Source organism: Podarcis raffonei, chromosome 2, assembly GCF_027172205.1.
Source record: "Podarcis raffonei isolate rPodRaf1 chromosome 2, rPodRaf1.pri, whole genome shotgun sequence".
Taxonomy (NCBI): Eukaryota; Metazoa; Chordata; class Lepidosauria; order Squamata; family Lacertidae; genus Podarcis; species Podarcis raffonei.
The window spans coordinates 21,563,679-21,707,857 of record NC_070603.1 but is presented as its reverse complement, the minus strand read 5'-3'; the positions used below and the strand labels follow the sequence as shown (position 1 = coordinate 21,707,857).

At 45.5% G+C, this 144,179-nt stretch overlaps 2 protein-coding genes across 4 annotated transcripts; both read left to right on the top strand.

Moving 5' to 3' along the window:
• The first annotated feature begins 80,961 nt into the window (after positions 1–80,961).
• DNAJC22 (DnaJ heat shock protein family (Hsp40) member C22) lies at positions 80,962–87,675 on the top strand. The gene is made up of 3 exons (XM_053375229.1): positions 80,962–81,236; positions 83,055–83,939; positions 87,241–87,675. The coding sequence occupies exons 2-3, from the start codon at positions 83,115–83,117 to the stop codon at positions 87,418–87,420; spliced, it is 1,005 nt and encodes a 334-aa protein (XP_053231204.1). The 5' UTR covers positions 80,962–81,236; positions 83,055–83,114; the 3' UTR covers positions 87,421–87,675.
• Positions 87,676–91,555: 3,880 nt separating this feature from the next.
• Positions 91,556–140,478, top strand: SPATS2 (spermatogenesis associated serine rich 2). Of its 3 annotated transcripts, XM_053375227.1 has the most exons (14): positions 91,556–91,653; positions 101,784–102,085; positions 115,355–115,451; positions 120,083–120,162; positions 120,803–120,911; positions 124,192–124,241; positions 125,243–125,504; positions 126,253–126,450; positions 129,720–129,855; positions 133,077–133,135; positions 134,606–134,715; positions 137,262–137,364; positions 138,221–138,426; positions 139,713–140,478. In XM_053375227.1, the coding sequence occupies exons 4-14, from the start codon at positions 120,124–120,126 to the stop codon at positions 140,022–140,024; spliced, it is 1,584 nt and encodes a 527-aa protein (XP_053231202.1). In that variant the 5' UTR covers positions 91,556–91,653; positions 101,784–102,085; positions 115,355–115,451; positions 120,083–120,123; the 3' UTR covers positions 140,025–140,478. The 3 variants fall into 3 exon arrangements, with proteins under 3 accessions (XP_053231202.1, XP_053231201.1, XP_053231200.1); XM_053375226.1 differs by lacking the exon at positions 115,355–115,451; XM_053375225.1 differs by lacking the exons at positions 91,556–91,653; positions 101,784–102,085; positions 115,355–115,451 and adding an exon at positions 104,765–104,784.
• The last annotated feature ends 3,701 nt before the right edge of the window (positions 140,479–144,179 follow it).

Here is a 144,179-nt window from a genome sequence, read left to right as displayed (position 1 = left end):
AAGCCCAATGCAGGAGCAAAAAGGAACACATCTTGAAAGAGCTTGCCAAGAAGGAGGAAAGGACTCTGAAGGTTCAGGAAAGGAGTTTTCTCAGTTCCAGCCTCCTTGGGTTTCGTTTGCTGGGCAACAAGACCCTGTGCACAGAGCAAACACCTTTTAACCCATTATAGTCAAGGACATGTTTTAAGACATCCGCTCTGTGTGTCAGAGAATGGCTGGACTCTGGAGAGTTGTGGCTCGATACTGATGTGTGGGCACTCAGAGCGGGGGGGGGGCTAGAGATTGACTTGGAATAAGAGATCAGTGATTGGGGAGGGGGGGCTGTAACAGCCAGGAGGTGAGAGGCTTCTTCTTCTTTGGCGATCATTCGCCAGGGCTAGAGCCAGGGCTTTTTCGGCTGTGGCTCCGACCTGGTGGAACACTCTGTCACAAGAGACTAGGGCCCTGCGGGACTTGACATCTTTCCGCAGGGCCTGCAAAACAGAGCTGTTCCGCCAGGCCTTTTGCCAGGGCACAGCCTGACTCCCTCCCTCGGCAATCTTCGCGGAGCTCTGGCCCAATGGTGGCCAGTGGCTTGAATTTAATTAATTTTATAATGAATGATTTTAGAGTGTTGTTTGTGTTGTACTTTTGTACTGTTTTATTGTTGTTAGCCGCCCTGAGCCCGGCTTCGGCTGGGGAGGGCGGGATAGAAATAAAAATTATTATTATTAGTAGTAGTAGTAGCTGAATAAGATTTTCTTCCATAAACATGCTTTTAACAGTGAGTCCGTAAGTGACTGTGGAGGCCAATTCTGGATCCACACATCCTTCCACAGTGCGGACATAGGTTTCCGGGCAGGAGTTGATCATGGTGAGGGTTTGCCAAGCGTGCCTTTCTCTTAGCACGTTTCTCCCTTTCGTCCTGAGTTTGAGCATCTTCAAAGTCCATGATTCCTTTGGTAAAGGCTGTTCTCCAACTGGAGCTCTCGCAGGCCAGTGTTTCCCAGTTGTCAGTGTTTATACTACATTTTTAAAGATTTGCCTTGAGAGAGTCTTTAAACCTCTTTCATTGACCACCAGCGTTATGCTTTCCATTTTTAAGTTCGGAGTAGAGTAGTTGCTTTGGAAGACGATCATCAGGCATCTGCACAACATGATCAGTCCAACAAAGTTGATGTTGGAGAATCGTTGCTTCAACACTGGTGATCTTTGCTTCTTCCGGTACACAGGCATTAGTTTGCCTGTCTTCCCAGGTGATGTGCAAAATTTTTCGGAGACACCATTGATGGAATCTTTCGAGGAGTTGGAGATGGCGTTTATAAGTGGTCCATGTTTCAGAAGCATACAATAGCTTCTGGTTTCCCTTTGAATCCCTTTGAGTCCTCAAACACTCGGCAGGAGCCAGCAGGATTGGAGGATGAAGGATTGGAGAATCAAGGATAGGTGCAGGAGGAGGAAGAGGTTGGTCTAAGTGGTGGAGAGTCAAAGGCTTCCAATCCTCCTCCATTTGCCCTCATCTCTCCTGCTCCACTGTCTCCCAGGACCAGAAGAGGACTGCAGTGAGAGGAGCAGACGCACACAGGCGTAGTCTCTGCCTGCTTGCACACAGCTCAGGTGAGGAAGATACATAAGCTGAAGTCGGGAGTGGGGCCTCTCTTGCTGCAACTACCTCATTGGGCACACACCTAGGAGTAGCTGAGAGATGTGGGACTGATGGACATGCCTTTTTCTAACTCGTAAGTGTACAGTGGTACCTCAGGTTACATACACTTCAGGTTACATACGCTTCAGGTTACAGACTCCGCTAACCCAGAAATAGTGCTTCAGGTTAAGAACTTTGCTTCAGGATGAGAACAGAAATTGTGCTCCGGTGGCTCCAGGAGGCCCCATTAGCTAAAGTGGTGCTTCAGGTTAAGAATAGTTTCAGGTTAAGTACGGACCTCTGGAACGAATTAAGTACTTAACCTGAGGTACCACTGTATTTTGGACAGTAAAGAGTCAATTCCTTTCTCTGGACATTTCTGTCGGGACTCCATTCGACTGAGCTACTTCTCCGGTCGAGTCTTCGGAATCTCCTCCAACGGTGATTCACGACCTAGGCCTTGATGAGGCTTCAGTCACGTTCCCATTCCGCAGAGTATACAAACAGCAGCAGAAGGACAAGAAATATGAGCTACATCGCTACGTTTTATTTCTAACTACGTAGGACGGAAAAGAAATGCATCTGTTCTCTGTGAGAGTCAATGAACAATTGGAACAAAGAAACAGGAAACCAGTAACATCAACATCCGTCTCCCGTCTCCCGTGAGACTTCCAACAGTCTGGAATGTAAACAGAGTCTTGTGACTCCAAAAACTGCACAGTGGCATAAACAGAAACCTAACAATTTCTAGTCTGACAGCGCCATGGCACATTCCCAGAACAACCTCATAGGGTCAATTCATTGGTCCATCTTAGTTGTCATGGTAGGGACAATGTTCCTAGCTGCCATCAGTGAGCCAGGGATCAAAGATCAAGTGTGGAACTGATTTTAATCTCACTTGTAGTGTAAGAAATACTATGGACAATATGGGTAGATACAAAATATAGACTGAAATAATATGCAGTTGAAAATGTTGACAATAAGACCCATGGAACTGAACTTGCCATCAGTAGGGATGGGGGAGAATTGTGATTCAGTTCACATTTAAAAGTGAACTTACCTAATTCACACTTTCTGCTGCAATATTTGAACCGAAACCCAACCCCAACCAGAGATTCACACTTCTCTGAATTTTGCAAGGGAGTTCTCCAGCCAAGCAATGTGCATATGTTAGGATTAAATAGGCTCACAAGTGCCTAAATTAGTGAAAATAAGATACAAAAACTCATTGAATTATGAAAACTGCTTTGCAAAAATGTGTATATTAGAAGAGATCCACACGAAGATATTGATTAATTTTCACGAGGACTCATAAACTAATAATCCACAAACTGATGTGGAGATATGGATTAGAAAAAATGAGAAACCAAAATGAATCCTGTTAGGCTGCCACGAATAAGGCTGAGCCTCCTGACAAAACCTCTAGGCTGTCTATTTGGGGAATTTCCTTCTGATAAGGACCCTTCCTCTTTAACCCAGCTCTAGAAATATTAGTAAGGAGCTTTGGATTTTCTTGGTCAGAGCCCATAAGGCACAGAACTTTTTAAAAACCCTTACAGTATAAGGGGGCAGCTTCCCAAGTGTGCAGTCTAAAATGTAGGAAAAAAATTGGTGAGAAATTCTTTTCAACCCATAAAGCCAAATATCCATGTATTTAAAGGAAGAATCTTGGGTTTCAGAGCATGTTAAGAGTTCCTTGCAGGAGTTTTTGAAAGAGCACAGGTGTATTTTTGGACTCCCAATTTAGATGCTTCAGTGAAGCACAGAACTGAGGGTAAAGACTCACATTTTTATGGTGAATCTTGAGACCAGTAAAAGCTGCCGTTTTAATGGAGGTGGAATGAGACCAATGGCAAGGGAGACGCGCTCTCTCTGTTGTAAGTGGCCTCGATATCCAGTTAGAAATTTATTTAGAAGTTAACTCCACCTCCTTAGCGGTTGTGGATTTGCATTACAAAAGAACTAGTTCAGGCCAGTTGGCTCTTGTGAAAACAGGATTACACTGAGAATGTATATTCAGGAATAAAATCTAACATACCTGTCCAACAGGGCTCATTGCAGGGGTTGCCAAATCCAAAGCACTTTAGGGGGCGCTGTTGGGTTACATTGGAAACTGCAGTAGGCTAATACAGACTTATGTGCTGGGGCAGTGTCTTTGCACCTGGAGCACATGAATCAGCCTCACTTGGTAGTAACAACTGTAATTGCACAAGCTCTTTCCTGCTTCCTAGGTTGTTTGCAAAGGTGGCAACTGGGGGAGCTGCCGTGTGTCCTGCTGAAAAGCTTGCCACTGCTTGATTCCGTCCTCCCTCTGTTCATGAGCTGTGGTTACGGAGGAATTGTTCAACACACAGTGCTGGGAAACAAGACCTAGTCTTGAGCTTCGCTTCTGGAGCTCAATTTTGAGAGTTCCATTTCCGCAAGCACACTGAAACACGATAGGAAAATTCCATCCAGAAGGAACTCAAGCAAATGATAGAAGGACAGAGACAACGACTGAGAGTTGTTGAAAAATATTGTTCAGAAGGCTTCTATTCTGTGTCCAGGGCAGCTGTCTACCAGCTCCATCTGGTATGCAGGCTGAGACCCTACCTGCCCGCAGACTGTCTAGCCAGAGTGGTGCATGCTCTGATTAGCTCTCGCTTGGACTACTGCAATGCGCTCTATGTGGGGCTACTTTTGAAGGTGACCCAGACACTACAACTAATCCAGAATGCGGCAGCTAGACTGGTGACTGGGAGTGGCTGCTGAGACCACATAACACCAGTCCTGAAAGACCTACACTGGCTCCCAGTACATTTCTGAGCACAAGTCAAAGTGTTGGTGCTGACCTTTAAAGCCCTAAACGGCCTCGGCCCAGTATATCTGAAAGAGCATCTCTACCCCCATCTTTCAGCCCGGACACTGAGGTCCATCTCCAAGGGCCTTCTGGTGGTTCCCTCACTGTGAGAAGTGAGGTTGCAGGGAACCAGGCAGAGGGCCTTCTCGGTAGTGGCACCTGCCCTGTGGAATACCCTTCCAAGGGATGTCAAGGAAATAAACAACTAACTGACTTTTAGAAGACATCTGAAGGCAGCCCTGTTTAGGGAAGTTTTTAATGTTTGATGTTTTCTCGTGTTTTTAATATTGTGTTCGGAGCCGCCCAGAGTGGCTGGGTAAATCCAGTCAGATGGGCAGAGTTTTAAATTTATTATCATCATCATCTATTGAAGCATTGGGCTCCATCAGTTGCACTGCAATACCTGGTTCCTCTGCCTGCTGGCCTTACCAGAGGAGAGCAAGTTGTCAGACGGAATTGAATTGGTGCCTGTTCTGCCCCTGCTTACAGATGAATATTCCCTCCCCAAAACACCTTTTTCTGGACCCCCATTTTCTGCCTTCCATTTTGGGGAGGATCGTGTTGATTGGGCGGCAACTTCAAGCACACCTGCATGTTGTCAGTTTCTTGAACTCTTTCCATCTTGGCTTGTAACCCAAAATATGGCACAGAGACAGTGCAAGTGGCCATGACTGATTTTCCCTTCCCTTGCCCCCGCACAGAGATCAATAGAGGAAATTGTACCTTATTGATCCTATTAGATCTCGCTGTGGCCTTTGATACTGTTGGCCATACGGTGTTGGCATTATAACTGCAAGACCAAGTGTGTGTTTATGGGTGGCCTTGCTGAGTTCTGGCAGGGAAATCCCAGAGGATGCTGATGACAAACGATTCATGCTGGACTCCCGTCTTATTTTCCGTTCTGCTTAAGAGACGCAAGGAGCCTCCGGCATTCCCATCTGTTTTCATTTCTTTCACAAAGGAACAGCTCTACCATTAGGCATGTTGAGGCAGGCAGTTCAGACAGCGGATGCTGTCGGGTTGAGAGGGGAAGCAGGAGTAATGTCAGGAGCTGGAATCAGGAGCAGCTCAGCAGTGTGTCAGTGAAGTTAACTCTGTATTCAAAGAAACCTAAAACAGCTGAGTGATCACAGCAACACTTCCCAGTAGGTCTTGCCTCAATGAAGCAGTTTTGAGGACTTCCCAGCGCTCTCTAAGACTCCTCCCCAGCAACCTGAGGCTGCTTTGTCTTGTCTCTCTTTGCTCCACCATCGTCAGTTCTCTCTGTGTTCTGGGAGATCAGGGGAGAGGGAAACAGGTCACATGACGAGATGGAGACTCCCTGTCTTCTTCAGCAACCTGCCTCCACACTGGCCCCTCTCTTCTCCAGCCTCTGCTTCTGCCTTTGATTCTGGACTGCTCTCTGCCACATCCTCTTCCTGCTCACTAAACCCTGTAACCTCTTCAGCTTCTGACACCTCCTCCTCCCAGTCTTCTCCCTCTGACCACACTTTGTCATCCTACCACCAACCCCCCAGCTCTGAGCCTTCTTCCCCTGACAGTTCCTCAGCTGGTCCCTCCCACTGCTCTTTGGCATTCGGCGAGTCCATGACAAGGGAGGTACTGGAGTTGTGTGTGCCGTGCAGCCCTAAACTAGCCAGCTGTTGCCCTCAGCTGCAGTGGAGGATGCTGAAGTAAAATTACACTGGCAGTCTAGACGACTTCTGTACTTGGAACGAAAGTGGGCACCATCTTGTCCTTTGCCTTGGGCAGCAAAAGGTATTGGTGTCAGGCATCAGAGGATCCAACCCCCCCCCCACGGTAGGTTGCCAGGAATGGATAAAACAAGGGAAGTTCTTACCAATATTGTTTATTCAATATTCAGAGAGAATGGCTTAAAAATGCAGCTTCTTGTAATAAAAATTACAGTGGTACCTTGGGTTACAGACGCTTCAGGTTACAGACGCTTCAGGTTACAGACTCTGCTAACCCAGAAATAGTACCTCAGGTTAAGAACTTTGCTTCAGGATGAGAACAGAAATTGTGCTCCAGTGGCGCAGCAGCAGCAGGAGGCCGCATTAGCTAAAGTGGTGCTTCAGGTTAAGAACAGTTTCAGGTTAAGAACGGACCTCCAGAACAAATTAAGTTCTTAACCCGAAGTACCACTGTATTATATATATAATGCAGCCTTTTGGAGTAATGATGTTGCTCCGAGTAAATCTCCACCCCCCCTTCTCTCCTCCTTCCTCCTTCGTCAACAGCACCACCCACCTTACGGTTGCCGCTTAGGGCCATCTGTCTCTGAGCCCTTTACTCTCCTACTTTCAATGCTCGCTGGGTTCTGGGAGATGGTGGGTCTGGAATGCTTTCTAGTGATAACATGTTAGCCAGCTGCCCCAGCTCTGCCTCCCTCTCCCCCATAACCGTATTTTTCGCCCTATAGGATGCACCGGCCCATAGGACACACCTAGTTTTTTGGGGGGGGAAATAAAGAAAAAAAATTTATTCCCCCCCCAGCCACGGGGGAAGCCCGAGCTTTTAAAAACGCACCTACCGTAGTTTTTAGAGAAAAAAGGATATCTTCCCGAAGCGCAGGGCGCTCTGCTTCAGCGCGCCCCGCGCTCCGGGCAGCAGGCTGCTATCCGCAGCATAGGGAGCCCTGCTGGAACTCCCGCGGGCTCCCCAGGCTTGCTGATAGCTTCCTGAAGCCTGGAGAGAGAGAGGGGTCGGTGCGCACCGACCCCTCTCGCTCTCCAAGCTTCAGCGAAAGCCTGCATTTGCCCCATAGGATGCACACAGATTTCCCCTTCATTTTTGGAAGGGGAAAAGTGCGTCCTATAGGGCGGAAAATACGGTATTTCTCAGCTTTCCCCCTCATCTGCCTCTGACCTGTGACCTCCTGCAAACCACTGTTGTAAATCTATATTGTCTTCCTCTTCTCTGGAAGGGACAGGCTGGGGAGGTGGTCTCCACCATTCCTCCTCTGTCCAGTCCCTGACAATTGGACTGGCCCTGTTTTTGCCTGTCGTTTGCCTGTGTCTTGGCTTGTCGAATAAGCCTCTGCTCTCCATCTGCCCTCGGTCACTAACAGCTAACAACAGTTTTGAAATTATACGTCTTGTCTGCAAGATGCTGAGGCTCCATTTACAACTTGAGGCAGGTGGATTGGCTGTCATTGAGATCTCCTGCTGTGAGTGCTTGCCAGATGGAAACCCAGCCAGATGGACGGTGTATAAATATTATTATTATTGCCAGGCTGGTGGTCCACTTGTATGAGCAGGCACATGTGAAGGTTCTATCCCAAACAGAATTGCATTTGGGGATCCCTCTACTTCTTCCACTGTTTCCTCCTCAAGCCTTAGTTGCAACTGGCCTGAACCATGTGGGCGTCTTTTCCATGCATGTGTTTTCAATGGGATTGCAGCCAGCATAACAGGTGATCTGCACTGAAGTTGGGTCTCCAGAGGGAAGGCTTTGTACAGCATTAGATAACACCTTTTGGTGCACTCTTGGTGCCGTCATGAGTTCCTGCCTAAGGAGATTCCAAGTTGATCTTGGTGCTTGTGATGAGACGGAGACTATCAGGTGTGCAGGGATGGATGCAGGCCAGTTAGGGCTTTGGCATGGCGGTCCTTAATAGTAACAACAATAGCAACAGCAACAGCATCATCATCATCAACAACAACAACTTATTTATACCCCGCCCATCTGGCTGGGTTTCCCCAGCCACTCTGGGCGGCTCCCAACAGAATATTAAAAACACAATAAAGCATCAAACATTAAAAACTTCCCTGAACAGGGCTGCCTTCAGATGTCTTCTAAAAGTCAGGTAGTTGTTTATTTCCTTGGCATCTGATGGGAGGGCGTTCCATAGGCCGGGCGCCACCACCGAGAAGGCCCTCTGCCTGGTTCCCTGCAACCTCACTTCTCACAGTGAAGGAACCGCGAGAAGGTCATCAGAGCTGGACCTCAGTGTCCGGGCTGAACAATGGGGGGGTGGAGACGCTCCTTCAGGTATACTGGACCGAGGCTGTTTAGGGCTTTAAAGGTCAACACTTTGAATTGTGCTTGGAAACGTATTGGGAGCCAATGTAGGTATTTCAGGACCAATGTTATGTGGTCTCAGCGGCCACTCCCAGTCACCAGTCTGGCTACCGCATTCTGGATTAGTTGCAGTTTCCGGGTCACCTTCAAAGGTAGCCCCACGTAGAGCGCATTGCAGTAGTCCAAGCAGGAGATAACCAGAGCATGCACCACTCTGGTGAGACAGTCCGCGGGCAGGTAGGGTCTCAGCCTGTGTACCAGATGGAGCTGGTAGACAGCTGCCCTGGACACAGAATTGACCTGCACCTCCATGGACAGCTGTGAGTCTAAAATGACTCCCAGGCTGCTCACCTGTCCTTCAGGGACACAGTTACCCTGTTCAGGACCTGGGAGTCCTCCACACCTGCCTGCCCCCTGCCCCTTTGATCCATCTAACTCAGCATCATCCACACGGACTGGCAGCAGCTCTCCAAGGTCTGAGATGGGCGTATGTGGTTCTCTTTCTCCCAAATCTACCCGGAGATGCCAGAGACTGACCTTCTGCATACAAGGCCACTGAGCTACGGCCTTTCCCCAAATGGACGCAAAGTGCTCCAACCTCCCCATCTTAAGAAGGCAGAGTGCACCATTTTGCTCAGACTTAAGTCTTCCAAGCAGCCCCCCGCAGTGCATGTTGACATTTTCCAGCCTCAAAGGTATAAAGGTGTAAATTACAGTTGTGCTGGGAGAAACAGCCATAAGAGACTTGCCTGGGGAGTCGTGTTTCTTCATGTTTCTTACATTCTTGCCTTCTGTCTTTGGAATGGCACAGCGAAATCCATGTTTACTATTAGTACTAGATCAATAAATTATTCTCTGATTTCCACCTCTTCTGTCTGAATGAGATCGGGGCTTGCAAAATTAAAAGGACGCGTTATTGCTGCTTTCCTCTAATTGCAGGGCATTTAGTAGTACCTTGCAATAAATCACTTTTCATCTAAGACATATTCTCCTCTATCCAGTAACAAATATAAATAAAAGTTTGTTCAATTAATCAAGCCACCCAGAGTGGTTGGGGGCAACCCAGTCAGATGGGCAGCATAATAAAATTATTATTATTATTATTATTATCATTATTATTATTAATTAGCTAAGAAGTTGGTTGCTTAAAAGAGGTACGATTTCATACATTTATATTTTTTTTGCTGAACTAGAAATTGATTAATGAAATATTCTGAGCGTTAGCAGTTTATTTCAATTTCTCATTTGTGCTTTTGCCCTTCTGGAGTTGGGGGTCTCAGATACCAACAGTAGCTGTACTGTGTGTGTGTGTGTGTGTGCATGCGCATATACACACACACAAAAAAAATAAGACCCTTTCGTTCCTTCCAGGATGCGGGGGGGGGGGGAGGGGGAGGAAGCAGTAATATGTGAGTTTGGTGAATTTTTATTCCACAGAGCTGAGTTTGGGCAGGCAGCAGGCCATGAATAAATTCATAGACTTTCCCCTCTGCCGCACCAGCCCTCCCCTTCCCAGACGTGGACCTTACTGTCACAAGCCCATCTTACGACTGGCAATTCCCACATCTCTGGACGGGGGCGAAGAGGGGGGAGGGCTCTTCTTTTCAGAAGCCGAGACGGGAAGGCCCAGTGGGCTTGGGAATTTAGATGAGCCGGGCATGCAGAAAAGGGAATGGCTTAGTGACGCCACCTTTTGCACCTGTGCTTCTGATCCATCCATCATGGGCACCCCAGAGGCAGCTGGCCGGCAATTAGGCATTCGCCGCCAAGCCTCACCCTGCCCTAAGAAAGACTGGTAGTGGCAAAGACCTTGAATTAAATTTGTATTTATGGTGTGAGGGCCGCCCCCCCATGCTACCGGCCAAGTGCCGTTGTCACTCTTCCTTTGCCAATGTCCTTGTATGGATTGTGGCTGCCTGCCCCTGACACACACACACACACACACACACACACACACACACACACACACATTTTGGGTTTATTATTTGAAATCATTTGCTCACAGTGGTATAAGAGGTCCATCTGTCTTTCTGAGGTTAGGATGAGGTTTGTGATTAAAGAGGGATGCTGTTGGTTTTGAACAGAGAATGAATGAGTGTTTTGTAGCAGCCTGTTCGTCAGCTTGCTTTAAGGACCTACCATTGGCCCCAAATAACTGCTGGAAAATGAATCCAAACACTGGTCACATTGCACCTGATTAAATAGTCATGGGGAAACGACCAATGGAGGCGAGGACAGGATAATATGAAAGCAGTTTCCCCCTTCCTGTCTGAGATTTGCAGACTTGGAAAATGGAAGTTGCAAAGAATTTGAGGAATAAGGTAAAGGTAAAGGACCCCCGGACGGTTAAGTCCAGCCAAAGGCGACTATGGGGTTGTGGCATTCATCTGGTTTTCAGGCCGAGGGAGCTGGCGTTTGCCCACAGACAGCTTTTGGGTCATGTGGCCAGCATGACTAAACCGCTTCTGACACAACGAAACACCATGACGGAAACCAGAGCGCACAGAAACACCGTTTACTTTCCCTCTGCAGCAGTACCTATTTATCTACTTGTGCTGGTGTGCTTTCGAACTGCTAGGTTGGCAGGAGCTGGGAGCTCACCCCATCACAGGGATTCAAACCGCTGACCTTCTAATTGGCAAGCCCAATAGGCTCAGTGGTTTAGACCACAGCGCCACCCACATCCTCATTTGAGGAATAAAGAGCCTCACATCCCATCTAGAGGTGCAAACAGAGACCAAGGGTTATGATTTCCCATTCTGCACAGCCAGTGCAGCAGTGAATTCCAGGGTCAGATAATTTAGAAAACTCTCTGGAGCAATGTTCATAACATGGCATGCTGACAATGGCTTCTAATACCAAATCGGAATTTGGAGCCTCTGAGTTTTTAATAGGAGCTTGTGTCTAGCCTTCAGCCATGATTTCAGAGGGGTATAAGTGGCTTCTGCTTGATCCTTCCAGGAGTTGCCAACATGGAGCCCTCCTGATGTCGCTGTGCTCCAAAATCTCACCATTCCCAGCTGGCATGCCCAATGGTTGGGGGTGATGGGAGTTGTTGCCAAGTCAACTGGAAGGAACCACAGTGGTGCCCCTATTTTAAATGACTGGGGGTTCAAATGGGAGTTCCAGTGCTTAAGCAGAGTGCTGGCATTTGCTCATCAAAGGTTGTCATAATCCTCAACATTTTATATTTGTAAAGGGCTCTAATATGTGCCAGGCATTGTACAAAAACGAAGACAAAAGTAAAGGGCAAGTGTTGTTGTTGTCGTTTAGTCATATCTGACTCTTCATGACCCCATGGACCAGAGCACGCCAGGCACTTCTGTCTTCCACTGCCTCCCGCAGTTTGGTCAAACTCATGCTGGTAGCTTCGAGAACACTATCCAACCATCTTGTCCTCTCTCGTCCCCTTCTCCTTGTGCCCTCCATCTTTCCCAACATCAAACCGATCCATTCTGAAGGAAATCAGCCCTGAGTGCTCACTGGAAGGACAGATCGTGAAGCTGAGGCTCCAGTACTTTGGCCACCTCATGAGAAGAGAAGGCTCCCTGTAAAAGACCCTGATATTGGGAAAGATGGAGGGCACAAAGAGAAGGGAACAACAGAGGATGAGATGGTTGGACAGTGTTGAAGAATTGAAAGCATCAATTCTTCGGCGATCAGCCTTCTTTATTGTCCAGCTTTCACTTCCATACATCACTACTGGGAAAACCATAGCTTTTACTATACGGACCTTTGTTGGCAAGGTGATGTCTCTGCTTTTTAAGATGCTGTCTCGGTTTGTCATTGCTTTTCTCCCAAGAAGCAGGCGTCTTTTAATTTCGTGGCTGCTGTCACCAGGGCAAGTCGAAAGTTCCTATGCAATCTCCTTCCCTTTTCATGCCAGGGGCCTCTCTCCACTCACTTCCTGCACCCCCTTTGTCTTTTATGGTTTCTGAACCACAGTTCTTCTCAGACCGCATCCGGTTTATTAATTAACATTTTGCATAATCATTCTAAAAATAATTGTGCAACTCGGATGAAAATGCAGACTAAAATATGAGCTCTTAAGTACATGCTCAGAGTGCAGGAACTGGAGATGGGCTCGGATCTTTGTGTGGCCAATAGCTCCCAATCATCAATGCTTGCCTTTTCTTCTCAGTCCTTCCCTTCTGTAAAATGGGAAGATTAATTCATTGGCCCAGAGTTGTTACGAGGGTGGCCGAGAAAAGGACTGTAAGACATTTAGCATGCTGAAAGTGCTATAGAAATGATTAATAGGAATAATGAATGTATGCAAATGTAGCCATTTGCATAATGTACTCTTAAAAATGGCAGATTAGCATAATTTTATTTGCTGGTCATGAGATTTTAAAAACTTTTAGTACAGAATCTTAGGCATGCTAGCCAAGGTCATCCCAAGCGCGGTGATTATTCTAGCTATCTATCCTGGCCTGGTGTTACCCAGCATGCATCTGAGTTGAGCAGGGATTTGAATCTGGGGCTCCCCAGTCCTATCAATGACTGCACAAATATACAGCAATGGATAAAACACCGTTCATTGACATCTTGGACCTTTCCAGGCAATCCAATCTTAATTCAATAAATGTCAATTTATTTACCCCTCATTTGTTGCGAGAGAGTCAGATATCTTCCTTCTAATTAGTGCTTCTAAAGCAGAGATCACATTCCTTTGCATTCAGGTGACAATATTTTCTTACTAGAAAACTGTCATTCTCCAGGCCTTCCCATGTGCACCCCGGATCATATTCTCCCTCCCCTCACCGCATGCAACAATACATACTTTCCCCTCTCTCTTAACTCCTTGTCTAAATTTCACCTCGGTTTGACAATCTATATCAAGTACAGTGGTACCTCAGTTTTCTAACGTAATCTGTTCTGGAAGGCTGTTCGAGTTCCAAAGCATTTGAAAACCGAAAACTCAATACGGAAAATTCAATATGAAAAACTCAGAACAGAAGCCATGTGGCATGTTCGACTTCTGAGGCGTGTTCGAAAACCAAAGCATTTACGTCTGTGTTTATGGCATTCAAAAACCAAAATGTTTGTCAACAGAGATGTTCGAAAACTGAGGTACCACTGTATCTATATCAGTACTGTAAACTCCTGAGGTCAGGGACCTGTCTTTCGTATGTGTTACTTTGTGGGGCTATGTACATACTATACCTTTAAAGTACATTTAAAGGACATTTTCCCCCTTCAAAAAATTCTGGGCCACTGTAGTTTGTTAAGGTTTGCCGGGAATTGTAACTCGGCAAGGGGTAAACTACAGCGCCCAGAATTCACTGAGCGAAAGAATGTGGTTTTTAAAAGCACAACCTTGCTATGTACAGTGGTACCTCAGGTTACAGACACTTCAGGTTACAGATGCTTCAGGTTACAGACTCCGCTAACCCAGAAATAGTACCTCAGGTTAAGAACTTTGCTTCAGGATGAGAACAGAAATCACACGGTGGCGGCGGGAGGCCCCATTAGCTAAAGTGGTACCTCAGGTTAAGAACAGTTTCAGGTTAAGAACGGACCTCCAGAACGAATTAAGTTCTTAACCTGAGGTACCACTGTACACTGATGGTGCTTTCCCACTAAAATAAGGTGGTGAGTACCAACAGGACCGGAGCCAAAAAAAGAGCCAATGAGAAGCAAGAGCGAAGCATCTGTATCCTTGAGACAACTGTGAGGTTGCATAAAAGGTAAAGGTAAAGGTACCCCTGCCCGTACGGGCCAGTCTTGACAGACTCTGGGGTTGTGCGCCCATCTCACTTAAGAGGCCGGGGGCCAGCGCTGTCCGGAGACACTTCCGGGTCACGTGGCCAGCGTGACAAGCTGCACCTGGCGAGCCAGCGCAGCACACGGAAACGCCGTTTACCTTCCCGCCAGTAAGCGGTCCCTATTTATCTACTTGCACCCGGGGGTGCTTTTGAACTGCTAGGTTGGCAGGCACTGGGACCGAGCAATGGGAGCGCACCCCGCCGCGGGGATGATTCAAACCGCCGACCTTTCGATCGGCAAGCCCTAGGCGCTGAGGCTTTTACCCACAGCGCCACCCGCGTCCCTGTGAGGTTGCATAAAAGGTAAAGGTACCCCTGCCCGTACGGGCCAGTCTTGACAGACTCTGGGGTTGTGCGCCCATCTCACTTAAGAGGCCAGGGGCCAGCGCTGTCCAGAGACACTTCCGGGTCACGTGGCCAGCGTGACAAAGCTGCATCTGGCGAGCCAGCGCAGCACACGGAAACGCCGTTTACCTTCCCGCCAGTAAGCGGTCCCTATTTATCTACTTGCACCTGGGGGTGCTTTCGAACTGCTAGGTTGGCAGGCGCTGGGACTGAGCAACGGGAGCGCACCCCGCCGCGGGGATTCGAACCGCCGACCTTTCGATCGGCAAGCCCTAGGCGTTGAGGCTTTTACCCACAGCGCCACCCGCGTCCCGTGAGGTTGCATAAATACCCCCAAAAGAGCATCCCTTCCCTGAAGCAGCCTAAAGAGGACTGTGCATGCTCAATAACTGCAGAATCAGTGTCAGTTGGAAAATAAAAACGGGGGGGGGGAATGGGGGGGAGTGGAATGCCCATCTTGAACTTATTACAATCCATAGTCTTCTAGACCTAGAGGGAAAGCCTGGCTGGCTGGAGTCCTGAGCAATGACACAGATAGCGCAATGCGTTCATTTGCCACCTGCTTAATGTAATGTGTGAACTTCCTCCCCTCCCCTGCCTCACCGTGCACAGCCTTGCATTTTTATGTCAGGTGGACGTTGCTGTGGGACAGTGTCTAAATGAAGGGTCAGGCTGATTTCTGGACCCTTCCAGGCTCCTGTGTGTTGCTGCCTGAGGCTCCACGTCTCAGTGACCCCTGCAGCTATTTGCCTCCTCTTTCTTCCCCTTGAAACACTCACTACAAAGTTTGGGGCGGTGACACGCTGCCTGCTTCTGAGAAGGAGGGCTGGAGTGCTGGGGGAACGGTGGCTGGCTTCTCATTATCTTGCCGGGATTATGGCTCAGGATCATAACACCTATACGTTTAGTCTGCTGGGAATCTCCCCGTTGTCTTTCCCTTTCAAAAAGACCTGAGTGATTTTAAATCAGTCCAGCAGGGGATTCGACAGACCCTCGTAGCTCAGTGTATTTTGAGTGGGTGATAAGCAATGAGACGCAGTCATAAGAAAGCAATCATATATATATTAACTGAGCCTCCAGTTAACAATGGCTGCGTAGCTACAATGAGGCTAATGAGAAGTGAGAGTGGGGTGTCAGCATTCTGGGGGGGAAACTAAGGTTCTTAGAAATATATGTTTTAAAAAAACTTTGAGAGAGGGAAATGCCTAATAACAGGGCAAAGAAAACAGCCCAATGGGCATTGAGCATGCTCAATAATAATAATAATAATAATAATAATAATAATAATAATAATTATTTATACTCTGCCCATCTGACTGGGTTTCCCCAGGCACTCTGGGCAGCTCCGAACAGAATACAGTGGTACCTTGGTTCTCAAACAGAATCAGTTCCAGAAGTCCGTTTGACTTCCAAAACCATTCAGAAACCAAGGCACAGCTTCTGATTGGCTGCAGGAGCTTCCTGCACTCAATCGGAAGCTGCGGAAGCCACATCGGACATTTGGCTTCCAAAAAACGTTCGCAGACCGGCTCACTTCCGGGTCTGCAGCGTTTGGAAGCCAAAAGGCATTTGAATTGCAAGGCATTCCAGAACCAAGGTACGACTGCATTAAAAGCACGATAAAACATCAAACATTAATAACTTCCCTAAACAATGGCCCGAGAATGCTGAGCGTCTGGGGGAAGGGGTTGAAACTGGGAGAGGATGTGCGCTAAGGGGAATGGGATGGCATATTCTGAAAGAAGGCATGGCTGTCAGGCTGCAACACTGAGCTGCAGTGCATTTTGCTGCAGGTCCCACCTGTAAATCCTGATTTCTATTCTTGGTTCTCAAAGGGGAGTGTGACCTAATGGGAAGTAAGAGCCAAAGCTACTGGGTTTTGTGCTCATTCATCCATGGGGCTGGGGTAATAATAATAATAATAATAATAATAATAATAATAATAATATTTTATTTATAGCCTGCCCATCTGGCTGGGCTTCCCCAGCCACTCTGGGCAGCTCCCAACAGAATATGAAAAACACAATAAAACTTCAAACATTTTAAAACTTCCCTAAACAGGGGTAAAACCTGTCAGAAGCTTCCTTATATTGAATCAGTATACTGCTCTGACTAGTTGTTGTTGTTTAGTCATAGAATCATAGAATCATAGAGTTGGAAGAGACCACAAGGGCCATCGAGTCCAACCCCCTGCCAAGCAGGAAACACCATCAGAGCACGCCTGACATATGGTTGTCAAGCCTCTGCTTAAAGACCTCCAAAGAAGGAGACTCCACCACACTCCTTGGCAGCAAATTCCACTGTCGAACAGCTCTTACTGTCAGGAAGTTCTTCCTAATGTTTAGGTGGAATCTTCTTTCTTGTAGTTTGGATCCATTGCTCCGTGTCCGCTTCTCTGGAGCAGCAGAAAACAACCTTTCTCCCTCCTCTATGTGACATCCTTTTATATATTTGAACATGGCTATCATATCACCCCTTAACCTCCTCTTCTCCAGGCTAAACATGCCCAGCTCCCTTAGCCGTTCCTCATAAGGCATCGTTTCCAGGCCTTTGACCATTTTGGTTGCCCTCCTCTGGACACGTTCCAGTTTGTCAGTGTCCTTCTTGAACTGTGGTGCCCAGAACTGGACACAGTACTCCAGGTGAGGTCTGACCAGAGCAGAATACAGTGGCACTATTACTTCCCTTGATCTAGATGCTATACTCCTATTGATGCAGCCCAGAATTGCATTGGCTTTTTTAGCTGCCGCGTCACACTGTTGGCTCATGTCAAGTTTGTGGTCAACCAAGACTCCTAGATCCTTTTCACATGTACTGCTCTCAAGCCAGGTGTCACCCATCATAGTCGCGTCTGACTCTTCGTGACCCCATGGACCAGAGCATGCCAGGCACTCCTGTCTTCCGCTGCCTCCCGCAGCTTGGTCAAACTCAAGTTGGTAGCTTCAGTAACACTGTCCAACCATCTCATCCTCTGTTGTCCCCTTCTCCTTGTGCCCTCCATCTTTCCCAGCATCAGGGTCTTTTCCAGAGAGTCTTTGCTTCTCATGAAGTGGCCAAAGTATTGGAGCCTCAGCTTCAGGATCTGTCCTTCCAGTGAGCACTCAGGGCTGATTTCCTTCAGAATGGATAGGTTTGATCTTCTTGCAGTCCATGGGACTCTCAAGAGTCTCCTCCAGCACCTTAATTCAAAAGCATCAATTCTTTAGTGATCAGCCTTCTTTATGGTCCAGCTCTCACTTCCATAGAACACTACTGGGAAAACCATAGCTTTAACTATACGGACCTTTCATTTAGTTTAGCTCCGACTAGTAGCTACTTTCAAAGGTCTCAAGCACAGGTCTTTCAGATCGCCACATGCTTTTAACGGGAAATTGAACCTTCGACCTTCTGCGATGCGGAGTGTGTGTTGTATTCCTCTGGAGCTACGCTCCTTCCCTTAAACAGATTGGGGCATCGGCATTCCTGGACTGCATCTTGTGCTCTCGGTGGTCAGCTGTTTCAGCAAGCGTAAGTGACACGGAGTTGCCATCTAACACTTTCTCTGGCCGCTTGCGTGTGCATGGGGCAAGAAAGGGAATGTTCCCTCTCTCGGAGCTCATGTTCAGGAAGGTCAAATGCTGGACAGTTCCCTTATGAAAAACAACTGCCAGAAGAAATCATTTTAAAGGATATTTTGCTGTCACTGTACCTTAAACTTTAGTTAACTAGCAAACAAACAAATCTCCTGCCCAAAAGGTCACTATACCACGGGTTACCAAATGCTAATGGACAGGCAACGGAGGAGACCTGTTGTCTTCACGCCACCTACTCATCGCCAGGAGCTCATTTCTGCTGCACAAGGTGGGCTCCCCACCCCCTGAGCTAGCAAGGCAACTGGGTTTCTATTTGTTGGGAAATCTGCATTCGAAATGACAAGAGAAACACCCCCTGCCGTCACCTGACCTTGGCTCATGTGGCGAAAACAGCTTGTGATAGAGCCACTGTGAAGCTGTCAAGCGGGGGGAGATGCTCAGGGTGTGGGATTCAAGCCATATAACACTTCCTGGGTTTAACATCATGTCCTCAAAGCCTCATGTGTAGATTCATCCCTAGGCAGGAAAGGGAATGCAAACATCCCAGGTCCCAGCCTTTTCCACAGCTGTGACTGGCTCCATAGGGTGGAATTTGCTGGGCTCCTGCCTGCTTGTGCCTTGGATAAGTCCTGAAGACAGTTCTTTGTTTTCCCTGCCATTGGAGCGCAATGACCATGTACGGGGCCTTCTGTGTGGTGGTGCCAGCTTCAGAACTCACCCCAGGGACACTAGCCTGGCATCTAGCAGTGCGCTCTCTCTCTCTGCACTGAGCGAAACCCTTTTTATTTCCCTATTCTGTTTAAATCTATTGACGTGCTCTACTCCAATAAATTATGCTGTTTGCTGTGTTCTAATACTTCGTGTTACAGTGGTACCTCAGGTTAAGTACGGTACTTAATTCATTCCGGAGGTCCGTACTTCCGGGTTGGCGCCTCCAGGCAATGGAGGAGCTCCTCCGATCGGGAGGAACTTGCTCCGTGAAAAATAGGGTCTGACCGCCACGGCGAAGGCGGAGACCCACAGAAATCACAAGCGGGAGAAGCTTGTGAACCTGGGATTCGGCTGGCACCTTTTGCGCCTCCCCTACTCGCGGGGAAACCCTGTTTTGGGGATCCGGAGCGACGTGGGGTGAGTGGCGCGGTGCTTTGAATCGACTGCTTTTTTCACGGAGTGAAGCCGCATTGCTGTTGCTGCAGAGCGCTGACTTTTTCCTGTGGACAATTGGACTTTAAACAACTACCCATGAGTAGAACGGAAAATTGGATTTCTAAACATATTAATTTGGCGCCGAAGCGGGAAGGTTACAAACAGGAAGTCCGCCTTCCGTTTTTGTAAATAGACTGAAGCAAAGACATTACAAGCTAAAGTCTTTGAAAGTTTTTGACAAAGGATTAAATCCCCATTAGTTAAGAACACAAAACCCCCCTTGGAAGCAGGTTTTGAGTCTAGTAAGCCTGCAGGAGAGAGAGGAAAATCAAATTACCACAGCTCTGAACCTGGGAACGGGCTGCCAGATGACGTTCGGGGAATGCTTGCTGACAGAATGGATTTGACAGTTAGTTAATACAAGAGTAAGATACTGTTTCCATTGTCCTCTTCTGCATTTAAAATGGAGGAAAAAGTAACTGAAAATCGAAACTATGCTTATTGCCTGAGCTGTGCTTGAAAGAACTGATACAAGTGGAGACTGTTTTCCTCTAGAGGGAGCCTTTGAAACTGTTACAGGAGAGTAGCTGAGAGGCCTCCAGCTGCAAGATAAAGGTTCTGAGAACCAGAGATTGACCTTGGACTATTCAAAATGTTGATAGGAGAAGCTGTTGTGACTGCATTATGGAAGACAAACTATTTGCTGGAAGAGCTACATAAAAAGACGGATGACATGAGGGCTGAAGTGAATAATTTGAGACAAAAAGCGAGCACTAACCTGGCACAGGAACCTACTTTGGCAGAACAAATGGTGGAGGAAAAGGAGAAAGTTGTTGTTTCTGAACCTAAAATACCACAAGCGGGATCCTTAGTTCTACAGAAGCAAATGGAGGACTATAAATTGAGGCCTTTTATGATTGAAGTTAGAAAAAACCAGATTTTGAAGATTGGATCCCGGCTTGGATTGAGGAACGAAAGTTGTAAAGATCCCTCTATCCAGGGATTAATTGACTCTTGGGACATGGACTTGGTTTTGGAGGAGATTGAAGCTTTGGGGGCCTTTGGATTTGGAGGAATGTCAAAGTACGTCCTGAAACACTGTATAGACCTTAGCTTCAATTATGGAAATTTGGCTGAAATGTCCAGAAGGAATAAAAGTAATGTTAGGATGGAGTTCCCTCGAGATTTGCTCTTTAGCATTAAAAAATATGAAGAAGATCTGCAGAAGGGACCTGGAAAAGACTTAAGAGCCTCGGACATAAGAACTCCAGATTGATGGACTATATGGAATTGACGGAAAGAACTGGCAGAATCCGAAACCAGGGAGAGGAGTTGATGGAAGAAGATTGGAAAATTTAAAGTTTGTTTATTGCAAAATTAATGAGTGATAGAAAAATGGTGGATTGATATTTTATGGATTTAGCAGAAATGTTATAAGGAGTTAAGCATATATAAATATTTTAGCTTTAATGTTAATATAAGGTTAAAAAAAATATGTCATTTACAATTTGATAGAGAATAGAGAAAGATGGAAAGGATTTGCTGAAATAACTAGTAGAACTGGAATACAAAAAGGGAGGTGAGAGGTCGAAGAAACAAGCGAATGAAAGAAATGTTTCAGCTTGATGGATTGTGTTTTTGTATTGTTTATATATTGTATTGTTTATGTATTGTATTGTCTTTTTTTGTCTTGTTTTTCTTGTTTTTCTTTTTTGTTTCTTTTCTTCTGTCTTTTTTCTTTTTAAAAGTAATAAATATTTTTTTTTAAAAAAAAATCATTCCGGAGGTCCTTACTTAGCCTGAAACTGTTCTTAACCTGAAGCACCACGTTAGCTAATGGGGCCTCCTGCTGCTGCCGCGCCGCCGGAGCACGATTTCTGTTCTCATCCTGAAGCAAAGTTCTTAACCTGAAGCACTATTTCTGGGTTAGCGGAGTCTGTAACCTGAAGCGTATGTAACCTGAAGCGTATGTAACCTGAGGTACCACTGTATTGTTTTCGCTTATTGATTTCAATGTGATAGTTTTGATCTTCATTGTGTGCTGTCAATGCTTTTCTTCTAGGAAAAAAAGTGCTGGTCCTCACCGTGAAGTTGTCACAGTGCTGCATTTTTAACCAGTGGTTTTCTTCTAGAAAAAAAGGTGTCGGTCTGTGTACCCTTGAATATTCCCCAGAAAAAAGCACCGTGTCCAACATAGTGAATTCCTGAATTGAATTTGCAGGGCCTCCCTTGCTTCTGCAGTGCTGTCATTTCTCACTTTGCACTGAGCCCCAAATAAACATGTGAAAGAGTTGGCGTGAGAATAATATTTACATGATGTCCCAGATCTCTGATGTTAAGGGATGCACTGAGGTTGTCCTCGCTGAGAGTCCTGAATTCCCAAAGCTTGGAAAGTCTCTACAGTCTCTTAGCTTTCAGGAAGGCATTGGTAGAATCTACATTGTTTTTTGAGTGTGCTAGATTCCCAAGGTCCACTAGGTAGAGTAGAAAAGGTAAGGTAAAGGACCCCTGGATGGTTAAGTCCAGTCAAAGGCGACTGTCGGGTTGCGGCACTCATCTCGCTTTCAGGCCGAGGGAGCCGGCGTTTGTCCACAAGACAGCTTTCCGGGTCATGTGGCCAGCATGACTAAACCGCTTGTGGTGCAATGGGACACCGTGACGGAAGCCAGAGCGCATGGAAATGCCTTTACCTTCCCACCGTAGTCATACCTATTTATCTACTTGCACTGGTGTGCTTTCGAACTGCTAGGTTGGCAGGAGCTGGGACAGAACAACAGGAGCTCACCCTGTCGCGAGGATTCGAACCGCCGACCTTCCAATCAGCAAACCCAAGAGGCTCAGTAGTTTAGACCACAGCGCCACCCGCACACGTTCTGTGTAGTGTTTGCACAGTGGCTCAGTGGAGCCAACAGACACTTAGAATTATGGAAGGGTAGATAGCATTTCTGAGTATATGTTCAGCCCAGGAATTTGATTTCATTACCTGAACTGAGCTCTCAGATCTTTCACACAAAAATCCACTCCTGGTTTCTAAGTTTTCTTCATTTCAGGAGAAGGTGTATGTGTGGAAAAGTGGAAGATTTGTTGCGATACTTATTAAGCTTGTTAAGTGAAATATACTCGGAGTCAAGAGTGGATTTCATGCTCTTTATTCAGCTCATAGTGGTGAGGAGAAATGGAAGCTCCCCCAGAACGTCTGCTTTATATACATTATTTACACAATGGCCCCCACGTGATTGGCTAATTCTGGGATTCTCCTGTAGGCCAATCAGGTTGTGGATTCACTTCCACCTGGAGCTGGATTGGGTGGCTCCTGTGGACCAGTTAGACTGCTGCATTCTGGATCCTATTGTTCTAGGACCAATCAGGCTGCTGCATTCTGAATCCTATTGTTCCAGGACCAATCAGACTGCTGCATTCTGAATCCTATTGTTCTAGGACCAATCAGACTGCTGCATTTTGGATCCTATTCAACTCAGTACATAACATTAACCACACCTACTTCAAATAATCCAGAGATCTAGGAGTGTATCCTGATCTAGGTTTTGCCCACCCATGTTAGACTGCTAAGGCCCTACTGCTCCCTGCCCCCAGAACTCAGAACAGATGCCCATGATTTCCAATTTTGCTCCCACTGCACTCCATTTCTCTTTTAGGAATGAAAACAGGAGCTAGGAATCTCTCTGGCTCCCCGAGTAAGATGTACTCACTAAGCTTTTCTTCCACCTGCTTCTTTGTGAATGTGAGTTAGTCAGGGCTGAGAGATCAGGTCCTGCCATCCCTTCTCCACCCCACCCTCTCCAAACGTTATGGGGGGGAAAGAGAATACAAATGGGCTAAGAAACCTCTTGGATATTATTAATAATGGGGAGGAAAAACCCACAGCCCTCTTTGCCATTGTTTGCCTTTGATTTCTGATCCCTCACTCTCCTCTCAAGAGACAGATGGTATAAAAATATTGAGGCTGGGAGTCTAATTTGTCACAAAACACAGGAAAACTACAGCTAGCCTTTTATCAAGCCGTTTCAATTCTGTTTTGAGGTCTGTATACTGCAATCACACCCTCTGGTTAGTGCAGAATTGAGTGCTCTGACTGGGATGCAAAGGGGACTGAGTTGCATATTTTGCTTTTCTCTAATTAACCTGCAGATTCAATTACATATTACAGTATTTCAATAAAGATGGTGATCATTGATTAAATTAAATTGAGAGTTTCTCATACACTGTCCATACTGGTCCCTTACACATAGTGTAAGACAATAAAAAGTCAGGTATTTGAGTATATTTCGGCTATGAAATATAAAGAAGCTAGATTTCAAGGTGCCGTCTCTTTATTTTTGCTTTGAAGAGTTCTGTGTAGGCTGAAAGCTTGCTTCAGGCATTTTGAACGCTAGCTGTTCCAATAAAGGCATTGCTTCCATTGCAGACAAATTCCTCGCTGCTGGGGAAAGTATCAACTTAAAGCATTATTGCTTGGATCAAGAGTGGCACACAGTTTGTTTACAACACTAACACCCGAAACTCTCTCATGGGAAAGGGCAATTCCACATTTTGCATGTGTACGTGATCAATGAACAATTGGATTATTTGTATGGTGGCATCCATGTCCACAAAACCCTCTACAGAGTTGCATAAGCAAAAGAAACAGAAAAAAGAAAGATTCTTCCTTGCCTCCCAAGGAACAGTGCAGAAAACAACAGAAGCTGGGAAGGGAGAGAAGAAAAGCAAGGGATGAATATGCAATCAGAGGTAGGTTACACCTAATTTGGGCTTAGCTGCAGTTGGGGATGAGGATTAAGGGGTTCAATCAAAGCTTCTGGAAAAAGGTGAACTTCTGAGAAGGAGTCTGAAGGTAAGCATTGAAGGATGGAGCCCCAGGCATAAGGGACAGAAAGGAAGAAGTCACTTAAAAGAGTATAAGTCCTGTGAGCAGTTGAGGGTTGTAGAACTGCATGGGTAAAGGTCACAGGCAAGGACGTCCATCCAGTCCGTGTTTTTAGCCATAACAGTACAAAGACAGAATCTTGGACCAGGATACAAATCCAGTTCCCTTTTCAGTCACTGTTTGGGTCCCTGCATCTTTCTTCTTGTACGGCTTCTGTTAAATGTGACCCCAGATGGGCTCTTTGCCACACATGCACACCCTCCCTCCAGCCAGCCCATGTCAGTCAAGGTTCTGGTTTCTAAGGGGCATGGTCAGGATCTGTCTGACTTCCTGTGCAACTGCACTGCTGTCTCTGAGAGCAGAGAGAGGCAAAGGAGGATGCTTTGCTTAAGGATCAGAGGAAGGATGGATCAATAACAGGGCCTGGACCCAGCTCCTCTCCAGCAGCAGGCAAAAGGTAAAAAAAAGGTAAAGGGTCCCTGGACGCTTAAGTCCAGTCAAAGGTGACTACAGTGGTACCTCGGGTTAAGAACTTAATTCGTTCCTGAGGTCCGTTCTTAACCTGTAACTGTTCTTAACCTGAGGTATCACTTTAGCTAATGGGGCCTACCGCCGCAGCCGCCGCACGATTTCTGTTCTCATCGTGAAGCAAAGTTCTTAACCCGAGGTACTATTTCTGGGTTAGCGGAGTCTGTAACCTGAAGCGTCTGTAACCCAAGGTACCACTATATGAGGTTGTGGCACTCATCTTGCTTTTCAGGCCGAGGGAGCCGGCATTTGTCCACAGACAGCTTTCTGGGTCATGTGGCCAGCATAACTAAACCACTTCTGGCACAACAGAACACTGTGACGGAAACCAGAGCGCACGGAAATGCTGTTTACCTTTCCATCACAGTGTTCCATCCATGTACAGTATATGTGTATTGGTGTGTTTGTGTCCCAGTGTTCTTGAGGCTCAGGGTCCCACAAGCTGCTAATGGATGCATCCTCAGAGAGATGTATAGCTCCTAGCTGACTGACCTTGCGAGTGGCACTGTGGTCTAAACCACTGAGCCTCTTGGGCTTGCCGATCGTAAGGTTGGCAGTTCGAATCCCCACGACGAAGTGAGCTCCCATTGCTCAGTCCCAGCTTCTGCCAACCAAGCGGTTCAAAAGCACACCAATGCAAGTAGATAAATAAGGACCACTGTGGCAGGAAGGTAAAAGGCATTTCCGTGCGCTCTGTTTTCCGTCATGGTGTCCTGTTGTGCCAGAAGCGGTTTAGTCATGCTGGCTGCATGACCTGGAAAAGCTGTCTGTGGACAAACGCTGGTTCCCTTGGCCTGGAAGCAAGATGAGCACTGCAACCCCATAGTCGCCTTTGACTGGACTTAACCATCCAGGGGTCCTTTACCTTTTTAAACATTTTTTACAGTTTGTGTATTGGTGTGTTTGTGTCCCAGGGTTCTTTAGGCCAAGGGTCCCACAATCTGCTAATCGATGCATGCCTCAGAGAGACCTATAGCTCCTGGCTGGCTGGCCTTACCTTTGGGAAGGAAGTGCAGACCTCTGGGACGAAGCTTCCAAGTGCACTACATAAAAAGAGACTTCTGGCATTTTCGTATTTCATGCTGATCGTACAAAATTGATTTCTTGAATGCGGAACCTGTGAGCTGTGTATGAAATGAATCCTCGGTGCACATTCTTAGCCATGTTCCATGTATTTGCCATGCACTTGTGTACGGAATTTGCACACGTTCTCTTTAGTTGTGTGCATTTGCTGTACGTTGGCCGACAACTGAGAATAGGAGGCACAAAGAAAATGCAAATGTTTTGTGTGCTTACGTTTTCCATTTATAGGCTGTCTTTTGGTTGTAAGCGAACCTTGACTGGGCTTCCGTAATTCGTGTACGTTCACTTGGATTTTTTGTAATTGCATGGGAAAGCACGGCCGGCGTGCCAGAGTTTCCAACTAATGTGAAACTCGGCGAGGGATTGGATTTCTCACATCTTCCCCAGTTGTCAGAAGAGATATTTTCAATGAATCTGTATCTTCGCTGTGTTGTTTATGGCTCTGCCCTTTGCAGCTAATGGAGCAGACATAGGGACATGGGGAAACTGCCGCGCCTGCAACTTGCTTGCTGTGGGATTCGACTGCCTCTCATCAGAGCTGGTGTTGTGTTAAAGAATTTCAACCCGATATCTGTCAGAGAAGGTGTCAGGAGGTCAGCCAGGACCCTTAGGGGATCCCCCTTGATAGCCTGCCCTGTCCTTAGGAATCATACACACTGGGTGCCTATTGTCATTGGGCAGAAACAAAATGCTTGCACCCTGCCCTAGAAGAGAGAGAAGCAGATGGGGGTCAGGAGAGCCAGTTGCTTGCTGGCGGCATTAACACAGAGAAGGGGCAAGGGTTCCCCAGCTGGTACAAAGCTCGGGAGCAGTGGCTGGAGTCAGGCAAAAATATCTGGAAATGTCTGATAAGCCAGCCCTTACCTCGAGATGACCTTTGGAGCCAACACCTGTACGCAGCTGTGAATCTTTGGGTCTTGTCCTCCTTTTTCACAGTTTGGGATTCTGTGCAGCAGGAGGAAAGTAAAGGGAGCTCTGTGTTTTCTGAGGATGTTCCAGTATTGAGAGCGATTCTGAGTGAAAAATATACTGCCTCTGAAGAATGGTAACTAAAAAAATGAAAGAAAACAATGGTGTGGTGTGGTGTGTGTGTGTTTCCCACAAATAATACAGGTGCAAAGGGAGAATTGGGCCATGCATTAAAAAAGGTAAAGGACCCCTGACAGTCCAGCTGTGAATGACTCTGGGGTTGCGGCGCTCATCTTGCTTTACTGGCCGAGGGAGCCGATGTTTGCCTACAGTTTTTCCGAGTCATGTGGCCAGCATGACTAAGCCGCTTCTGGCAAAACCAGAGCAGCGCACGGAAATGCCATTTACCTTCCCGCCGGAGTGGTTCCTATTTATCTACTTGCACCGGCATGCTTTTGAACTGCTAGGTTGGCAGGAGCTGGGACCGAACAACGGGAGCTCACCCCATCGCAGGGATTCGAACCGCTGACCTTCCAATCAGCAAGCCCAAGGCTCAGTGGTTTACACCACAGCGCCACCCGCATCCCGGGACCATGAATTACTGGTAGTTAGTTGCATATGAATATCCAACAGATTATTGTTCTGCGATCATATTTCATGCAGAGATTGCTATATTTTTTCCGCTTTGCATTTGTAGTTTTCTCTGTTGTGAGGGATCCAGGCTCTATCGTGGGCTTAACAGATAACAGGTGGCTTATTTCCTCAGAGATTACCAAGTTTAAAAAGTGCAGGAAGGCAAGTAAGGGCTGGATGAAAGGAAACCATCATATAAACCAGGGATGTGGAACTACAGCTCCCATGATCGCTGGCTGGGGCTGATGGGAGTTGGAATCCAACAACATCTGGAAGCCACAGGTTCTCCATCATTGATATAAATGTACATTGCACAGGTAGGTGCGTCCATTCGATGGATCTAATCCAGATTATTGATGAGCAGAAGGCAAAGAGTCAAAGATTAAGGGAGAGATTGAGGTATTTGCCATCAGGGAGCTGGGTGGGATAATTTGGGGTAACACAAGTTTCTCATGACAAATGGTATGTGAGCCACTGTGGACCTCTGCATAATGGGGAAAGGATCCTTTCTGTAACCAGCTCAGCCTGGTCCCTTCTAGACCAGGGATTAAAAGAAAAGCACACAGATCGGTTTTTGTGCCTAGCACACACACATCTAGTCTCAGGTCAAAGCCAGTACAGTACTCCATAGATCAGAAGAATAAAATTGGGCATGTTCTGAGTTTTTGTCACGTTGTTGAGGGTGGTCACAGTCACTGTATGGACTATCAGATTTCAAGCTTGTCCTTCTCCTTCCAGGCAGGCTTTCCACTATTTATTATGTATATTTTATATTTATTGTTTGATTTTTATGTATGTGTGCTTGTGTGTTCTTTCATCCTTCATCTCCGCCCGCCCAAAGAAAATAACTGAAACTTTCATAAATAGTTGGAGAACTAATCTGGGGTGTAAGTAAGGATGTGGGTGATGTATCAAGTGCTAACCAAGAGACGTCAGGCTTTTCTCAGGCACCCTGGAAAGCTTGCAACATCTTTCTCTTCCACAGAGCTTACTCAAGGACTGTAAAATGTGCATGAACGTATACTACTACTACTAATTTATTTATACCTCACCCATCTGGCTGGGTTTCCCTAGCCACTCTGGGCGGCTCCTAACAGAATATTAAAAACAGGTTCAAACATCAAACATTAAAAGCTTCCTTAAACAGGGCTGCCTTCAGCTGTCTTCTGAAAGTCAGATAGTTGTTTATTTCCTTGACGTCTGATGGGAAGGCGTTCCACAGGGCAGACGCCACTACCAAGAAGGCCCTCTGCGTGGTTCCCTGCAACCTTACTTCTCACAGGGAGGGAACTACCAGAAGGCCCTTGGAGCTGGACCTCGGTGTCCAGGCTAAACGATAGGAATGGAGACGCTCCTTCAGGTACACTGGATCGAGGCCATTAGGGCTTTAAAGGTAAGTACCAACACTTTGAATTGTGCTCGGAAACATACTGGGAACTAATGTAGGTCTTTCAGGACCAGTGTTATGTGGTCTCGGTGGCTACTCCCAGACACCAGTCTAGCTGCAGCATTCTGGATCAGTTGTAGCTTCAAAGGTAGCCCCGTGTAGAGTGCATTGCAGTAGTCCAAGCGGGAGATAACCAGAGCATGCACCACTCTGTCGAGACAGTCTGCGGGCAGGCAGGGTCTCGGCGTGCGTACCCTGTGTTCAAGGGAGCCCTGGTGCTTGGAATCTATCTCTTTCCTTCAAACCTTGTGGCCCTCTGTCCTTTCAGCCCCAAACCCTCCAGTTTGGAAACCCCCCCCCCAACTGGATCTTAATCTTCCGGAGGGAAACGCTGGCTGCCTCCTCCCTCCTCCCCTCCACCTCCCAGGGTCCAGCAAGTCTTCGCTTGAAGCAGGCGCCGTCTAGAGAACGGGGAGAGTCGTCTTCCTTGAGATGCGCCCATTCCCCCAGTAGGCCTGACGGGAAGCAAAGTAGCGGAACTTTCCCATTCGGAGGGCTAAACTGTGCCTCTTCCCTCTCAATTATTCTGTTGTGACGGGACCCAGAGACAAATTGGCATGTCAGAGGCAGCTGGAGTGGGTTTGGAAGGAGAATTGTGCAAATGAATACAGATGGGCTTCAGGCGGCTGGGCCGGCTCGCCATTTAATCCAGGGCATGTTTGCAATAAAACAAGCGCTTCCACGCCGGGGTCTAAATTGGATGAAAATTGTCCTTGAACGGCTACATAAACCAGGAACTGTTGGAGAGAGAGAGAGAAAGAGAGAGAGAAAGAGAGAGAGAGAAACAGGGAGGGGGCAAATAAACACTGGTTGTTTTTTAAATTAGGGCTGCCATTTGTCTGGATTTACCCGGACATTACCTGGATATTAGGCAAGTCAATTAAAAATAAAGATCACAATTATTTTTTTGGCAATTTTGGGGTATTCCTAAAAAAAAAAAGCACAGCTTTTGGGATGTCCTGGTTTTTCCTTTTTGCAACCATGGGTGTAGCGGAAGCGGGGGCAGGAAGGGGCAGATGCCCCCCCCAAAATCAATAAAAACCAATAAAAATACTGAGGTCCCCCCCCCCAACAAAAATCCTGGCTAGCCCATGATGGCAACCCTAGACTAGGTGTACAGATTTGGAGAGCGGAGGTTGGGGGGGGGGCTTTGTTTTTGAAAGTGGGTTTGGACCGGTTTGGGGGGTGCGAAGGAGCTGCACGTCTCCCAGGGCAGCCGGAAATCCATCTGTCTCCTCTGCAAAATGTAAGCAAAGCAAGGCGAAGGCCCGGCAGGGCTTTATTGAAATGAAAATTGACTTGATTGTTGGGGATTACGGAGCGTGGCATGGAACGGCGCGGCGGATAATAGATTTGTTAGCATAATAGAGCCCGTCGCCAGGAGCTGTTAGCGTCATGCCTGGGTGGAGAGCACGTTTTTGCGGACAGCTCGTACATCACAAGATGGAGCCCCTGGAGGGCCCACCATCAACAAGGCAAACAGCGCGCGCCGGATCCGACCCCCCTCCCTCCGACATCCCTGCTGACAAGGGGAGGGGTGTGTGTGTTTTTGTATGTGTGTATGTGTGTTTGTAGGGTGGTGTATTAGGGAGCCAAGCGAGAAGAGGTGCAGACCCGAGGTGTGTGAGAGAGGGGCTGGCTGGAGGGCAGGTGGGAATCGCCGTCAAGCTTTTATTGGCCGATGCTCAGCAAAGTTTTATGGGATCGTAAAATGCCCGGAGGCTGCAAGAAATGAGAAGGCGAGGGGATGCATAGAAACGGCACACTTCTCGCCCCTCTGGTCGCCGGCGTGGATGTGGGGCATCTCGCACGCAAAGGGGGAGAAGATCGTGGGGATTAAATAGGCCAAGGCAGGCAGAATTATGCTAGGGTTGCCATATTGTGAAGAGCAAAAAAGAGGATGCTATGACGACTCTCATTTCAAATCCCCCTACTATATGTAGGCTATATTGCTGAGGGTGGGGGGCAGGAGAAGAAAAGAGGAAAGCAAGTCTTCGGCCACCAGTTTTGTCTAAGTCTCATCCAGAAAGTATAGCAAGAGACATTTTGGCAATTTTTTTAAAAATCCACCCAGATGGAAATTTTAGCCCTGAAAAAGAGGACACATGGCAATCCTAAATTAGGCTAACGTGTCTTCTTTCTTTCTTTCTTTCTTTCTTTCTTTGGCGATCACTCGTAGCTGAGTAAGATTGTCTTCCATAAACACAGTTTTAACAATGAGTCTGTAAGTGACTGTGGAGGCCAATTCTAGATCCACACATCCTTCCACAGCGGAAACATTGGTTTCCGGGCGGGAGTTGATCATGGTGTGGATTTGCCAAGCATGCCTTCCTCTAAGCACGTTTCTCCCTTGCGTCCTGAGTTCAAGTGTCTTCAAAGCCCATGACACCTTTGGTAAAGACTGTTCTCCAACTGGAGCGCTCGCAGGCCAGTGTTTCCCAGTTGCCAGTGTTTATACTACATTTTTTTTAGATTTGCCTTGAGACTGTCTTTAAACCTCTTTTGTTGACCACCAGCATTACGCTTTCCATTTTTAAGTCTGGAATAGAGTAGTTGCTTTGGAAGACGATCATCAGGCATCTGCACAACATGACCAGTCCAACGAAGTTGATGTTGAAGAACCATTGCTTCAACACTGGTGATCTTTGCTTCCTTCGGTACCCTGGCATTAGTTTGCCTGTCTTCCCAAGTGATGTGTAAAATTTTTTAGAGACACCGTTGATGGAATCTTTCGAGGAGTTGGAGATGGCGTTTATAAGTGGTCCATGTTTCACAAGCATATAGTAAGGTTGGTAGTACAATAGCTTTGTAAACTTTTACCCTATTGGTCACCCACCTCTTCACACGTTCCAGCTTGTCAATATCCTATGGTGCTCAGAACTGGAATTGGTACTCCAGGTGCGATCTGACCAAGGCGGAATAGAGTGGAACCTATTACTTTCCTTGATCTGGACACTATACTCCTGTGGATGTTGCCTAGAATTGCATTAGGGTTTTTTTGCTGCTGCATCACACGGTTGGCTCATGTTGGGCTTGCAGTCTACTAAGACCCCTGGATCCTTTTCATACGTAGTGCTGTCAAGTCAGGTCTGGGTTTTATCATTTGGTAAGCTAGGCTGATAGGCTGCTTCCCCAGCTGAGGAGGCAGGGCTGGTGTGCCTGTATGTGCGTGCCTGGGGGGAGGGTGTTCATGGGAGACTATGGTGTGGCCTCACCCACTTTTGCCCACATCCACAGTTGGCATGAAGCCCCACCTCCTCCCCCAGGCTGGTCAAAGGCGAATGTGGACTTTGGGTCACCGTTGATGTAGGGGCTGAAGAGCAGGGTTCTAACTGTATCAAAACAAGCCTGGTACTTTCTGCAGGTGCTCATGTGCCATATAAAAGTATTCCCCCATATATACAAAAGATGAACAGGTTAAATCTGCAATGGTACTCTGGGCAAGGGATTTGGGGCATAATGGAAAACAGATTTGAAATTAACATCTTGTTGTACGCTGAAAGAAAATTATATGAAAATGATGTACCGGTGGTATTTGACTCCTAGTAAACTAGCATGGGACGCGGGTGGCGATGTGGGTGAAACCACAGAGCCTAGGACTTGCTGATCAGAAGGTCAGCGGTTCGAATCCCAGCGACGGGGTGAGCTCCCGTTGCTCAGTCCCTGCTCCTGCCAACCTAGCAGTTTGAAAGCATGTCAAAGTGCAAGTAGATAAATAGGTACCGCTCCGGCGGGAAGGTACCGGTAAATGGCGTTTCCGTGCACTGCTCTGGTTTGCCAGAAGTGGCTTAGTCATGCTGGCCACATGACCCAGAAGCTGTACACCGGCTCCCTCGGCCAATAAAGCGAGATGAGCGCCGCAACCCCAGAGTCGGCCACGACTGGAGCTAAGGGTCAGGGGTCCCTTTACCTTTACCTTTAAACTAGCAAAAATGTATAGAACAAGTACAAATACCTGCTGGAAATGTAAGGAAGAAGAAGAGACCTTTTATCATATGTGGTGGTCATGAAAGGTAATAAAGGCTTTCTGGGAAATTATTTACGGTATACCGTAATGAACTGGAAAAAATTTTTTAAATAACTTTTGTAAAACAAACAAACAAGAAGCCTTTCTATTAGGAATTATAGGTACCAACATTCCAAAGGAGCAGAAAAGACTTTTTATGTATGTAACAGCAGCACGGATGCTACCAGCCCAGAGATGGAAAGAAGGAAAAGTCCCTACCAGAGAGGAATGGCAAACTAAGCTTGTTGGACTATGCCAAAATGGCAAAACTGATAGGAAAGCTCAGGAACCAAGAAGACAAGAAATTCAAGAAAGAATGGGAAAAGTTTATAATTTATCTAGTGAGAGCTGGACCATAAAGAAGGCTGATCGCCGAAGAATTGATGCTTTTGAATTATGGTGCTGGAGGAGACTCTTGAGAGTCCCATGGACTGCAAGAAGATCAAACCTCTCCATTCTGAAGGAAATCAGCCCTGAGTGCTCCCTGGAAGAACAGATCCTGAAGCTGAGGTGCCAATACTCTGGCCACCTCATGAGAAGAGAAGACTCCCTGGAAAAGACCCTGATGTTGGGAAAGATGGAGGGCACAAGGAGAAGGGGACGACAGAGGACGAGATGGTTGGACAGTGTTCTCGAAGCTACCAGCATGAGTTTGACCAAGCTGTGGGAGGCAGTGGAAGACAGGAGTGCCTGGCGTGCTCTGGTCCATGGGGTCACGAAGAGTCGGACATGACTAAATGACTAAACAACAACAACAGGAGACCACTGTAAGCAGATGAAAACATTAGCAAGATTTTAATCTCACTTGTAATGTAACAAACGTCATAAAGTAAAGGGACCCCTGACCCTTAGGTCCAGTCGTGGCCGACTCTGGGGTTGCGGCGCTCATCTCGCTTTATTGGCCGAGGGAGCCGGCGTACAGTTTCTGGGTCATGTGGCCAGCATGACTAAGCTGCTTCTGGCGAACCAGAGCAGCGCACGGAAACACCGTTTACCTTCCCGCCACAGTGGTAACTATTTATCTACTTGCACTGGTGTGCTTTCAAACGGCTAGGTTGGCAGGAGCACGGACCGAGCAACGGCCGCTCACCCTGTCACGGGGATTCGAACCGCCGACCTTCTGATTGGCAAGTCCTAGGCTCTGTGGTTTAACCCACAGCGCCACCCGCGTCCCAAGTAAGCAGTATATTAAGCAGTAGCTTAATGTATATTCCCAGTCTTTGGGTGTCTTGTCTTAACTCAGTGATAGGCCACCCCCAAAACAGAGGAACGGGAGGCTTAGTTGAGGAAGAGCACCCAGAGCCTTGAACCCACCTGCACCCACAGCTCTGCTATTCCTGACTTTGTCACCCCTATCCATGTGCATGAATACACACACACACACACACACAGAGAGAGAGAGAGAGAGAGAGAGAGAGAGAGAGAGAGAGAGAGAGACCACTTTATGTTGTATAATATAGTATCAATTAAAGTGTTTGGCCCTAATTGGTGATAATGAGCCAAGCCTCCCCAGAGATGCTGCAGGCAATTAGCAGGACCCGCCCCACCCCTCCTCCCCCCCAGCCCCACTTACTGGGCTGCCTGGCGGCAGGCCTGGCTCTCTGCCCGTCGGCTGCTCGGGAAAGCTGCTCTTTATTAAGGGCTCCTGAGGTGCCGGCAGGTCCCCAAGCTGTCAGCCCGGCCCGCTTTGCAGTCTTGTCACGCTGTTTAAATTGGGCTCAGCAGAAAGCAATTTAAAGAGTGTCAGGGCAGGCGGCTGACTCTGGTGGCAAAGGGCCCCCATGCCGGCGGCTTGATAAACGAGATCCAGCCTGCCACAGCGAGGTCGATAACCAGCAGGCTGTGCATGCTGTGGCAGAAAAGGGGGATGGAGCTGGGGGGGTGACCCACCCCTCGCCCCTCCGAAACCCACTACCCTGCCTAGCAAGCGTGCGCCATTCCTCACAGTGCCCCCTACTGGAAGTGGAATGTAGAGCAGGGCCTTAAATGTTATCCAGCCTGCCTGGGCTGGAGCAACTCAGCTAAATGAAGTTAACCACGTTTGAGGAAATTTAGGTTCACGGCATACGTTTAAAACAGGCTTCCTCAAACTCGGCCCTGCAGATGTTTTGAGATTACAATTCCCATCATCCCTGACCACTGGTCCTGCTAGCTAGGGGTCATGGGAGTTGTAGGCCAAAAACATCTGGAGGGCTGAGGTTGAGGAAGACTGGTTTAAAGCACAGCCACATTCAAGGCATATGACTTTCCCAAAAGAATTCTGGGCGCCGTGATTTGTTAAGGGTTCCCATGTGTTTCAAGTGGGCATTGAATGGACTTTAAACATGTGGTTTGGCTCTTCCCCCAGTTTATGAGGGGAATGAAGTCAGGGAGGACATGACAGAATTGTATAAATTTATGCACGGTGTAGAGAAAGGTGATAGAGAGAACTGTTCTTCTCTTACTCCTCTCTCTCTCTCTCTCTCTCTCTCTCTCTCTCTCTCTCTCTCTCTCTCCCCTCATTCAATGAGGCCCAAAGGTAGAAGATTCAGGATAAATAAGTTAGGGCTGCCATACATCCGGATTTCCCACCATTACTGGGATTTCAAAGGAGGAATTGATGGGGGGGGGGGATTTCCGAAAGACAGCACTTTGTCCTGGATCTTGGGCAAGTCAATGGACTTTCAGGTTTCCCTAACAGAAGCTCAAGAAAAAAGCCTCAACAACTTTCGAGTTGTCCTGGTGTTGAAACTGAATTACCCCTTCACAGAACACATCCTGCTCTGACTGCACTGGGTACCAGTTAGTTTCTGGGTTTGACCTATAAAGCCTTAAATGGCTCAGGACCGCAATACCTCAAGGAACCCCCCCTCTCCATATGAACCTCCCTGGACTCTGAGATCATCTTCTGGGGCCCTTCTTTGTGTGCCTCCTCCACAAGAAGTCTGGGAGGGAGGCAAAACGAGAAAGAGCCTTTTCTGCAGTGGCTCCATGTTTTGGCCGGCGCCTTCATTATACACCTTTAGGTGGCGGTCAGAAACATTCCTCTTTAACCAGGTCTTGGGCTGATTGACATCTGATGCCGTTTTAAAATGTGTCGTGGATTATTGGGTTGTCTTTATTTTTATTATGTATTTTCTGTTTCTTATACAGTGGTACCTAGGTTTAAGAACAGCTGAGTTTATGAACAACTTGGATTAAGAACACTGCAAACCCGGAAGTAGGTGTTTTGGTTTGTGAATTTTGCCTTGGAAGCAGAACATGTTCCGCTTTCTGTTGAGTGTGTTACATTTGTAAATTGAGTCCCCCGCTGCTATGGGAAAGCATGCCTTGGTTTAAGAACGCTTTGGTTTATGAACGGACTTCTGGAATGGATTAAGTTTGTAAACCAAGGTACCGCTGTATTATGATTGTATGTTGCAAACTGTCCTGAGATCCTCGGGTGTAGGGCAGTATAAAATTTTAAATAATAATAATAATAATAATAATAATAATAATAATAATAATAATATTTGTGGTTAGCTTCCACAAGGGTGTGTGCATCTGAAAGGCATCAGGGTATCACACTGGGGACTCTGGTTTAAAAGGATGTGTCATGTTTGTGTAGTTCAGAGAATGCAACTGAGCAGGGGAGTCACTGTGCCAGTGCTTCATACAATATCAACCACCCCCACCCCATGCAACTTTGCACACTTCACAGTAGATGCTGTAGCTACCCTTGCATTATTCTAACACGCTATCACATTTTCCAAGGTGCAACACATGGAGTATCACTGCGTGCTCGGTAAATGCAATATCCTTCCAGTGGAAGTGATCATCTCAACCAAAACACACATATATACTTTGAAACAACTGCACTGTTAATGCTCAGTAACCCAATTGTACAGAAAGGTCCAATGTCTACAGGCCTTTTCTGACCTTCCCCTTCCCTGCTGACATTTTTAAAATGTGTTTAGAGAAGTGGCCAGAAAGTAACTGAGGATGCTTGTCTTTTGTCATGTTGGAAGGGTCAGACAAGAGGATTTAGTTCTCTCTCTCTCTCTCGTAATTTTCATTTATAACAAATAAACATTTCAACAATAAAAAAGAATTTAAACAATTCTCACATATCAAACCTCGAGTTCCCTATCCCTTTTTCAGTGGTTCCATGAATTTACCCTCTTTCTTCTTCTGCATATCCCAATTATTTATTCTTTTCCTCCTCTATTTCACATATGTTTTAGAAACTGTAAGTTTTTAGCATAACCCTGCTAATGTCTTAGTTTGTTTGCAGTTTGTTTGTAAATATTCAATAAATTATTTCCATTCCTTAATAAAAAGTTTGTTATCTTGATTTCTTATTCTTCCGGTAGGTTTTGCCATTCCTGCATGGCCCATAAATTTCTGTAGCCATTCTTCTTTCGTCAGGACTTTTTCTTCTTTCCATTTTTGGGCGAATGTCATTCTTGTGGCCGTAGTTGCATACATAAATAAATTTCTGTCTTGTTTAAATAACTCTGATCCCTTAATTCCCAAAAGAAAAGCTTCTGTTTTTTGTTTACAAATGTAATCATAAACATCTTTTTCGATTCATTATATATCATTTCCCAGTAAGCTTTCACCTTATTACAAGACCACCACATATGAAGAAAGTTACCTGCTTTCCCTTTGCATTTCCAACACATATTCGATTTTGATTTATACATTTTTGCCAATCTACTTGGTGTTTGATACCATCTGTATAACGTTTTCACATAGTTTTCTCTTGAACCACAACGAGTTCTGTATCTTTTAAAGAAAAAAAAACCTACTTTCAGAGGTGTTTCCTTAAGAATTGCCTAGCAAGATCAGACTTCAGCATTCTGCTTCAAAGTGCTACATGCCTTTAGACATATGAAGGTAATTTCTATTCAGTAGGGACGCGGGTGGTGCTGTGGGTTAAACCACAGAGTCTAGGAATTGCCGATCAGAAGGTCGGCGGTTTGAATCCCCACAATGGGGTGAGCTCCCGTTGCTCAGTCCCTGCTCCTGCCAACCTAGCGGTTCGAAAGCACGTCAAAGTGCAAGTAGATAAATAGGTACTGCTCCGGCGGGAAGGTAAACGGCGTTTCCGTGCGCTGCTCTGGTTCGCCAGAAGTGGATTAGTCATGCTGGCCACATGACCCGGAAGCTGTACACTGGCTCCCTCGGCCAATAAAGCAAGATGAGCGCCGCAACCCCAGAGTTGGTTACGACTGGATCTAATGGTCAGGGGTCCCTTTACCTTTATCCAATATTCAGAGGTAGACTGCTGCTGTAACTGGAAGGTCTGTTTACATCAGAGATGGGGAGCCTGTGACCAGGAGGTCTCTAGGCTGGTTGGGATGGCAAAACTTTCAAGAACTACGGAGCACTTTCCCAAGGTTTCCCATGCCATGAAGGCAGCCGTTCACTGAGTGCCACCCGTTGACCTCATGTTTCCTGACAAGAGAGCCGGCTGCAGATATGAAGGGGCCAGTAATTTCACCTGTCACTCAGGCAAGGGATACGTTATTGAGCTGTGTGGCAAGTGAGATTGCAGAGTGAGTGAGGCCAGGGTCCCGGGGGTGTCTTAGAGAGAGCCTGCTTGTCTCCCTGCAACACACCTAAAAGCTTTGTCGGGGTTGCGGTGATGACGGTGGTGCTTAAGGTTTATTAAGAAGTCCAATTCCAAAGAGCAATTGAGGAGCTCAATCTTGGACCCTAATGCTGCAGAAGAACCAGATAGATCCATTTGTGGAGGGATCCAGCACATGTGTGGGGTGAAATCAGAGCAGTGCCCTTGTGGCTAGTCTGCTGTCTTGAGATAAACACTGTTCAGCGAACCCAAATGCTACCTGGGCAGTCTTTCCATCAGACAGTGGCAGAGGAAGAAGGGGAAGTGATGGAGGACCACTCATCAACACAGCTGAGAGACTAGCAACTTTCCCTTCCTCTTCCCCTGGAACTGTTTTTTGTCCCAGCTGGTTATTAGTAGAACTTGCAGCTAAGAAGTTTTCTTTTTTCCTCATCCCTCCCAATCAACTTTCCTTTTGTGCCATGTCTTTCAGACAGTAAGCCTGTTTTTATTGATCTGCAAGCTTCTCTTTGTTTTGCAGAAGGGTGGCCTAAAAACCCTTTCAAGCAGGTAAGTAGAGGAATAGCCCAATAACTCTTCGGTTACGGAGAGTTGGGAAACCTGGTGCTTCCGTGGAACTTTGAATGCAAAAGGTTTCCCTGGCGAAAGCTCCCTTTTAGCACTCCCGTCTGCCTGCAGCTCTGACTGCGAGGCTCAGCTAGGCTCCTTGAGCTCCGGCAGGATGTTTTATGGCGCACGTTAAGGCTGGAGGCAGCCTGTCAAGAGAGGAGCCTTCTCCCTGGGCAGTCATGCCTGTTGCCTTGACGGGCTGGGAGGAGCAACACAGAACTAGACACCTGCCTGCTTTTCAACAAAAACAAGGATGGGGGAAGGGGGAATTTCCCCTCCCCCTGCCGAGCGTCACCTCTTGCCCATGCTTAATGAAATATTGAAGCAGGTTGCTGGTGACAGACAGCTGCCCGCCGCAGGCTGCACAGCAGCAAGGGATGGGGGAAGCATTGATATTAGATCTGAAGACTGACAGGGGCTAATGGATGGGTGCAAGGAAGCTGGCCGGGTCCTGAGTGGAGAGATTCAAAAGTCCTGCTGAAAAGATCCGCAGGGGGCAAGGGGCAGAGAATCCCTAGGTGGCTAGAATGCTGCAGGGGCAATGCCCTTGACTTGGTCACCATCCTTTGTGAGTGCCTGGAGGCGGTGGGAGGATGGATGGCGGCTAACAGATGGAGGTTGAATCCTGACAAGACAGAAGTACTGTTTTGGGGGGACAGGAGGCAGGCAGGTGTGGAGGACCTCCTAGTCCTGAATGGGATAACTGTGCCCCTGAAGGACCAGGTGTGCAGCCTGGGAGTCATTTTGGACTCACAGCTGTCCATGGAGGTGCAGGTCAATTCTGTGTCCAGGGCAGCTGTCTACCTGCTTCATCTGGTACGCAGGCTGAGACCCTACCTGCCCGCAGACTGTCCCGGCAGAGTGATGCATGCTCTAGTTATCTCCTGCTTGGACTACTGCAATGCGCTCTATGTGGGGCTACCTTTGAAGGTGACCCGGAAGCTACAATGGATCCAGAATGCAGCAGCTAGACTGATGACTGGGAGTGGCTGCTGAAACCACATAACACCGGTTCTGAGAGATCTGCATTGGCTCCCAGTACATTTCCGAGCACAATTCAAAGTGTTGGTGCTGACCTTTAAAGCCCTAAACAGCCTCGGCCCAGTATACCTGAAGGAGCATCTCCACCCCCATCGCTCACTTAGATCCAGCTCCAAGGGCCTTCTGACGGTTCCCTCCTGCGAGAAGTGAGGTTACAGGGATCCAGGCAGAGGGCCTTCTCGGTGGTGGCACCCTCCCTGTGGAACGCCCTCCCATCAGACGTCAAGGAAATAAACAACTATCTGACTTTTAGAAGACATCTGAAGGCAACCCTGTTTAGGGAAGTTTTTAATGTTTGTTGTTTGATCGTGTTTTTAATATTCTGTTGGGAGCCGCCCAGAGTGGCTGAGGAAACCCAGCCAGATGGGTTTGGTATAAATTATAAAATAAGAACAACAACAACGAACAGATGGAAACGTCAGGCTGCCCCCCAATACACACACACACACACACACACACACACACACACACACACTGCACTTACAAGTTGAGGGGATGCTTCTGGCAAGTCGTAAATGGGAGAAGCTACAGCCAAGTTACTCTCAAAGGGGCACAAGGAGGATGGAATGGATGGATCGCGGAGCAGTGGGGAAACTTGTGGGCTTATGCTCATGATTAAACAAGCAATGGTGTTCTTTTTATCTTCATTTGTAAACGGAATGCTTTCTAAGGAGGAAATCAAGGGAGATATAATAATAGTAATCCTGCTACCACCAGCTTGACAATCAGAGGCACCGATAACAGATTCTCTTCCTCTGTTTACAAGGCAATCCCATGCATATCTGTTCAGAATTGAATGGGGCTTACTCAGATGTAAAGGACCGTGCTACTTTACAGTGCAGTCCTAGGCCATTAGTCCCATTGCTTCCCACAGCTTTAGTCCCAAGTCAGCCCTCCATTAGTGTTGGGGCAGAGCAGAGTTGCCTTGCTGTCCTCTCTAATCTTGAATATGCAGATCACCCACCATCTACCCATTAGGCAAATCTCACATCACAAGAAACATAACTTTTTTTTACAGTGTTTTATTACAGGCTTGTATTTTAATTGCTCCTGGGAGCAATGCAAATGCATCGGAAGGGTGGGATATAAATCTCTCAAATAAATAAATAAATGTGTGTGGAATTTCACCCGTAAGGTCATGACGCTAGTAGTGATGGACAACACAATCCTCATGCGACTCCTCTGAAATCGGTCCCATTGTAGTCAGTAGAGTTTTTGTTGTTGTTTAGTTGTTTAGTCGTGTCCGACTCTTCGTGACCCCATGGACCAGAGCATGCCAGGCACTCCTGTCTTCCACTGCCTCCCGCAGTTTGGTCAAACTCATGCTGGTAGCTTTGAGAACACTGTCCAACCATCTCGTCCTGTGTCGTCCCCTTCTCCTTGTGCCCTCCAACTTTCCCAGCATCAGGGTCTTTTCCAGGGAGTCTTCTCTTCTCATGAGGTGGCCAAAGTATTGGAGCCTCAGCTTCAGGACCTGTCCTTCCAGTGAGCACTCAGGGCTGATTTCCTTCAGAATGGAGAGGTTTGATCTTCTTGCAGTCCATGGGACTCTCAAGAGTCTCCTCCAGCACCATAATTCAAAAGCATCAATTCTTCAGCGATCAGCCTTCTTGATGGTCCAGCTCTCACTTCCAGTAGAGTTTACTGCCAGGTAAATGAGTGTTGGATTGCAGCCTATAGTCTTCATCAGGGATTGATGGCCCTCCCATCATTGCTGACCATTTGCCAGCCTGCCTGGGGCTGATGAGAGCTGCAATCCAAGGTTGTTGTTGTTGTTGTTGTTCTTCCTCATTTTTATAAGGAGGGTGACAGGTTCCTTGCCCCTGGATACTACAGGAAAACATGTTAAGAGGCTCATACAATTAGACATAGTGTGGGAAAAGTGAGCAGAGATTTCCACACACCAACGTCTCAAAATGCCACAACTAAATATGCTCCCCACAGAGAGCAGCAAAGATGGTCCCCTTCTCTAACCTTCGTCTATTTGGTTGGTTGCAAGTCACTTCGTATTGTTGCCCTGGGCAAGATAAAGCGACTGATGAAGTGACTGAAAACTTTAATCAGTAATAATGATAAAACAATAATTGTTGGGGACCAGCTGATTTTTCAAACAAGAAGTCCAGAGAGGAGAGTTTGGAAGCATATTTTGCCCCACAAACTGAGTCCTTCACAAGCGGGCAACCTTGGATGCCATCTAGCATAAGTTACCCTGCAGGCTGTATATTGGCCCTCCGAAGTTTTTTGTGGCCCCCAAGACTACCCCAAATTTGTCCTTCAAACAAGCAAATAAGCAAACAAACAAACAAGGTCTAAATGACCTTGGAGGTTTTTAAGCAGAGGTTGGATGCTATTCAAACCTCTTTTCTGTGGACTTATTCCACATTCAGCCATGGGGGCAGGGTGCGGGTTTTTTTAAATTTTATTATTATTATTATTATTATTATTATTATTATTATTATTTATATACCGCCCTATACCTGGGGGTCTCAGGGCAGTTCACAGAATAAAATTAAGATATAAAACCACAAAATACCTAATCAAAATAAAAACAACAACCCAGTAGCACCCCCAACAACCCAATAGCCCCCCAACAAAAAAACCCCACATTTTTAAAGGGCATAGGATGTAAATCGGATCAACCAAAGGCCTGGTTAAAAAGGAACTTCCCTGGGGAGAGCATTCCACAGACGGGGAGCCACTACAGAGAAGGCCCCGTTCTTGTGTTGCCACCCTCTGAAGGGGCATCACAAGGAGGATGCGGGGGGTGTGGTCCTCCTCGGGTGACATGCCTAGGGAGGGTGACAAAACAAACCCTGGGTGCATCGGTGTGGTGTGCTCGCACCCCCGGTGGGCAGATTTTCACGATTGTTGCGATCGTTATTGTGAAAATCTGCCTGCTAATCGCACAGATATGCCCATGTGCAGCGCTGACACCCCCGGGAGGATCGGGCACCATCAATGGCACCCCTGGGAGGATTGCACGACCCCTGGGTGCACGTCATGTTTGCCACTGGGTTCCCCGGCGGCTCCCTCCACCACTGAGCCTCCAGACCTCTCAAGGAGGAGGCACACACAGAAGGGCCTCAGAAGATGATCTTGGGGTCCGGGTAGGTTCATATGGAAAGAGGTGGTCCTTGACGTATTGCGGTCCTGAGCCATTTAAGGCTTTATAGGTCAAAACCAGCACTTTGAATTGAGCCTGGAAACTCATTGGCAACCAGTGCAGTCGGACCAGGATCAGTGCGATATGCTCAAATCGTCTTGCAACCTAACCACCAAATTCTGCACCAGCTGAAGTTTCTGAACTGTGTTCAGATGACATTGCCCCCCTCATCCTGGTAAGCTGAACCCACTCAACTGCCCACATGTTTGGTAGCCTTTAAACCAGAGCTTTCCAAACTTTTTCATGTTGGCGACACACTTTTTAGACGCGCATCATTTTGTGCGGCACAGTAATTCAGTTTTACTAGCTATCCGCAGGTTAAACTAACTACTTTCCAGCCTCGGAAGGAGCGTTCACATCAGGGGTCAGCAAACCTTTTCAGCGGAGGGCCAGTCCACTGCCCCTCAGACCTTGTGGGGGGCCAGACTATATTTTGGAGGGAAAAAATGAATGAATTCCTACGCCCCACAAATAACCCAGAGGTGCATTTTAAATAAAAGCACACATTCTACTCATGTAAAAACACACTGATTCCCGGACCGTCTGCGGGCCGGATTTAGAAGGCTATTGGGCTGGATCCGGCCCCCGGGCCTTAGTTTGCCTACCTGTGGTTCACACGACACATCTACACACGGCAGCCGGCGCACTAACATGTCGCAGCACATAGTTTGGAAAACTCTGCTTTAAACATTCACGCTATGAAACGAAAGTGTGGGGAAGCGGCTCTGTTTGTGGAGCGCCATGATTTAGGAGGTACCTTTTCATCACTTCATAATGTGAATTCTGTCTCTCGAAATTCTCCGGCAGAACAATGCCATCAGGCTCCATGAGACAGGATTGCTCTGTTGTCTTGCTCCTTGCAATGAATAACTTAATCTCGTCCACCTGTGTACCAATTTGGAGGATATGACAGGGAGCAGGGGACATGTGTCAGCACGCAGGACATTTGTTCTATGAATCAGTGGGGCGTATCGGCTGAGTTCTCCTGAAATTAATGAGCATGACTCACTTGGGTCCATTGCTTTTCATGGGCCCACTCTTAAGGATGTCTAACGTTGGATACTTAATTGGAAGGACAGATCGTGAAGCTGAGGCTCCAGTACTTTGGCCACCTCATGAGAAGAGAAGACCCCCTGGAGAAGACCCTGATGTTGGGAAAGATGGAGGGCACAAGGAGAAGGGGACGACAGAGGACGAGATGGTTGGATAGTGTTTTCGAAGCTACCAGCATGAGTTTGACCAAACTGCGGGAGGTAGTGGAGGACAGAGGTGCCTGGCGTGCTCTGGTCCATGGGGTCACGAAGAGTCGGACACGACTAAACGACTAAACAACAACAACAACGTTGGATACAACCTGATATTTGGACGACTGCCACCCAATATCCCCTTGCTCTCTCGTTTTGGGAAGCTCCGCCCAAAAAATTGCGGTTACCGCAAATTACCAACGTTGGTTCTAAAAAGCATGACACAAAAGGAAAAAAGAACAGGAGGGCAGAAGGGAAAACAAGCTCAAGCCCAAGTCCTTGAAATTACAGCTGATGTCAGTGACAGTTCTTTTTTTATATATAGAAATTTATTTATTTGGTTTTTCAGATTAAAATTTTACAGTCACATATCGAACATACAACATACAAACAAGATTCCAAGGATTTCTCTCCTCTCCTTTGTGGGTCCTATTGTTAATAATTTCCTCCTGAATCTTTTATGATAATCCAAATCTTTTACCTGGCCATTGTGTCCACCTTTAAGCTACAAGTGATATTCCAATCCTACTAATGATTTAAACTGTTTACAATGGTTTTTAAGAGGCAGAGGGCCTTCTCGGTAGTGGCGCCCGCCCTGTGGAACGCCCTCCCACCAGATGTCAAAAATAAACAACTACCTGACTTTTAGAAGACATCTGAAGGCAGCCCTGTTTAGGGAAGTTTAAAAACAAACTGTTTAAAAGAACGTAGGTAGACCCTCAGGCCTTTGCATTTGGTGGGAAAGGGAGGGTAATAATAATAATAATTAATAATAATAATAATATAGGTTCTTGTATTTCAGTGTTTTGTTGGAAGCCACCCAGAGTGGATGGGTATAAATATTTATTTATTTATTTATTTATTTATTTATTTATTTATACATACATACATACATACATACATACATATATACATACATACATACATACATACATACCCCGCCCATCGGACTGTGTTTCCTCAGCCACTCTGGGCAGCTCCCAACAGAATATTAAAAACTTGATAAAACATCAAACATTAAAAGCTTCCCTAAACAGGGCTGCCTTCAGATGTCTTCTAAAAGTCTGATAGTTGTTTGTTTCCTTGACATCTACTGAGAAGGCGTTCCACAGGGTGGGTGCCACTACTGAGAAGGCCCTCTGCCTGGTTCCCTGTAACTTTGCTTCTCACAATGTGGGAACCGCCAGAAGGCCCTCGGAGCTGGACCTCAGTGTCTGGGCTGAACGATGGGGGTGGAGATGCTCCTTCAGGTATATGGGCTGAGGCAGTTTAGGGCTTCTGTCTCTCAGAAGCACCACTGGTATATTGGCTTCCAGCTCCACCTCACTCTTTCTGCCCTGCTCCATCATCTAGGGTTGGCATACATCCGTATTTTTCCGGATACGTCCGGAAATCAGGCAGCATTTTGGCATCCGGGCATATTTTCGTCAAATTGGCAAAATGTCTGGGAAAACCTAGACGTATTGCAAAGGGGGGGGGGGGGTTTGGAAAAAAATCATCAAAAATATCCCCAAAGCCCCCAAACTCAGTTTTCTGGGGGGAGATGTTCCCTGAGAAAGATCAACAGCTTTGTCCGGATTTTTACTTTTGGAAATATGACAACCCTACTAGGGACTATTCCCCCAAATGAGGTTAGAATGCAGACGAGATCCATCCAAACCCCTGTTGTTTTTCGGAATACAGTGGTACCTCGGGTTACATACGCTTCAGGTTACAGACGCTTCAGGTTACATACGCTTCAGGTTACAGATGCTTCAGGTTAGAGCCTCCGCTAACCCAAAATAGTACCTTGGGTTAAGAACTTTGCTTCAGGATGAGAACAGAAATCATGCTCTGGCGGCACGGCAGCAGCAGGAGGCCCCATTAGCTAAAGTGGTGCTTCAGGTTAAGAACAGTTTCAGGTTAAGAACGGACCTCCGGAACGAATTAAGTTCTTAACCCGAGGTACCACTGTACTTCCTCCTAGGGAACTTATTCGCTAAAGCCTTGCTGCTCCCCTTCCAGAGCCAGGCAGGGGGAGAATGATGCCTATTGTTGGGGAAGGCAGTTTTTGTGTCCCCGCTCCCTCCCCACTTTTTCTCAGCTGGGATTTACTGTCCGAGGAGATGCACTGCGCTCCAGACCATATAAAATTAGTCATTTCCTAAATCCACCGGCCCTGCGCTAATAAATGGCAGCCGGGCCGTATATCACCTGCATGCCAGCAAACGCCAAGATTGATATCTGCAGGGCGGCCTGAATTAATTCCTTGGACAAGCGGCATTTATTAAGCATTCTGAGGATGTCAGATGAAGAAATCCATCCTGCCCTCGCTGGCAATTAGGCGGGGAGCGAAAGATCAGGGTGGATAGATGGGGCTCCCAGCGGGGCACAGATGCCAAGGGTCAGTGCCTGTCCTAGCTGCAATAAGCGCTCGGCTCCCAAGAAACAGGAGGAGCCCCCTCCCTGCCCTGCCCTGCCCTTGCTTGCCAGCCCTGCTCTGCTCTGCGGTGGGCACAATGCTACTAGGAATAGCAAAAAATAGAGGATGGAGACAGAGTTCCTAAGTCCAGGTTGGATTTTTGTGCTCTTTCTGATGCCAGAATTCCGCAATTGTGCTTGGAAATACAGTGGTACCTCAGGTTAAGTACTTAGTTCGTTCCGGAGGTCTGTTCTTAACCTGAAACTGTTCTTAACCTGAAGCACCACTTTAGCTAATGGGGCCTCCCGCTGCTGCCACGCCGCCGGAGCAGGATTTCTGTTCTCATCCTGAAGCAAAGTTCTTAAACCGAGGTACTATTTCTGGGTTAGCGGAGTCTGTAACCTGAAGCGTCTGTAACCTGAAGCGTATGTAACCCGAGGTACCGCTGTAGTCATAAAGAAGGTTGTCTCTGAGCATATGGAGAATGCCTTTCTTTTTCATGACAATGGAGTGATCACAATGATGCAGAAACCTGTTTTAAGACGTGAAATTATTTCCTATGTATTCCATGGCAGTTGTAAGTGAGTTGTAAGTCTCCTCTAAAACAAAGAAAGTCTGAAAATTTGGCGGCTTGGAGGGTGGCCTGAGTCACAGAAATAGGGGTATATAATGGTATAAAGACGTGTGGGATATAGCTATTAACGATAAACTAACATGTGTCATTAAGGTAAGACGGAGAATATGCAGGAGAAATGATTTTGAGGAGATACGGAAGGTGTTTGTAGAATTTGTACTGTTAAAATGGAAAGGGGTCAAACCATTGCAAGTGATGAAATTTTGGGAGGTTGGATAGTTATAATGGAATGGTCTCGATGGTGGGGTGCACATTTTTATTCTTATTTATTTATGGTTATGATTTTGTATATATATAAAAAACTATTATCACCTTTAAAAAAAGAAATAGGGGTATAATTCACAGGAAAATTTGAGTATCCAATTTAAGTTTTGCTCAAGCACTGTTGTTCACATGGGATGGGCACATAAGAAGCTCTTTGAGTATACCTGATAATGTCAAAATGCGAATGGGGTCAAGACATGTTTCCTTCAGCTTTACTAGTTAGGGATGTGGGTGGCGCTGTGGTCTAAACCACTGAGCCACTTGGACTTGCCAATCGGAAGGCGGTTCGAATCCCCATGACAGAGCTAGCTCCCGTCCCAGCTTCTGCCAACCTAGCAGTTCGAAAGCACACCAGTGCAAGTAGATAAATAGGTACCGCTACGACAGGAGGGTAAATGGTGTTTCTGTGCACTCTGGTTTCTGTCACGGTGTCCCTTTGTGCCAGAAGCTGTTTAGTCATGCTGGCCACATGACCCAGAAAGCTGTCTGTGGGCAAATGCCTGCTCCCTCGGCCTGAAAGTGAGATGAGCGCCACAACCCCATAGTCACCTTTGACTGGACTTAACCGTCCAGGGGTCCTTTACCTTTTTTATCTTTACTAGTTAGGGAACCATGATGGTCCACATCCACCCTAGGAATTAGGTTACTATTACTAGGAATACACTGTGTGTTCCCAAGCTAACATATCTTGCCTGTAAAAGTTTGTGAGTATATATGTGGGAGCCTTCTTTTAAAAACCCCAGACACCTCACTATGCTAATCTTTGTAGATGTTTGAAGCACCGAGTGGCTGTTGCATTGGTATCATAAAAAGAGATCCTCTCCCTGTGAATAATGAAATCATAATGTAGCCAATTAGATTTGACTGTGTGTGACCCTGAATCTTCCCAGGAGCAGGAGGACAGTATAGATTTGGAACAGTGGTTTGCAGAGGGGCATAATTCAGAAGGCAGAAGCTGGGAAATACTGGATGGGGACCAGCTAACAGAAGAAACACTGGAAGAGAGAGGGTTAACAGATTCATAGTCTCTAGATAGTATTCACCCCCCCCCCTTCCCCCAAAGTCCTGGAGAGCTCAGAAAGTGGCAGAACGGAAAACACAGCGGATCCAACCTCAGATTACAAGACGTAGGAGTGACGTAGATTAGTAGGGATGGGGGGGGGTATCCTTAACTGGGAGCACCACCATTTCTAGGAGACGTGCTCTTTGTTCTCTCACGGTGATTATTAAAGAATCTAACTGGTAAGACGCTCCTTTCGTTTGATCTTCTTATTTACTGCCACGGGGGAGGAAGCTGATTCCCCGAAGCCTGACACCTGCGTACACTCCAGCACAGCTGCTCCCTAAGGGTAGGGCTGCCTTGTTTTCTCCCTTGCTCTGCACAACACCTTCTGGTGGCGTAGCTGTTTCTGGGGGGTTCTTTGCAGAGCCCGTGGTGCCTTAATGTATTATGAAACAGGGCCCTCCGAGGGAACAGCCTCGCCAATTATCTGGAGCCAATAAGTACCCCTGCTTGGCTTCCTACAGAGTCTGTAGGGTGGAATCTACACACAAATTTTAAAAAGCTGTGAACATGCTTTTTAAAAAAAACCGTTTTGAAAAATACTTTGAGTTTGGCGTGGCTCGCTGTTGCCATCTAGTGTCACATTTGTATATTGCGCTTTACAACGTTTTATTTGTAGCTGTGTAGCTGAGTACTAGGTCTGCTTCCTTGTCCTATGCGCCTCCTGCGGGGAGTGGAGAGCAGCTGGGAACCAGACTTCCAACAGCTGGGCTTGGAAGTGCCAGGGTATCCCCCTCGGTGTGGGGGGGACTCTTGTCTCCATGATATCGCTCCCTCCTTTTGTTGCATGTCTTCCCCCTTCTCCTCCCCCCCCGCCATGTGCAGAGACAGCCAAGAAGAAACGCAAACATTTCGGACGGTGCGTCTCTGCCATCGATCACCTGCGCACGCCCCGCTCCGGTGAGACCCACTCCCCATTCCGAGACAGGTTTCCGTGCCTCATTCCCGATTCGGCTCATGCCCACCTGAGTTGCGCGCTGACAAATAGACATTTAAATCAGACAATTAGCTGGCCTCCGCTACTGACATTTTTAATGTATTAATGTGCATCAACAGCTAATACATAGAAAATTCCCCTAATAACAGTGCTTGGGTAAAAGGGGTTGCTTTGCCACTCTGGAGATGGCAGTGATATACGACTCCGATGGGGCGCTGGACCTGCAGTTCGCATTAATTACCAGCCGACTGACAGGCCGACGTGACAGCATGCAATAGGCAGCAACCCCTTTATAATATCTGTAGCCATTCTGTCTCTCTCTCTCTCTCTCTCTCTCTCTCTCTCTCTCTCTCTCTCTCTCTCTGTGTGTGTGTGCGCGCGCACGCACGCAAGTGAGAGGGATTTACATTGTGCACATATTTGAAAAAACTCCACACAGGTCTGCCTGCCTGGAGTGCAAATGTTGTAAACTTTACACTGTCAAGGAATGTGTGCATGCTGTAAGATATACACAATGTGTGCATGCCTATGTGTGGAAAACCTGAACTGTCAAAACCGTACATATTTGTATGTGTGCATAAGCGGGGGGGGCGCAGACAGCTATGCATATGCAAGAGTGAATTAACTGCTATATACCTGTATAGAAAGATGTGCACATCTAAATCTGTGTATTCAACAGGGGTGGATAAACCATGCATGCAAAAAGATGTACATGTGCCTTGAGTATGCAAGGAAGAGATAAACTTCCTATGTACAGTGGTACCTCGGGTTGCATATGCTTCAGGTTACAGACGCTTCAGGTTACAGACCCCGCTAACCCAGAAATATTACCTCAGGTTAAGAACTTTGCTTCAGGATGAGAACAGAAATTGTGCTCCAGCGGCGCAACAGCAGCGGGAGGCCCCATTAGCTAAAGTGGTGCTTCAGGTTAAGAACAGTTTCAGGTTAAGAACGGACCTCCGGAACAAATTAAGTACTTAACCCGAGGTACCACTGTATATTTAGTTATGCAAGAGCACCTAAGAGAAGTATATAAAGTAAGCTCTGGTTGTATAAGAAGTATGCATGCATGTACAGTCAAACCTCAGTGAAAACAGAATTCAGTAAACCTGTTTCCCTGCTTGCAGGCTTACTGGGAAACCTGTATAAGAACCTAAAAGGAAGGAAATAGAGATCAACCTCGGTCAAGTCAGAGCAAAGCAGCTATTATGCCTGATCTTTATTACCGCTGTTGCAACAGGGCGCTCACTCACCCCACGCAGGAGGGAGGAGGAACCCAGAACAATGGTGTGCAAGCCCTTATATAGACCTTTGAATTTGCCCACCCTGTAGCTCAAGTTGTTGTTGTAGTTGAGTCATTTAGTCGTGTCTGACTCTTCGTGACCCCCTGGACCAGAGCACGCCAGGCACTCCTGTCTTCCACTGCCTCCCGCAGTTTGGTCAAACTTATTCTGGTAGCTTCGAGAACACTATCCAACCATCTCGTCCTCTCTCGTCCCCTTCTCCTTGTGCCCTCCATCTTTCCCAACATCAGGGTCTTTTCCAGGGAGTCTTCTCTTCTCATGAGGTGGCCAAAGTCTTGGAGCCTCAGCTTCAGGATCTGTCCTTCCAGTGAGCACTCAGGGCTGATTTCCTTCAGAATGGATAGGTTTGATCTTCTAGCAGTCCATGGGACTCTCAAGACCACTCCCCAAAACATGATACATACATCACAGGGAGGCGAAATCCTGTCTGGCAGAATACTGATAATGGTCACATGATCGCTTTACCTGGGCAGCCTGGCCGTTCCTTTTGAGATGCTAAATACCGGACTTAGTTCCTGAATCCAGGTCACAAGCTCACCCTATTCATGCACAAATACACCCTTAAGACAGGATTTGTGAGCAAAGAGACAGTGGGGAGGTTTTCCCATTTCCTCCCTCATTGCAGAGAATATTTGAGGTGGCTGGAAGAGTCAAAATGGCTTCAGGATTGTTCTCCTGTACTATTTCAGACACGTGGTTTATGTACTCATGTATGTGTTTGCCTTGTGCATTTATGAACATATGATTTATATATCTGGGAGACCTTAGAATTCCTATAACATCAGTTTTCGAATGTCTCGGCTGCCAAACATTTTGGAAGCAAAACGCCGGAAACCCGAAAGTGAATGCTTCCATTTTCAAACGTGTCCCAAAAGTCGAACGGCTTCTGAGGCGCATTTCTCAATTTCCCCCTTTGAACTTGCTGACAGCCCTCTGATCCTCAGTTTTCGAACATTTTGGAAGTCAAACAGACGTCTGGAACGGATAACGTTCAAAAACCGAGGTTTGACTGTACGCAATAAAAAATGAAATCCATACAAATGACTGGTTGGGTCTGTGTGTACAGAGTGAAAAATAGTGCTAAAGATCTCATTTTATTCTACTAAAAAGTTTCTGTCCCACCTTTTGGTCACCAAGGCAGCTTCCAGATTAGAACATCAAAATGCAATTTTTAAATAAAAAAATTACAAGATTAAAAACAGATGCAGTGCATCAGTGCATCTTTAGGAATATAATTAGCGGGGGGGGGGGGAGAGTACAACTCTAAAAGCAGTGATCACCCAAGACTAATGCCTCTACTTTTTGCATCATACACCTAGGTTCTGCAAATGCTAGAAGCTTAACACTTTATTTTATTTTACTTTATTTTAATGAAAACCTGGTAATGGGGTATTATAGATCCTCCATGGGGTACACTGTCCCCCTCTCCCTCCCCACCCTCCATCGATGCCTGTGTGCAACATCCTCATTTATTTCCTTCCCTCATGTAACGAGTGATAGTATCTCTGTGGTAAAGGTAAAGGACCCCTGGACGGTTAGGCCCAGTCAAAGGTGACTATGGGGTTGCAGAGCTCATCTCGCTTTCAGGCCAAGGGAGCCGGCGTTTGTCTGCAGACAGCTTTCCGGGTCATGTGACCAGCATGACTAAACTACTTCTGGTGCAATAGGACACCATGACAGAAACCAGAGTGCACGGAAACGCCGTTTACCTTCCCGCCGCAGTGGTACCTATTTCCCTACTTGCACTGGAGTGCTTTCAAACTGCTAGGCTGGCAGGAGCTGGGACACAGCAACAGGAGCTCACCACCGTCACAAGGATTCGAACCACCAACCTTCCGATCGGCAAACCCAAGAGGCTCAGTGGTTTAAGACCACAGCGCTACCCATGTCCCCCATCTCTCTGTGGAATGCCACTTCCACAGCATACAATTTAAAGCATTTTGTAGTATGTATGTATGTATATATATATATATATATATATATATATATATATATATATATATATATGTGCCTTCTAGGAATTGTAGCTCTGCGAGAGGCAAAATACAGTTCCCATGAACTCTCCCATCTCCTCAGCTCTGATCAGGCCTGGGGAGATGCCGGAGTAATGAATATTCCTGGATTGAGGGGGGCCTGACACGTGTTTTACAAGTATGCGTTAGATGCCTGTTATAATGCATAATTGGTAGCATTGATCAGACCCGGCCACCAACGCTTAAGAGAATCGATTGGCAAAATCTGCCTACTAATTGAGGCATTTGTCATCTTGTCCAAGTCTGGGTGGAGAGGGGAGGAAGGGACAGGGCAGAGAGGTGAGAGACAGCCTTGCTGGAGAATCACTGTTCTTGGGGTTCTCATCTCAGTCCCTGCCTCCCTTCAGCAACTGCCATTGGTTCTCTAGTGCCTTTTCCCATCCCCCTAGTCCATGGGTAGGCAAACTAAGGCCCAGAATCTGGATCCCGCCCAATCGCCTTCTAAATCCGACCCGTGGACAATCCGGGAATCACCGTGTTTTTACATGAGTAGAATGTGTCCTTTTATTTAAAATGCATCTCTGGGATATTTGTGGGGCCTGCCTGGTGTTTTTACATGAGTAGAACGTGTGCTTTTATTTAAAATGCATCTCTGGGGGCATAGGAATTCATTCATATTTCCCCCCCAAAATATAGTCTGGCCCCCCACAATGTCTGAGGGACAGTGGACCGGCCCCCTGCTGAAAAAGTTTGCTGACCCCTGATGTGAACGCTCCTTCAGAGGCTGGAAAGTAGTTTAACCTGCGGATAGCTAGTAAAACTGAATTACTGTGCCGCACAAAATTTGGAAAGTTTGGAAAGCTCTGGTTTAAAGGCTACCAAACATGTGGGCAGTTGAGTGGGTTCAGCTTACCAGGATGAGGGGGGCAATGTCATCTGAACACAGTTCAGAAACTTCAGCTGGTGCAGAATTCGGTGGTTAGGTTGCAAGACGATTTCAGCATATCACACCGATCCTGGTCCGACTGCGCTGGTTGCCAGTGAGTTTCCAGGCCCAATTCAAAGTGCTGGTTTTGACCTATAAAGCCTTAAATGGCTCAGGACCGCAATACGTCAAGGACCACCTCTTTCCATATGAACCTACCCGGACCCCAAGATCATCTTCTGAGGCCCTTCTGTCTTACCCCTTTGTCTGGTGATGGAGGGATTGGCAACAGAAGCAAGCAGTTAGGACCTAGTCCGTCTACCTTGCTCTCCATTTCTTGAGCTCAGTGCCAATTTACGTATAAGCTAAACAAGCTATAGCTTAGGGCCACACTCTCTTGGGAGTCCCCGAAAAATTAAAGAAAAAAACTGGATGTACATTTCCAAAATAAAAGATAAAAACAAATAAAATGGCTTTAGATACCTATTAGGTCCATAATATAGCATATATCCAACACAAAAAAACAGCAACAATTTGTTGTTGACAAAGGACAGCTGGACATATAAAGGGCCCCATTACCTTCAGTAGCTTAGGGCCTCATCAAACCTAAATCCGGCCCTGCTTGAACTTGATTAGCTTCTGCTTCTAGTGTGCATGTGTGTGACTCAGTGCTCCGTCTGGCTGTGATATCTACAGAAGTGGGCAAACGTGAGTGTGTGTTGAGGGCCAACATCAGGGGAGGGAAGCCAGTTCTAGCCTTCTTCCCTCCCTACCCTGTTAGCCTTTCCTTGACATGAGCTCTGACAAGCCTGAAAGATCGATACTGCTGACCTTTGGTAGAGCTGAGGATCTGATGCATGACAGGTCAGGTGTGGCAGAACAGAGGATTGCCGTATTTCAAAACGTAATAACCAGGACACCCCAAATGTTGTGGAGCTTTTTTTAAAAAAAAATGACCCCCCCAAATTGTTGGGCTTGTTTTAGACAAACCCCTAAGTTGTTGAGCTTTTTTTTTTAACAAAAACACCAGAAAACCTGTGGTTTAGGACCATGCTACAAGCCTACTAACAATTGCCCTACAAGTTTCTAAGCGCCTTAACTTAGAAGTCAGTTCCACTGAAATCAATGGATCACAACACAATTAGAACCACGCTACAAGTCAAACAATTGCCCTACGAAGTAGGTAACCAAAAATTGAGACTGTGACTCCTCAAAAGCCACCCGATTCCAACTAAGCTTCTATCCAAACCCAGGTCCCAACACAGTAGGGTTGCCATATTTGAAAAAGTAGAAACCAGGACATCCTGAAAGTTGTTGAGCTGTTTTTAGGCAAACCCTTAAGTTGTTGGGCTTTTTGAAAACAAAAATGCCCAAAAATGCAATTTTTTGATTGGCTTGCCTAAGATCCAAGACAAATCCTGGTTCGAAACTACAAAATCAGTTATGTCAGGAGCAAAAACCTTTACCTTCACTTCTACCTCTTCCTCTGTTCAAAAAAGCTGAAGGTGCATTAGATTTTGAGGCAACATTTACGGGGCTCATTTTCCTAAGAAATAATCCTTATTCCTCAAAATGCTTACAAAGTTCAGCTATTGCAAAAGTTTTTCAGTGTTAATTGTATGCATTTTTTAAAATCACCATGGTATTTAACAATAACATCTTATGTCCTTTAGAGGAGAAATTGTGAATTGCAGAATTTTAAATACCCGTCATCATCCTTGACTTCACTCAATTTTGTGTATAACACTTTTCCATTTTCTTCTAGTTGTGAGGGTGCGGGTGGGGAGCGGACTCACAAGTGCAGTAGCCTAGAGCCTCTCTTCATCTAAATCCGGCCCTGGTTAAGGGCCCTTTAAACCAGAGCCTAGGTGGAAGTCTGAAAAGGTAGGTACATTATGTCTGCATCCTTGCCTCTGGTATAGATAATCTCTAACAGGCCACAGATAGACACAAGCGTTGGTCAAATCAGGAAGATGAGAACAAGCAAACAGCTGAAGAAAGTGAGTGAGGCAAAACTAAGATCAAAGGGAAATGGCATGATATCTGCATAGGGATCCTCGTGGTTCAGTCCAAAGAACCAAGCCATGTGATTCAGGAACCTTTTTATGCAGATGATGGTCAGGGCAGGAGGAAATGGAACCATTTCAGTGACTCTTCACCTGCTTATTGCCCTCAACCACTGCTTTGGTGCTGAGCACCAGACCAGGAAACCTGTGAGCTCACTTCAGACCCTACACTTGGTCAGATTCCTGTCTGGTGTGTCCATTGCTGCAGTGCTGAATGGAGAAATTCAGGACATTGGATGGGTTTGAGCACATTGAACAAGAATCTGCCTTATTTTTGGACCTTGAGCGACACTCAGATTGACATTCTGACAAAGAAAATAATTTATGTACAATGTAAACAGCTGCACATACAAAAAGATACAAATATTTCCCCATTACAGTGTATGCCATACAGATTCTGTTGAAATCTTATTACAGATAGGACTTTTTTCTTTTGTATTGTATTCTTATCTCTTTCTACTCTCAAGAAACACCACACTTTATATTTCTGCAAAGACCATCTGTTAGTCTGAATCCGAAAGCCAACCTTGGAGTTTTTGTTCTACCCTTCCTTGTCTCATGCAAATTACGCTGTGTACTTCAAAGGCCTTCTGAGATAGATTCTTCCAGCCTCTCAATTATTCTTCACTTGAAAGTCCCTAATTACCTAATTGATGGCTCTTTTCCTGATGGCTTAAAGCCATCCCTTTGATCTGTGGACCCTGGCAACCACACCCTGCTGGAAAAAAGAAAAAAGTTTACACAGATGCCTTTAGGTCTTCTTTATTAGTGCCTGCATCTGCACATTCACAGGGTTGTGCAATTAGGAAATTAGGCATGCTACCCTGAGAATCCCAGGGGAAATAAAAATTACTATTTTTAAAAAAGGAGAATCCCAGGGAAAGTGGGATTGGGACTGGTGAAACTGGAATGGGCTATCAACCCCTTCACACATGCAGTTTTCTCATATATCTGTATCTGTGTGTGCATGCTTAATAAGAGATCATAGAATCACAGAATTGTAGAGTTGGAAGAAACCCTGAGGATTGTCTAGTCCAACCCCCAGCAATGCAGAAATGTGCAGCTGTCCCATAGAGGGATTGAACCTGCAACCTTGGCGTTATCAGCACCGTGCTCTAACCAACTGAGCTATCCAGCTGATGTTTTGAGACTATATTGATTGCCAACTGATGACCTACATGTCATTCTGATGTCAGAAGAGAGGCTCTGCTTCTTTCAGGATGTGGATGGAAAAGCAAAGTTTTGTGCCCTGGTTAACTTCCTGACACTGATGGCTAAGCTAAAGTTCCGTGTTTATCCAGCACTCATTTACATTTTCTCAAGGAGGTATAATGTGACGTGGGTGACGCTGTGGTCTAAACCACTGAGCCTCTGAGGTGGGCGGTTCGAATCCCTGCGACGGAGTGAGATCCTATTGCTCTGTCCTAGCTCCTGCCAACCTAGCATTTGAAAGCACATCAGTGCAAGTAGATAAATAGGCACCACTGTGACAGGAAGGTAAACGGCATTTCTGTGCGCTCTGGTTTCCGTCACGGTGTTCCATTGCGCCAGAAGCGGTTTAGTCATGCTGGCCACATGACCCAGAAAGCTGTCTGTGGATAAATGCCAGCTCCCTCAACCTGAAAGTGAGATCCCATAGTCTCCTTTGACTGGTCTTAACCGTCCAGGGGTCCTTTACCTTTACCTTTATATGTGGCTTCACCTCCTCTCCTTTTCTCTTCACAACATCCCTGTGGGGTTGGTTAGACTGAGGGAGTGATTAGCCTAAGGTCACTCTCCTGCCTGCTGTCTATCACAGCTGAATGGAGATCAAAGCCCAGATATCACTTGTCCAGACCAAAACTCTGTACTATACTTAGTTACACCCCCTCGGAAGAAGCAGGTACATAGCTTGGGGGTACTTTTTGATCCATCATTGTCACTTGATACTCAGGTGGCCATGGTGGGATGGAGTGACTTCCATCAGCTTCTGCTAATGGCCCAGCTACACTCCTTTCTGGACAGGGCTGGTCCAGCTTCTGTTTTCTGTAGTCTGGTAACCTTTAGGTTAGTGCAAAACATGGTCTGAATCTCAACATAAAAAAAAACTAATTTCATGGCTACTGGTCCCATCACCTCCTGGCAAATAGAGGGGGGAGAAATGGAGGCAGTGAAAGATTTTGCTTTCTTGGGTTCCATGATCACTGCAGATGGTGACAGCAGCCACGAAATTAAAAGACGCCTGCTTCTTGGGAGAAAAGCAATGACAAACCTAGACATCATCTTAAAAAGAAGAGACATCACCTTGCCAACAAAGGTCCGTATAGTTAAAGCTATGGTTTTCCCAGTAGTGATGTATGGAAGTGAGAGCTGGACCATAAAGAAGGCTGATCACCAAAGAATTTATGCTTTTGAATTATGGTGCTGGAGGAGACTCTTGAGAGTCCCATGGACTGCAAGAAGATCAAACGCATCCATTCTGAAGGAAATCAGCCCTGAGTGCTCACTGGAAAGACAGATCGTGAAGCTGAGGCTCCAATACTTTGGCCCCCTCATGAGAAGAGAAGACTCCCTGGAAAAGACCCTGATGTTGGGGAAAATGGAGGGCACAAGGAGAAGGGGACGACAGAGGACGAGATGGTTGGACAGTGTTCTCACTGCTACCAACATGAGTTTGACCAAACTGCGGGAGGCAGTGGAAGACAGGAGTGCCTGGCATGCTCTGGTCCATGGGGTCATGAAGAGTCGGACACGACTAAATGACTAAACAACAACAACAAGGTTATATTACCACCATACATTATATGTGTGGCTGCCTTTGAAGATGGTTCAGAAACTGCAACTGGTACAGAATTCAGCAACCAGTCTGCTCCCAGAGGCAAGATAGTCTGAGCGCATAATATCAATCGTCGCCTGACTGCACTGATTACTATTCATTCATTCATTCATTCAAGGATCACTGGGCGGTTTACAGTATTAGTTTCTGGGCTCAATTTAAAGTGCTGGTTTTGATCTACAAAGCCGTATGTAGGTACTCAGTACCCCAGTACCTCAAGGACTGCCTTCCCCTATATGAACCAACCCAGACCCTGCAAGTGTCATCTGAGGCCAATCTCTGTGTGCCCCCACCATGGCAGGTGGGGCATTTTGAGTGGTGCCTCCCTGCTTGTCTCCCCAGGGAGACTTGCCTGGTGCCATCATTACATACCTTTAGACACCAGGAGAAACCTTCTTTTCCCGCCAGGACGTTGACTTTTAATTATCTGTGGCCTCCTTTAGTGGATGGGATGTTTTAATCTTGCCTTTTAAAAAGATGAAGGTGCTTTGGATTTTTCTATGCTTTGTTTTATGGCAGTTTTAAAATATGTTGTTTACTTGTTGTTGTACATTGCATTGGCAAACAAAGGTGACTAATAAGTTTAATATAAATAAATAAATAAATATTATTACTATTTGCTTGTTTTGCTTTCTAAATAAATATAGCATGATTGATCAAACTCTTCTGATATTTGGTCTTCTATTGGTCTTTGCATTTTGATTTTATCTTTCTTTATTAATTTAGCATTGTACTGTGATTGGGTTTTTTTATTGTGCTCAATTTTTAGGCAGTCTTGTTTATTTTTATGGTTTTAAAAAACTTTTTTACTGTTAGCTGCCCAGTAGACATTGTTAATTTGGTTGTATATGGACGATGTAAGTAAATAAAACAAATGCCTTAAATGCTGCTGGGATTTGTGCCACGAAGTATTTATTGGGGAGAGAGCCTGGAAAGCCTTCAGGATGCAAGGGATGGCATCGATTTCTCAAAGTAGGTTAACTTTCACTGATGCAACCAGGTTTTGGCTGTGTTCCTGGATCTTAGACAATTTGTGGGCTGGTATCCCAGGACGGACCAATGGAGACTGAGTCCTTCGTTGTCTTATTCCCATTCTGTATATGCAAATACCTGATGGCATGAGCTGTGTCTGAGGGGTGAAGAGAGATCATGTAGCCCAATGATTATACAGTGTAACGAGCTAAAGACAGATTTTTGCTTCATGCAACATTTGTCAAGTCCGTTTCTAGTCAAGCCTAGAGACTGAACAGAGTGAAAAACAAGAGGACTGTTTTGCTCCAAAACAAAGATGAGAAAAGAGAACCTTTCCTCAATTGATCAGGGATCATATACAATATTTTCCTAATCTTAACCAGTTGACAACTGAATGTAAGCTGAGACACGGGTGGCGCTGTGTTCTAAATCACTTAACCTCTTGGACTTGCCGATCAGAAGGTCGGCGGTTCGAATCCCCATGACGGAGTGAGCTGTGTCCCAACTCCTGCCAACCTAGCAGAAAGCATGCCAGTGCAAGTAGATAAATAGCGGTTTAGTCCTGCTGGCCACATGACCTGGAAAGCTGTCTGTGGACAAACGCTGGCTCCCTTGGCCTGAAAGTGAGATGAGCACCACAACCCCATTGTCACCTTTGACTGGACCAAACCGTTCAGGGGTCCTTTACCTTTTTTAACCTAAGCTGGAACCTGAAAACACAATAACAGGTGTATCATACTGTGGAACCCCTTGTCATTGGAGTTGAGTGAGAGACAATAAATTTCCTCTACGGTGGGCCTCTCATCTGCCTCAGGCAAGAGATTGGTTTGTGTATGTGTGTTTGTTCTTCTTTTATTCTTTGCCTGCGGTAAACTACCTCACTGTCAGTAACTCCTCTTGAGTTGAGTTTGTTTGTGTGCTGGGCTGGATGGGCCAATCCTGACCTCCCTGCCGTCCCTATAGCTGCCTGCCTGACAGCCCCATCACTTGCCCAGTTGCCTGTCAGGTACCTGTCTCTTGGCAGCACATAAACGCCAGAGCCTTTGTTGTCTTTGTTTCCGTGACAACTTGCAAGCAGGGAAATGGGATGAAGGACCTAGCCTGCCCCGCTAGAGAGGATGGAGGAGCAGGGAAGGGTTCTAAACCCTTCATGTGCTGGGCTTTAGCATCCTTTGCATATAGCAATATTAGTGCTAATTCCTTCAGTGCACACCAGCAAATCCAAACGTTCCCAAATTTAGAAGCTAGATCTAGTGAGTCTGGAACTCTTTGGGAAGACTCCATCTTGCACAAACACCCTTTGTTATAATGTATAATATTAAAGCAGCCGCGGAACTGGCATCACGTGTCCTGAGAAAAAGAGTTGTGTGCATGTATGGCTGTGGTTTCTGTGAGTAAATCTCTGTGTGTGCATTTCTCTGCATTACTGTATGCTGCATCTACTTGCATGTATGCTTGTGACCTTGGGCCAGTCATGGTGTCTCAGCCCAGTCTATCTCACTGGGTTGCTGTGAGGCTAAAATGATCAGGGGGAGAATCATATGTGCCCCCCTGAGCTCCTTGGAAGAAAGATGGGACACAGAATTAAATAATACACATATCTCTGCATGCATGGCATTGCTTATACCTATACATATGCTGTAGCTATGCATACTTATTTTCATGCATTTGTGTGCATTTATAAATGTCTATTGTGTGCATTTAGAAATGGGACATGGGTGGCGCTGTGGGTTAAACCACAGAGCCTAGGACTTGCCAGTCAGAAGGTCGGCGGTTCGAATCCCCACGATGGGGTGAGCTCCCGTCACTCAGTCCCTGCTCCTGCCAACCTAACTGTTCGAAAGCACGTCAAAGTGCAAGTAGATAAATAGGTACCGCTCCAGCATGAAGGTAAATGGCGTTTCCGTGCACTTCTCTGGTTTGCCAGAAGCGGCTTAGTCATGCTGGCCACATGACCCAGAAGCTGCACGCTGGCTCCCTCGGCCAATAAAGCGAGGTGAGCACCACAACCCCAGAGTCGGTCACAACTGGCCCTAACTGTCAGGGGTCCCTTTACCTTTACTTGAAATGTCTACATGCACATGTGCTTTTCTGCATGTATATTTGTAGGCATGTTGCACAGGCAAGTGCACACACTTTAGATGTGCATTTGTGTGTATTTGTACATGTGTAAAAAGGTAAAAAAAGGTAAAGGACCCCTGGACGGTTAAGTCCACTCAAAGGCGACCATGAGGTTGCGGCACTCATCTCACTTTCAGGCTGAGGGAGCCAGCGTTTGTCCGCAGACAGCTTTCTGGGTCATGTGGCCAGCATGACTAAACCACCTCTGGTGCAGTGGAACACCGTGATGGAAACCAGAGCCACAGTGGTACCTATTTATCTACTTGCACTGGCGTGCTTTCAAATGCTAGGTTGGCAGGAGCTGGGACAGAGCAACAGGAGCTCACCCCGTCGCAGGGTTTCGAACTGCCGACCTTCTGATGGGCAAGCCCAAGAAGCTCAGTGGTTTAGACCACAGCGCCACCCGTGTCCCTAATGTACATGTGTATGCACATGCCTGCTTTGCTTATATGTTCATGCTGTTGTGCACAGACTTCATTTGTAATATACATGTCAACACTGTGAGAGAACATTTTCATTGCTGGAATTAATCCAAAAACTAATTCATATTTATAGATAGTGTGAGATTTTTAAACAATGTGTGTTCATATAGACTTGTCTGTGTGTTTGCTGTTATTTTATTAGGCACTTAGTTGGGGTTATCTAACCAGCTTTTCAAGAATAAGAGGTACACTGTAGTGTTTGTTTTGTAACGTTCAGGAATAAGGAGAAGCCTTTTAAGGCTACAATACTAAACACGCTTACTCCTGAGTAAACCAGCCTAGGCTTGCACTATGAAATAAGGACTGCCTCTTTAAATAGCAGGCATTTCAAAGAGCCCTGTGCTTGGCAAATGGCAACACTTCAGTCAAGGAATTCTTCCCCCTCCTTTCCCCGAATCTCTAGACTCAAATGTTCCTCCTTCCCACCCCAAAGTCTGTCTGACAGCCCCATCACCTGCCTGTTTACCTGTCAGGTATTTATCTCATGGCAATGGGGAAATGCCAGCAATATATTTCTATGACAACACACAAACAGGGAGTTGGAATGAAGGGCTTAGACTGATCCAGCAAAGTTGAATGCATAGAAATGAGAGGTTGAGAGCGGAAGAAAGCTAAGCCGAGCATCCTTAGCTAATTGCTTTCTTAGTACTTGGGGCATATTAATGGTCCTTAGCTCAGATGACAGGTTGGTGGACATGGGCAGAGTCAGGGACAGGATTCTTCAGGGTACCAGCGTTCGAGATTCATCCTGAGCAGAAGAGAGCTTTTGAAATGCTTGCGCTTCTTGAACGCTGGTCTCACACACAAACACCCCCCCCAACAGACCCCCAAGTGGGAAAAGGCAAATTTGACAGTTTAAAGCCAGATCTTTTACTCAATCGATCAGAGTCTCGAGATGAGTCTCCCCCCCCACCCCTCGGCAATCGATCTTCTCAAAGGAGTAGGGCAGGAAATCTTTAATGGATGTAAGAAACACAGTCTATGGGGTGTGATTGTGTGTGTGTGTGTGTGTGTGTGTGTGTGTGTGTGTGTGTGTGTGTGTTCAAAATGACCTGCTGGGATGAGACAGAAGGAGACCCAGAACTGCCCTGTCACCTGGTGTCATTTGCTGGGGCGGGGGGGGGGGAGAAACGACTTGGAAGCAGCTAAGCTGGAGGGTTAACGAATTAGGAATGGCTTGTGTCGTGTACAGCAGGGCCAAGAACCAGGCCCTGTTTCTGCAGACTTGGCTCACAGCCCTGCTCTTTCCTCCCCGTACTTCCTCCTCCTCCTCTTGGCTAGCCGGTGTCTGGTTTGAGGAGGCTCTCGTGGTCTGTCTGCGCTTGGCTGGGCTCCATCCTTCACTGCTTCTCCTGGATCCCCAGTGGGACGGCTCAGCTCAAAGCCAGCCAAGCATTTGTGATTTGGCTCTGGAAGATTCTTGCTTGTCATTCCGGTGGGACCCACTGTCTTGGAACAGACAGACAAGGAGGACTGCACCTCCGTCCAAAGGTGCTGGGCAATATTTGGATGAATGATGGATAGATGTGGGGACGGAGTCGGAGAAAAACCCCACACCAACAGGAGAGAGGCATAGTTGCTGCTGCTGTTCATCTCTTCCTCCTGCTCTTTGTTGTTGTTATTGCCTGTTGATCTCACTGAAGGGACCCATTTACTCCGGACGGAAGGCATTCTACATACTTCCTTTATTCTCCATGTCAGATTTTGCTTTGTTTTGTTACCGCAGTTGGAAAAATACTCTTGCTCTTAAGTTATTTAGGGAACAGTACACTTTTCCTATATACAGTCGTACCTTGGATCCCCAACGCCTTGCGAGTTGAATGTTTTGGCTCCGGAATGGTGCAAACCCGATGTTTCAGTTTGCGAACATTTTTTGGAAGCCGAACGTCCAATGTGGCTTCCGCAGCTCCCGATTGCGCGCCTTGGGTGTCGAACATTTTTGGAAGTAGAATGGACTTCTGGAACGGATTCCGTTTGACAACCAAGGTACGACTGTACAGTAGGACTGCACATTTAACTTATACACATTCAATTTTACATGCTTGGCAAAAAAAATGATTTTTTTTTAAGGGGGCAGGCATCAGCGGGAGGGGGGGAGGCTTTGGCAATCCCACCCGCCATTGCACCCAATGTATTTTAACTACATTCACTTTTAATTTGTTTATCGCCTTTCTATATTCCTATACACAAGGCGGTTTACAGCAACAAAATATACAACACACACCTTATGGTAATCTGCTCCAATACAAAAAGTCATAATAAAACATAACTTTAAGGTGGAACGACTTATATCAGATAAAGTAATATTCAATAATCTGTATTAGAATATAAGAGTACACAAGAAAATTAACTCTCAAAACATCAGCAAATAATAATCAAACAGAAGTTCACTCTTAACAATTACAAAAAAAACAGCTAAACTATGATCAACAAAAACAACTGCAAGTCACAGTGCATAAAATGCCACAATACATACAAAACCATGTAAAAAGATCAAATCGAGAAACGAAGACATACAACTTGTACAACAATATTTGTTAAAAAAAATCCCTAAACTCCTCTACTCCCTTCCCAGCTGCTTTTGCTGTTCTTAAAGTCATGGCCTGGGAGCGGCTAATGTGATTTTGGCTTTAGGCAGGATCCCCGGAACGTAACCCTCCATGTAAGTTGTGGGCTTGCTGTACCGTAGTATAGGGGTAGCCAAGGCATGGTACCTTGTTGGCATTCCCATCACCCCTATTGTTTATGATGGCCAGGGCTTGGGGGAATTGGAATCTAACAACATATGAAGGGTACCAATTGGCTATCCCAGCCTTTGTTTATTTGGCAAAATTTATATACCACTTGATTGCAGTAAAGCCTCTAACTGGTATACAAGAAGAAAGGGATGCGGGTGGTGCTGTGGCCTAAACCACTGAGCCTCTTGGGCTTGCGCATCAGAAGGTCGGCGTTTCGAATCCCTGCGACGGGATGAGCTCCCATTGCTCTGTCCCAGCTCCTGCCAACCAAGCAGTTCGAAAGCACGCCAGTGCAAGTAGATAAATAGGTACCACTGCGGTGGGAAAGTAAAGGCATTTCCGTGAACTCTGGCTTCTGTCACAGTGTTCTGTTGCACCAGAAGCGGTTTAGTCGTGCTGGCCACATGACCCAGAAAGCTGTCTGTGGACAAATGCCGGCTCTCTTGGCCTGAAAGTGAGATGAGCGGCGCAAACCCATAGTCGCCTTTGAGTAGATTTAACAGTCCAGGGGTCCTTTACATTTACCTTTTTATACAAGAAGATGACCACGCAAGAGTTTTCTGGGCCTTGAGCAGGGCCTCAGGAGGCACCTAGGAGAAGGGACAAAAAGTGTCAAAACAGGTCAGGCCAAAGCCCCATCAAGTCCATCATCCAGTTCTCACAGTGGTCAGCCAGCTGCCTATAGGAAGCCCACAAGCAAGACAAGAGCACAAGAGCGCTCTCTCCACTTCTGATTCCCATCAGCTGGTGTTTCTTCAGAAGTTGTGTGTGTGATGTAGTGGTTAAGGTACTGGACTGAGGCCTGGGAGACTTTGGTTCCAATCTCCACTCTGCCATGAAGGTCACTGGGTAGGTAAAGGTAGGAACGTAGGGAAAGTTGCTGACCTTTTTTGGGGAAATCGGCAAAAGTGACACTGCCGACAGGGGTTGCCATACGTCTGGATTTTCCCTGACATTTTTGCTGATTTCTGCCCAGACACTGCTGCCGATGGCGGCATTCCAGATACATCAGGGAAATTCGGGGCATATGGCAACCCTAGAAACAGACTGCTGCACCCTTAGAGTTCTCTCTGCTTGGAGAATTGCAGCCTGTGTTTTTCTTGGAGCAATTATGCCTGGTGTTCCAAAGTCAGGTGTGGTGTGTTGACTGTCTTGTTCCATGCCATTAAGAACATCAGAAAAGCCCTGCATCATCCTGGTCTCACAGTGGCCAACCAATTGCCAGTGGGAAACCTGTGCCAGGACTTTATCCCTTCCCATTCATCCCCACTCCCCATATTTCCGACTTTGATGCTTTCTTCCCCCTTCTAGATGACTCCACTCGCCGTCCTTTCCCTAAACCTCACACCACAGCAGTGGGAGCCTTTGATTGCGTGCTGAGGCCCTGGGTCCCGCAGTTCCCTTCGATAATAAACACACGGACACAAATATTTGGAGTTAATGGGATAAAATAGGATAAAACTTTATTGGGTATAGATGTGAGTGGTTTGGCTTAGGAATTGGGTGAAACTGGACTATATCACCACTCCTGCCCATCTGCAGGGAGTCCCACTAAGGGTAAACCACCAGTAGGGGGAGCCGTATGACATATGTCAAATAGGGGCACCCCACAGGGTCCCCACTGGGGTAATAATAATAATAATAATAATAATAATAATAATAATAATATATTATTTATACCCCACCCATCTGGCTGGGCTTCCGCAGCCACTCTCGGTGGCTTCCAACAAAATACAGTGGTCCCTTGGGTTAAGTACTTAATTCGTTCCGGATGTCCGTACTTAACCTGAAACTGTTCTTAACCTGAAGCACCACTTTAGCTAATAGGGCCTCCTGCTGCCGCCGCGCCACTGGAGCACGATTTCTGTTCTCAACCTGAAGCAAAGTTCTTAACCTGAAGCACTATTTCTGGGTTAGCGGAGTATGTAACCTGAGGTACCACTGTATTAAAAAACAGTAATGCATCAGACATTAGAAGCTTCCCTAAACAGGGCTGCCTTCAGATGTCTTCTAAAAGTCTGGTAGTTGTAGTTCTCTTTGACATCTGGTGGGAGGGTGTTCCACAGGGCGGGTGCCACTACTGAGAAGGCCCTCTGCCTGGTACCCTGTAACTTGGCTTCTCGCAGTGAGGGAACCACTAGAAGGCCCTCAGAGCTAGACCTCAGTGTCCAGGTAGAACGATGGGGGTGGAGACGCTCCTTCAGATACAGCAAGGCCCTAGCCCACGCCCAGGCTTCAGACAAGATCCACACCCCCAGATCCCTTTAACAGGATACCCTTAACGAGGAGGGGCAGGTGGAGGTCAAAACCTCCCCTCCATCCAAGCAAAGGCTTACCCAATGCCTAACCTTACAGAGTTGTGACGATTGCTACAAGGTAGGTGAAAACCCAATGGCTGGTGCCAATTTGCCAAGTGGAAAAAATTCCTACCTTGCCCCAACAATATGGCGGCTGACATTAGCTCATAGCAAGGCCGCTGTCATAGCAACACATAAGAAGAGGGCGGGTGGGCTCGGAGATCCCACGAGGAGGTGAAATGAGGACGCCACCCCCTGGCCATGCCGCCATTTAAACGGCCAGCGGCCACGTCCCTGGCTGTGCCGATTGGTCAGCCAGGTGGCATGACGTGGCCGGGAGTCCCTATGATGCAAGCGGCATCCCTCCGCCCTCCAGCCGGGTCACTGGAAGGTCCCGGGTCCCCTGCCGCAATACCGTCCACCGGGGAAGCTGAGCGGGCTTCACGAAAAGCCACTTTGGGTGGGGGCTAACCCTAGATACATCCTACTGGGGAGGGCTCAAAATCCAGGTGTGCAGCGAGCAGAGTTAACATCTGTGTCAATCGCAGGACGAGGACCTGCTAATCAGCAGCGGTGATTCAGGGCCATGCTGCACCGCCAGCTCCTAGGGGGATAAGATGGCACTAAGAGGCAGCACTTCCGCATTAAAATTCATCAGCCTGTTAAATATTTAACACTCTCCCCCCTGTTCTATCCAAGCTCTATTCCCATGAAAGTGGACTCCACTTACCTTCCATATCTGGGAATGAAATGCTGTAATCTTACTTCCCATCGCAGGCATTTAAACCCCTCTTCCTTTCCCAGAAGGAAGGATTAAACCCAGAAGTTCTGGCTCCCGGCCGGTCTGTTTTAACTGCTTCTCCCTTTCTGTGACCTCACTGTCTCTGCACATAGCCATCAATTCTCTAATGGAGCTGTGATGCTGATGACTCCTGCCAGCTAAGCGGGACCAGAACTTAGGGTGATGCCTAGAAAAAGGTTTTGTTTTGGTTCCTAACTCTGTTTGCTGAAGGCATAATGCGTAGAGGAGGGCTTTCAGAGGAAGAAGGGTTTTTCTCACCTGTCAACATCACTGTTAGGCCACTAAGTGAAATTATTTGATCGGGTCAGGGAATACACAAAAGCTGCAAGAGGTCCGGATCTGTGCCACAGCGGCCTGCACACTCTGCTCATGCCAGCCCAGAAGAAAACATGTGGAACAGTCTGCAGTTTGCTCTGAGAAAAGCTAAATTCCTGACTTACCCGGTACAGTATAGCTGGTACAAACATGTGAAATACTGTAGTAGCAACAAAGGCAGCCAGTGCCAAATCAGAGACTGCACCTTTTGTGCAGCTGAGGAACACCTGTTAGCAAACCTGGCCCTTCCGGCTGTCATTTCAAGGGTGCATTCATGATGATTTGTGCTCATGATGATATTGGGGTGGTCATACAGAGCCTAGGACTTGCCGATCAGAAGGTCCCGTTGCTCGGTCCCGGCTCCTGCCAACCTAGCAGTTTGAAAGCATGTCAAAGTGCAAGTAGATAAATAGGTACCGCTCCGGCGGGAAGGTAAAGGGCGTTTCCATGCGCTGCTCTGGTTCGCCAGAAGCAGCTTAGTCATGCTGGCCACATGACCCGGAAGCTGAACACCGGCTCCCTCGGCCAATAAAGCGAGATGAGTGCTGCAACCCCAGAGTCAGCCACGACTGGACCTAATGGTCAGGGATCCCTTTACCTTTATGTCAGGCTTCAGGGAATAGGCTTTCTCCCCCCCTTTGGCAGTAGATAAGCAGAACAAAGGAAAAGGAGCCTTCTTACCAGTTAGAAACTTTAATGATCACAGCAAGAGAACAAAGAATCCATTTCCTAGGAATGACGGTGCTCCCAGTTAAGGGTTCCACCCACTTCCTCCCAAGTCACCCACATCACTACCGCATCTTGTAACCTGAGCCCATAACCACTGTGCTCTCTTCTTGACTCCTTATCTGCTCTTCTTGACCTTGGGCTGAGCGGATGAATGCTTTCCAGAGACAGTGAATCTGTTCACTCTCTCTCCCCCAGTGCTTCTTCTCCTGGCTGTTCCCCATGCAGTATTTCCCAGCTTCTGCCTTCTGAACTACATAGGTCCCTCTGCAAACCACTGTTCCAAATCTATACTGTCCTCCTGCTCCTGGGAAGATTCAGGATCTGGATCAGGGGGAGGGGGAGGGGGAGGCTCCCACCATTCCTCCTCAGTGCCGCCCTCCTGACAGTAGATCTTTATTCACCCCTTCTTCCCTGGTGGAGCAAGGGGCACTATTTTGTGGTTTGCCTCCACTGCCTAATTGCCTTGGGCTAGTCCTACCCTATAGTCCAGGCATAGGCAAACTCGGCCCTCCAGATGTTTTGGAACTACAACTCCCATAATCCCTAGCTAACAGGACCAGCGGTCAGGGATGATGGGAGTTGTAGTCGAAAAACATCTGGAGCGCTGAGTTTGCCTATGCCTGCTACAGTCAGATGCTAGACTCCAACTCCCATCAGCCCCTGCGATCATGGCCGAGGGGTGATGGGAGTTGTAGTCCAGCAACATGGAGAAGACTACAGGTTCTCCACCCCCACCCCTGCTTTGCAGTCTTGCCACTTGCACCAGGGTTGCCATATTTTAAAAGTAAAAGCTAGGACACCCCAAATGTTGGTTTAGGAAGACCCCAAAATTGTATGTGTGTAGGGACGCGAATACTTCTCAGCACAGTCCCTGACACACTGCATGTACTGTAACTTCCTGCTGAAATCCTGTAACTTTTCATATCACAAATGTTCAGGGTGTGTGTGTGTGTCCCTCTTTTGTTACACAATAGCACAAGTGTCCCTCCAGACTTCATTGATAACATTGGGAAGGAAGCATTGCAGAACAATTAACAAAGCAGAATTACGTGTGGACGGTCCAGTATAAATCTACCATAAATGCACCAGGGTGGCATCGATGACATGTTGCAGAATATGCCCCCTAAAAAGTCAGGTCATGGTCTGATGTGTCAAGCACACCAGTAATTCCCATCCTTTGGAAACAAAACAAAACCAAAAACAACAACAACGCACCAGCCTTGGGGCATCAGTGTGGTTTTTTTAAAAAATTAAATATTAAAGTCTCCCAATCCACCTCCAGGTCGAAGCAAATTTATCCCAATTTGCATGGGGCTGGGAGGCATGCGGCTGAGTCAACAGCGCACAAGGAGATTGGGCTGATTAATTATGAATTAGGACAAATTGGCGGCCTGCTACTCACTAATCTATGTAAATAAGGACGATAATACCGTGAGTGCCTGAGCAAACAGGAGCTTGCTAAGGAGAGCCAGGCAGGCCATCTCCCTGCAGTGGTGGGTCAGGGGAGACTTTGTGGTGCCATAAATTTTTATGGGGGTGTCGGAATGAAATTTGCATGGGCAATGAGATGCTGCCTATCTGGTGAGCTGCCCCGTTGAAATGGATGCTGGATGCATCAGTGGGTCAACTAACACAAAAGGTGGGGGGGATGAATTGCTGTAGGCAGAGGGGAGCGACTGATAAATGGATAAACAGGGAGGGTGTCCCTCTTGTCTGCCTGCCTGCCTGCCTGTTTACATATCTGTCTCGGTATGAGATTGACAAGGATGGTCTTTTATTAATGCAAGCAGCTAGGGTCCTGGGATACTTAACTCTTTGTGTGTGTTTGTCCAATTCTTGAAGTATTGGGATGGGCGTGGGGTGCCCCATACCCTCCAACATTTCTCCAATGAAAATAGAAATGTCTCTCCAACATTTCTCCGATTAAAATAGGGACGTCCGATTCCATACCCTTCAACATTTCTCCAATGAAAATGGGGACATCCGATTCCATACCCTTCAACATTTCTCCCGTGAAAATGGGGACATCCGATTCCATACCCTCCAACATTTCACCCATGAAAATGGGGATGTCCGATTCCATACCCTCCAACATTTCACCCATGAAAATGGGGACGTCCGATTCCATACCCTCCAACATTTCACCCATGAAAATGGGGACATCCGATTCCATACCCTCCAACATTTCACCCATGAAAATGGGGACGTCCGATTCCATACCCTCCAACATTTCACCCATGAAAATGGGGACGTCCGATTCCATACCCTCCAACATTTCTCCCATGAAAATGGGGACGTCCGATTCCATACCCTCCAACATTTCTCCCATGAAAATGGGGACATCCGATTCCATACCCTCCAACATTTCACCCATGAAAATGGGGACGTCCGATTCCATACCCTCCAACATTTCTCCCATGAAAATGGGGACGTCCGATTCCATACCCTCCAACATTTCTCCCATGAAAATGGGGACGTCCGATTCCATACCCTCCAACATTTCACCCATGAAAATGGGGACGTCCGATTCCATACCCTCCAACATTTCTCCCATGAAAATGGGGACGTCCGATTCCATACCCTCCAACATTTCTCCCATGAAAATGGGGACGTCCGATTCCATACCCTCCAACATTTCTCCCATGAAAATGGGGACGTCCGATTCCATACCCTCCAACATTTCTCCCATGAAAATGGGGACATCCGATTCCATACCCTCCAACATTTCACCCATGAAAATGGGGACATCCGATTCCATACCCTCCAACATTTCACCCATGAAAATGGGGACACCCTAAGGGAAAGCGGGACATTCCGAGTTCAAATCAGAAACCGGGATGGCTTCTGTAATTCCGGGACTGGCCCTGGAAAATAGGGACACTTCGAGGGTTGGGAGCCCTCAATTCGTTCCACAAGCTCTGCCATATCATGCCTGCTCTCTTGCAGCTTTCTGAAATCAGTACCAACAAAAGGCAATAGTGGATTGTGCCCCAGTGCTCATTTAATGTGAGCACCGGGCATGACAATGTAGATGCCTTATTCTTCTAAAGAGATACAGTGGTATTAAATACAGTATTTAATTCGTTCCAGAGGTCCGTACTTAACCTGAAACTGTTCTTAACCTGAAGCACCACTTTAGCTAATGGGGCCTCCTGCTGCCGCTGCGCCGTCAGAGCACGATTTCTGTTCTCATCCTGAAGCAAAGTTCTTAACCTGAAGCACTATTTCTGGTTAACCTGAAGCTTATGTAACCTGAAGCTTATGTAACCTGAAGCATATGTAACCCGAGGTACCACTGTATATTTCAGTAGCAGGTCTGTTTCCTGAACAGGGACCAACATTACAACTACTTTAAAAAGAAACGTGCAGAGAGAAGCAATGGGTTTTTTTAGGCCGTAAGAGAAAAATTCTACCATTTGCAGATGGGCAAATCCTTTATCAACATCCACCAAAGTGTTAACATGTGAAGTGACTCTCAGATAACCGGACCTGGGGCCTTCCCAATAAACAAATTTAGCACAAGAGTACTGTACACTACAGTGGTACCTCGGGTTAAGAACTTAATTCGTTCTGGAGGTCCGTTCTTAACCGGAAACTGTTCTTAAGCTGAAGCACCACTTTAGCCAATGGGGCCTCCTGCTGCTGCCATGCTGCCGGATCACGATTTCTGTTCTCATCCTGAAGCAAAGTTCTTAACCCGAGGTACTATTTCTGGGTTAGTGGAGTCTGTAACCTGAAGCGTCTGTAACCTGAAGCGTATGTAACCCGAGGTACTACTGTACACTGATAAGTATATTCTGTGCTGCAAACAGAATAATGCAGTAGGCAGAACAAATGTGGGTGGTCTTCCTTCCTGCCTATGCCGCTGGGAATCTCATTCTGAGCTGAACTTTATATTAAGAGTTTGGTTTGATGATTTCCATGTATTAATACTTTTTGAAATGGATGGATGGATGGACTGGCCCACCATAAAGTGGCGCAGACATTCGTTGTGCAAATGTGGGAACATTCCTGGTACCCAAACATTTATCATATGCATCTTTGCTCCTCCCACCACCAATTTTCTTTGGTTACTTGGGGGGGGGAAGAAGCTCTTATTTTTACTTGTTGTGACAATCCTAGACAGAAAGCAAAAAAAGGTAAAAGGTAAAGGACCCCTGGATGGTTAAGTCCAGTCAAAGGCAACTATGGGTTTTGGTGCTCAACTCGCTTTCAGGCCGAGGGAGCTGGCGTTTGTCCACAGACAGCTTTCTGGGTTATGCGGCCAGCATGACTAAACCGCTTCTGGTGCAACGGGACACTGTGACGGAAACCAGAGCGTACGGAAACGCTGTTTACCTTCCCGCCGCAGCGGTACCGATTTATCTACTTGCACTGGTGTGCTTTCGAACTGCTACGTTGGCAGGATCTGGGACAGAGCAATGGGAGCTCACCCCATCACAGGGATTCGAACCGCCCACCTTCTGAACAGCAAGCCCAAGAGGCTCAGTGGTTTAGGCCACAGCGCCACCCACATCCCTTACACAGAAAATACTTCTGACTGGGAATTGACATCCACTACTAGTGGCAATCAGGAGGGACGCGGGTGGCGCTGTGGGTAAAACCTCAGTGCCTAGGACTTGCCGATCGTATGGTCGGCGGTTCGAATCCCCGCAGCGGGGTGAGCTCCCGTTGTTCAGTCCCAGCTCCTGCCCACCTAGCAGTTCGAAAGCTCTCTTAAGTGCAAGTAGATAAATAGGGACCGCTTTATAGTGGGAAGGTAAACGGCGTTTCCATGTGCTGCGCTGGTGCTGCCTCGCCAGCTGCAGCTTCGTCACGCTGGCCACGTGACCCGGAAGTGTCTTCGGACGGCGCCGGCTCACGGCCTCTAGAGCGAGATGAGCACGCAACCCTAGAGTCGGACATGACTGGCCCGTACGGGCAGGGGTACCTTTACCTTTACCTTTTACTAGTGGCAATCAATGGAACCCCAATCGCTTGCAGCTTTCCGGGCACAGTACACACCATAGAAATTGTGCACCAATAGTAATTGAATAATGGGATTTGAGAGATGGAAGGGTCTGGTGGTCATCTAGTCTAATCCTCTCCGGAGTCTAGGAATCTTTGCAGCTACAGGGTCCCTGACAGATCACATCACCCATTAGTTCAAGGACATAATAATAGATCAGGCCAATGACCCGTCCATTCCACCATTCTGTTGTCACAGTGGCCAACCAGATGGCTTATAGGAAACCTGCAAGCAGGACCCCTTGTGCGTTCTCTGGAGTAACAGAAGGCAAGTCTTCTCCATTTTTTCTCCATGGCCTTTCAGATATTTGAAGACAACGATTGTACCTCTTTCTGCATGAGGATCCACACAGGGGCCTCGTGCTAATTCCTGTATGTGACTGCCTTTCGTGTAGGAAGTTCTTAATGTCTCAAAGTGCTTCCACTATCCCCGAATCCAACGACTTTCTTCCTTTGTGTGTTGCACCTGTGAAGATAGAAATCCTTGTACAAAGAGTTCCACTCCCTAGTTAGGAGTTTTGTCTGTGCTTTTAGGATGATGTAGATAGATGCTGCCACCTGGTGTTTTAAAGCATTTCCTAAGATTAGGAACTTGAACTTGCTTTAATTTGAAGCAATGCAAAATAAAAATAAAACCACGGAAAGGTTACTGGGGCAGTGTTGCTCTTTCCCTGTATTCAAGTGATCTTGCAACTTGGGAGATTACTGCAGAGCTTGGAAGACTACTTTTGAGTCTGCTAACCTGATCTCGTTTTTTGACAGAATTACAAGCCTGGTAGATGAAGGGAATGCAGTGGATGTAGCCTACCTTGATTTCAGCAAGGCATTTGACAAGGTGCCCCATGATATTCTTGTAAAGAAGCTGGTAAAATGCGATCTTGACTATGCTACCACTCAGTGGATTTGTAACTGGCTGACTGACCGAACCCAAAGGGTGCTCATCAATGGTTCCTCTTCATCCTGGAGAAGAGTGACTAGTGGGGTGCCACAGGGTTCTGTCTTGGGCCCGGTCTTATTCAACATCTTTATCAGAGACTTGGATGATGGACTCAAGGGCATCCTGATCAAATTTGCAGATGACACCAAACTGGGAGGGGTGGCTAACACCCCAGAGGACAGGATCACACTTCAAAACGACCTTGACAGATTAGAGAACTGGGCCAAAACAAACAAGATGAATTTTAACAGGGAGAAATGTAAAGTATTGCACTTGGGCAAAAAAAATGAGAGGCACAAATACAAGATGGGTGACACCTGGCTTGAGAGCACTACATGTGAAAAGGATCTAGCAGTCTTGGTTGACCACAAACTTGACATGAGCCAACAGTGTGACGAGGCAGCTAAAAAAGCCAATGCAATTCTGGGCTGCATCAATAGGAGTATAGCATCTAGATCAAGGGAAGCAATAGTGCCACTGTATTCTGCTCTGGTCAGACCTCACCTGGAGTACTGTGTCCAGTTCTGGGCACCACAGTTCAAGAAGGACACTGACAAACTGGAACGTGTCCAGAGGAGGGCAACCAAAATGGTCAAAGGCCTGGAAACGATGCCTTATGAGGAACGGCTAAGGGAGCTGGGCATGTTTAGCCTGGAGAAGAGGAGGCTAAGGGGTGATATGATAGCCATGTTCAAATATATAAAAGGATGTCACATAGAGGAGGGAGAAAGGTTGTTTTCTGCTGCTCCAGAGAAGCGGACACGGAGCAATGGATCCAAACTACAAGAAAGACGATTCCACCTAAACATTAGGAAGAACTTCCTGACAGTAAGAGCTGTTCGACAGTGGAATTTGCTGCCAAGGAGTGTGGTGGAGTCTCCTTCTTTGGAGGTCTTTAAGCAGAGGCTTGACAACCATATGTCAGGAGTGCTCTGATGGTGTTTCCTGCTTGGCAAGGGGTTGGACTCGATGGCCCTTGTGGTCTCTTCCAACTCTATGATTCTATGATTCTATGATTCTATGCTCTCTGACTTATTTAAGCAAAATCAGATCTTTTGGTATTGACTTGGAACCCTTGTAGAATTCAAGTGAGCAATATATTTATCGCAATATTCAAACCAGATTAAGGGACGTTGAAAAACAAAACATTGAGTCAGCTGTAAATAAAAGTTGCTTCCCCAAGTTCTATGGTTTACAGATAACAGAGTCACTTATATCTCAAAATTAATAATTCCAGTCGTTAGCCTGACTGAACGTTTCCCCCTCAGCTTTTGTGAAGGGCAGATATTTAAACATCCCCAGAAATAGCAGACATTGCTGATGCTCTTTGAATGTACCAGACATTGCAGAACATATCCTTTTCTACTGTCCATTGTACAACCAGCTATGCTATCCCCTTATTTGGGTAGTCTAAAATCACGGCACAATGAAAATGTCAGATTCTATCTGTGTGACATTAACCCGGAAGTAACTGCAAGGGTGGCTGAGTTTTTTATCAACAGTATCAATCAGAGTGGTGAATGGCACTGTTTAGCAGGAAGAAATTCCAATGAAAATCCTCGTCATTATATACAGTGGTACCTCGGGTTAAGAACTTAATTCGTTCTGGAGGTCCGTTCTTAACTTGAAACTGTTCTTAATATGAGGTACCACTTTAGTTAATGGGGCCTCCCGCTGCTGCCATGCCGCCACCACACGATTTCTGTTCTTAACCTGAGGTACTATTTCTGGGTTAGCGGAGTCTGTAACCTGAAGTGTCTGTAACCTGAAGCGTTTGTAACCTGAAGCATCTGTAACCCAAGGTACCACTGTATTTCACATGGCTGTTTATTTGTATATATTTTAAATTTTTATATATGGGTATTTTGTGATGTTTTATGATGGCCTATACTAGTCCTGGGTGTGAGATGAGTGCTTAATTAAGTAACTGGCATGGCTTAAAATCAGAGATGGGAAACTGAATCCTCTTGGAGGGCCAGATGCAGAACTCCACCCCCATGGGCGACTGATAGCTGAGTGGGGCTGCTTTGAACCCATGGCTTGAAAAAGAAGAATCAGAAGTGCCGTCTAAATGTAGTCCTTTGCTACCCTGGCTTGCATTCAAGAGTTGCAAGGATTCTTCCTGCAGTTCAAGCAGTAGCTACAGTGGGCAACTCTTAATTCCTGCTTCTTCTTTTACAGATTTTGAATCTGAAAAGTGCATGAGTTTACCTGTCTCGCACCTGCTGCCACATGACCTGATAACACAGGGCACTTGAGTAACAGTCAAATGTAGTCTAAAAGCTTGCATCACGGTTTCGTTGTGGCATGTTTTCCCTTTCTCCTATGCAACTTTCATACCCTCCAACATTTATTTCTTTTTTGTTTGTGTCTCACCATCTCTGGTGCACATATAGTTATGTACTTTTTGAACTTTCAATAAACATTAAAAAAAACCTGTTGTGACGTGGGGTTTGTGATTTCAGCTCTCTTGACATAATATGCTGGAGACAGTTCTGTAGTAACACTTCTTTATTAAAGCAAACAAGACTGAGAACTGAGGAGGGGAGAGCTACATTTATAGGGACAGGGAACTAGCTAGAAAGGATACATTTTGGAGGGAACAATATCAGGCAATCACAGTCCTGCCTTTTGGAGGAAACCAATAAGACAGAGGATCCAAATAGAGCAGCTTAAATGAACCTATAGTAGCTGTACCCTCTGGAACCAAAAGGCAGTTACTTTACCCTAATGCAAATACAGACAATAATAATACAGATATAAAATCCTTTGACTCAATACACAACAAAACCAACCTAGTGGGATGCAATAAATAAATAAACAAACAAGTTATTCCTGTTGACTGATTCAGATGGACCTCTTTGCTAAAAACCTGGATCTGGATGGGAATCAAGTATCTTACATAAGAGACATGCAAAAGAGGATCATTGGAATGAAGTCTACCTGTGAAATGCTTGTGGTTTACACCCACAGTAAAGTACTTGCTTTCTGTTTCCCTGGTCCTCAATCATCTTATCAATCAACACATAATTACAGATTTCACCATCTATCAGACGCAGGTCTCTATAATTTCCGATCCACTGTAGATATATCAACAATCATTAGCTGTTGCTAGCTAATCCTTCAAGTGTTTTTTGGCTTGAAGGTACCTTCCAGCACAGAGGCTTGGTCTGCGGGTTGGTTCTGCTAGTTTTGCATATATGAAGCATCTTAACAGTAAAGGTAAAGGTAAAGGACCCCTGGGCTGTTAAGTCCAGTCAAAGGCGACGATGGGGGTGCAGCGCTCATCTTGCTTTCAGGCCGAGGGAGCCGGAGTTTGTCTACACACAGCTTTCTGGGTCATGTGGCCACCATGACTAAACCGCTTCTGGCACAACAGAACACCATGAGAAAAGCCAGAGCGCACGGAAACGCCATTTACCTTCCCACCGCAGCTGTACCTATTTATCTACTTTCGCTGGCGTGCTTTCGAACTGCTAGGTTGGCAGGAGCTGGGACAGAGCAACAGGAGATTCAAACCACGGGGATTCAAACCGCCGATCTTCTGATCGGCAAGCCCAAGAGGCTCAGTGGTTTAGACCACAGCGCCACCCGTGTTGTGAAGCATCTTAACAGTACTGAGCTTTAGTTGAATCTGGCGTAATTGGACCACTCTTAGCTGTCAGGGGTGGGTCAAGTATATGCAGGAACACTAGTGGTGGTGGGGACTTCTGAGGCTTGGAGAAAGGATTGCTGGAAAGGCACCCAGACAAAACCCCTCTTTGTTCAGACACAGTATGCCTCTGAAGCTCCACCTCTGTGCATGCTTGCTTGAATTCCAGAGAATGCAGTAGGTTTTTACTTCTGAGTTATGAGAGCATCAGATGCAGGCAAGCAGCAACAGTAGACGATGGTTTGGAAACTTTCTGAGGCCATCAGGACTGGGTGGATTTTGGTGTGATCCAGGAAGGCAATTCTGATGTCCTTAAAGTTTTACCACCAGGCTCAGAAGTATTAGCTTTCCATTTCTCCCATGCATTGCAAAAGGAGTTACGGAGGCTTTTGACTTTGAGCAGGCTCTGAAAAAGGACACTGCCTAATTATTTATGCCCTGGGGGACTGAAGCGCTCACACCCCAGTTGTGTATCCCAGGAGAAACAACGGTAGTTAAAAAATCAGGGTAGCATTGGTTGAGTTCCAGGTATAGAGCAATACATTTTTAAGTCCAAACCTGAAAATGGAAAGCGTAATGCTGGTGGTCAACAAAAGAGGTTTAAAGACTCCCCTGCGGATATGTGCCTCTCCATAGCTAGATAGCTCCCTCTGCTCCACCCATCAGGAAGGAAGAGTCCTGATGATCCCTCAGTCCAAATGCAACCATATCGCTGATCAGATCGCATAGCTGCTGTGGGCCAAAAAACAGAATGTAAGCTTTGAACGCACATCTCTGCCAATTTGCAGGAGCCCATGCCTCCGTTGTGCATTCCTACATGCTGTGTGTGTGTGTGTGTGTTTTGTGATACATTTTAGCTTTCTCCTGACTGAAGCACAGAGTGTTTGAGGACCAGGACATTCACAGGGAAACCAAAATGCTTGTTTACATAGCTATTGTACTACCAACCTTACTACAGTGGTACCTCGGGTTACATACACTTTGGGTTACATACGCTTCAGGTTACAGACTCCACTAACCCAGAAATAGTACCTCGGGTTAAGAACTTTGCTTCAGGATGAGAACAGAAATCGTGCGGCAGCGGGAGGCGCCATTAGCTAAAGTGGTGCTTCAGGTTAAGAACAGTTTCAGGTTAAGAACGGACCTCCAGAACAAATTAAGTACTTAACCTGAGGTACCACTGTATATGCTTGTGAAACATGGACCACTTATAAATACCATCTCCAACTCCTCAAAAGATTCCTTCAATGGTGTCTCCGAAAAATTTTACACATCACTTGGGAAGACAGGTGAACTAATATCAGTGTGCTGAAAGAAGCAAAGATCACCAATGATTTTTCAACATCAACTTCGTTGGACTGGTCATGTTGTGCGGATGCCTGATGATTGTCTTCCAAAGCAACTACTCTATTCCAAACTTTAAAAGGGAAAGCGTAATGCTGGTGGTCAACAAAAGAGGTTTAAAGACTATCTCAAGACAAATCTTAAAAAATGTAGTATAAACACCGACAACTGGGAAACACTGGCCTGCGAGCGCTCCAGTTCGAGAACGGCCTTTACCAAAGGTGTCATGAGCACTGAAGACGCTCAAACTCAGGACGAAAGGGAGAAATGCGCTAAGAGGAAAGCACACTTGGCAAACCCTCACCGTGATCAGCTCCCGCCTGGAAACCTATGTCACCACTGTGGAAGGACATGTGGATCCAGAATTGGCCTCCACAGTCACTTACGGACTCACTTTTAAAACCATGTTCATGGAAGACAATCTGACTCGGCTATGAGTGATCCCCAAAGAAGAAAGAAGCAGTTGGTGCTGCGTGGATAACTTTGAAATGCATGGATGAATTGGGAGAAGCCCAGCTCCAGCGCTGATTTCCCTCCCTACTGTGACAAAGGCCTTCGACAGAACTCCTGGCTCTTCAGTGCTGTCGGTATACTGGGTGTGCCACCACACTGCCCTTTGGCCACTTTCCCCACCCCCTTTCCTGACAGATGTCCTGTGCCCAGTCCCCACCCCCACCTCAGGAAAGCAAAGTCCAGCCTGGTGCAATGGGATCAAAGGCTTTCTGAGTCGACATTATAGCCCTGGTGAAATTGTGCCGATGTTCCCCCCACTGGGAGTGAGACGAAAGGTGTGTATTTATGGTTCTGGAAACGCTGTTCCTGGGGACAAAGGAAACTGCCTTAGAGTGAGTCAGGCCATCAGTTCACTTAGTTCAGTACTGTCTGCTCTGCCTGGAAATGCCAAGAATTGAACCTGGAACCTTCTCCATGCCAAGAATGTGTTCTGCCACTGAGCTGCAGTGATTGCGTTGTTCAGATTTGCCTCCTCAATTCAGCAAGCGGCGGGGAGCCCAGAGCTGCTGGATCCAGCGTGCGGCAGGTATGGCAAGCTCTGACTATAGGAAGCATTGTGGCTGGGGAATCCTTTCTGTTGGGAACAGTGGGGCCGTAGGGGGGAGGGCTAGTCGTTTTGGCACCAGAGGAAAACTACAAAATGGTTCTTTCCCCCGCCGCCAGGGAAGAAGGGGTGAGGGAAGATCTACAGCTGGAACAAGGAGGGAATAAAGATCTTCATCAGGAACATGGGGAGAGTGAAGATCTACATTGGGAAACAGAGAGGTGGGAATCAAGTCAATCATACACACACACACACACACACACACACACACACACACAGTCGTACCTCTGGTTAAGAACTTAATTCGTTCCAGAGGTCCGTTCTTAACCTGAAACTGTTCTTAACCTGAGGTACCATTTTAGCTAATGGGGCCTCCTGTTGCTGTCACACGATTTCTGTTCTCTTCCTGAAGCAAAGTTCTTAACCTGAGGTACGACTTCCAGGTTAGCGGAGTCTGTAACCTGAAGCGTCTGTAACCTGCAGCATCTGTAACCTGAGGTATCACTGTGTGTGTGTATATATATATACCGGTGTGTGTGTGTGTATATAATTTTGACAAAGTAATAATAATAATTAAATAAGAATAAAATTGTGCACCCCACCACTGGGACCATTCCATTGTAACTATCCAGCCTTCCAATATTTCAACACCTCATGTGATGGCTTGACCCCTTTCCGTTTTAACAGTACAAATTCTACAAACACCTTCCATTTCTCCTCAGAATCATTTCTCTTGCGTATTTCCCAACTTACCTTAATGGCACATGTTAATTTGTCATTAATAGCTATATCCCACGCCTCTTTATACCATTCTTCCATTTTATATTCTGCTTGCCCCTTCCACTTCCTAGCTATCATAATTTGTGCAGCTGTCAATAAATTTGTGAGCAAGTCCTTCATAGCCTGTGAACCTCCCACCCCTTATAAATTGATAATAATGCTACCTCTGGACTTTTGCTCGGTTTTAACCCAGTGATTTCTGTTATCTCCTTAAACACCCTTTGCCAAATTAACTCAGTCTTACCCAATGGTTGAAGTCAGAATCAAAGACCATCGCAGCCAGGGGTGGGGGACTATCTGAATAACACTGGGTGGGGGCAGAGCCCAGAGGGCCACTGTTTCTTGCCAGGAAAATCATACTAGCTCTTTCTCGTTACTCTGTGGACATTCAGGAACCTGGAAAATATATACCTGAATGAGTGTCTCCACCCCCATTGTTCAGACTGAGCTCCAGCTCCGAGGGCCTTCTGGCAGTTCCCTCACTGCGAGAAGTGAAGTTACAGGGAACCAGGCAGAGGGCCTTCTCGGTAGTGGCCAGTGGCGTAGCGTGGGGGGTGCAGGGGGGGCGGTCGCACCGGGCGCAACATCTGGGGGTTAGGGGGCGCAAATCCACAGGTTAGGGGGCGCAAATTACTTGCCTTGCCCCGGGTGCTGACAACCCACGCTACGCCACTGGTAGTGGCGCCCGCCCTGTGGATGTCAAGGAAATAAACAACTATCTGACTTTCATAAGACATCTGAAGGCAGCCCTGTTTAGGGAAGTTTTTAATGACTGATGTTTGATTGTGCCCAGAGTGTCTGTGCAAACCCAGCCAGATGGATGGGGTAGAAATAAATTATGATGATGATGATGATGATGATTATCATTATCATTATATTGGACATCTCGGGAGGAGGGAGGGGTGTGTGTATTATGTCAGCTGAAACATGGCCCAATTGGGCCTAATGCCCTTTAATATGCTGCGGGTGAGGGGGGTTGTTCTTCATGTACCTGCTACCTTTTGCTCTCTCCCTCCTCAGGTCCCCAGTGAGATGTCTTGCCGCAGAGGGCCCTGCCCACAGTGAAGAGGTGCCTGGTGAATGATGGCCAAGCGGCTTCTGGTGGCTATTGCCCTCTGGGCCCTGGGAGGCCCTTCTGGGCTTCATCATCTCTACCTGGGCCGGGATAACCATGCCCTATTGTGGATGCTGACTTTGGGCGGGTTTGGGATGGGGTGGCTCTGGGAGCTGTGGCTGCTGCCGGGTTGGGTGGCGCAGGCCAATCGCACCTTGGAACTGCCCAGAGATGGACCTCCACCTTTCAGCCCTGTGCGCTTCCTAGGCCAAGCCTCAGTAGGCATCTACTTTGGTTTGGTGGCCCTGATGGGTCTCTCAAGCCTCCCTGGTTTTTACTTCCTGGCTCTCCCCCTGGCGGTGGGACTCGGAGTTCACCTGGTGTCCGCAGTGGGTGACCAATCCTCTGATCTCCAAGCTACTTTAAAGGCGGCCTTCATAACTGCACCAATCTTCTATGGCCGCTCTCTGGCCATCTTCCCCATCACTCTCACAACTAGTGTCACAGCCCAGCGACACCGGTGCTATAAATCCAGCAAGGGCAACAGGGAGAAGCTTGGTGCCCGACTGTACCGACTGGGCCTAGCCTACCTTGCTTTCACTACACCTTTGGCATACTCTGTCTTCTACAACATAGCGGCCACTGCCAGCTACGTAGCCGGCACTCTTAGATCCACGCTGGATTGGCTCAGTGTGTTCCCATCCTTGAGCAGCGCGCTGGAATCGGTGCTCCTCCTGCCCTACCATGCTTGGAAGATGTTGGGCTTCAGCGGTGGCTCCTTCCAGGAGTGGGAGCAAGTTTTTGCCTTTGTGCACTCGGTCCAGAACGAGAGGCAGCGGATGGCATTGAAGGTACAGGGCAATACTCTTCAGCTCAGTTTTGTTTTTGTGACGGTATACTTTATAGCAACTGAGCTAGAGGAGTGGGATCTGGGCAACGTCTGTTTTTGGGTGACGCTGTGACCATGTGGGTTAGGGTACTGAGGGCCCCACTTCCGGAATGTGGGCTTTTGCAGCGAAAGGTTTCTGCTGGACTTTTACTGACATTTGGCACCGTTTTGGAATAAATATGGCAATGTCGAGATTTTTGTAATGCCATGATCCCGCAGTTTAGGATGCTGAGCTCCCCATTCCGGAAGTCTCCGTGGAACATGGGTTTTGGGCCACAAAAGGCTTCTGTGGAGCTTTTGGCCACGTTTGGCAACATTTTGGAGTGAATTGGGAGACAACAATTTTTTGGTGACCCCATTTAGGAAGTCTCTGTAGAATACAGATTTTGGGGCGCAAAAGGCTTCTGTGGGGCTTTTGCTGATATTTGGCTCCATTTTGGAGTGAATCGGGTGACATTGCTTTTTTGGTCATGCTCATATTTCTAGATTCATGGTTTTTGAATCTTCAGCCAATTCAAGGATAAGGCTAGAGTTGGACTTAGCTGGTAACTAAGGCTACTTTATCCATCTTTCAAGTGGAACTGGGAAACAGGAAGTTTGGGCTTTGGGAAGAGGGAATCGAAATTTCTCTATTCCCATCTTTAACACCCTCCCTTCAAATGTCAAGGAGATAAAGAACTACATAACTTTTAGAAGACATCTGAAGGCAGCCGTGTATCAGGAAGTTTTTAAAGTTTGTTATTTTGCTATGTTTTATATATGTTGTAAGGGACGCGGGTGGCGCTGTGGGTTAAACCACAGAGCCTAGGACTTGCCAATCAGAAGGTCGGCGGTTCGAATCTCCGCAACGGAGTGAGCTCCCGTTGTTCGGTCCCAGCTCCTGCCAACCTAGAAGTTCGAAAGCACGTCAAAGTGCAAGTAGATAAATAGGTACCAATCCAGCAGGAAGGTAAACGGCATTTCCGTGTGCTGCTCTGGTTCACCAGAAGCGGCTTAGTCATGCTGGCCACATGACCCGGAAGCTGTACGCCGGCTCCCTCGGCCAGTAAAGGAAGATGACCACCGCAACCCCAGAGTCGGCCACGACTGGACCTAATGGTCAGGGGTCCCTTTACCTTTATATATGCTGTAAGCTGCCCAGAGTGGCTAGGGAAACCCAACTAGATGGGCGGGGTATAAATAATAGAATTATTATTTTTATTAAAGCTGAGGAGACCTAGGTTTAAAACCCCACTTAGACTCACAGGCTGACCTTGGGTCAGTCATAACCTCTCAGCCTAACCTACCTCTCGGAGGATAAAATGGAGGTGAGGAGGAGCCACATTTGCTGCCTTGAGCTCTTTGGAGGAAAGGTGAGCTATAAATAATATAAGAGTCTTATATGCGTCTATTCAGAAACACCATTACGTTCAATGGGATGCACTCCAGGTAAGCGTGTATAGGATTGCAGTCGAACAGCTCAAACCTAACTAAGTGTACTCAGAAGCAAGTTCAGTCCAGGATATTGCAACCCTCTCAACACGCTACAAACAAACAGGAGCCAAAAAAACTCATTAAAAAACTCTTTAAACTCATAGAAGCAAATTCAATACAAGTCCATAGGACTTACTCCTGGGTAAGTGGGGTTAAGACTGCAACCTAAGCCCTAATCGTAGAGCAGAGAATGCCAGCTTTAAGGCCAGTAAGCTGTAAAGAACAACAACAACGCTAGAAACCATAGGAGAAAGACACTCAGTCTCAAAGGTTGGATAGCTCAGTCAGTTAGAGTGTGGTGCTGATAACACCAAGGTTGCAGGTTCGATCCCCATATGGGACAGCTGCATTTTCCTGCATTGTAGGTGATGCACGAATTTATGTATAGGTTGGGGGGGGGGTTGACCCTCCAGCAGATATCATGCACATGCAGCCCACTACCAAAATCAGCACAATCCTTTTTGTGACTTTTGTGGTTTGTCCCCACAAAACACTTCATCACAGTTTCTTCCTATCTATTCAAAGGGCCTTTGCTGCACAATACCAAATGTAACAATTCACTGATAAATGTATCTGTGTACTGGCTCACTGGGAAAACTCCAGAAATTCAGATAGACATGTGAGCTCAACTACTCAGCAGCCCCTCTGCCTGAGTGATAATCCCTGGCATCCTGATACCTGAGTGCCAGACAGGTAGCCATTCCAGAAATAACAAACCCAGCTGAAGACAAAAGGGTGTGATTAACTTGCCTGGGAAATAAGGAAATGTAAATATCTCTTTTGTTACACTTGATGGGTGTTTGGTAGAGGGCAAGGAGAACCATGGGGCAGGGTCCAGGATGCTCAGATTACTGCCACCAGACCTCCCCTTTCATGATGTAACCATGATGTATGAGTGATGTAGTCTGGGGGGGTGTAACATGGGGATTAGCAGCTAATAAAAGTTTGGGGGCTCTTTTGTTCGGGGCTTCCATCTTGTTCCACCTTGTGGCAGGTGGAAGTCCTGTCGCGAGAGTCTTCAATAAAGACCAAGCCTACTGGTGGCTGTTTTGCTCTGGTATTCCTAGCTGGTCTCCTTGTTTTTTGTCCAAGAGAGCCCTCAGATTTCTCTGTTAATATTGGGCCTTGGACTAGACGATCCTCAGGGTCCCTTCTATTGGTAAAACCTATTTGGTGTTTCGCAACTTTCCGACTAGTTGCAGGACCTTAGCCAGACCTAGCAGAGTAAACGCAGAATCCACGGAAGCAATTGGCAACTTGGCTGCAGACAGTATACACGAAGCAGGAACCAGGAACTTGTGGTTTGGTGTTTATTATATACAGTGGACTATTTACAGGAACAGAACACGGATCTTTTGCTAGCTCTTTCTGACACGACTTACAACTCCTACACTGACACACAGAACTCTGAACCTCTGAACTCCAAACTACCAGTTAGTAGGCCATTAATTTTCACTCCTTTGAGAGAGCTTGACCAATCAGGGAGAGGTCTCCATGTCTCTGTTATCACCAGGCAGACTTACTCCTTCAGATTGCCTTCTGGCTGTCTGCCAAACCTTAATTGACTCTGTGTGAGTAGCTGCACATACACAGTTTCCCAACACCTTCCAACTCTATGATTCTATGAAGGTCATTCTGCATAGGACTCAGCTTATACAGATCTATAAAACTAGGCAGTCGTTCTTGGCTTCCCCACCGAAATCAGCCTCTACTGTGCCACTGGCTGTGAGGCCCACCAGAACATCTCCTCCACCTAACAGGCCTGAAACGTTTCCTCCTTTCCTTATTAGGTCTTAGGAATCCATGACGATGCCACACCTGAAGAAATCCACAAAAGCTACCGGGAGCTGGTGAAGCTTTGGCATCCAGATCACAATCGGCACCGGGCGGAAGAGGCAGAGAGACGTTTCATTGAGGTACAAGCTGCCTACGAGCTCCTCACACAGATGAGGAAGCCAAAGCCGACATGACGGACTCTGACTGCATCCATAAAACACTGACGTTTATGTTGCTGGGGGGAATAAAAGCATTACGCCTTGAAGCCATGGTTCTTCAAGGAAATTCCAGACATATGGCAACCCTAGAAAAGAAGAATGGCATATAATCATTAATCCGAAACCACAGAGACTCAAAATCTAAACTAAAGAAAATACTGAGCACTGTCTCACATTATCACCAAATTTTTCGTTCCAGAAGGAAATAAAATCAGACAATTTTTCCCCATACATTTTTCTCTTGCTTGTACATAATAAGTTAGCTTATGATTTATTGCTTTATCACAAATACTAAAGAACTAGTCTGACCAGGGGAGATGGCAAGGCATCTTTTCCCCACAATACATTGAAATTGGCATTTTTTATGCTATCAAAATACCAATAGTAGCCATTTCTGCATCTACATTCTCAATAGTTTTCCAAGTAGTTGAAGAGTACATTTATTGGGTTTCTTAGAATTTTGTGAGTTTGCTGGTGGGATCAACTGATAGGTTCAGATGGATCCCCCCCCCCAATTGCATTTTTAATATAATTTACCAGTGAGTGCTGAATGGCAATATCTTCAATTACAATACTTGTTGGTGTGTATTTATGGACCATCTACACTGAGCAACTTCTAAATTGTTGGAGGGAATTATTGGATCTCCCCAGAAATCTATAACTGCTGCTTATAAATGCTTCTTGGATCTTTGTAAATTAGATTGGCAGGAACGTAGAGAGTTGTGGAATAGGGGTCATGCTATACAATCTAAACAATGGGAAATTGCTCTAGAATCTATATGGAACATTTCTCTAGATTTGAGGTTGATCCAGGAAAAAATTATGTTTTGGGTATATTGGACTCTGCAACCTCAGCACAGGAAGGCCCTGTTTAAGACATATAGATGCTGGAGGCGAAATGTTGAAAACACCTTGTTGTGGAATATGATGGTGAGCACATCCATGATGTATTTGTTTTGGTCTGACATAGCTGTCAATATAAATTTTGTATTGCTAATAATAATAATAATAATAATAATAATAATAATTTATTATTTATACCCCGCCCATCTGACTGAGTTTCCCCAGCCACTCTGGGCGGCTCCCAATCAAGTGTTAAAAACAATACAGCGTTAAATATTAAAAACCTCCCTGAAACCAGCCTTCAGATGTCTTTTAAAGATAGGATAGCTGCTTATTTCCTTCACATCTGAAGGGAGCGTGTTCCACAGGGTGGGCGCCACTACCGAGAAGGCCGTCTGTCTGGTTCCCTGTAAGCTCACTTCTCGCAATGAGGGAACGGCCAGAAGGCCCTCGGTGCTGGATCTCAGTGTCCGGGCTGAACGATGGGGGTGGAGACGCTCCCTCAGGCATACAGGACCGAGGCCGTTTAGGGGTTTAAAGGTCAGCACCAACACTTTGAATTGTGCTCGGAAACGTACTGGGAGCCAATGCAGATCTCTCAGAACCGGTGTTATGTGGTCCCGGCGGCCACTCCCAGTCACCAGTCTAGCTGCCGCATTCTGGATTAATTTCAGTTTCCGGGTCACCTTCAAAGGTAGCCCCACGTAGAGTGCGTTGCAGTAGTCCAAGAGGGAGATAACTAGAGCATGCACCACTTTGGCGAGGCAGTCCGCGGGCAGGTAGGGTCTTAGCCAAAATAAGTTTGATATTTGCAATGCCCATGTACTTTTAAAATATATTCCTATAAGTATAGCAGTTAACAAGAGGTCAAAAGTACATCTTATGTAAGCCCTTATGGTTGCCATAAACCTCGAAGGATATGTTATACCTCACCACCATGGCAACATTTTTATAGTGTCATGTGGATACCTATTTGGACACTTGGATTGACTTGTATTGACTTGTATGTTTTATTTTAGATTGGAAATATCGGTGGCCATTATATTCTCAGTGCGACCTGACATTGTTTACTGTCATTATTAACCTTTCTCTGTCCTTTTTCATGTTAAAATTGACACTTAAAAAATAATAATGAAAAAGACATCTGGAAGTTTTGGATGTTACCATATTTTTCCGTCTATAAGAAGCCCCCATGTATAAGACACCCCCTATTTTGGGGGACTCAGATTTAAGAAAATGGGGGGAGACACTATCCGTGTATAAGACGCGCCCTAATTTTTGACATTATTTTTAAGGAAAGAAACGTAGTCTTATACACGGAAAAATATGGTACAACATTTCCAAAAGATTTATAGTCATTTTGCAAAGTCATGCAAGTTACAATATCTACAACAGGAGGAAAAATCAGGATGAGGTGAGCCAAGACCTTTAACAATTTTCAAGTGGTCCATGTGGGACCCTAGATTGTGAATTGTGGTGTTGTTCCTCATGCACAACTGCCTTTCCTGGGAGATGCAGATAGAGGTTTGTTGGTTTGAAAAGCCTGCAAGCCTAGCTGAACCCAGCAGGTGCCGCCGTTGAGCTGCTGAAAAGTAGGAATGAATGGGGCTCCTGTTTTTTTTCTTAAAAAAGAAAATTCCCTGGGAAAAGAAAAATGATCCTATGGTTTTGCACAAAGAAAATATGTGTGGGGTTTGTCTATATTTCAGAAGAAGCAACAGCGCAATAACAGGCTGCGGACACGAATGAAAATAGACTTTGTGCTCAAATCCACAATGGACCATGCTGGTAACATTGGGGTCCGAAGGAGGAGAATTTCAAATTCTTATTCTGAATTCGAATAATGGCTCACCAGAGCTCAGTCATGGAACTTGTTTGCAATGCCCCAGCTTCGCTTTGGGAATCTGAAGAGATCACCTCAAGAATGACTCTGAGTATCATGCGCAGAGGGTCATAACTAGATAACTAAAGAACCAATACATAACCTATCCTATCAGCTTGTAGGTTTTGCGGGGAGAGGCGCTGAACAGGACTTTTCAAAGAGGGTGACTCTAGCAGCAAGTGGAGCATGTTGCCCTTTAGCTGCTGATAAATTGCTAAGAGTTTTGGTTGCTGAACAGAAATAACAACAACAACAACAACAACAACAACAACAACAACAACAACAACAACATAAACAACAACAATAATAATTCTATTGTTTATACCCCGCCCATCTGGCTGGGTTTCCCCCACCGTTCTGGGCAGCTTCCAGCAAAATATATAAAATAAAAAAATGTCAGACGTTAAAAACTTCCCTTCAGATGTTTCCTAAAAGTTGTGTCATTCTTTCTCTCCCTGACATCTACAGGGAGGGTGCCACTACCGAGAAGGCCTGGTTCCCAGAGGGAACCGCCAGAAGGCCCTTGGAAGTGGATCTCAGTGTCCGGGCTGAATTGCCACTTTTCTCCTATAGGAGAGCTCCCAAGGTGGTGTGTGTACGTTTATTTATTTATTTATTACATTTTTATTAAATTTTCTGTTTTAGAATTTAAGAGTATTCATTTAAACAACCTTAAAATATCAATGACTTCCCTTTCTTCTCTTTCCATGGTTCATTTTGCATAACATAAATCCCAGCATATTTTATATAAACCAAACCATTCAGTATTCCATTATTACTTCCATCAAAATTCCATTATTACTTCCATCAAAATGTTTAAGCCCGACAGGCAGAAATTCCAACTTTTTAGCATAGAAACGCAGAATCGGTGATGGAAGCGTCACCTGTTGGATTTCTATCTGTCACGCAGCTATTAACAGGGATCCTGCCGCGAGACGGCAAACCCACGTCTCCATTCGCGCAGGCGGAGGGAAGAAAAGAATGGGTTAAAAGAGAGACAGGCTTGTTTCCTAGGCGTTGCGGTATTGGGCAACCCGCGGCATCTCCGCCACGTTCCACGCGCCCGGATTGGCTTTTTGAGCCCCGCGGCTTCCCCGATTGGCCCAAGAGCCGTCACGGTTCGGGCGAAGAGCAGCCTTACCCCCTTTTCACCTGATTGGCCGTCCCTTAACGAAGAAGCCCGATTGGGCGGGCGGAGGGGGGGCGGAGCTTCAGCGGCTCCGTTGTTCTCCGAACTCCGTCGAGCGCGAGCGTGGAGAGGCGGGCGGAGTGGGCGAGAGAGAGAGAGACGGGAGGGCCCCGCCTTTGCCTCGCTCCCATTGGCCGGCGTCCGCGCTTAAGCATTGGCTGAAGGGAGGAGAGGCTCCCGCGGCCCCATTGGCTGCCGGGGCTCGCGCACCGTTCGCTGCTCGCTCCCGTTCTCTGTCTCTTCGCTGGTGGGCGGGGCTCGCTTTCCCGGTGTTTGGCGGCGGCGGCGGCCTGAGGTAAAGGGGGCGGGGGCGGGGGGGGGCGGGGGGGGCGGCGGTTGTGGAGACAGCGGCTGGGTCGTCGTCGGGGTAGGACGGGGCTCCCGGGCGCTGCCGCTTAATGGGGTCGATGGAGGGAAAGGGGAGGCAGGGCTGAGGCGAGCGAATGGGCCGTTTCGCGAAAGGAGGGGGTGGGCTTCGAGGCAGGCCGTCGAGGGGGCGGCGGAGCGGAGCTGGTTTGTGAGGGAGTGAAGGGCCTGCGCGGACGGCGAGGGCCTCTTTCCCGCAAAGCAGGGCGACCTGTGGAAGGACCGCGAGAGTGCCTCTGAGCATGTCCAGAGTGCCTTTCCCTAGGGCAATGAGCGAGTAGTGCGGGGAAGACCCCCAGCCCCGTCCCACAAACACACTCACGTATTGGGGATTTGGCTTCCAGGCCGGAAGGGGGTTGTTCCCAGACAGACTGGAGCCGTGGCACTATGTCTGCCAAAAGTCCGGATTTTCCCGGGAGTTCAAAGGCGGAATTGACGGCCGGGTTTCCTTAAAAAAAAACAAACCACTGCAATTTCCTTTTTTAAAAAAAATCAATTTTGGGGGGGTTCCTTAAAAAAGGCTCTACAATTTCTGTTGTTTCCTTAAAAAGCAGAACCAACAATGTTGGGGTCTTCCTAAAAGCTCAACAACTTTTAGGATGTCCTGGTTTTTACTTTTGGAAATAGTACCCTGTTTGGTACCACCCCGAAACAACGAAGCACTGGAATGATGGAGGCGGCGGGCAGCTGAGTGTGAAAAATAGGGACGCGAATGAGAGGAAGCGGTTCCCAAAGGGTGTGAGCAGCTTGCAGTAGTCGCTGGTTTTGCTCTTTGCTGCTGCAAGGTTTGCATCTGACCAGCAACCATTTGGGTTGTTGTTGGTTTTGGGGTTTTGTTTAAAGAACAGTCTCCTGAACAGAAGAGCAGCAGTAACCTTTCTCTTGAAGGAGCAGCGCTGAGGGAACAAAAGCTTAAGAACTTTATAGCTTGAGTGTAGGTGGGAATGGACCCAGTGCTTGGGGAGGGGAAGGGGAGACAGGAAACTTAGGCTGAGTGAAGTTAAACAAAAAGTAAGGTTTTCCTAAGTGTGCAGAGAGCCTTGTTTGATTACAGTTTGTAGTGATTAATCATTTGCTGCTTTTGTTTGCCTACCATGTATGCAATTTATATTAAGTTATGCTGCAAGACTTCAGATTCAGTTGTATCCGAATATATGTTTATATTTTTCCAGAAAGCTGCATTGCAAGCCTACAGTACTGATAAGTAGTTAAGCATTATGCAGGGAATTTGCTTTGTTGTAGGGCTGCCATACATCTGGATTTTCCCTGACATTACCAGGATTTCTAAGGTGGTATTGACATTGGGGAATTTCTGAAAGACGGCACTTTGTCCTGGATCATAGGCAAGTCAATTGAAAAATCACATTTTGGGGGCAGTTTTGTGACTTTTTTTTTTAAAAAAGCTCACATCCAGGGTGTCCTGGTTTTTACTTTTGAAAATATGGCAACCCTACTGTGCTGGGTCCTGAGTTTGAATAGCAGCCTAGTTGGAATCAGGTGGCTTTTGATGAGTCAGTCTCAATTTTTGGTTACCTACCTTCTCTGACCAAACTGCGGGAGGCAGTGGAAGACAGGAGTGCCTGGCATGCTCTGGTCCATGGGGTCACGAAGAGTCGGACACGACTAAACGACCAAACAACACCTTGTAGGGCAATTGTTAGGCTTGTAGCTTGGTTCTAATTGTGTTGTGTTGGGCTAGGCTTGTAGCGTGGTTCTAGTTGTACTCGTGTTCCATTGATTTCAGTGAAATTTACTTCTCAGGGGGCTTAGAAACAACACAGGTATAATGCTGCACAATTAAAGAGCTGTGTAAATGATGGTATAGATAAGCCAGTCTTTCAGATAAGTCCACAGAAGTTAACTAGCCTGTTGTCAGGCACTAATATAGGTAGGATGAAGAGCTCTGTCCCTACTCCAGCAGCCCACTGCATCTCTGTGCTAGATTAGGGTTTTTATGTAGTGTAGTTGGCATGCAAGCCTACAATTCTCACATGCAATCTGACACTCCATTCTAGGGATCTTCTGACATTGAGACCTGGATGCATTCCAGAGTTTGTTACCCCAAGAATTAACACAGACCACCGAAATAAATAAAAAATAAGCTCTATTTACTTATTGATAAGTAACTGTAAGGAGCAGGGAAAGGAAGAAGTGACCATATATTGGTTTAACACTTCCAGAAGGAGTCTTTTATTTACTATTAATGTTATAAATGATAAGAGGGGAATGGCAGAGATTTACATTGAAAAGAGGCAATGAGTTTAGCAGATGCTGTTGCAGCTCAGCTTGTTTGGAACATGTGAGCATGGCATTCTGTAATGAGTTCTCCCTTGAGGCCTCTCCAGGCCAGAACTGAAACTTCTTTCTGAGGTACAAGCTGTCATAGCAAAAGCTGAATGTTTTCAGGGGTGCTTCATATGAAGGGGAGGAACTTCTGTCCTCTAACAACCCACCTGATTTCTATATTGGGCACAGAAGAGGGACAGAGCACTCCATCTTTCTTGCAGCCCACACACTCACCTGCATGCAGTTCCTTCTTGCCTGTGCCTATTAGGCTTGTACTTTAAATACAAGGCTGAGATGAATCTCAAATTCTAAAGTGTAACTTAAAGTAGAAACCAATGAATACTACTTGAATTGTTCAGTGTGGTTTTAATACAGAGACTTGTACTTTACCTTGCTTAGAAAGACATGGGGTAAACATATTTGTTTGCTAGGGCATTTCCTATTTGTGTAATAAACCTAGTATATTGCGAACTGTATGTGTTTGTGAGAATACCTGTAAGTTACAAATTATGCCCCTTGCAAAGATTCATGTATGTGATCAACAAGATTAAAATAGCTTGGTAAGGGACTATTGTACTCAAAAGCCAATTAGCCAGCTGCTGCTGCATAATATAGATGTTGTTCAAATGTGGAGTGGAAGAAGATCTCCCTTTGCTTGAAATCACAAAATGAAAAAAGATTCTTACAGGTAATAGACCTCTGCTGTAGAGCAGCGTTTCTCAGCCTGTTGGTTGTGAAGCATGTGCAAGTGGGTCACGGGCTTTATAAGCAAACCCAAAGTAATTCTTGCATTTAATTTACAGTTAAGTCTTAAATGAATTGTTGCCCGTCTGCAGTAGCAGAGCACCCTCCTTTGCCCATGCACCAACTCCTGGAGCCCAAAATGCAAACATTTTTGCCAGACATCAGAACTGACTGTCAGCAGGCACTCCCACCCAGCTGGAGAGACCTTATAACTCCGGGGTGTGGTCACAGCTCCATCCCCTGCAACCCTTTCCTTGTCAGAGGGCTCTGAGAAGGAGATGCAGGGAGGGCCTTTGAAAGGCTGGTGTGGGAGAGGAGGAGAGATGTCAGGGGTTGTTGCGTGTGTGTGTGTGATGGTGTAGTCTCTCAGCCCACCTATGCTGGAGGAGTTATGTTTTTGGCCATCAGACAAACTTTTGCAGAATGAACTGCCAGTTTTCTTGATGTACTGGTCATGGGAATAAAAAACCCTGATGTACACCATTATTACTATTATTATTTTACATTTCACAAGTGTAGGCAAAAAAGCTTGAAAATAAATACCTGTTTAGGATAGCAGTCTATGGTCCCCATACACTTCCCTGTAATTCCAGTTGAACAAAAGGGAACTTACTTCTGAGTAGATATTAGTATAGGATTGCACTGCAAAACTGCCATCCTAAAGTCACAGCACAGTCCTAACCATGTCATCTCAGAATTAAGCCCTGTTCAATACAGTGGCACTTTTAGATAAGTGCAGTCAGGTTCCCATCCTTACTGAGAAATGCATCTCACCGAAAGCAAAAAAATTTTTTTTCCTTCCAGTAGCACCTTAAAGATCAACTAAGTTAGTTCTTGGTATGAGCTTTCGTGTGCATGCACACTTCTTCAGATACACACTTTAAGGTGTTACTGGAAGGAAAAAGGTGCTACTGGAAGGGAAATTTTTTTTTTTGTTTTGACTATGGCAGACCAACACGGCTGCCTTTCTGTCGCCGAAAGCAGTGTGAGATACCTGCTAACTGAACATAATATGTAGGATTATGCTGCAGGTCTGCAATCCTTTGCACAGTTACCTGGAAGTAAGTCCCATTTAATCTACTTTGACATAAAATCAAGCTAAAGGTGGTGCTTAAATATTCCAATACAATTGATTTGTGGATTGCACCATTTAAGTGTGTCCCCAGGATTGAATGACTAGGGTTACTATACCACTGGGCATAGCTGTTGAGCAGATTAAATGCTTTTAATCTGATTTCACTGGTTTTATTAGAAAAGAGCTTGCTACTTGTAAATTGTTCTCATTGATTGATTATATTCAATGCATATACAAAACTGAATAAGTCTATAAGTATTATAAATATTTTAGCAAATTCTGCATTAATGGGTGTGCAAGTAAATTTTTGCTTGGATGCCTCATATAATGGTTATAAAATAGGCAAAACTAATGATTGCAGAAGACCCAAGTTTCAAAATTCTTGTAACAATAAATCAATGGATCACCATATCAAGTAAATCTGGATTTGTGGGTTGCCATACCAAAAAGGTTGGGAACCACTGCTCTCTACTGAAGAGTGTGTATTGTGATGTTAGGAGTCTTGCTAGTAGATTTAGTGTAAAATGTAGGCAGAACTATTGACTTGACCAGCCAACTGCATAAATGAACTTGCCACAGAATGCTTTAGAATGATTTCAGATTTGTTTGTAATTACTCTTCAGTAGAAACCTAAAACTATTGTCCTACAGGTCTTACCTTACTCGTATTTTATCAGCACTTGACTTTCCTTCTCGCAAAGACAGTGCCGCTGAATGCTTCAGATGAATCAGCATTGATGATAGTGTAGCAAACTTTTCAGATGATCAGACAGGTAGTATAAGGTAAATGTAAGCACAGTTCAGAGGACAGTGCAATAGTTCTGCTCAGGTATTTGTTTACAGATGGGAAGGGAGAAAACCACATTTTTAAAAAGTCTCTTTTCTAACTTGTTATTAAAATAGATTCACTGAGTGGACTTTATTTTTCTGGAGTGTGAAGAAAAGACCCACAGTTCTCCACCTCTTTTTTTCATTCTGTGTAGCTTTTTATACTTGCTTTACACTCATTTGAAGTTAGTTGAAAGCGGCTCACATATGATGTCCTTGCAGACTTGCACTATCTGCACATGCTTGGAGCTGGACCTCCTTATTTCAGCAAAAGAATTGTCATTTATCTTCCATACTTCCACTAAGCTATTTCATCTGATAGAGAAGGCCAGTATTTTCTTTCATTAATGTTAGGTCAGAGTTGTGAATTGCCACTCACCCAGTTGCATGTGGCAAGAAATAATTACTTCCAGATGACCAAATGTCAATCCTTTTCTTTTGGGGCCAAATACAACTTAAAATAGGTGCTTACAAAACTGTCTATCTAGTAAGCAAATGTCATTATAGTTTTGTTTTTTAAATAAAAGCACGTAGACACTTCTTTCAGTTATAATCAGCACACTATATGGCCTTTGGTATCTGGCCACATTCAGAAGTGCTTTTAGATATTCTTTGTGCTGCTTCTGAATTTTGTGCTCCCTGATCTCTTGTGTATCATTCTGGAATCAGAAACATGTTCCTTCAAATGCCATTTTGGTGTGTTTGGCTCAAAGGTAAAATATTTCTCATCTGTTTCTTTGTCTTAGCTTAGCTGCTGTAGATTTAGATTTGTTCTTTTACTGGTTCTGTTTCTATAAGATTTAAATACATTATTTTCTGACATTTTAAGTGTGCTTATTTCACAACTGTCTCTTGCATAAATATAATAAATGTACCCAATATTGCTCTTACATTTCACACTTCGATAATGTGCACTCCTACATTTTAAATCTGAGATTTATGATTTAATCTGGGGCTTTTTTTTGAGTTTGAGGGAAGATTGATGGGATCCACAAATGTGCTTGCTAGTGGTGACCATATCTTTTTATCAAGTGAGGACAGCGTGGACAAAGTCTGGGGGTTAATCCTTGGAGTTGTGCTGAGCTGAGGCACTCGGAAAGCAGTATTCTTTATTTACCATTGGCTTAAATTTGCTAGCTTCTTTCTGAAAGTTGTTAACTCTAAACTTGAGGTCTCTTTCAAGGGAAAGCAGGATAAAACTGTTTTCAATAAATAAAATAAACTTATTTCCTGTTCCACCACAAGGCAGAGCAATTATATTTCACAGGATTAGTTAAACATCTGGCTGCCATCTTCTTGTATGAATATATACACACATATAGTGAATGAATTTGTGCTCCACTGCTTCAAATGAAAACAAAAGAGCCCTGCTGGATCGGGCTAAAGGCCCATGTAGTCCAGCAACCTGTCCCCACAGTGGTTAGCCAGATGCCTATGGAAAGCCCACACGTAGGTTGTGATCCCTGGCAGCTTAGAGGCATGACACAGCTGATAGTGGATGTAGAATATAGCCATTGTGGCTAGTAGACATAGGTAGCCTTATCCTTTATGATCTGGCTAATGGTCTTTTAAAGCCATCTAATTTGGTGGAAGGGACGCGGGTGGCGCTGTGGGTAAAAGCCTCAGCGCCTAGGGCTTGCCGATCGAAAGGTCGGCGGTTCGAATCCCTGCGGCGGGGTGCGCTCCCGTTGTTCGGTCCCAGCGCCTGCCAACCTAGCAGTTCGAAAGCACTCCCGGGTGCAAGTAGATAAATAGGGACCGCTTTCTAGCGGGAAGGTAAACGGTGTTTCCGTGTGCGGCTCTGGCTCGCCAGAGCAGCGATGTCACGCTGGCCACGTGACCCGGAAGTGTCTCCGGACAGCGCTGGCCCCCGGCCTCTTGAGTGAGATGGGCGCACAACCCTAGAGTCTGTCAAGACTGGCCCGTACGGGCAGGGGTACCTTTACCTTTAATTTGGTGGAGGGTCACTACATTTTGTGTGAGTGAATTCCATAGTTTAGCCGTGAGCTGTGTGAAGGACTTCACTTTGCAAAATCATTTATAAAGCTTTTTCCTGAAGACTCACTTGTCTGTTTTTGTGGATGTGTTTTCATTAAAGAGTACAGCAGAGTAAAATCCAACATAGCCATAAATTGTGAAACCATGCTTACCCACAGACATGGTAGATGTAAACTGCACGCTACCAGTTTGATAGAAATGCTTCATTTTGCTCTAAGACCTGTTGATTTCAGTTAGGAGTTAAGTGCATTCTTACATTTTTCTCATGAAATCAGTTGGACTAAAAAGCACTTTGCTATGGTCGGACCAGGCTCCAAAATTAGGAAGTGTTTTGCATGTGAAGTTCTGTGTAGTTTGGGCTGGATGTAGTCTTCCTGTTGGACAGAAATAGCTGTATAGTTAGTCAAATAAGCTGCAAAGAGCCCCTGATGAATGTTAAAACGGGCATTTGGGAGCTGCTTCACAGGATATTAGCTACAGCCCTGTCTCTCCAAGTGCGATAATGCACTGTATGTAAGGGTCTGCTGATAATCAGGAAGTCTCTGCAATGTGTACCTGTTTAAAATAAGTGTAGCAGTACTGTATGTCCAAAAGTGAGTGTGGCCACACCATACACACACACGCACACACACACACACACACAGGCTGAGCTGAACTGTATAGATCAGCTGAGGAGGGTGGTTATTGTTCCCCTGCCTTCTCATTAAGTGATCAATCTGGTGATGAGGGAGGGGCAGCTTGCATCCCCATGAGGCACTGGGCTGAGCAGAGAGGTTTAAACTTCTTCCCCACCACAGTGCTGTGCATAGTACTTTTCTTTTTGATGCCACTGCCAAAATTGGGGGGGTCAGAACATTTTTTCACTGGGCTAGATCAGGTCTGGAGGCCCAGTTTAACCACTCCTGATTTATATCATAATCTTTAGCCTTTGTTCACATTTATCCCTTTTCTCCTATGCTTCCTAGTCTTTCCCACTGTTGATATTTGAATTGTAAGGTGGTTTGCAGTGGGGTTCTGCCTCTCTCTTTTTTGCCTTTGAAGCTTTATGAAGCATCAAAACTATAGCTAGCACTGTATTAAATAATAAAAACCCATTATATGGAAGAAAATCTATAAGAATTGAAGGCTGAGCTCACGACCACTTAGAATATAGCTTTGGCCTCTGCTCAGATACAACTCTTAGTTCAAACTGGTTTGTTGGAATTGTTCACGCTGTGTGGAAGATTTAGATTTGCATGTTGCCACTTGGCCTATTTCCATAATGTTGGCTTGAAATGTGGCATCTGAACGTAGAAAACCGAGAGCATGGTTGGCTTCTGGCAGGATTAACAGTTGTCTGACTGCTAAGAGAGTGGCTGTGTGAAGCATCCCTTGCTTGCTACTTTGTTCCAGGGCATGTGCATTCTTACAGCAATTAACATGTCAAGTTAGGAAAAACTACTATGCTTATATGTTCCCTTTAAAGCACAGCTTGCTCTATGTTAAAAGTGTAACTAAAAATTTAATCACTTGTGGCTTCAATCCGCAGGTTCAATTTCTGCATGTGGAGGATACTCGTGACTTGTGAGGCAAGCCACCATTTAGATTTCAACTGTTGGATCATGGTGTGATCTGCAGTAGTTGGGTGCATGTTGCTCTTGCACCTGTATAATTGGCTTCTTTGGATTGAAGCTTAATACGTTCATGTGGTACACAGGACAGAATTGTTGGTTAATGGGGAAATGTATCACAACTGGAAGAATTGCCAGTCTAATTTCTTAGTGTCTTAAATAGGGCAACTAACTTTGTCTCAGTTGTCTTCTGCTCTTCTTTAAGAATGAGTATAAATAGTGAGAAACTGGTGGATAGTGATGAGAACCAGGGTTAGCAATTCTGATATATATATATTTGTGTGCAAAAAGCTTGGTCATGATACATTAGTGAAAGTTCATATTTAAGCCTACCTAGTACAGTCCTGCATTGGAGGGTATCAATAAAAGCACCTTTTGACCACTACTTCATGTTTATCAGTCTTAAATATGATTTTTGTGCATATGTGTGTGCATGTGCATGCCCCCCTGCCCCCATTTGAAAAACTCAAGTTCTTCTAGAATACAGACAGATGTTCTTGGATTCCAACTCTGATCTTCCATGACCATTGGCCATGCTGACTGGGGCTGATAGAATTTGAAGTCCAACAACACTTAGAGCCTCACTTTCCCATTCCTACTGAACTGTACCAGTTTTTGTATTATCAGTGTAGGCACTATTGCTTTCCAGTTCATATGATGCTATGCATGACAAAGTTAATTGCTGGTTCTGGTAGTTACATTACTTTAAGATGTCAACTGCAAAAGGGCATTTTTAAAGGACATCTAGAAGGATTATTATTATTTTGCAATATGAAGTGTTTACAATTAAAGTGGTGCCTCGCAAGACGAAATTAATCCGTTCCGCGAGTCTCTTTGTCTTGCGGTTTTTTCGTCTTGTGAACCACAGCTATTAGCGGCTTAGCAGCTATTAACGGCTTAGCGGCTTTAAGAAAAAGGAAACAAACTCGCAAGAACTCGCAAGACGTTTCGTCTTGCGAAGCAAGCCCATAGGGAAATTCGTCTTGCGGAACGACTCAAAAAACGGAAAACCCTTTCGTCTAGCGAGTTTTTCATCTTGCGAGGCATTCGTCTTGCGGGGCACCACTGTAGGAGAAAAATGAGCAGCTGCTACTTCAATTACATACTACTACTCTGTTGCACTGTGTTGCTAAACCTTTAGGGAGTGCACAATTCCAGGACTTCTCTCCCATTCTTTTAAGTCTAACCCTTAGAAAATAACATTTTTTAAAAATACTGAAACTTGAAGTGCTGCTTCTGCTAATGAATTTTGAACAATAGTTTCAAAGTTTGTTTTACCAGAATGCAATAACTGCAGTGCTGGAACTGCAAGCTGTTTCAAATGCAGGGCAAAGTCTACCTGAAACTTTACAGAGTATCTCAATGGCTTTTTGTTGACCCCTTGTTCTGCAGTTCACTTTAAGCAACATGAATTGCATTCAGGTTATAAAAAAAAAAACAACTATTGAAGAATGCATTTACAGACCACAATATGTCTGCCAGACTAATAAATCAAACTCTTGTATGTTTGCTTTTTCAGAATCTGAAAAACAGCAATATGAACTGCTGTGCTTGTGCTTCTTGACAGAAGGTGATGCTAAGAGGGAAAATCTACAGTGATCAACAGGTTGTCCAAGAAGGTTTTTGACAACTCGTCTGTTGCCTTGGAAGCTGGAGGATTGCTGTCCCCAAGCAGATATTTGCCATTTCCTGCCTTGATGCAAAGCAGCACTTGAATTAAACCTGCCACTCTCTGTTCCTTGAGGAAACAGATTCTTATTGCTGTGTAATTGAACACTAAATACAGGGAACCTATTATGTCTAAGAGGCAAAACCAAAAAGGTAAGATTTACGATACCAGATGGGCATATATAGTAAGGAGTGTTGTGTTACAGGCAAATGTCAAGTATGAATTTTTGTTCCTGCCATTTTAGTCCACAGTAGAAGATAATTGCTCTAGATCGGCTGTTCTCAAGTTGCCTCCCTAGTAAGAAAACACTCAATGTCTTCCAAAATGTGAAATGAATCCTAATGATGTGTTCCTTCACATCCCTTCCCTTCTTGACCCAAAGGAAGACAGCCCAGCAGCCTTTTGGCTTCCTGGTGTTGGAAATCAAGCAAACAAGGAGCATAAGAAAACAGGGTCGCTTCATGGTTCTCTGTACTTAACAGTGAGCAAGGTGTAATGAGGCAAATGGTCTCCTATGGCAATGGGTTGATATTCTGCCCCTTGACCCATTTGAGAGACACACACATTTCTGATCTGTCGAGGAAAAGCTGGTGTCTTTTCTAGGATCTGCCTCTACCTTCCCAGGGAGTCTTATGTGCCTCTGAGAACTACTGGTACAAGGATCATACGTCTTTTTCAAATCTGGTGTCGCTTGTGGCAGCTTATGTGTGCTGGTCCCGTGGGTTACCCGAGAGGTGAGGTCCCAGTCCAGTCCGTGGTCGAAGGTGCACCGTGGAGGCAGTATGTAGTAGCTGAAGCTGGGTGCAGGGCAGGGAGTCAGGAACAGGTATGCAAGCAGAGAGCCAGGGCGGGTCAGGAGCTCTGGCAGAAAAGCAGGACAGGGTTCAGGCAGGAACTAGCAACCAACAATGTTGTTCCTGCAACTTGGGACTGGGGCTGGCCGGCTTTTATCCGCCCCGAGGCATAGGGTGGCACCAATCCTCTGGTGACTTGCCTCTCCTGGCCTGGAGGTGAGCACTCCTCCTGCGGGAACTTAATTCCCTACGCCTCTCTGCCCTGAGCCTCTGCAGCTCAGGAGAGGCTGGAGGGTTACCGGACCCAGAGGCAACCTCAGCTTCCTCTGACGGGGCTGAGAGTGGAGCACCTGCAGGCACCTCAGGAGCCAGAGCAGGCTCAGCTGATGCCTGCACCTGAGGATCCAGCACAGGTGAGGACCCTTCAGGCTCATGCTCCAACCCCGGCTCAGCTGGTTCTGGAGGCAGGGAATCCTGTGCAGGCTGGGATCCCTCAGGTTCAGCATCCGAGTCCGAATCCCAGGCCATCACATTATGTCACAGAGGATTAACAATTTGTGTGAAGGAGAATTTCACATTGTTTAATTTGCAAAGTCTTGAGTCCTTGAATACAAGGGACTTGTTAAATGGGTCTCTTAGGGCAGAACTAGATGTGGCTCCTCCTGAAAATGGTAGCTGCCTCCCAACTAGCGCCCCACTCCTCACAGTAACATCCAGCAAAACTTAACTGTATTCTGATGTCACAATGTTATACATTTCCCTGAATACCCCTAGCAGCAGCAAATAATATAAAGTAGCAAAACACATCATTACATGATATTGGGAGACAGGTAAGTTTTACTACATGTTATAAAGGAGAGAGTTAACATACACCTTGGGTTTCTGTCAACAGCTGTAGATTTCTTGCCAGGTTTTATTTATTAAAAGCTTTGTATGCCACAGTTTGATCTAAAAGATCTGGGATAGCTAACAGTCCAATAGCAATAAAACTAATAATACAAAGTAACAGAGCAAATATTTTAAAATGGACAGTGCACAACAGGAAACAACTAATTGAATTCAGCAGCCGGAAACAGTGGAAACAGAAAACAAAAGTGCTAAACTTTGAATTCTAAGGTTCTCTTAAGAAAAGCACTGCCTTTGGCATGACTATCAGCAGAAAAGGATGGAAAGCTCTTCTGCTGGAGAGTAACGCAGATACGGTGCCACTGTCAAGAAGGCTTTGTCTTTGGTAGCTCTCCATCATAACCATTCACAATTTCAGATGGCCCTGCAGCAGGTATTCTGAGGAAGACATCAGCCATTATTAAGATGCCAGTAGGCTCCCCTGAAACAACATGACTTGGAACTTGTGCCTTTATTTGTAACTTAGCCCTTTGGGACTGACCTCTTCCATGACAGTTTCTTCATGGAAGACTACACTGATGTACATGCCTTGTAGTCTTTTTCACCATTGAACACCACTTGTGAGCAACATGGCACACCTTTGACATGGCTAGTTCTGAATTTAAACCTTAATTCTGCTAGTGTTGATCCACAACCCATTTTCAAGTTCCTGATCTTTATTGGTTGACTTCATTTTTTATGATTGCTTGGATTATTAAGAAAAAGTTGCTGACAAAAGAACTCTCCTGCATTTGCAGCAAGCCTAGTGTGCAGCCCAATGAGGCCTGCCTGTTGCTGTAACCCCACCACAAACACAAGACCCAAACTGGAGAAATTCTTACAACCTCATGCAGTATTTACGTTCTATACACACTGTTACCATAAACAATGGAATACTGGTAAAAGTCTGTTTCAGCACCATGTATTTTTCAAGTTCATATAAAGCCAGTTTCTAGTTGCTGATTTGTTAGATTCCAGCTTGAGTTGTTCCCGAGCATGAATCCCCAACTTTAGTGTAATTCAAATTGCTTGCAAATTGATATTTCACTCTTCAGTATCTCACTGTATAACACACCTAACCAATTCCCGTTTAAATATCTCCTAATAGGTTCTTATGGCAATCTCAGGCTGTGAGAACACTTTCCCTTTCACTTCACCAGCCCAAGAAATGAGTAAGCACAGCTTCAGATTTCTCAGTTTATATCACTCCCCTAACAAGACAATACCAGTTTTTAAATAACTATTTCAATTGAAAACACGCTGCATTCAGCTGACTATTCTCATTATAAATCAAACTTCACATTTAAGCAACTAGGTGTTAATGTCTGCAATGCAAAAATCCAAAACACTCCAAGTTGAGAAAGTAGAATGGTAGTGGGTTCTTTCTTTTCTCTTTTTTAAAAAAGATGTGTGTACTTCAGGTGTATGAATGTGTTCCTAAAATGTTAATGGAGCCTCAAGCATTTTGTTCTAACCTTGCTCTTGTGTTCACCGATCAGTAATTCTTCAAGCTCTACTTGTTTGCCCTACATACACATTATCTGACATGTAGTCTCTTGAAATAAAAAAAATTCTATCTGGGATCAGTTTGTTTGTTTTTAACTGTAAGGATTGTGCACAAGAACACTTTCCACACTTAATACTGCCCACTTGCAATAGAGGGTATCAACTATATTGGAATGAGCTATTTTGTCTTTTATATTAAATAATTGGTGGTGTAAGAGGCAAATCCTGGACTGTCTCTTACCAGTTGCCAGTGTTTCAACACACTGCATTCTATGGAAAAAGGCATTCTATTCTATTCCATTGACCATATATATATATATATATATATATATATATATATATATATATGTATATGTATATGTATATATATATGTATATATATGTATATTTGTGAACCAACTTTTTATCTTGAAGCAGTTCACTTCTATGATACATCTTTGCTCTGTATTTTGCTCTTCTGATAACAGCCTGAGGATAACCTCTTTACATACTACACTGATGTTACAAATCTGAACAAGTACAATTTTAGTCTTAGAAACTGTGCAGATGGTAAATCGCTTCTGAAATGAACTGAATGATTCTATAATGTAAAATAGTATTCTGATCAATAGGTTTGCTGTAGTTAATTTGTCTATTCCACTTAAAAGTTATTATATGGTATTTCTTGTAAGCCTGTGTGATTTTGTGAACCTCGTGTGAGGATCAACTGTATCCATAGGAAAAAAGTCATCCACTGCACAATCTAGATAAGCAATAATGTAAATATCAATATATATGCCATAATATAACAAATATATAGGGATTTCTTTCTTGGAAATGACTTAGCTTGAACCAAGTGCTCCATATACAAGTTAGAAATATTAAAAGCAACTGGACTCCCCATAATAACTAAATGGTAATAAAGTTTCTCCCAGGTCTTTGGCTAATTAAGCAATCTGTGACCTTTACAACCGGGGGGGGGGTGTTATTGTTTTGTTTGCTACTATGTTAGGTATTTTTATGTTGTGAACTGCCCTGTCATCCTCAGAAGAAGGGAAGTGTGGGAATTTAAAAATAACTACATGAATGAATGAGTCTTGCTGCTGTGCCGTAATGCCAGTATATCTGAGAACCCCTCACCAAAGTAGCTGAATATGGTCTCTGTATGCCAAACTTCTAGAACAGAGATTACATAATTGACTGGACATTCCTTATTCCAGCTGCTAAATTGTTATGAGAAGTACTACTCACACTGTGGAAAAAGAGTTCTTACCCCCCCCCCACCCCCCAAAAAAATTCCTAGAGCAGACACTTTGTTCCAGACTACGTTATGTTCCACGGTATAAATGCTTAATTACAGTTGCATTAACGGTCTGTGCTGTAATGTCTGGAAACAAGAGGCATGGAAGGAAGGGTTATACTTTTATAGTCTTGGGTTACTAGCTTACTGGAATTATTCGTATTTTTTGAATTGCATCTGTTTACCCAGACAAAAAGCTTGTGGGAAAGTAAGACCAATGCTGATAAGCTACATAATCAATTAACAGTGATATATATATATATATATATATATATATATATATATATATATATGTCTTGTCCCACCCACCTTCCTTACTCTGCAATATATATATATTGGAGAGTAAGGAAGGTGGGTGGGACAAGACACTGTATTCTAGCTATATTGTTGTTTTTAAATTCTGGTAGCTTTCACCCTTGTCTAGTGGATTATTGAAGTCTCTGCAAAGGCAAGAATGGGAAACCCCCGATGACACACTTTCTGGCACCAGAGCTGGAAAATTGTTCTTGTTTAAAAAGGCATTGGTGTTATACAGCCATAAACTCTGCTCAGGACAGCCCAACTTTCAAAGTAAGGCGTGCCACCTTTACAAGAGTTTGAGCAGCTTGGTGCCTGGGATTTTTTTCCAGGCTTGTCAGCAGCACTGTGAAGACCTTCAGATGTACCTGACATATACGGGCGTTGCCTTACACAGGAGAATCTGGGCTCATTCTTTCTCCCCTTCTTGCCACTTAAAAGTACTGATGAGAATGTTTCTTTCTGCTTCCTCCTTTTCTTACAGTAAAGGGGAAAAGATGCCGTATTTTTTGCTCTATAAGACGCACCAGACCATAAGACGCACCTAGTTTTTGGAGGAGGAAAACAAGAAAAAAAATATTCTGAATCTCAGAAGCCAGAACAACAAGAGGGATCACTGTGCAGCGAAAGTAGCGATCCCTCTTGCTGTTCTGGCTTCTGGGATAGCTGTGCAGCCTGCATTCACTCCATAAGACGCACACACATTTCCCCTTACTTTTTAGGAGGGAAAAAGTGAGTCTTATAGAGCAAAAAATATGGTACATCTTTGTATCTGAAGCAATGGTATTATGTATAGGGCTATGCAGTGCATTTTTTCTTTTAAAAAATGTTTAGGAGTGCTACTCTCATTTTGACTCAAGAAAATCATTTTATCGTTCAAATCGGGGGAAATAAATACAGTAAATGGACAAAAGTACACAGATTCACAAAATGTTTAGGGGTATGTGTACCCCTGCATACCCCTAGGGGGAAAAGCACTGGGGCTATGACTGCATGAACCAATCTAGCTTAGCTAGTGTGGATCAGAGAAGATTCAGGCTTGCTTCAAACATTGCACACTTTCCAAACAGCAGCCACTGTCATGTAGTGCATATAATTTTGCCCACCTTTATTTTATTATTGCAATTTCTCAAGCCTTTATTTCACCATCTGTATATGAACTGGGAAGCTGCAGTAAGGAAAACACATGTGACAGTGACAATAAATCCTGTATAATCTTTGCCCAGGCATAAAACAGCTGAGAACTGTATCTCTGTGTAGAGTTTAGTAGTTGAAACATCTGGTTTCTTTTTCCTTATTGCACAAGAACTAAATATTTTTAAATGAAGTCATAAAAGCAGAGTGATTTAACTGCCAGTTTTCAGTGGAAAAGAAGCCTAGTGTAATATTGTTGAAAATAATATTGCATCTTCACTGAAGAGATACAAAGGAAATCCATTTTTCTGGACCTAGTTGGTGAAAACCTGACATTACAGAACTCCTCAAGCTACAGCTCTTAAAATTTAGCTAAGTTGTATTTGGAGTAAACCCTTATAGATTTACTAAAATCAGTCCACTTGATTTTAGTGGATCTATGCGGGTGGCGCTGTGGGTAAAAGCCTCAGCGCTTAGGGCTTGCCGATCGAAAGGTCGGTGGTTCGAATCCCCGCGGCAGGGTGCACTCCCGTCGTCTGGTCCCAGCGCCTGCCAACCTAGCAGTTCGAAAGCACCCTCAGGTGCAAGTAGATAAATAGGGACCGCTTACCAGAGGGAAGGTAAACGGCGTTCCGTGTGCTGCGCTGGCTCGCCAGATGCAGCTTGTCACGCTGGCCACGTGACCCGGAAGTGTCTGCGGACAGCGCTGGCTCCCGGCCTATAGAGTGAGATGGGCGCAAAACCCCAGAGTCTGTCAAGACTGGCCCGTACGGGCAGGGGTACCTTTACCTTTGCCTTTTTATGCTGAGTATGACTTAGTAGTTCAGAGCAGTTTTCCCCAGCTGTTCTCTCATTCCCGCCCCCCTCACAGGCATGCTTGGTAGGCACACGGGAGAGAGACTTTTCAGTGGCTGCTCCCAGACTTTGGAAATCCCTCCCTAGAGAAACTATACTGGCTCCCTCCTTGTTGCCCTTCTGCCAGAAAGGTAGGCTTCCTTGTTCCAACAGGCTTATGGGAGTTCACTGCTTTTTATGAAAGCTCTGATGCTGTGCTATTTTTATTGTAATTATTGGTATGGTTTTAATAAATTTTATGTATGTAGTTTTAATTCTGTTGATGTTCAGTTGTTCTAAGTTTTTAGCAGTTCTTATTTTTACCTGCAAGTCTCCTTGAGTCCCATCAGGCAGGCAGGCAGGCAGGCATACACCCACCCACCCCTCCCTGGTGCCCTCCAGATGTTTTGGACTTAAATTCCCATCAGCTCTAGCCAGGAAGCCTATACTGGCTGGATCTGGAGGGAGTTATAGTACAAATAATCTGGAGGGAACTAAGTTGGAGAAGGCTGGTTTAGTGTTTTATCTAGATATGGGCAATACATTGGGTCTGTCTCTCTCAAAAAAATTCAAGTATATTGCATCTTCTGCCTCTAATGTCTGAAACATGGGTGTTCATCTACCCCTTCAATAAAATGAATAAGATACTGTAATATTTTGTAGTAAAACCTAAAATAACTGGTTCAGAGGAGTTGGGAACAAATCCAATTAAAATTATGTTAAATAAGAACTTCAATAAGTAGTCTTCAGGTTACTTTGCTGTTCCACCCCTAAATTGATCCCACTGCTTTCAGACTGAGATCAGTTGTAAGTGAGGCTGCTTGGCTTACAAAATTCTAGCAGCTGACTTTTCAAATAGGAATTCTCTGGATTTTGTGCTAGTCCCACCAGCGCAAAGGGAATTCCACCCTCTCATGCCCTCAGGTGCCCCCGAGGACCCCCCCATCAGCTCAGGGGGACTGGGAGAACCCCCAGAACAGCACACAGGAGGAGGAGAGGGGAGATTGTTCCGTCTGGCAAGCTGAAATGCTTGCACTGACGGAATGATCATTTTAGCATGATGTTGAATTCTGTGTCTTTTTGGGGGAACTTAATTGGAATCTGATAAGCCACTATTGAAAGAGGGGCTCAAAACCTGTCATAGCATTAGATTACAGTATATTGAATAGCGTTCTGGGCTTGGATAGGAAAAACCTTGGCTCAGATCCCATCTCAGCCCTAACGCCTGCTTGATAGCATAGTTCGCAAGTCACTGTCTCTTAGCCCTAAGTATCTTAGCCTATCTGCAGAGGGTATAAGAATAGAAATAACTAATGTAAGCTGTGCTGACTTCATTGGTGAAAGAGCAAGATATAAATCCACAAGGCTTTGTCACTAGTAGAGGGCCTGGCAGCTGCGCAGAAAAGCTACTGATCCCTCTGTCCAATTTGAGTCCTTTGTTGGTTAACTTGTTCAAAACAGAGTTCACATGGTGAACTCTTGATTGGCCAAAGCAAAAGAGAGACTTCTGTACTTTTAACTAAAGATTATTATATATCTGCTGCTTGAAAAACAGGATGTGCTTAATAGATTAAAAGCCAGAAATCAAACCGCCTGTGAGAAATAGTGTTCATACTTTCTGTTGCATTTCCAACTGTTGGAACAGTAGACACCGAGTCAAATTGAGCAGGTGTGGGTAGAAAAGCGTCTGGAGCTTACATTTAAAAAGTATTAATTTAGTTTCCATCTGTACAGATGATCTGCAAGAGTACAGATGATCTCTGTGGGGACTGAACCCCAGAAAGTAGTTGATCTATTTAACATCTTAATCTGGAAAGTGGCTTTACAGGAGGTACTTTTATCAAGGGAGGGCATTCCACAGGGAGGGCGCCACTACCGAAAAGACCCTCTGTCTGGTTCCCTGTAGCTTCATTTCTCACAGGGAGGGAACCAGCAGAAGACCCTCTGAGGAGGACCTCAGTGTTTGGGCTGATCAAAATATCCTCTTCAGTTCTTTATAAATCCTTTGATTGTTATTCACCATGTACTTTAAAGAAGTTATTAAAGAACCACTCTAAGCAAGTTTACTATCTTGTCAAAATGTGTCTTACCTGATTGCATCCCATCATTTTACCAGCAGTAGCTAAACATGTGTTAAACTCCTTTCTGGTACTTCTGGCTTAGTTACCCTTGATTTTGAATTCCCAGTTTGAAAAAATGAGCAAGTTACAAAAGTAAACAACTGCAAGGATCACAATAATGGGCACATTCGGTTGTAACTACACCACTTAAAATAGTGATAAAATTATGGTCTCAATCTACTGATCCTCTGTACATAAAACACTTGGGCTTGCAGTTGGATTTTCTGTTACCTCTCAGCAACAACTCCCATAGTGTGCATCAGGAGTCCCACTTGCACACAAATTTCAAAAGCTGGCTTGTTCTCCCAGGGAAGCTGCTGTTGAAAGATCAGCGTTTTTTAAAATGTAGATGTATCTACAGCTTGTATATTTTGTTTCCATCATTTATCTCCTGGTTTCCTAAATTGAGCTCATTCCGTAATTTTATCACTACTTAAAGTCGTGTAGCTACAACTGTATCAGTGTGATCTTTGCGGTTACAAACTCACTTTGGTTGTTAAACAGAATTTGGAAGGCATTTTGGCTTTTGGGCCCTTACCTATTAATTCTCCATTTCTTTTCCTGTTGTACCCCTGCTCCCCTATCTTCCTATGTACATGAGACTGTATGTCTATGGGAAGGGTGTATCTTTAATTTTCTTTATACAGCTGCTAGAAAGGAACATTACTGGGGGTTTTTAAATCAAAGTAATTGTCAAAATTGAAAGCTCCTATATTTCCCATTCAGTATTTAGAGCAAACCCTGACTTTTTAATTATTTGCAATAGGAACCAACCTTTTCGAAATGCAGCTTGGGAACCATGTTATTCCACCATCACCATTGATGTTCAGACATTGTGAAAATGTTGTGTTTTTTTCTAAGTACCCAAGGAAAGTTTCGGCTCATAATTCTTGCACCCTAACGTAATACTTCTCTTCTAGCAGAATATATATGTGCATTTGAATTATGGTTTCTTTTAGCTCAGATGCATGATTTTTCTGTGGCTTATTACAGAATGATTCTAACTCATGCCAGTGCGGAAGACATTAGTCATAAATTTAATGTCTTCCCATTATAACTAGTTATAATTTCCATGGAAAAGCACTGGTAGGCATTTGAGCAATGCTCCTTGATGGTAACAGTACAAGTAAATATTTTTAAGATTCGTTCTGCTAATTCACCATTGTCAGAAGTATTAGCAATAGAGGCTGTAAATTTCAGAAACTGAAATGCCAATATCCCTGCATGACCCAGCTGTTTCTTTTGAGCTGATAGTAGAGAAGCAGATGATGTCCTAACCTTTGGACAGCTCAAAGTGAATTTGCAAGCTACTTCGTGCATCTCAAAGTGAATGAGTACACTATGGTTGAGTATATCATGCGTGACCATGTATTACCGGGGGCGGCGGATTCTTCTTGAGAGGCATTTACTCACATTGTAGTGAGCAACAGCTGGTCTTGGCTTCTTATGACATCTATGAAAAAATAGTTGCTCCTATGTATAATGGTATACGTTGTGGGTGCTTGTGATGTTTCCACTTATTTCTTAGCGTGTGAAATGGTTCTTGAGAGTTGGAGTTGATTAAAAGACATACTATTTCTTATATGTTACAGGTAACTGCATTTGTGGACTTGTGGTACAAAATTGATAGATATCAATAGATTAGCTACATTAGGGGATTTAGAAAAATGTATTTTAATATAACTATTAATTGCTATAGAGACCTGTTTTTCTTAATCCACTGCATGTGTTGTCGTTTCTTTTTTAGAATTATAAATTAGCATTCTACCTCCTCCCTAGTTACTTAAAAGATGGAATAATCTTTGTTTGTCAAATATTGACATTATTACTAGTTTACAAATTTCCAAAATTGAAGATGATTACTGGTTTTTTAATGCAATTTTTAATTTATCTAATGCTGTATTTTCAGATAGGACTAGATTGGCTGAACTTAAGAAGGTGCTTGAATTTCTTGCTGTTGCTTCTTCAGTGCAGCTGGGAATGACTTGAGAGGACAGTTTCTCTCCTGTAATTTAAAAATTACCCTAATGGTCTATTTTGTTAAGTTTTCACTTATAAAAGCAGCAAGATTTCACCGTGCTCTTGGGTTTAAATTACTAGGTGTGACTTGCTGTTGCCTGTAAATTGGAGGGCAGCTGCTCTTAAATAGAATTGGAAGGTAATAACAGGATGAGTAATTAGAGGTGCCCTAAAAGTATTTCCTGGCATCTCCACGAAAGCAAAGAGTGCTTTATTCACCCAGTCAACTTGCTCTGTATTATTGGAAGTGTTATCTTGGAAGCTAAGTGCCACTTAATGCTAAGCGTGACAGATGTGTTTCAAGTATGCTCTGTCTGTGTTAGTGTGTGATGGACACCTTAACATTTGAAGGTATTTAAACACACAGGACCATGCAACAGACATGAGCTTTGGAGCCATGGTTGACTGTGTCTACATGTACAAATGTGAATATCCACCTCACAATGCTACATCTCTTTTTGCATGTCCATAGAGCAGTCTTTTATACAGACTGTAAAGTTGCCCTTATAGTGCAGTTAGAAATGTTTTCAAAGCACCTTTTATGTTTGGCTCTGCTCAGCTAATTCTGGTGATTGTAAGATTTATCCCAACACAGTGCTTCTCCAAGTAGAAAGCTGGCCTTTACGGTAGAAGATCACTAGGTCTGTGATTGCCAAGTATGAAGGAAAATGAAAGTTCAGTTTGCCCACCATCCTGGCCGCTTTAACCAGGACAATGCTAGAACTGTAAGATTTTCCTCATCTGTACCAATTCAGGCAGCAGATGGTGATCATGTTTGAATTTTCTCCCCCATGCCTGCTAACTCTGTACATGGAAAACTAGGAAAGAATGTAGAACCTAGCTTCCTTCCTTACCTTTTAGGGTTTTTTATTTGTTTTATTTTATTGTGGGGAATGTGGCTGCGGCCTGAAGTTACACAGTATAGAGAAAGGGCTCATTATAAACTGGCCAACAGCCTTGCAGTAAAAAGGGTCACTGTGACAATTTGAGAACTGCAGTGCCAGCATTGCACAGAATTTCTTCATACTATATCCTGTTTTTTTGTATAGCTAGGCCATCAAAGAGATCTATTGAAAATACACACAGCTTCGTGCAATAGTGAATTCACTAGGGGCAGGGACGTGTCTGCTTTTTGCTTGTAAAATTCTGTAGAGCATTGTCAGCCGTGATATAACTGAACACGATAATAATCTGTTCACCCCCCCCCCTTTAATCTCCTAATAAACACCTGTCTGTGCTTGAATTGCAGCTCCAATGACAAGTAGAAATCCCAATGAATAATTTACAGAAGTATGTTAGTTTTGCAGTACTGCCAAATGTGCATAATTTTCTTGTTGAAGATGTCATGTTTCATCATTTTCTAGAAGCTGCTGTTCATAATGTGGTGGATTATGCTGCATTGATAGACTTGTGCTGCTGATACCATAATGAGAGGTTTTCAAGTATAAACATCTGATGAGTGGATCACCTTTTTAACAAGGAAAAGAAATTCAGAAACAAAAAGTTTTTGATGTGCTCAGAGATATTTTAGGGAAGCTTTTGGTGCTGATATGTAGAGCTAAGTTATTGTGCAGGTTAGTTGCAAGTTCTCCTTGGTCTATTTTCGTTCCTTACTGGCATATTCTTTGTAAAACAGCAGGGTCTTAACCCTCCTGCGTTTTCCGCCTTCAGAAGGAGGGTGGTTGTTCCTCACCTGTCTCCTCCACAATGTTCTCCCCTCTTTCACTTGGACTTGGCTACGCTCATGCACGCCAGTGCTCATCACTCATATAGCTTGCTATATGCAAGCACATGGTCTGCTCTTGGTCAAAAAACAAAACAAAACTGCTACATTCATTCTCATCACAGCACTAGGCTGAAAGGAGAAGTTTCTTCTTTGCTCAGCCTAGCACTGTGATGGGGAGGAGAGTTATCTTTTCTACTGTTCAGAGAGAGTGATAACCCCCCCCCCCCGGCCACCATCTTAGTTTGATGCTTCCCAGTGCAATGGTGGGGAGGAAGTTGGGCTGGCAAGTCATTTAAAGCAGCTTGGCCGCCTGATTCACTGCTTTGCCACCCGTCTTCTAGACACGGGCAGCAAGGGAGAAGAGGTGGGGTCATTAAAGTGTGCAGGAGTGGTAAAGTTGGAGGAAGGTTATTTGTTAAAAACTTACTGCCTTGTAAGAGAAAGTATGGCAAGGCTCTGAAGTGCTTTAGTGCCAAGGAGTTGTGTCACATGTGGAAGTGGATGAGTTACTAGAGTGGAGAGTCATCACATTGTCTGAAATGTGGGGAAACGTAGTGATTTGGTAGCAGAACACTAGTTTAAAGTGAGGAAACCAAGCTAAACCAGGTGACGCTATAAGTCATATATCAGCCTCATTTGCATATAAAGCTGGAAAGCAGCCTTACTTACAGTAAGTGAGCATAGGACCAGGGACACTGAACTTTTCCTCTTCCCATGCCTGTTGAACTACTTTTCCCTTTTCCTGAATCCCTTCCAAGGAAGTGTTCAGCATCCCTCTCCTCTCCATTCATTCTAAAAGAAGATCCAGCTAACCTCCTATTTCGTAGGTGAGTGGAGTGAATATATGGAAAGAAATATTGTGCATGCCAGCATCGCATCTAGTTTGACCCTTGTGATCTGTACTTTGGGGAGTTGCATGGAAAGGTCAGTATAAACTGTCACTGATAACGGGCTTATTATGTAACTTCCACTATTGATGTGGCAGGTGGATGGCATATCATCTGTGACTGTATCCATGGTCGTGCTTACAGAAGCATGGATTACAATATGCATGCTTAAGATGTTTCTAAATCAGGATATGTTGGGGTTCACTGATTATGAAGCCCATTTTCTGTCATACTAAATTAGAAGTGAATAGCTTGCCTTTCCACTAAGTATATCTTCTTGTTGGCATTGTTTTGAAAGAAGGTGCAGGGTTGGGTTTAACTTTAGTACAGAACTAGGCAAACTGGTTGGATCTTTACAATGTTGGACAGTTGCTATTGAGCATCGTGTGTGTGTGTGTGTGTAAAATCACTCTCTCACTCTGCACACAATGTTATTAACACTTGGTTATCTTTCAAGGTGTGGGCACTGAAACTACAGAAGTTTCCCCAAGAAAGTTAGGGCCAAATAATGGATAATGCTATGGTCTGCGAGGTGTTTCCAGGATTGCAGCTATTTAACAAACTAGTTTTGGTGTGGTATGAAAAAGAGTGGTTTAGAACAATAGCCTTGAATAAAATGACTTGTAATGGCTACATACATGCCTTAGACTCTTTGTGAAAGGAAGCTGTGAACAGTTAAGGTTTTGAGTCTATGGCAGCAATGGGCAGAGTTCACACTTTCAGGATCTGCCTCATTTTTTACTGGAATCCCGAGAGAGCCACTAACTGGAGGCATGTGCAAAAGAGATAGAATTAAAGAATTCCAGGCCCAGGAATTTGGTTTAAGTCCCAGAATTGAGTGGAGCTCACAGCCCTTTTGCACACAAGTCTTTGTTCTCCCCCTCTGCCAGCTTTCTTCATTTTAGCAGCATTGGGGGGGGGGGTATTGTGCTAAACAAGGGGCCAAAAATCCTGGCTGATACATTTCAAAATTCCCTCAGTTTCCAAATAGATTATGATCTACCTTCTGCCCACCCCCTGGTCTATGGAATTGATCACATCCACTCAAAAGGAAGAGCTTCAGCGTGCCATGAGCTTAAGAAAAAACAACAATCATAAAGGGCAAACCTCTTCTGCTTTCAGTGGCTTGATCATACTGTGAATGCATACTTGCTACTCAGGTTCTGGAATTGCAAGCTGCTGCTTATGAAAACAAAGACTGCTGTGTCATTGTTAGCAGGCAAGCTGAGATCTTAAGCACCTAAAGAGGAGCAGTTAACCGATAACTGTCTTGGCTGCTTTTTTCAACCATTTCTTAACAAAGGAAAGAGAATACAGAGTCACGAAGAAGCATGTTTCATGAAAACATTCCCCAACAATAGCAAATCCTACGCACAACAACTTGCATCAAGGGTCAGTGCAGTATCTATTAAAGTCAAACAAGAGATCGGCATATTGATTAGTTTGTGAATGGACTTTGAGAGATAGATGTTACATTTTTACTCCCTTGGAGGACTTTGAATTTTGGGCATGGAGGCAAGATACAGAAGCTAGATAAATTGTGAATGGGCAGTAAAATGGCAAGTGCAGTTCAATGTAAACAAGTGTAAAGTGATGCATGTAGAGGCCAAAAAACTTGATTTCACATATATGTCTGAACTGGCATTGACTGACCAAGAGCAAAGCCTTGGTGTTGTGGATTGCTTATGAAGCTGTTGGTCCAGTGTGTGGGAACTGTGAAAAAGGCAAATTTTCACGCTTAGGACAAGAATTGAAAAATAAAAGCACCAATGTCACAACGCCTTTCTAAAGATGATGGTGAGACCACGCTATGGGTACTGTGTACAGTTCTGGTTGCCTCGTCGCAAAAAGAATACAGTGGTACCCTGGTTCTCAAACTTAATCTGTTCCGGGAGTCTGTTCGACTCCTGAAAACCTTTTGAAAACCTAGGCATGGCTTCCGATGGGCTGCAGGAGCTTCCTGCACTCAAGAGGAAGCTGCAGAAGGATGTTCGGCTTCCGAAAAATGTTTGCAAACCGGAACACTTACCATATTTTTCGTCCCATAGGACGCTCCGTCCCATAGGACGCACCTAGTTTTTTGGGGGGGAAATAAAGGAATTCCCCCCCTTTATTTTCCCCCCAAAACCAGGTCGGGGAACAGCGGGATGGCGGCGCTGCGCCTCCCCGCTGTCCCCCGAGCTTGTGGGGCTGGCCGATGTCTGCCCAGCGCGTGGGGCGCTCTGCTTCAGGGTGCCCTGCGTGCCGGGCGGCAGGCTGCTATTCGCAGTGTGGGGAGCCCTGCGGGAACTCCCGCAGGGCTCCCCACACTGCGGATGTCTGCCTGGCACGAGGGGCGTTCTGCTTTAGGGTGTTATGCACGCCGGCCGGCAGGCTGCTATCCGCAGCGCAGGGAGCCCTGCAGGAGTTCCCGCAGGGCTCTCCACGCTGCGGATGTCTGCCCGGCGCGAGGGGCGCTCTGGTATCCACTGAATAATTTTGTGCATTGATGCTCTCTGTGTTGTGGGCTGTAGTTCCCATAATCCCTGACCATTGGCCAGTCTAGATAGTTGTTAGGAGCTATACAGTGGTACCTCGGGTTACATACACTTCAGGTTACATACACTTCAGGTTACAGACTCCACTAACCCAGAAATAGTGCTTCAGGTTAAGAACTTTGCTTCAGGATGAGAACAGAAATTGTGCTCCGGCGGTGCGGCAGCAGCAGGAGGCTCCATTAGCTAAAGTGGTGCTTCAGGTTAAGAACAGTTTCAGGTTAAGTACGGACCTCCGGAACGAATTAAGTACTTAACCTGAGGTACCACTGTAGTCCAAAGCATCTGTAGGGCACCATCTTGGCTACTGCATTAGGTTTGTCTTCAAACCATTCATAGCACAAGCTGTGAATGAGGTTTGTTCTTGGCTTATTGCTTAAGGTTTATATGGGGGAAAACAAACCCAACCAGGGCTTAGCTCCCAACAGTACAGGTGCAGTAGGACCGAAGGAGAAGTGGAATGGTTGTGATTTTCAGTCTTTGCACCACCATGCTGCATGCTCACCTTTAAACCGTGGTTGAGCTTGACCATGCTTTGAAAGTGACATGTGAACCAGCCCACTAGTTTTTGAGCAGTCTTCGAGGGCAGCCTTAATGCAGCACATTGCATTAACATTTCAGGAGTGTAAAGAACTGTAGCCGCTCTCCATCTGTTTGACATGGCTATAGCTGGCTACGGGTACTTTGTGTCTTGAATGCCACTTCAGCCGCCAATGGGAAGGTCAGATCTAAAAGCACCCTCAAAATTAACACCTGAATCTTTAGGGAAAGTGCACCCCCATCCAAAGCAGCCTGAACACCACCTCCCAGGTCAGAGAATGCCTGATCTCTCAGCCACATAGGCTTTACCGGGGATTTCAGTAGTCCTGATCGTCAAGCCACTCCTCACTTACTGCTTCAGTCTTTTAGTTCTGAAAATTGTAATTGAATAACAGAAAAGGAGCACCCCTTTTGTGACGCACAAGTCCTAAAAGCAGAACAAATAAATGCGTGCTGGCAGTTATGCTAGCATTAAACAGAATTAGCAGCTGGCAGATCTTGATAAATGAATTGTAAAAACTGCAGTTTGCGTACCCAGGAGGGAGCGACAACATTAAATATTGAGTAAAGGTTTGGTGCTGTGATGGATTCCTCTGTGCACATTCGGTAGCTGCGTATTATCCTCAAGATTAGTACCAAACAACAAAGGCAGCATTGAGACTGCCCCAGTTGTCTTAATTGATATCGGACTAGTTCTGTTAGAGGTTACACTTCCTTCGCTGCTGCTTTGATCCTTCTGTATTTTTCTTTTCTTTTGCCTGAGTAGGCTAACAAAGCAGAATTTCAACAATATGGCGGGGGTCTCACAAAACTGTACGGGTCAAAGCAGATCTTGCGAAAGATCGTCCTTCTGATCCGTTCAGCCTGGGCCTCCTGCTATGTTGAGCCTGTGTTGACTTCCAGTCAAGTGTAGCGAGGTGGTTCTGTTCATGCTCTTGCTACATCAGCAGCAGTGTGCCATATGCTTACCTGGGTTGAATTCAGTGAATGTTGATGGTGTACATGTGGCTGAGAAGCAGGCATGGACTGACTGAAAATGGGAGCATCGGCTAAAGGAGAAGGTTGTGTGAATAGGCCATGAATCGTTAAGGCAATACTGTACATTGCTGCTCCCAGTTTTCTGCTGCTGTTATGTTTGCTCTGAAGTAGAGCTAAGGATTCACAAAGCTATGTTGAAGGTGTGTCTAACCCAATGATAAATCTTGAAGATAAGCTTTAGTATGCCTAGGAATATACCAGACTAAGCTTCTGACCTTCAGAACTCATCACAAGCTCTTCCCAGGCAGTCTGCTTTGGGGCTGGTCTTGCCATATTGCCAAGGCTGGCTGTTTTCAGAGTTCTGCTTCAAGGCAGTGTATACAATTGCTGCAGTGTTCAACAGGTGGAACCCCTGTGCACTCTGCCTCTCTAGTTGGGTGTGTTTGCATACTCTTGTCACCAGGGATTGGATGAGACCTTTTAGCATAATCTTCAGCCTACTTTTTATTATCTTTCTGCGCAGCACAGTGTATATCTACAATTCGTCTGAGAGTTTATTTCCATCTTCTTGGTTCCTTTCATTCTGAACATTCTGTGTCTCTTTCCACTTCATCAGATTCATCAGGATTTATTTTTGATGTGCAGTCCAATACTGTGATGGCTCAAGGAGGTACCTTTGAAAACATGAAAGAGAAGGTAAGGAATTCCTGAACAGTTTTTGTAGCTAGGAGTTTGGCATGTTATATTGCTGCTAGATTCTTACGATCTGCGACGGACAGAAATTTGGAGTAGATAGAGACCTCTGCTGTAGGCAAAGCTGTTACCCCTTTTGATTCTTTGATTCCTGTACTACTGGTTTTGGGGAAAATGATCTCTCTGTAACTCCCCATTTCTCCCTTGCCTCCTTTCCTCTGCCATTCCTGCAAGTGACTTTAAAGCCGTGATTGAGACATGTGCATTACCAAAAAAAGGGGGGGAGCTAGCATTTATTTGGGGGCAGAGATGTACTGGCCAGTTGCATTTGGCAACATATTGATTCATAATGTAAGCGTTGCAGTAATAACTGAAGCAAAAGGGACCCAGGTGGCTTCAGTGCTGCTGTGTGTTCATGTTGCTTCCAGCTATAGCGTCTGTGAGAGGTTTGCTTCCTTGGGATGGGCTTCAGAAAAACATTGCCAGAGAAAACAACACTAATGGGCTGTTCCCAGAGCAAAACTGAAACTGACATCGGCTTGAAGAAAAGAAACTTAACTAGTTTCCTGTGTTGGAAGCAAGGGGAAATGTTTGACTTGGAAGCAAGTGGTTAATATGTGACCTGCATATCTCATTTTTCTAGATCAGTGCTGTGAGAGCAATAGTCCCCAACCGCAGCAACAACGAAATTATCCTGGTGCTGCAGCACTTTGATAACTGTGTAGATCGAACTGTGCAGGCTTTCATGGAAGGTGAGTTTTTTAATAACCAGGTTCTATCTCAGATGCTGGCTGTCATCTGTGATGGGGATAAATGGTGGGTAGGGGTTATGGGCCTTGCATTGTGAATATGTGCAGTTACAAACTCTTCACTTTTGCACCTAGTTTATTTGGTGTGGGTGTTTGTGGTTCTTGGTTTTGTTGGGGACCAGGAAGGTAACATTTGGGGTGTGGAATTTGGTATGGAGAAAGACTGGAAAAGAAGGAAGGGTGTAAGAGTAAAGAGTTCCACTCTCAACATTTATTTCCTTTGCATGTTTTACATGCAGAGACAATCCACATAAAAGGGAAAATCAGTCCTCAGCTCTGTAAACTGTTGAGGGGAAAGTCTCCTGGGCAACTATTTTACAAAGATCACAAGCAAGCATGACATCCAAATATGCATCATTGTGGCAAAATAGATATTCCTGCAACTTTCACACAAGTATACATACTTAAAACAAATATTTGGTTCATGTAGGACATATGTGTGCAAAGCCCCCAAAATACTGTTTTCTAACTTTTTAATGAAGAAACAGCCATACATTTCTAGATTTTACTTTCAGTCAATGTGGGCTAGAAATTTGTTTCTCGGCTCAGAAGTTTGTGTGCTTGGATCAGTACAATTTTGCTTTAGCATCTGGGTTCTATATTGCACCATCTTGACAATATAAATTCCCACTTTTCCTGCTTCATTCTTTTGTATATGCTTATGTAGGTACATGAACATTTAAATGTTTATTACTTGAGGCTGGACAAGAGCCAGTTTGGTGGCCAGCCCAAATGTACCTCTCATTAAATGGTAATTGTCTTTAGACTACATAGGGAGAGTTTTTCTTGGCTTTTCTCAGAATGAGCAGCACATTGGTTTCATTCCTGAATATGTTTTCTTTTCTTTTTTTTGCATATACTCTTTCAGAATCTATTTAGGATCCACATGAAACAAAAAGGCCATATTTTGGTATAGGATTGAAACTAGAATTGCACGCACAGAGTTCTTAAACTCTTTTGTCGCTACACTACCATAAAAAAAATCAACCAATGTGTAAATTATCTATGCAATGGCTAGAAATAATTTTTTAGTTACTTGGAAGTTAGTAGGCTGTACTTCCAGTGCCAGGAAACACCTCTGTATTAATACAGTTTTATTGCTCCAGCACATGCATGCTGCAACACATTGCGTGGAATACTGTGATTCAGAAGGGGGCACACTTGAGTTCAAATAATAATAATAATAATAAATTTTATTTATATCCCGCCCTCCCCAGCCGAAGCCGGGCTCAGGGCGGCTAACAACAATAAAACAGTACAAAAGTACAGCATAAACAACACTCTAAAATCATTCATTACAAAATTAATTAATTCAGGCCACTGGCAACCATTGGACCAGAGCTCTGCGAAAATTGCCGAGGGAGGGAGTCAGGCTGTGCCCTGGCCAAAGGCCTGGTGGAACAGCTCTGTCCAGCTCAGAAATTAGATCTCTGCAGCAGCCTGTACCAGTTTTATCTAGTTCTTTCTGACATTTCTTGTGCCCAAACCAAACAGGCACTTTGTAACATACAAAGACTTTTAATATCACACACAGAGAAAATTCCTACAAGAGCATTTGGAAGCCCCTTGTACGTAAATCCTGTTCGGGTCAATTACGTCCAGGGGGGTCCGGCACACTTCCTCATGCGCAGCTCTGGTCTTTCCCCCGGGACCTTTGACTCAGCAGAGCGTAAAACACAGCGGAACAGAAGCTTGAACGTTCTTCGTGCGGTGGCAGTAACTCAGGCTGACACTTAGCAGTCTCCTTATCTTTAAAGTCTTTATTCCTTAGCAAAACACAACAGTTATAAATCTCCTGCCTGGAGACAGTTCACCCATCTTGCTTGCTCAACGGAGCAAACACGCAGACTGACAGCACACGGAGAAACCACTCCCTTTCCGTGTTCTATGCCCGCCCTCAGAATGTGAGGCGTCATCACTCAGAACTCTTAACCCTGTAAGTTCTGAGCCACTCCTATCACCCCCTCTCGAATCACGTTCTGAGAGGACTTCTGAGTGTTCAACACCTTCCCCATTGCCTTCCGCCCCTTCCTGGCATCGTTGTTAGGCACCTGTTGAACCTCACAAACCTTAGGTTCGCACTGTGCGAAACCAACCCACGCATTTGTGACCTGAAACCTCTCAGGTGGAATTCCCTTTGTAGCCCGCGATGACCGCCTGGGCACAAACTGGGGTGCTCCTTTTGACCCACTGGGGCCAGCATGTGCGTCTTCCTCATCAGAAGACTCCCCCTCTGACTTGACACGTCTGTGAGCTTTCTCCATTATGCGCACAGGAGATGAGGGCTCACTCTTGGACACTCCCTTAACAACCTGTGGAGACGCCCTACTCTGTTCAGGGACCTGGTCTCCACCAGCAGGTTCAGGCTCTGGCTCTCTCTCCTCCTCAGAGTCGTACAGACAATCTGAGTGAACGTCAGAGCGCACTTTGCGCCTTGCCCAACCATCCTGCTCAAAGAACTCAGCCTGTTTACTGACCAGAAGCTTGGTCTGATCACCTTCTGGATATGCGAATCTCCACCCTTTTGTCGCAGGCTCATATCCACAGAAGATCATTTCCTGGTACTTTGGACCACCCTCTTGCTGCAACCACTTTGGTACAGGCACCATGGCCCTGCAACCAAACGAACGGAAGAAATGCACCTGTGGCTTCTGTCCGTTGAGCAAGAAATATGGGGTGTCACCTACCACTGCATTGTAGCACCTGTTCATCGTGAAATTGGCCGTTTTTACCGCCTCCCCCCAAAAACTGTGAGGCAAACCAGAGGCAGCAGCCTGTACCAGTTTTATCTAGTTCTTTCTGACATTTCTTGTGCCCAAACCAAACAGGCACTTTGTAACATACAAAGACTTTTAATATCACACACAGAGAAAATTCCTACAAGAGCATTTGGAAGCCCCTTGTACGTAAATCCTCATCCCTCCTTCGTTTTCCTGGCTCTAACTTCTTGGAAATTCAGGCTCTGCTGTATCTTTCTCTTTGGTTTTTTTGGTCAAAAACTCTCAGAAAACACCTGGGGATAAGAGGATGGTCTGCTTCCAACCCATGGGCAGAAAAGAAATACATAATTCTTCCCTTCATGTGCTATCTGCGCCACATCAGTTACTTATGTAACTCTAGATTCTCTTTTAATATCTCGTGTTACTATCTCCTTTCTACTTCACATTCATAGCGCATAATTCATAATACATTTCTGCTTACGATTTTTCTTTTTCGAAAACAGGTAGTGCCAGTGCAGTGTTGAAAGAATGGACAGTAACTGGAAAGAAAAAGGTAAGCCTTAATTTGGTCTTGAACTGCAGTGTATTGGGTTGGTTTGGAGTCTTTCTGGAAGGACCATGGGGCTTTCTAAGCCCATCTTCTTGTACCACTCACACCAAATGGCAATGACGCAAGAAAAAGAGAATTTGTCGTAGGGCAGCACTGCGTATTTATTACTAGATAATGTTGATCTGAGAAACTACTCCAGTGTCTGGTAGCTTTTGGAACAAAGTTTCAAAACCACAATTCACTTCTGCTTAGCATTATTGGTGTGTGGGTGGGTGGGCTTGGGTGTGTAAAATACTGCCCTATACCTGCAGGTTGGTTCACAGAATAAACAGAATATAAAACCACAAACCATTCATGAGAGACGGTATCATGTCGGAACATTTTCAGCTGGCATGCTGAAAAAAATTCCTAGTCCTGCAAAACTGTTGCTTGGCACCTGTCTATTAGGCTTCTTCCAGGTTCGGTGTAGTTTTCTGATTTCTTGATTAAATTGTTATCCCTTTGGCCAGTGAAAATGTTACTCAGCCATGTCCCTGGCTTCTAAGATTTCACAGTGTGGTTCTCACTCGCTGTCAAGCACACCTTTTCAGTTGCAAGGGCTAAAAATGGAAAGCTGCAACTCTCAGAGCCCATGAGAGCCCAGTGACACATCCTGTGCCTTTTCTGCATTTGTACAAAGTAGTGGTGTGCACACATCTGTGAGTGCAGCCAGTCCTTCAGAATAATTGATGGTTGAGAGCAGTATTTTTAATGCTCTCCTGCACTAAAGTCTTTCTCTATGCACAGTTGCCATGCATGGTACACTTGGGCCACATTAATCTCAGTCTGTCGGTTCTAATTGTTAAATAAATCCATCCCACTTTTAAGGGATCAATGCCTAGGACGTTCAGCTATAAAGTATCTATCTGATGTTCAAGTAGTAAGAATGATCCTGGAAATTAAGCTTAGCGTTTTTCTTTCCTCTCCCCCTTCCCCCTTGGTGGGGTGGATGTATTAATCCCTAGAACAAAAAGAAGAAAACTAAGCCAAAGCCTCCTGCAGAATCGAGGGCCAGCCTTCCTGACCCCAGCAAGCCAGCATCCACCGAAGAAGAACAGTCTGTAGCTTCATCTGATAAGGGTGGGATCAACGGTTACCATGTCAATGGCTCGGCCAATGACACGGAGTCTGTGGACTCACTCAGCGAAGGTTTGGATGCGCTTTCCATAGATGCCAGAGAGTTGGAGGAGGGCGAGCCTGCAATGCCTGAGGTGCCTGATGGAGCAGGTTAGTTCTCTGTCAGGTTGTTGCCGAAAAGCAGTACTGCTGCTTGTGTGTGTAAAGAAATAGGAGGGCCTTGTTCTCTCCCTTCTGCTGTGCTTAAATATGTAATAATAATAAAAACAGATTAAATACCTTTTTTGCTGTTTAGCACTTTTAACAGAAAGGAGGTCAGCTAGTTCTTTGGAAATACGGTGGAAACTATTCCAGGTTCCCAGAGGAAGGAGATAGCAATAGGAGCAAATTCTGCTACAGTCGTACCTTGGAAGTCAAACGGAATCTGTTCCAGAAGTCGGTTCAACTTCCAAAAGGTTCGGAAGCCAAAGGACAGCTTCTGATTGGCTGCAGGAAGTTCCTGCAGCCAATCAGAAGCTGTGGAAGGCACATTGGACGTTTGGCTTCCCAAAATAGTTTGCAGACCGGAAGAGTCACTTCCAGGTTTGCAGCGTTTGGGAGCCAAAACGAGAACTAAGCTGTTCAAAAACCAAGGTATGACTGTATAAGGTTGGGTATCTAAATTTTGCACTAAAGGCTCACTTAGAAGTGGCTTCATAGAGATGGATGCTAGTGTATCTTCTAGGTAGATGAGCGTTCATAGCACATTGTTCTTTCTGGCGATATGGTGCTCTGCCAAAACTATAAAGAGGTGCCTAGGGAAAATAGTTTGGGAACCCTGGCTTACATAATTGCACTGTTTTACTGTGTTATGATCTTCAGATGCATGAAGTTGGACCTTCTTTTCCTCCCTCTTTAGTAACATTAGAAAACGGGCTAGCAGACCTCAGTCCAAAGCCTGCCACCACACGGTCTGCCCAGCCTCTCCGGGTGCAGCCTGAACTGAGAAGCTCCAGCAAGCCGCTCTCCAGGCCTGTATCCAGCAACCATTCACCTGCCCCTTCATCTCTGACGATGCTGGATGAGGTCCCTGCGTCCTCTGGAAACAAAAAGCTAGGTAGGCTGGGTGGGATCTGTGACTCCTACATGATTCTGTTGTTCATTTTCTAGGCTTCGCTGAGCACATCATAGTTTCGTCGAGCAGATCTGGAAACAGCTACAGAGTGACTACATTTGTTCTAATTACTGGGCTGAAAAGTTTTAATGTTTGCCGCCTCTTGTCTCACCATGGGGGTAGGAATGGATAGCATTGGACTAGGATCCGAAAGACACCTAGGTCAAGAGCCTGCTCAGCCATAAGCAACACTGGATGACATTGTCCCAAGTCACTCTCAGCCTGACCCTCCCTCACAGCTTCTATGAAGGTAGAAGAGGAAGAACCTGACCCACCATACATGCTGCTCCCAACTCCTTGAAGAATGGTGGCATAAAAGATGAGAGAAATAAATGTGCCCACATCAATGGGATCTTGAAAACTGGATATAAAATTGAAAGCTGTTAGCTATTACTTCCATATGCTGTAAAGTGTATACAAAGGCATTAGAGATGTACAGTTGTACTTTGAAAGCCGAACGCCTTGGGAGTCGAATGTTTTGGCTCCCAAACGATTGAAAACCGGAAGTGAGTGTTTTGGTTTTCGAATGATTTTCGGAAGCCAAACGTCTGGCGCGGCTTCCGTGGCTTCCAGTTTGCTGCAGGAAGCTCCTGCAGCCAATCAGAAGCCATGCCTTAGCTGTCGAACGTTTTGGAAGTTGAACGGACTTCGCAAATGGATTCTGTTCGGCTTCTAAGGTACGACTGTATTCTGTTTGTCTTGTTCATGTCCAGCAGTCTTAGGAACATGTCTGCATGCTGCTCCTCGGCCCAATATAAATTAATCATTTATATTACTGTTCTGCAGCTCTTTGGGCTAGATTCAACTAAATAATTGCACTAGCAGGAACCAGCAATATAAGTCCCACTGGTGCAAAGTGATTTTTCTCAGCTTTTTTTCCTCCGTACACTGCCCTCCTCAAATCAGCTTTGGGATTAGAACAGCAAAAGAAGGAAAAATGGTTCCGTCTAGCACACAGAAATATGTGTGCTGACAGAACAATTGTAATAGCACAGCATTGAATTTTTTATGTCCATTTATTATCTTGTAAAAATGCATTAAGAAGATGTTTTCTAAACAATAAATCACCATCCTTGTCTTTCACTGTGTTTTAACACAAACACTGTGCTAGCTGCTACATTGGTATCTTGCACCTGGTGGGTCCTGAGTTGTGATCTTCCTGTGGAAGATTGAAACTGATAGCTCACCTCCTCCTTCCCCACTGCCGTGGTGGTAACTTTCCAAGCCTGCTTTAATGTCAGACTGCTGCTACCCCTGTAGTTCTTGTCCAGTTTTATGCTTGTTCTGCAAGTCCTGTGGTTGGGGAAGAAATTGCATGCAGAATTACTGAGCAGTCTCCCAGCTCTGAGGCTTATCCCCTGGATGATTTGAGAATATAAGTCACCAGACGAAATGTCTCTTCCCTGTTGAATTTGAATTCCAGCTCTGCTTCCATTTGGGCTGCAGAGACCTCTTGTAAGGTACAGAATGTGTTAGGTAAGCCGGGGCTTCATTTGCAGAGCGCATTAGGCAGACAGTCTGCTGAAATTGAATTTAATTAAATTGCCTAGTGGTGGGAGGATTATGAGCGCTTTAATAGGAATGTTGCATCTTTGTTGAGCAGGCTATAGATGACACCCTGTCTGTTAACTGCCTTTCCTCCAGCTGCTATAAAACTAAGACACAGAGCTGGTTAACTGAAATCCTTTAATTAGTTGGTTTTCCTGCTCAATCGTTGCCCACTGTTCATATCATTTAGAATTTGTACTATCCCATATTTTTTCACGATGTTCCTTACTGGAAACTTTTCAAGATCGTGTACATTTTTCCCATGACGCGAGCCAGTATCTCAAAGAAACCTGGTGGTTAATGAGAAGCGGCAGTTTCTTACCATTCCTTCCTTTAGCCTCCTCTGTTCCTGTCTCTACCTGTCGGCAGCAAGGACCTCCAAGACCTTGATTCTAAGCATGGCCATTATCCCTAACTTCGGGGAGAGATGAACACCCGGCTCCCAGCATCAATGGTTCACCTTCTCGCAGTAACAAGGGCTATAACAAGCAACTGGCAGTTTAGCTTAGCAGGGGGTGAACACTTCAGCATGCCTTGGTGATGGAAATAAGCATGGAGATGTGCTCCGCTGGAGAGATGAGGCAGTGTCTATAACCTTTATTGCTCTCTCTTGAGTCTTTCATCTTTTCTTTTAGAAGAACCTACTCTTGTACATGGGGCGCGGGTGGCGCTGTGGGTTAAACCACAGAGCCTAGGACTTGCTTGATCAGAAGGTTGGCGGTTCGAATCCCCGCAACGGGGTGAGCTCCCGTTGCTCGGTCCCTGCTCCTGCCAACCTAGCAGTTCGAAAGCACGTCAAAGTGCTAGTAGATAAATAGGTACCACTCCAGGGGGAAGGTAAACGGCGTTTCCGTGCGCTGCTCTGGTTCGACAGAAGCGGCTTAGTCATGCTGGCCACATGACCTGGAAGCTGTATGCTGGCTCCCTCGGCCAATAAAGCGAGATGAGCGCCGCAACCCCAGAATCGGTCATGACTGGACCTAATGGTCAGGGGTCCCTTTACCTTTACCTACTCTTGTACAGATTTGAGTTTACTAGGGGGAAACGCCTTCTCAAAGTTAAAACTCTGAAATTTAATTCATAATTAGATGCCCCACATGTGCACACAGTCCAGTGCATCTGGCGTATTCTTGAAGTCAAGATATCATCTTCTGGTCAATCTGGTAATCTGTTGTTTTTTTTAAAAAAAAATCAAATGGGTACTTGATGGCAATTAGTCAGTAGTTGACTATGTATTAATTTCATTGCTGAATGGAAGCCCCACTAGGATGAGTCTCACCTAGGAACTTTGATTGGGAACTCCTGAGTTGATTCTACTGAAGGCAGGGCTTACATTTGCTGCTGAATTTAAACTTTGTGCCGGATGCAGGCCCGCTTTTACCAGGAACCTTTGCAGCCATGGCTTAATTCATGTGAAGGAAGAGAGGAAGAGCACCCCTTAGAGTGTGTGCCTAAAACTTCCTTTTGAAATTTAATTGCCTAGCTTCAAGGGATTTACCGGTAGGTGGTCCCATGCACCTGTCAAAAATGCTCCATGGAGGATTGGCCAGTTCTGGATTGGGCCTTCAGGCGGATCCAGTTCGTCACCTCTGCTTTTATAGCAATTTGGAAAACTTGGATGGACTAAGACTAGATGGCTTTGTGTGTTTCTTTCCCCCCGGCAGGTTCTAATATTGAAAAATCAGTGAAAGACCTCCAACGGTGCACTGTGTCACTGGCTCGGTATCGTGTTGTAGTTAAAGAAGAAATGGATGCCTCCATTAAGAAAATGAAACAGGCCTTTGCAGAACTTCAGAGCTGGTATGCTAACACCTGTAGAGGCTGAATTATTCAGATATGAATAAGTTTAACATGTCTTGGAAAAAGGCAACCACTTTACTTTTACGAGTGTTTTCCTTGGGGCCTGTCACTTGTAAGGTAGTCATGTAGGTAGTGTACATGGTCAAGTGTATCTTCTTATTGATGGTGGTTGTTTGGAAAGGCTGCCACCAGTAACTGAAGCTGGTGGTGGTCTTCATGTTACAAACCTGGCTACCAATCCAAGCTATTGGACCCTGAAACATCATATGACAGTTCTGCATTAAAGGCAGTCACAATCTCCTCCCATTGTTCCTTGAAGCCGCTAAACTATGCATGTCTTGAAATGCCCACAACTGCAAGGAAAGCCCCCTTTTGGGGGAAGAGCTGAAGACGTGAAGCCCCTGATCTGTATGCCAATGGTTCCAGGTTTAAAAATCCCCTGTGAGGCCCTTGTTGCGATTGTGCACTCTGATGTGGTGAAGCATAACTAAATTCTGAAGGAATAGATATTTAATTCAGGGGTTGCCAGTGGGGCACCCATGGGCTCAGTGGTGCTCCTGAAGTCTTCCCCTGGTCAGATGGCAAAACATCTGAGCTCCTTGGTCAAAAGGTGGCGAGGGCAGTCACCTCTGTCTTCCTTGAAAAGCACACATTGCTGAAGGAAAAAGTTGGAAGAGTGACACTCTTTCCAGTTTCCTTTTTCAACTCATGTGCTTTCCAAGGCTCAAAATTCGCATGCACTTCCTCCCTGTCTCTCGGGTGAGTGGGCTCTTCCAGAGGGGAAAAGTGACTGAGGCAGTTACTGAGTTTTGCCCATAGTATTAGCATATTTCTGTAGTGGTTCCCCATCTGTGGAATGCTCTCCCCAGGTAAGTTCAGCTGGTGCATTCATTATACACCTTTAAGTGTCAGGAGAAAATGTTCCTCTTTGACTAGGCCTTTGGCTGATTGGCATCCTTTTAAAATGTGGGGGGGGGTTGCTTTTGTTTTTATTATGTATTTCGTGTTTTTACATTGTGATTTTATGATGTAATCACCCTGAGACCTGCGCTGTGGTCGAAACCACTGACCCTCTTGGGCTTGCCGATCGACAGGTCCGCAGTTCGAATCCCCTCAACAGGATGAGCTCCCATTGCTCTGTCCCAGCTTCTGCCAACCTAGCAGTTCGAAAGCACACCAGTGCAAGTAGATAAATAAGTAGCGCTGCAGCAGGAAGGTAAACTGTATTTCCGTGTGCTCTAGTTTCCGTCACGGTGTTCCATTGCGCCAGAAGCAGTTTAGTCATGCTGGCCACATGACCCAGAAAGTTGTCTGTGGACAAACGCCGGCTCCCTCGGCCTGAAAGTGAGATGAGCGCCACAACCCCATAGTCGCCTTTGACTGGACTTAACCTTCCAGGGGCCCTTTACTTTTACCTTTATAGGGCGGTATACAAATTTAATAAATAATAATAATTAATTGGTCAAGCATTATTTTGAGCGCCACAACCCCATAGTCGCCTTTGAATGGACTTAACCTTCCAGGGGTCCTTTACTTTTACCTTTATAGGGCGGTATACAAATTTAATAAATAATAATAATCAATTCGTCAAGCATTATTTTCGCCCATCGGTGCCCCTTTCTGTGGGTTATAATCTCTGCAAAATGATAGCTCTAGTTTTGCTAGCTTAAAAAGTCCTCTTGTAACAATTAATTCTTTGCTCTTTGACTCACACTTGCGTCACATTCAGAAAGGTCAAAGACCCGAGTGTGGTTCAGCAGCCTGGCTCAGATAAGTCTGTGTGTCCCAGTTGCTATGGGAAGGGTGAGGGTGGAATCAGCAGAAACCAGGAAGTTCAGTTCCGTGACACAGGGATATATAGTGCCTGTTTGGAAGCAAGCCAGGGGAACCTCCTTCAATAAATGTCAAGTAGAGAAGGTTCCTGCAGGGAGGCTTTTGTACACAGGACTGATAAAACACTGAGCCTGGGGTCAGTTTGGCTCTACATTATAGCCAAGATTATTTGCCTTTTCCTTAAAACGCAGTGACGGGTCTGCTAGAAAGAATCTCTTCCACATTCCCTGTGGGTTTCAAGGAACAACTGTTGCACGGGTTGAAGTCAGTGCAGACAAATGAAATGCTTTTCTGTCCATTTCTGAGGAAACCAATTCATGTCAGTATGTAAAGCAGGAAGGGTGTCACAGGAGCAACCGGTTTTGGAAGAATTTTAGCTTTAGATGCTGTGATGGTTGACACAGCAGAGTTGTTCCTTAACACCACAGGAGTTGCAGTTGGTTTTAAAAAGATGTTATATTGTCATATTGTCTTCCATAAGACATACCAAGCAGTGGAACGAGAACAGAACACAATGCTAAGCTTTCTTTCAATAGATTTCCCTCCAGAGAACCAGCCTTCCTGTGGCAGACACAGTTGCCTTAGGCTGTGTGTGTGGTCCTTTGAGGTGCCATTTCAGATTATGTGGGCAACAGCATTTGCAGCAAAAGAATTAAGGCCACCTAGAACTGCAGAAAAGGGATGCAGGTGGCGCTGCGGGTTAAACCACAGAGCCTAGGACTTGCCGATCAGAAAGTCGGTGGTTCGAATCTCCGCGACGGAGTGAGCTCCCGTTGCTCGGTCCCTGCTCCTGCCAACCTAGCAGTTTGAAAGCACGTCAAAGTGCAAGTAGATAAATAGGTACTGCTCTGGCGGGAAGGTAAACGGCGTTTCCGTGTGCTGCTCTGGTTTGCCAGAAGTGGCTTAGTCATGCTGGCCACATGACCCGGAAGCTGTACGCCGGCTCCCTCGGCCAATAAAGTGAGATGAGCGCCGCAACCCCAGAGTCGGTCACGACTGGACCTAATGGTCAGGGGTCCCTTTACCTTTAGAACTGTAGAAAATTCTGAAGAATCAGAGCTTAAACCTCAAAGTCAAGTTTCTTCTGATTTCCAGGCAGTGAATTGATTGTTCATGCCGTGTTTCTGTGCACTCAATAAAGTTATGTCACAAATTCTGGAAAGGGCTTTCAGTTTTCTGCTGCCATCTGTTGGCTCATTCTTTATACTGGTACTGATCCATTCAAGCTCACTGAACAGCATGAACAATTCACATGCCTCTTGTCCCTGTTCTTTCTGCATAGGGTTTATAGCAGACTTGTTTTTTGTCCACAGTCTGACAATATACAGGCTATGAGTGTAAAAGGTTTGCCCCTCTCACCTCTATCTTTTATCCTCCTTTTTTTCTAGTCTCATGGATCGAGAAGTAGCCCTTCTAGGTGAAATGGACAAAGTGAAAGCAGAAGCAAGTAAGTATTTTGCTTTGTTTTCAAAGAAATTGTGTTAATAGCATTTTTGTATGGAAATGCAGTGACTTAAAAACAAACAGTGAGCCAGACCTTCTCTCCAGCCCATTCCATGTCCCTTCCAAATATAAAATCCATTATCTCATAGGCAAAAATGGCATTAAATGAGTGAATTCTGAGTACAAATACCAAAGTCTTGCAGGTATGGGCAAAACTGCAGTTTCCACTGCTGTAACTAACCTGAGCAACAGGCCGAACAAGGGCTAGGGCACAGACAATGGGCAGGCTACCCACTGGAGTCTCATTTTTGGTGTGAGAACTTGATTATGAAACTTAATTCAATAAGGCTTGTCTATAAGAAGACTTCAGGAACACCTCAATAGCTCCATCAACAGTTGTGTCATCTGGGTGCATGGGTCTTATTTTAAAGAACTAAATAACTAGACGCGGGTGGCGCTGTGGGTTAAAGCCTCAGCGCCTAGGACTTGCCGATCGAAAGGTCGGCGGTTCGAATCCCCGCGGCGGGGTGCGCTCCCGTCGCTCGGTCCCAGCGCCTGCCAACCTAGCAGTTCGAAAGCACCCTCGGGTGCAAGTAGATAAATAGGGACCGCTTACTAGCGGGAAGGTAAACGGCGTTCCGTGTGCTGCGCTGGCTCACCAGATGCAGCTTGTCACGCTGGCCACGTGACCCGGAAGTGTCTCCGGACAGCGCTGGCCCCCGACCTCTTGAGTGAGATGGGCGCACAACCCTAGAGTCTGTCAAGACTGGCCCGTACGGGCAGGGGTACCTTTACCTTTTATAAGAAGACTTCAGGAACACCTCAATAGCTCCATCAACAGTTGTGTCATCTGGGTGCATGGGTCTTATTTTAAAGAACTAAATGGCTAGGCATAACATACCAAAGAAATTGCTTCCTCCCTGTGTCCCATTATAATGTCAAAGACAGGCGCATATATCGTACCTTTTGCATCCCCCCCCCCATTGGAAAAGTAGCAGCTTCAGTGAGGTAACTATTTAGCAGGAAATCAATCCTGGGGGGAAAGGGTTAACACCACTCCCAACCCTTGGCATTTCACGCCATGCAAGCAAGATTGCATTAATGTACACAGTTGCTATTATTATTATTATTAGTGCTATTAGCATTTGATCCTATCCGTAGATTGCATCATGTTTAGTCCTGAAAGCTCCAGTTTAACAAATGCAATTAGTCCAAGTCAGGGCAGAGTGTGTGGAAGCCTTCTAGGTGGATTCCTCATAACTATTGAACTCCTACTCCCTAGAGTTGGCCTTTTGGGGCTACGTACAGTTGGCGTTTTTAGCATCTGCTTTAATGTAGGTTTCAGTTTTGTTCATTAATTTGCTGCTTGCAATGAGCTGCTAATATCAGTGAGCCAGTGATTAGTATCACTGAGCTGGTTATGTAACTGCCTTGGGCATCATAACCGCTTGGTCTGCATTCCTTTACATTTCAGTGGACATCCTAAGCAGCCGGCAAAAGAAGGCAGAGGCGCTGAAGAAGATGACTGATGTGGCTGTCCGAATGTCCGAGGAGCAGTTGGTAGAGCTTAGAGCTGATATAAAGGTGAACCTTGGACTTCTGTGTACTATACTAGCCCTATTATTACCATTAATCATGATTGTGGACTAAACAGCTGATGTAGAAGTCAGAGCAAAGTAGAGTCAGAAATAGTAACCATGTAGCCATAGCTTAATTCCCTGGTATCCTCCTGTTACAGGAGAATTGTAGCTGAATTTACCATATTTTTCGCTCTATAAGACACACCAGACCATAAGACGCACCTAGTTTTTGGAGGAGGAAAACAAGAAAAAAAAATATTCTGAATCCCAGAAGCCAGAATAGCAGGAGGGATCGCTATGCAGCGAAAGCAGCGATCCCTCTTGCTGTTCTGGCTTCTGGGATAGCTGTGCAGCCTGCATTCGCTCCATAAGACGCACACACATTTCCCCTTACTTTTTAGGAGGGAAAAAGTGAGTCTTATAGAGCAAAAAATATGGTATATTTTGCATGTAGGATGGCCCAGGCTCAGTCCATCGTACCATTTTGTGTTAAGGAGTGCTCTTTCATACCTGAGCTGCGAAGAGTCTCTGGAGAATGTTTGACCTTGATAGGGTCAGGGTTGAGAGGACTAGGCTAGGCACTGGTCTTCCAACTGGTGGGTCACAGAATCATACAGTTGTAGAGTCGGAAAGGACCCCGAGGGTCATCTAGTCCAACCCCCTTCCTTGCAGGCAGGCATTTCAGCACATGGTTGCCCACCCAATTTAAAACCATACCAGGCCTTGCATAGCTTTGCTGATGTGCTAGTGGTTTTATCACTGCACCACTAGGAGTGGCCTAATTCGAGGTGGGTTGCAACAGGAGCGCTACCACCATGCATATATATGGTAAAAGATTAAAAATTGGGCCCCAAAATACATGCCCTGGGTCTGAAAAGGTTGCACAGAGAGGGGGGGGGAGAAACGTGTTGCTGGAATTGTGCCGATGTTCCCCTTGGTAGCGAAAGAACCTTTGAAAGAACACATTTGAAAGAACACTGATAGAACCTTTGAAAGAACACTGATAGTCTCCGGAACCAACTCTGTACAGGTGTGTTTCCAAGGGTGTCTGAAGTTCTAACTTTTTCCTCCATCTGAATAATAGAAAGAACCTCCAAGGTATTCCAGACATTCTTGTTATACTGATTTAGTGGTGGAATATTCTTGGTGATTGGACTTCCGGGTTGACGCCTCCGGCAATGGCGGAGCTCCTCCGATCGGGAGGAACTTGCTCCGTGAAAGGCAGGGTCTGACCGCCACAGCGAAGGCGGAGACCCACAGAAATCACAGGCGGGAGAAGCCTGTGAACTTGGGATTCGGCTGGCACCCCTTGCGCCTCCCCTACTCGCGGGGAAACCCTGTTTTGGGGATCCGGAGCGACGTGGGGTGAGTGGCGCGGTGCTTTGAATCGACCGCTTCTTTCACGGAGTGAAGCCGCATTGCTGTTGCCGGAGAGCGCTGACTTTTTCCTGTGGACAATTGGACTTTAAACAATTACCCGTGAGTAGACTGGAAAATTTGGATCTTCAAATATTCTAATTTGGCAAAGTAGCGGGAAGGCTCTAAACAGGAAGTCCGCCTCCCGTTTTTGTAAATAGATTGAAGCAAAGGCGCTACAAACTAAAGTCTCTGAAAGTTTTTGGATAAAGGAATAAAATTCCACTGGTTAAAAATATCTTCTGCCAATGCAGGAAATCCACTGCTACAATATCCCCAATCGGTGGCCATTTAGTCAAAGCTAAGGTTTCATTAAAAGTTCTCATTCTGATCTTTTTTTATTTCTAAAGAAAACCAAGATAAACTGCTCAGATTAAATAAATGTATGTAAATTCATTCGCTTGCATAATGCATTTCAAAACATTGCATTCCCCTTTTTCCTGACAAACATTTGCACTTCACTGGTGTTCAGCATCTCGTTTAGAGAGAAATTCCAGTCTAGACAAGAACCTCTCAGCTACCAAGCAGAAATCTTTGCCTGTGCTTTCTCTTTACATTTGTTCTCACTTTTGTTTTCTAAAAAGTAGAATAATCTATCTGATCATGGAGCATCAAGCATGCTTGCTTCAAACACATAGCTCCAATAAAGGCTCTTTTTTTTTCTACCACCAGAGGGCAGAACAAAGTTGCATAAACATCCCACTGAGCTCAGACACACTGTTCCAGCAAGACCATGCATAATTTTCATCTTATGTAAATTACCATTAATGTAAGGTTACCAGACGTCCCCGTTTCCCAGGGACAGTCCCTGGATTTACAAATCAGTCCCCATACAAAATCCATTGAAGTTGAAAAGTGTTCATTGAAAAAAATCTGGTAACCTTACATTAATGACACTGGAATGAATGTTTTGAAAACGCTTGCAGATAAATGGGATTTCCTTGCAATTGGAGGGCTTAGTTTTCTGCAGCTGTGTTGGTGAATCCAGAAGGTAGCATGTACCTTGGACACACTCTCGCAAGCTATGCCTTGGCAGATCTCTTGGCATCGGGGCCTCAGCTTGGCTCAAACCCTGAACATACTTAACAGAACGTCATTAATGGAACCTTAACATGCCGGCATTTTCCTCTTTAGCACTTTGTTAGTGAGCGCAAATACGATGAAGATCTTGGAAGGGTGGCTCGTTTCACTTGTGACCTAGATGCACTCAAGAGGAGCATTGAATCTTTTGGACAAGGTGAGCCAATCGTGTGTGTGTGTGTGTGTGTGTGTGTGTGTGTGTGTGTGTGTGTGTAGTATAGATAAGTTCTTCCTCTCATTTCCAAAGCTATTATAAAAAGAAATAACTTTATGGTACCCTAAAGGTGTGACAATGCCATGTTTTGCTGTGACACCAAATTCAGCATTGTCTGTGCAGAGGGAGAGGGAATTGCTAAGTAAGGCTTTATTGGGGATTTGGACATTTCAAATTCAAACTTCTGTTCTGCCATTCATCTGTCTTTTGTCCTTGGGAGGTCATCTGCTTCAGAGCTCTGATGGTTGTACTAATGAAGTGGAAACAGGTGGGGGCTGCAACGAAATGTTGCAGTTCATTCTCCCTCCTAAAAGGAGGTGGGCTCCTGTTTTAGAATTAACCCCACGTAGCCATTCAACCTTTCCCCTCACTCCTTTCCTCTTGATGTATCGCTCCTTTTCCAATTGTTACTCTACATTCAGTGGCTAAATTCAGTCCCTATTGGACAATGCGTAAATTTTGCCACTTTAAGGTGTTTATCTTTTAAAGGGGGGGAAACTGCAAACCTTGGGATTTATGCAAGAATTGCTGCATTTTGGCTACAGTCCTGTGGCTGACCACCACTTGAGTTCCCTATTGGGAAAAGTTTGTAATATTACCACAAGGGTGCTGCAGGAATAGAGAGAGAAGACTCCCCCCCCCCCCATGTAACACATCACCTTTGAATATGCAGCACTTTATCTCTCAATGTTGTCAAGAGGAGGTAAATTCTCCTTTGACTCTGTTATAGAAGATGTGTGCAGGGGATTCAGATTACGACAGCCTCTTCCTAAGAGCTTGCCTTGTGTTCTTTTTTCAGTTTCGCACCCAAAGAACAGCTACTCCACCAGGTCACGGTGCAGCTCTATTGCCACGTCTGTGAGCAGCCCAGATGAGCCCAGTGCCGCAAGCACAGTATGTGCCTCTGTCTCTGCTCCGAGCCTTACGACGACCAATAAGAAACCACCACCCCCTGCAGAAGCCGCTGCAAATGCAACAAGCCGTCCATATCAGCCCTACCGTGAGGTAATGGATTAATGTTGCCTGTTGTGGTTGCAACTGGCATGTGGGTGGACCGTGAGTACATTGCTTTGAATGGCCTTTGCTTGTAGTGTAAGAACGAGTGGCTGCAGCCCCTCTTGTTGATATCTCAGCTTTGCATTCGCTGCCAGCCTTGCAACATGGAGGCTACCACAAAAGGCCAGACTACCAAAGCCCTGGGCTCCTTGTGGCCCAGAAAGGGCTATGGCTCTGTTGTCTCTTCCACTCTTTTTCTGCATGCATTCATGCACCCTAAACGGCTTTTTAGCAGGCCAGGAGTAGAGGGAGCTATGCTTCCTCATGGCTGTGAATAAACAAGGCAGTTGTGCTGTGGTGCAGGGGTTCCCCCCACCGTGGTTGCCAAATTTCATTGGGATGGTCTGTGGTATATCTGAAAAAATACAATTAACAATCATACAGCATCTAGCTGCATTGCAATTGCTACAAAAGGCCTTAAGGTGGTCCACCAAGACCCTCAGTGGTTTTCAGGTGGTCCGTGGGGGGGAAAGTTTAGGAACCACTGAATAGGCAGGGGCATGTGGAAGTCGTCATCTTAATGGGCAACCTTTTTCCTGTATGCTGGACTGATCAGAAGAGGCTTGCCTTTATTGTGTCCATTTGCACGAAAATTTAAAAATATGCTTAAATCCATATTCCCTGAAAATAGAATGAAAATCTGTTAGTACAGTGGTACCTCTGGTTTCATACTTAATTCGTTCCGGAGGTCCGTTCTTAACCTGAAACTGTTCTTAACCTGAAGCACCTCTTTAGCTAATTGGGCCTCCCGCTGCTGCCGCGCCGCCGCACGATTTCTATTCTTATCCTGAAGCAAAGTTCTTAACCCAAGGTATTATTTCTGGGTTAGCGGAGTCTGTAACCTGAAGCGTATGTAACCCGAGGTACCACTGTAACTAGAAAGTGTATCCAATATAAAATGCTCTCTTCTATTTTTTTATATATTGTACAAATATGCTCAAGTGGTGCCTTGCAGGTTTAAAGATGTCCTTGTCATCACTAATATCTTTTTTTAAAAAAAATTAACTTGACCCTAGTTGTCTAAATGCTCTAACTCTGTTAATAGATGTGGGAGTGGGCACTGTCCTTTTTGAACCACTCCTAAAACAGGAGCCTGGCAAGACATTCTTGTTATACTGATTTAGTGGCGGAATATCCTTGGTGATTGTGTGTCTTGGCTCTTTGCTGAATGTGGCAAAATCTGCCAGCTGCCATAGCTATTGCTCACAGTAATCCTCCCTTTCTTTCCGTTTTAGGGTTTCCAGGGTAATAGAAGATCTGGTCAAGGTTACAGGGCCCAAGTGCAACGCCAAAATGGGCCCCCACACCCCAATTCAAATCGGTACCGAAGCGGGCCTTGGTACCAGTCCAACTCCAGGTCCCGGCCACCTCCTGGAAACGCAAACAGCCTCAGCCAGACTTACTCCACAGGAACCAATGGAACTGGTGCTGAGCCTGGTGTGCCAGCCCCAACTGCACAGTCCCATTCGGGCACACTCAGCAAAGAAGCCAAGGCTCTGCCGCAGCGGAAACCTAGGTCAAGCCAATATGAGGCGGCCAATTCCTGAAGAGCACGAACTCTCTGCCACTTCCCAAAACTGGATGACGAGACTGTAGGACACACCTAGCTAGAGATATTAACAAAGGAACGTTTACACTTGCTGCCCCCTTTGCCACTTTTCTCTTCCTTTAATCATTCCTTTCTGGGAAAAGCGGCTCCCTAGCGCTTCTCCTGCCCTTGCTTTCTGCCACGTGACATGGGTCAGGCTTCAGTGGAAAATGCACACATGATCTCCAGGCATGGCCTTGGCAAACCTCACTGCTGCCACCTCCTTTGCACTCTCTGGCTCCTCTTATTCTGGTGCCGTCCTTAAACATGGGCAGACTTTCAGCCCTAGAAGCAAAAAATAAAAAAGGGGGGATGTCTTCCAAGAACCCCAGCCCAAAAGCTTTTGCTCTCCCCTCGCCCTCCCTGAATGCTGCTAGCCAGGCCTTACTCCTAACAGCAAAACTCTTCATGCTGTGAATTGTGAGACCAAGATGAGTGATCCTAATGGGAGGAGCCATTAAGAGAGACTGCTGGGATGGTTATTTTCTTTTTACATCTTATCTAAATACTACATTTGGGGAAACTGGGCTTGTATCTCTCTCTCACTAGAGAATGGAGAGGTCCAGTCCTCCTGAGAGAAGCATCATTTTGACTGTACGTCATGCATACATTTAGATGCCCCCTACTTTTAATGTTTGGTGAGGGATGGGAGGTTTAATTTGCTCCCGGTCACGATCCCATCGTCCGATCCTAAACTAAATTTCTAGCAATTTAATTAGCAGTGCTAATCCTAGGTGATTGCAAGTTCCAATAAAAATTGCTACGGTCTTTCTCTATCCTTGTATAAATAAAAATGACGTACATGTTTAAAAGACGGTGAGTCTCTAGTTTGTGCTGTTATTTCTTGTAATTAAAGAGAGTTTGTGGTGATGTGGGCTGATCAGATGAGTTCAGGGTATGTCCAATCTAATTTCTAAAGCGTTTAGCAAGTGGAACTGGTATAGTTCTGGCTAGCTTGTGTAATCTTAAGTTCTCGGTGCAGCTGTGACCAGTAAGACAAAATGGAAAATTTATTTGAGACACCCGATGGATAATACAAACAGCTTAGTCTTGACTTCAGACTTGGCTTTGCAGGCCAAAGGGAAATAGCAGAAGAAAGATAAGAGGCTTTCGGAAGGTAAAAAAATGCTGTCAAAAGTGTTCAAAGCACATCTTGGTAAACCATTATGACCATGTGATGTATTTAGCTTCATACCCAAAATAGAAGACTGTTGAAAAATGGTAACTTGTCTGAGGGCAACCGCTGAGTTTTATAACAGAAGAGAAATTTGAACTAGGGACTTTCTGGCTAAGAGATTGAGCTCTTAGGCATGACTTCCCTACTCTTATTATCAATTTAACTTGTCTAAATAATTGTTCTCATAGGACAAGCATTAATAAATTGTGGTGTGTTCCAGAAGCACAGAACTGTGTAGGTTAGAATAGGATGAGGGCAATAAATGGCAAAGCAGTTCATTTAGAAAAGCATCACTATTACATCAACAAAATTCTCAAACCTGCCAGTCAACCGGAGGGCAACAACATCTACCTGGTTGCAGACCAAAGTGTTTACAACAGCGAAAAGGATATTCAAACACACCAAGGCGAATCAAGTACCGTACATTAGAGGCATGGGTAGTAGTGAGAAATGAGTGAGGGCAGCGTGTGTTTTCATCTTTCATTGCTTAGAGCACATTCACTTTCTGTCTTGGAAGCTTAATCAAGAGCACCTCAGCTACTGGTTTGAGAAGATTCAGGTGGGTGTTGGAACATAGGCAACAGATGTAGGGAACCTTTGTCCCTCCAGATATTGGCGAACTACAACTCTCAGCCAGTGCCATTGGCATCGCTAGCTAGGGCTGATGGAAGTTGTAGTTCAGCAACAACTGGAGGGACAAAGCCACTAATCTAGGTTGCAGGATTAACCATTGCAAACATGATACAGTTCTGTTGGCTCAAAAGTGTGTAGTGGTTAGAATAGAATGCATGTTTGTTTTCCATATCCTTGAGTACTGAATGTGTTTGCTTCTTTTTGCTGGTGTTCACCAATGGATCTAAGTGCCAACTGTGCTATCAAGGAATCCAAGCTCTGCATCCAAATCCTGCTTGCAGCTCCATGCCAACTCAAAATGTGGTGATTCATTTTTTAGCTTTTTTTTTTTAAAAAAATCCTTTCTCCTAGTGCAGTGTTCAACTTGTAAGGGGAGAGGGGGAGCTAAGAGCAGGTGACCTTGTAAAATTCAGCAGCAGAAAATTCATGTTTTACAGAGCTTAGAGCAAGCAAGCTTATCCTGATTTTCCCAGTGAAGCCATTTAGTTGTCCCCTGCCATATATAAGCCACACATTTGAAAGTAAAAGAGATCCACTGACTCGCTTATTAGGAAGATGCTATGAGAAAGGTGTTTTCCTCAGCGAATATAATCCCTGGAGTAGCTTGTTTTGGTTTAGCTTTATATAATTAGGAATATACTTAAGCTGAAATGAAAAATGAAGTACGTGGAAAGAAGTCTATCCGTAAACAAAGCCTTCAGCTTTGTGAAGTGGATTTGAATAATCTTCGTCTTACAAATGCCTTGAAAATTTACTCCTCTGGTGAGCCTAAGCGTTCTTAATTGGAGACATTTTGGCAAATATCAGGTTTCCATTTCTCCCAGTCCTCTATTCCCCCTGCACCCATACCGCTGTCTCTGCTGCTGGCCTGCTGCTTGCCCACAGCAGGTGTAGAGGGTAGAATAACCTGCTGTACAGGGATGAATGAATTAACTCTTAGGTCCTGTGCCAAAAGTTTGCAGGAAAACATCCAAATACGCTCCCACTGCAGCACAAACTTTTGATCACCATTTTTCTTATAACTTGCCCTTTCTCAAAAAAAGAAAAAAATAGCTTAGAGTGGCTAACGAAATTCTTAGAAAAGGTAAAGGTACCCCTGCCCGTACGGGCCAGTCTTGACAGACTCTGGGGTTGTGCGCCCATCTCACTTAAGAGGCCAGAGGCCAGCGCTGTCCGGAGACACTTCCGGGTCACGTGGCCAGCGTGACAAAGCTGCATCTGGTGAGGCAGCGCAGCACATGGAAACGCCGTTTACCTTCCCGCCAGTAAGCGGTCCCTATTTATCTACTTGCACCCGGGGGTGCTTTCGAACTGCTAGGTTGGCAGGCGCTGGGACCGAGCAACGGGAGCGCACCCCGCCGCGGGGATTCGAACCGCCGACCTTTCGATCGGCAAGCCCTAGGCGCTGAGGCTTTTACCCACAGCGCCACCTGCGTCCCTAATTCTTAGAAAGACGGTGACAAAATGAGCAGGGAGCGTGCCTATGTCTCTGCAGCATTGTTCGGTTTTTTAAATGAAAAAAGTTAAACGTTTTAAGTCTTCCTGATCCTGGAAGTCCTGAGCATGAAAACACTAACCTTGCCACAGAGGGTGGTTCTTCAGAAGTCTGCGCCACGTGCTGGAGAGGCAATTTATTTTTCAAGTTAAACCCTAGGAGGAGGAGCTTGCCTCTATTTGTGTAAATGACTGCAGTGGAAAATGAAATGAAAAAACAATTGCCTCTGTGTGTATATGTCTCTCTCCCCCCCCCCCCAATGTTACACACATAGCTTTATTGAACAGTGGCAATGGAGGATATGCAGCAGTTGGGCTTCCCTTATATAGTGGTCAGCCGTGAAATAGTGAAATTGGAACTATAGAGTTGGAAGGGGCACCGAGAATCATCTAGTTAAGGAGTTACCCAAATAACGGTTCTCAATAGATACCATTGCATTAAGGTCAGTGTGTGTACTTAAATCTTTTGGGGGAAGACCGGTTCCAACCAGTCAAGACCGGTTCCAACCAGCTTGAACCGGTTCAAACCAGCTTCAGCCGGTTCTAACCGGTCTGAACTGGTTCTAACTGGTCTGAACCAGTTCCAACCGGTTTAGACCGGTCCAACCAGCTTTAACCGGTTCAAACTGGCTTCGACCGGTTCATACCGGCTTTGGCCGGTTCTAACTGGTCTGAACCGGTTCCAACCGGTCTAGACCGGTTCCAACCAGCTTCAACCGGTTCCAACCAGCTTCAACCGGTTAACCGGTTCCAACCAGCTTCAACCGGTTCAAACCGGCTTGGACTGGTTCAAACCGGTCTGGACCTGTT

Bases quoted from the DNA above. Each gene is read 5' to 3' on its own strand.
- DNAJC22 (XM_053375229.1), top strand. From the start codon at position 83,115: ATGATGGCCAAGCGGCTTCTGGTGGCTATTGCCCTCTGGGCCCTGGGA. The intron at 83,940-87,240 runs GTACAGGGCAAT...TTTCCTTATTAG, and splicing joins GGCAGCGGATGGCATTGAAG to GTCTTAGGAATCCATGACGA.
- SPATS2 (XM_053375226.1), top strand. From the start codon at position 102,061: ATGTCTAAGAGGCAAAACCAAAAAG. The intron at 124,242-125,242 runs GTAAGCCTTAAT...ATTAATCCCTAG, and splicing joins CAGTAACTGGAAAGAAAAAG to AACAAAAAGAAGAAAACTAA. The intron at 133,136-134,605 runs GTAAGTATTTTG...TTTACATTTCAG, and splicing joins CAAAGTGAAAGCAGAAGCAA to TGGACATCCTAAGCAGCCGG.